The sequence below is a fragment of the Suncus etruscus genome, chromosome 18 (assembly GCF_024139225.1).
Source record: "Suncus etruscus isolate mSunEtr1 chromosome 18, mSunEtr1.pri.cur, whole genome shotgun sequence".
Lineage (NCBI taxonomy): Eukaryota > Metazoa > Chordata > Mammalia > Eulipotyphla > Soricidae > Suncus > Suncus etruscus.
The window spans coordinates 900,307-1,040,402 of NC_064865.1; the positions used below are offsets into that span (position 1 = coordinate 900,307).

Sequence of the window (140,096 nt, forward strand, 5' to 3'; positions counted from 1 at the left end):
GTAGTAAGGAGGCTGGAGGCATAGAACAATGGGCAGGTTTTTGCCTGAGCCCCTCCCTATCGCCTCTCCTCTCCTCTCTTCTCCCCTTTATTGTTTTTTTGGGACTACACCTGGCTGTCTAAGGACTTATTCTTGCCTCTGTACTTGGGGATCACTCCTGGCAATGCTTGGGTGACCACTGTGTGGGATGCCAGATATCGATGTCATATTATGTCAGCCACATGCAAGGCCTTACTTGCTGTCCGAGCTCTCCAACCCTCTTCCTCTTTTCTCTTCTTTGATTTTAGAGCCACACTCAAAGGTGCTCAAGAGCTGCTTGAGCTCATTGCTTGGAGTCACTATGGCAGTGCTCAGGAGTCTATATAGTGCCAGGAACATAGCCAGCATTTTTGTGTGCTAAGCATTCACTCCAGGTTTTCAGCTATCTTGTGATCATTCTTATTTAAGTCACATTAAATGGGCTTCCTATGATGTGTGGCTAAAAGTATAGAAAACGATCTGCTTTCCCTTTCTGGACATTCATTGCTGTAAGAGAAAAATGCAGAGGTTTCTCTCACGTCTCCCTTTCCTGGAGCAGAACCCAGAGTCTCTATCTACATCCTAGCAACAGAAGCCCTGTGCATAACAACCCAAGCAAGAAAGGGAGCTTGCTTGGCTCTCTCAACTGGAAGGAATAGACGGGACACTTGTAAAATGAGAGAAAGATCCTTAGGACTCCATAGATAGTATGATGTGTAAAGCTCTTCCTTGCACATGGAAGGACCATCCATCCTGGCTGGATCACCTGTGTGCAAGGCAAACATCCTACCTCTGTGCTATCTCTTCAGCCCTTGTTTTCTTTCTTTAAAAAATGATTAAGGAGGTCAGAAAAATAACATGGAGATAGGGTGTTTGCTTTGCATGCAGAAGGACAGTGGTTCGAATCCCGGCATCCCATATGGTCCCCTGAGCCTGCCAGGAGCGATTTCTAAGGAGTAACCCCTGCCAGGAGTAACCCCTGAGTGCTGCCGAGTGTGACCCAAAAGCCAAAAACAATTTTTTTTATTATAGGAGCCAAAGCGATGATGCTGCGGTAAGGCATTTGCACGCGTCTGACCCAGGATGGACTGAGGTTTGATCCCCCGGCGTCCCATATGGTCCCCCAAGCCAGGAGTGATTTCTAAGTGCATAGCCAGGAGTAACCCTGAGTGTCACCAGGTGTGACCCCCCCCCAAAAAAAAAACAAAAAAAATTATTATACTCGAATCCAGGGGTCTTCAAACTACGGCCCGCAGGCCACATATTGTATTTGTTCCCGTTTTGTTTCTTCACTTCAAAATAAGATATATGCAGTGTGCATAGGAATTTGTTCATAGTTTTTATTTTCACTATAGTCCGGTCCTTCAACAGTTTGAGGGACAGTGAACTGGCCCCCTGTTTAAAAAGTTTGAGTGCAAATTAACAGAAGAATATATACAATAGCATTGAGAACTGAGGCTCAGGGGAATATACTGGGGTTATGGCACTTGTCTTACATGTGACTAATTCACAACTTCAATTACTAACATCACATCTGGTTCTCCAGCACCCCATGAATAATTCCTGAATGCAGAACCAGGAGTAAATCCTGAGCACTAACAGGTATGACCAAAACTAATCAAACAAATAAAATCCATAAAATACTGAGTGGGAATTCTGACAACAGAGGAATCAGACAAGGACACTAAAAAATTAAAATACCATGCTGAGAGAAATAGAAAAAACGGAAAGATAAACATGCTCAAGAACCAGGAACATCAATATTGTTAAAACATCAAAAAATAAATAAAATAAAATAATGAGTCCAGAGAGGTGGCCCTAGAAGTAAAGTGTCTGCCTTGCAAGCGCTAGCCAAGGAAGGACCGAAGTTCGATCCCCCGAAGTCCCATATAATCCCCCCAAGCCAGGGGCAATTTCTTTTTTTTTTTTTTTTTTTTTTTTTTGGTTTTTGGGCCACACTCAGTGATGCTCAGGGGTTACTCCTGGCTGTCTGCTCAGAAATAGCTCCTGGCAGGCATGGGGGACCATATGGGACACCGGGATTCGAACCAACCACCTTTGGTCCTGGATCGGCTGCTTGCAAGGCAAATGCCGCTGTGCTATCTCTCCGGGCCCAACCAGGGGCAATTTCTGAGCGCTTAGCCAGAAGTAACCCCTGAGCATCAAACGGGTGTGACCAAAACAATAAATAAAATAAATAAAACAACATCAATTTTGGGGGGCCGAAGAGATAGTACAGTGGTAGGGCGTATCCCGGTATCCCATATGGTCCCCCATGCCTGCCAGAATTGATTTCTGAGCACAGAGCCAGGAGTAACCCCTGAGAGCCACCAGGTGTGGCCCCAAAACAAACAAAAAAAATCGATTTTGGGGGCCGAAGAGAAAGTACAATAATAAGACATTTGCCTTGCACTAGCCAACCCGAGATGGCCATCACCCTACATAGGTCCCAAATGCAGAGTCAAGAACAATTAAGCATTGCTAGATGTGGCCCCAAACTAAACCACCACCCCCCAAAAAAAAACACCAATTCTTTCCAAAACCCAATTAACAGATTCAATGTAATCCCAGTCTTTTAGTAAGATTTTGTGTGGAAATTGACAAACTGACTCTAATATTCCTATATAGGGGGCCAGAGAGAGCGCAGCAGTAGGGCGTTTACCTTGCATGTGGCTGACCCAGGAGGGACCTGGTTCGATTCTTGGCATCCCATATGGTCTCCCAGCCTGACAGGGGAGATTTTTTGTTTTGTTTTGTTTTTGTTTTTGTTTTTGGGCCACACCCGGTGGTGCTCAGGAGTTACTCCTAGCTGTCTGCTCAGAAATAGCTCCTGGCAGGCACGGGAGCTCCTTGCAAGGCAAACACCGCTGTGCTATCTCTCCGGGCCCGACAGGGGAGATTTTTGAGTGCAGAACCAGGAGCACAGTCACCCTTGACCACCGCTGGATATAACCCAAAAACCAATCAATCAATAAATAAATAAATAAATAAAGTTTAAAAAATTTACAAAAAAAAAATAAAATTCCTATAGAGCAGTGGTCCTCAAACTATGGCCCACGGGCCACATATTGTATTTGTATCTGTTTTGTTTCTTCATTGCAAAATAAGATATATGCAGTGTGCATAAGAATTCATTGATAAGTTTTGTTTTCACTATAGTCAGACCCTCCAATAGTCTGAGGGACAGTGAACTGGCCCCCTGTTTAAAAAGTTTGACCTAGGGGCCCGGAGAGATAGCACAGCAGTGTTTGCCTTGCAAGCAGCCAATCCAGGACCAAAGGTGGTGGGTTCAAACCCCGGTGTCCCATATGGTCCCCCGTGCGTGCCTGCCAGGAGCTATTTCTGAGCAGACAGCCAGGAGTAACCCCTGAGCAATGCCGGGTGTGGTCCAAACACCAAAAAAAAAAAAAAAAAAGTTTGACCTAAAATAGCCTTTTTTTTTTTTTTAAGATTTGTGCTGGACATGAAACTCAGGTCAGCTGCATGCAAAGCAGGAATTCTACCAGTTGTAACTATCTCTCTGGCTAGGATAGCTAATTTTGGGACACAAAAAATTTGGAGAGGGGCCGGAGAGATAGTATGGAGGTAAGGCATTTGCCTTGCCTGCAGAAGGTTGGTGGTTCGAATCCCGACACCCCACATGGTCCCCCGAGCCTGCCAGGAACAATTTCTGAGCATAGAGCCAGGAGTAAACCCTGAGCGCTGCCGGGTACCCCCCCCCCAAAAAAGAAATTTGGAGAATTTGGGACCGGAGAGATAGCGTGGAGGTAGGGCATTTGCCTTGCATGCAGAAGGGTGATGGTTCTAATCCCTGCATCCCATATGGTCCCCCCAGCCTGCCAGGAGTGATTTCTGAGCGTAGAGACAGGAGAAACCCCTGAGTGCAGCTGGGTGTGACCCAAAAACCACACACACACAAAAAAAATTTGGAGAATTTACACCACCTCATTTATAAATAAATATAGTTATCAAGATAAAAAATGGATGGAAAAAAAAAGTTGAAAAAACAGGTATGTGTTTAGATGTGTACTGTATCCAAGCAATTTTTAGCTCTCATAATTTAGAGAAAAATGATAATTCTATTGATATGGTAAATGTTAATACAATATTGATGTATAAAGTTGCCCCATCACCAAAGTGTCCATGACTCCCCTCTTCTAGTTATTATTTTCTCCACCTCAGCCCTCTTGCCACTGTTTAGTAATATGAGTTTTGAAATCCAAGGTCAAGAGTTTATGTGCAACAAAGCTGCAAGGAAATCCAAAGGAACAAGGTTCATTTTGACAACAAACTGCTGCAACAACTGGAGTTTTCATCCTGCGCAAAAGTGAACTTTGGACCAACCTTTGAACAGACTTTCATTCTAGGAGCCCCCAGGGATGGCAATAGCTTAGTGGTAAAGCATCTGCCTTATAAGCAGAAGGCCATGAGTTCAATCCTCAACCCCACCCTGCATACCTACCATGAACCTTGAGGCAACACAATCCTTGGGATTCTGGCTCCACAACCAGCGTTTCACCCTTTTCATCGTGACTACAATAACAAGGAAAGGGAATTGGGGCGAGGGGGATAGAAATGAAAATTAAAGTGAAAACAGTCAATGCCATTGGGCATGAGGGAAATTAAAATTAAAGCCACAGGGGCCAGAGAGATAGCGTGGAGGTAAGGCGTTTGCCTTGCATGCAGGAAGATGATGGTTTGAATCCCATATGGTCCTCTGAGCCTGCCAGGAGCAATTTCTGAGCACAGAGCCCAGAGTGACCCCTAAGTGCTGCCGGGTGTGACCCAAAACAAACAAAAAATTAAAGCCACAATGAGATATCTATCTCACATGCCTAAATAAGCTTACTGTATATTCATACTTATTGATTGCACTGTGCTTTTAATTTATATTGGCTTGTTTTGTTTTGTTTTGTTTTTGGACCACACCCAGTGGTACTCAAGGGTTACTCCTGATCTGCACTCAGGAATTACTACACTTGGGAGACTATGAGATGCCAGGGATCGAATCTGGGTCAGCCATAAACAAGGCAAGTGTCCTACCAGCTATAACATCTCTCCAGCCTCATTGGCTTCATTTTTTTTTAAAGCTTCACATATTGCCTACACCTCACATTTTTGAAAAAAAGATTTTTTTGTTGGCATATGATCTGTGACAAGGCAAGAAAGATAGCCCAGGAGATAGCACACTTACGTTCCATGGGGATGTGTTGGTCATGACCCTGGTCCAAATCCCTGGCACAACATATGGTCCCCCGAGCACTGCCAAAGGTTACTCAAAAGCCCAGAAGAGCACACTATGGAGTGTGGCCCCAACTCAAAAACCAAATACAAAGAGCTGATGGTTATGCAGTGATTTTCAGCACCTAGAAGTGGAGTTGGGTGGGCCATAGCAAGGAGGTGATGCCATGGGCTCCAGATAACTGTGCAGTGTTTGACTATGGTCGCTGGGTTGCTAGTACTGCAGAGTTCAGAAGAGAGAGCAGAAACAATCTATCAAACACTTTAAAATCAGAGGCAGCAGGGCCCAGCGCAATCGTGCAGGGGATAGAAAATATTTGCTTTGCACACAGCCAACCAATGGAACCAAGGTTCAGTCCTTGCCAGCATTTCATATGGTCTGCGAGCCCACCAGGAGTGAGTCCTGAGCACTGAAGATATAGCTAAAAATTAATTAATTAATTAATTAGAATCAGAGCCACAACAATGACTCAAAACTGATGCGAGCAGGTTTTGCATGTAGGCCTAGATAGGCTTCATCTCTGGCATCATATTGGGTACCTGAGCAACAACTAGGAGGAGCCCCTGAACATCGCTGAATATGCAGCAAAACTGTGCCATAAATGTCATAATACCTCCACATAGCCATTTTAAAGACTGAAGAAAGCATGATCTCACAGAAGAGAAACAGGCCAAATAACTCGTTGAGGGCCTTATGGCATGCAAGCAGAGGGGCAAGAATCTCTGGCTTCCTATCCTGTCTGCCCCACCCAGTAGGAGTTGGACCATATTAAGGCACCCTGGAAAGGACATCCTTGACCAAAGAGTTCTCAGGCACATCCTGGGTAATTTCTTCCTTATCTGAGGCTGGGAGCAAACCCAAGATCTCTCGTAGGCAAAGCAAGTCCTGCACCACCCAGTCACATTCTAGGCCTTGGGCCATTTCTTTATGATAAATTTATGGTATATTCCGGTAACTCTAACTCAACATTTCCATTTTCTCATTTGCGTTAACAGTGTTAGCCATATTATTGAGCTGGGAAGAGAGAGAAAGAGGCAGAGAGTTAGCCATCACATAGTACTATGTCACCAAAGTCAAATGGGTCCCGAAGGCAAAATTCCACCCAGATGGTTTCCTGTATCCCTGACTGGCCAGTGGTTTCCCAGCCGATGCAGCGTCAGTTCCTGGAGCACAGAGGTCTTCCAGGAAGGGTGTCACTGAGAGAAAAGTTAGCCTAGGTGACCTCCAGAAGGGGTGTCTGTGAGAGCTGAAAGAGCCTCTGCTTGTTTTCTTGGCAAAGCCCTCCGGTTCAGAAAAATCCTGAAACCCCAAATGTTTGTGATCCTGCCTTTCTTCCCCCAAAATTTCATCCTGGTAGAATTACTAGCCAGTAATTATCTAGTAAATTAGAGAATCTACCAGGACCCCAATGTGGTACCCGAGGACATAATTGGTCCCCAATTAAAAGAGGAATTGCCAAACGAGAACAATTATTCTCTCCATTTCATTTCCTTTCCTCCTCAAGCCAGCCAGTGCAGCTTCTCCTCCGCCCCCACTCCCCTTTCTGTCCTCGCTGCAGGTTTTATGGCTCCTGATCTGCACCAGGGCAAGTACTGTCATCCTAGCACTGAGTGAGCCACCCTGATCCTGGGTTCCAGGAGCCCCAAGTCACCACCCCACCTCATTTCCCAAAGTGAGTTTATTTGTGGAATCTCTGCAATAAACTGTGTTTTGAGGGCAGAGGGCTGAAAGGGAAGTTCGTTCCCCAGTGTTTTCAGGACTGAGCCCTGGGCCGAGCAGGCAGGAAATGCTCAGCAGTGATTGTGCAAATGCGGTCCTGAGTGAACACAGAACAGTGTTCCCCCAGCCTCCCCCGTCTGCCCATATCCACTAGAGGGTGCCTCGGTCCAAGTCACGGCGTGGGGTTCCTGGGCCAAGGAGAACTTCCTGTGGGAAACCAGGGTACCAAGAGGGAAAAACCTAAAGGGGCCACTGCAATGGGTAATTAGGGGTAGTGAGCAAGAGGGTAGAGCAGAGAATTGCTTAGATTGAACGACTGGGGTCAGAGCAGGAAAGCAATGATGAGGTGCTATGAACCTGGAGAGGATCCTCACTTACACACACCCGCCAAGGGGTGGTGGGTTTTCTTTCTAAGCTTTGGGGAAGTATCCAGCAAAACGGTTCTCCAGGCAGAATGTTGGAGTCTGTACTCTGACAGAATTAGGAGAGGGGGCCAGAGTGATAACTCAGTGTAGTGCATTTGCCTTGCATGCTGCAGACCTGGGAAAAACCCAGGGTTCATTCCTGGCATCCCATATGGTCACCTGAGCCTATCAGGACGAAGTTCTGAGTACAGAGCCAGGAGTAACCCTAAGCACCGCCAGGTGTGGACACAAAACAACAACAACAAAACAAAAAATAAACAAATGAATTAACAGCATCTTAGGCCTTTGCACCCCCGGACTGGATTCATTCATTCATTCAATACCGTATAGCCCACCACAACCACCAGAGTGCTCCTGAGCACAGAGCCAGGAATACTGTTTCTGACACAGAGGGGATGTTCCCACACCTGAAAAAAATCCACCCAAAAAAATTCAAAAGGAAAGAGATGGGGTATAGAGAAGAGGAGCTATCAGATAGTGGAGGATGTGGGGAGGGTCTCAGGACTCTAGCTTGACAATTAGCAGAGAAGTGTTTGTTATGAAACATTTATGGGATTATTATGTTACTGACCCTACCCTGATCGATGATTGTGCCCTACCCTAGGTGTGGCCTGGCATTCTGCTCCACCCTAGGGTGGTACCTGATTCTGCTTCCACCATTGGGTGTTATCTGATCCCACCATTGGGGTGGTACCTGATTCTGGGGGATAAAAACAGGGGTCTGTGGAAGGCGAGGGCTTTTGGCTGGAACTGAGGCTGAGGCTTTGGACTTCAGTCTTGTCCACCCGAATAAAGGCTAATATTTCCACAAGCCTGACTGTCCTGCAGCTGTTTACCCGCCGCTTCACCTCAGAACCGCCGGCTGAACAGGGTGGCAGACCCGTTGCTCCCACTTGAGGGAAAAGACCTCATCCTCCATCCCTCCATCAGTCAATCTTTTCAGGGGCTGACTTGCAACAGAGAAGCAAGGAAGAGCCGTGGGCTGGAGTGGCATAGTACAGCAGTATGACATTTGCTTTGCACACAGTCAACCTGGGGTTTCATTCTCTAGCACCAATATATGATCCCTTTGAACCCTCCAGGAGTGACTCCTGAATACAAAGCCGAGAGTACCCCTAAGCACCGTTAGGTGTGTGTGTGGGAAGCCAGTGAGGGAGTAGATCACATCGAATGCCTCCTCATCTTTAGGCTCAGAAATTTTGCTTCTAGGACTCATCCCACAGAAATGATGTGGTTAGAATCAGGAAAAGACCTGGAATAATCATAGAACACTGAACAGTTTGGTGTGTGCTCTTGCTTTCTTTTTTTTTTTTGGTTTTTGGGCCACACCCGGCGGTGCTCAGGGGTTACTCCCTGTCTATCTGCTCAGAAATAGCTTCCTGGGCAGGCACGGGGGGACCATATGGGACATCTAGGATTTGAACCAACCAGTCTTAGGTCCTGATCGGCTGCTTGCAAGTGCAAACATCGCTGTGCTATCTCTCCGGGCCCTGCTCTTGCTTTCATACCAGAGACCCAGATTCTTCACTGGGCACCAAGTGGGTTTTTACTGTTATCACTACAAGGACTGAGCACTGAGTCAGGAGTAAACCAAGGTTCTAAGATGTCAGATGTGGCATTTGCCTTCACATGGTGAGCCAGGGTTTGATCCCCGGCATTTCATGTGGTCTCTTAAGCGTCAGGACCAGAATGAGTCTTGAGAGCAGAGCCAGGAATAACCTCTGAGAACTGTGTAGTGGTGGGCCTGAAAACAAAAAAAAAAACCATATTTGGAGATGTGGCTCAGCATAAAGGTCCAGGGTCTTGCACATATGAGAACAGCAGTTCCTCCAGAGACTTCCAAGCATACACAAGGATAATTGTGGGTCCCAGGGGATAGTTCAAAGGTTGGAACTCAGCTTCCATACTGGAGGCCTGGTATCCATCCCTGACACTGCATGGCCCGAAGCATCAAAACTGGAGTCATCTCCGAGCTTTGAGCTCTTAGCCAGGAGTTTGGTTTAACAACCACCATCCCCCCAAGAATGATCAGATAGAGCAGATGATGCTAAGGGTAGAGAAGCCAATTACAAAACACTGGGCATGTTCCCATTTCATTGGTGTAGAAGAATGTCATAAAAGGACATTACAGGACAGCAAGATGATTATTAGGTGTCCAGGGGTAAGCGTGAGATAGGATTCAACTGCTAGTGAGTGCAGGGATCTATTTCAGGGCGATTGACTCTAGACTTCGATTAGGGGGTCAGTCACATGACTAGCAATAGAACTTAAAGGAAGAACTGCAAGCCAGTCACCAGGCCTGCGAGATGACTCCGAAAATACCGTGCTTAGCTTGCTCGAACCACAACCAAAGCACATAGTGCTGAGCCACATATGGCCCCCTGGGACCACCACAGCACTACTATTGATCCCTTCAGAGACCCCCTGGGTGACGCCTCCAGTGCCCCCTAGTGCCCTAATAGTGCTCCCTAATGACCCCAGAGTGTCCCCTGGTAGCCACCACAATGTCCCCTGGTAACCCCACAGTACTCTCCTGTGACCACCAAGTACTGTTCTGTTGACTGCCAGAGCACCCCTGGTGACCCCTATTGACCCCTGGGTGACTCCCACAGAGTCCTCTGTGATAACAAAATGTCTCACTGGTGACCCCATAGCACTCCCTGATGACCCCCATAGTATCTTCTGGTGACTCCATAGCACCCCCTGGTGACCCCACAGTGCCCTATAAGTGACACCACAGTACCCACAGTGACCGTCTCCTGGTGACCCCACCAGTGTTCCAGCTGAGCTGCAGCACTCCTCCTGGTCTCCGAAGCACCCACTGGTGAGCCCCCCCCCTCCCCCCCCCCCCGCACAATTGGGATGAGCATGAACCACACAACCCAGTGGCCGCAACCCAGGCAGGGCGGAGAGCACCAGCATCAAGCGAAGTTATACTCCCCAGCCAGAGTGTGGCAGTGAGAGAAGCACCCGGGCACTAATCGAAACCCACTGTACTGCACCTTCTATTGCGGAGCTGTTAGGGGGAGGTGGGATCACGCCCAGCAGTGCTTCCTTGGGAGGAGACGAATCCTGGCTTGAGGCTTGTGGGGTGTTCCAGGGTGATGCTCAGGGAACCAGGCGGTCCTGGGGTTTAAACAAGCACCTCCTGCCTGCTTACTCTTTGGATATTCTCTATGACTGCTACATACAAACCAGAAGTGATCAGGGGCTCAAAGCAGGGGGAGTCTGTGCACTGTGCGGAATGTGGCTTTTGACATCCCCCCAAAAAACACGTTACAGTTAAACAGCCCTTAACCTCACAGGGAAGACCCCTGAAATAGAAAGGGACCCCTCCAAAAGGCGGTGAGACAAGTGCACCCAAGATGGCTGGAGGCAAGGAGGACCCCTGAGTGTCACTCCAGAGATTACTGTTTCCCCCCACACTTGCTATGGACAACTATGGTGATGTCCATGTGGCTGTCCAACATGGCCGTGGCGTTCTGGCAGCCTCCTGTTTGCAGAGTATAGCCAGCACTACTATGCCACAGTATGGCGGAGTCTCAGAAAGGGGTACCATGCTAGGTGGGAAGAGAAGTGAGAAGCAAGTTGATAGAAAACTGAAAATCACTGGGACCAAGAGGTAGGAGATCCCTCCCCAGCTCCCTCGAGCCTTGAGCCCTTCTAACTTCAGCACTGGGAGCTGGGAGTTCAGGAGTGCCTGGCTTCATAGCAGCAGTGGGAGAGGGGAGCAGCAGGAAAGAAACATCTCCCCAAATGGCTGGAGAGATCCCAAAGGCTGAGCCTAGACTCCGTATACAGAATGCCCAGGTTCAGTGCCCAGTACCATGTGGTCACCTCAGTACTGCCAGGAGGAATTCACAAAGTGAAAAGTAGCCCCAGAATATTGTGCAGTGTGACCCTAAAACAGACCCAAACCACAAATGCCTCCCCATCATTCTTTTTTTTTTTTTTTTTGGTTTTTGGTTTTTGGTTTTTGGGCCACACCCGGTGATGCTCAGGAGTTACTCCTGGCTGTCTGCTCAGAAATAGCTCCTGGCAGGCACGGGGGACCATGTGGGACACCGGGATTTGAACCAACCACCTTTGGTCCTGGATCGGCTGCTTGAAGGCAAACACTGCTGTGCTATCTCTCCGGGCCCTCTCCCCATCATTCTTATGCCCTGCACACGGCATCTCACCTTGTCTGAGCATCCTTACAGGCAAGACACAGCATTTGTGTATGCCCTGAGTGCTCCCTGGGTGCCAGGCTCAGGAGAGTGGTTGAGTCCCCGTCCCTGGGGGGCTTTTGTCCTAGAGGAGCACCAGCGCCTGTGCAGAGAAGCGAAAGGGTGGTCTTCAGATTACTATTAAGTACTTACTTTTACTTCTGATGGTAATAGTCAGATTAGAAACAAGCAGAATGTGTGTGATGCTAGCTCTTCGTTTTTTTGAAGAAGGGAGTTGGAAGGTTCGGACCACACTGGTAGTGCCCAGAGGCTCCCCGATCTGATGTTTGCAGAACCTCCCTGCCTCCTTGTGCTCCAGCCCACTGAGCCTTCTTTTTGGCCCCATTTATTCAATAAAGTTTTGTTGAACTTTTCCTCTCTCCCTTTTTTCCTTTGTGGTTGTTGTAGTTGTTGCTTTCACACTTGGCTGGGGTTCAGAATCACATCATTCGCTGTGCTTGCATACAGCTGGCCTTGCGCCTGAGATGGTGCATACTGTGTGGCATCAGGGAACCGAGAGCGTGAAGGTGCATGCAAGCTTGCTTAGCACATGCAAGGGGTGTGACTTCATATCTACTAGGTGGGTGGTTTTAGCTGCAGAGCCATTGCTGCCCCCAAGAGGTGCTGTTTATATAAGGTGATCACAGAAGACTGTTCTGGGGTGAGGGTCACTGAGCAGAGACCAGAGCCCCAGGAAAGAGGAGCATCAGCAAGAGGCCAAAGCCCAGGGTCCATGTTTGGTTGCTGTGCTCTGGGTTGCCCCTCAGACAGGTGATAGCACTCTTCAGAGCAGGTCTAGAATCTGACCTCCTGCGGGTCCCTCCTGGATCCTCTGCTGTGCGACCTTGAGCAAGTTACTGAGCCTCTGTGGGTCTTCCTTGAGGGGGGAAAAAATAGCTAAAATTGCCTAAGCAGGTGTACCCTATAGCGCTGCAGTGCCTTCGGGGCCACCTTCTTGGGGTCCCCCCAAATTCTCCATGATCAGAGCCCATGGTGGTGGGGCCCAGTCACTGATCCCAGAACTGGGGGTTCAAGAGGAAGTGAAGTCTCCCGCATACCCGCACGGCTCCTTCCTGCCTCCAGCCTCTGCTCCCTCCATCCCTGTAGCTTCTAGCATGAGGGTCTCTCCAAAGAGGGACTAATTAAGCCTTAATTGACACGGCACTAATTAGCTTCTTAATTACATGGAACCACATGATTAGCCACGCAGCAGACACTAATTGTTCATTAGAAAGCAGCCTCCCCTCTCCCTCCCCTTTTGTAGGACATACTGGCTAAGGCAGCTGAGGGGCCCTTGGGAGGTGCAGAGCTGGGCCCGGCCCAGCCCAGCTCAGGGTCCAGCTTGCTCCCCTGAGTGTCTCACTTGGGTGGTACTCACTGTGCTGGCTGAAGGCAGCATCTGTAGAAGGGGAAATACTGCACAACCCCTGAATTCGCTCGGGGAGTGGACCACCCAGGGATGGGCAGGAAGGAGGTGAGGGAACCCGTTCTGGGAAATGCCACTTCGTCCTCTTCAACTTAGAATCAAAACTGGGCCGGAGAGATGGAGCTGGGGCAGGCAGCTGACCGGGTTCAATCTTCGGCACCCCGTGTAGTCCCCAGACCACTGACAAGAGTTACCTCTGAGCACAGAGCACTGAGTACTATTGGCTGTGGCTCCAAAACAAAAGAACATTAATTCCTAGCTCCCAACAGCACAGGTGGTTTTTGGAAGAGAGAAGGGACTCAATGAGGGGAAAAGTGGGACTGGGGGCTCTGCCCGTACCCACTGGGCTCATTTCTTCCTGAGGCAGGTCCTGCTGAGCACCCACACACCCCCATGTTCACCCCAAGAGCTGAGTCTCACTTCTCTGTTGGGCTTGGTCCAGGTCCTGGGGCGGCTTGGGTTTGGACCGCAGCTCTGTTCGTTTCAACCTGGGCCCACGGCTTCTCTATAGCTGGGCTCTGTTTTCTCCTCTCAGATAGGGATGATAGCACCTCCTCAGACAGGTTGGGCACTTGCCTTGTGCATGGCTGACCCAGGTTCAATCCTCAGCTTCCCAGATGATCCCCCAACCACCAACAAAGAAATTCCTGAGTACAGAGCTAAGAGTGACCCCTGGGTACTGCTAGGTATGACCCCCACAAAAATAATTCTGAAATGCTGACCACATCAGCCCCACTCCGGGGCTCTGAGGGTCAGACCAGTTCGACCGAGACTGAGGGCGTGGTAGAGTCAGAACATGGTGAGGTTGGCTGCCGATGTGGGCTCCACAGGAGAACATCATGGCATCTGGGTCTCCTTCCAGTCTCCAGTCCCTGCTAGCATTGCTGCTCCCAACAGCCCCCACCCGTGACTCAAGCGGTCACCTCCTCCTCCTCACTCAGGATCCTGGGCCTCTCTCTACCGGTCATTGGGGCTCCCCTCAGTGGTGGGCCACTTCGGTCAGTGGGGGTGCAGATCATCCAGCTCCCACTCCTGGAGCCAAGGAATGGGCAGGCAAGGGCCTGGCACTGGAAGGAGACCTAGGTTAGGCACCTCGCTTATGCCTGGAGCTCCCAGTTCCCTCTTGTCATCCCTTGGTGGGGTGGTCCCAGCGCCCTTGGCCATGCTCCTGCCTAATCTGAGCACAAATGGTCTCTCTCCCTACCTGCGAGGACCGTCATAACAGCCAGCTGGGAGTCTTCCCTTAGGGGTGCAGAGGGGTTTGCTCCACACCAAAGAAGAAAGGCAAAGGAAGGGAGAGAGGGTGCTGGGGACATCAGGTCCCCATGCTGGAGAGGGGAGCAGTGGGGTGCCAAGCAGCTGGCAGCAGCCACCAAGAGGCTCATCTCACCACCCAGGCCTATGTTGACAAGCCCCCTGCATGTGGGGATGGGTACAGCCAGGGCACAGGTGGGTTCAGCAGGAGCAAAGGCCGGGCTGAGGGAGAGGCTGGCGCAAGAGTCCAAAGAGTGAATGAGTGGCTGCAGAACATCTGTGACTCTGAAGAGCACAGGGCCTGCTCTATAGGCTTTGAAGCACCCAGCAGGGGGGTGCCAGTGCCCTGTCCACACTCAGAACCCAGAGACTAGACTTGCATTCAGGCTGGGCGGGCAGGCAACCATCCTTGGCGACTGGACTCCTGTGGAATCACCCGATGACAGGCAGAATTAGAGTCAGCGTCGGGCCCAGTCCTGCCTGGCAATGGCTTTACTAGACTTAAGTCCAAAGTGGGGGAGCACCTGGGGTACCAGAAGGGGCCCAACAACAGACTAGGGGTGCAAGAATGCTGGCTCAGGGCCCCGGAGCGATGGCACAGGCGCTAGGGCATTTGTCTTGCATGCGCTAACCTAGGACCAACCGTAGGTTCCATCCGCGGTGTCCCCATATGGTCCTCCAAGTCAGGAGTGATTTTGAGTGCATTGCTAGGGAGTAACCCTAAGTGTCATTCGGGTGTGACCCCTCCCAAAAAAAACAACGCTAGGCTCCAAGGCAGGCTGGGCAGATACCTAGCCTCTTCACCCAGGGATTCCAGCCTTCCCAAGCCCGTTCTGGTCCTGCTCCAGGGAGCCACACCTGAACTCAAGGGACTTAGTCTCGCCGGTCAGACCAGGCAGGGCTGGGAGGCAGAGACCCCAGTGCTGTCATGGCAGTGCAGCAGCCCCCACCATCACACACAGGACCCCTGAGCGGCTGCGGGAGACACAGCAACTAGGTCAGACACCCCAGCAGATGCTCAATCCCGCTCATGAACTGGAAACTGTTCTGGTGCGTCAGGGGAGGCCCCGGGTGGGGTGCGAAGGAGACATCTGTCTGCTGCTGCATTCCCGCCACATGCTGCCTCCCACCTGCCCGCTCCTCTGGGTTCCTCCCTTCGCACTGGCTGGCCTGTTGGGCATCTCTGTGCCTCTTAATCCCCTTCCACACTGTGGACATGAAGCATCCCGTGTCTTGGGGTCATGGAGGCCTCGCAGTGGCATTAATTCACACAAAGCACCACTCGCAAGGTTTATTCATACCCAGCCCAGAGCTCGGTCAACAGCAGGAACTATTTTTTCTCTTTTTCTGCGAGGAGCACACCTGGGCAGTGCTCAGTGCTTCCTCCTGACTCCGTCCTCAGGGGTCACTGTTGGCAGTGCTGGTGGGGGACAATATGGGGGATACAGGGATCAAAGCCAGGGCAGCCACATTGCAAGCCAAGTGCTCTGCTTGCTGTACTATTGCTCTGGGCCCCGTTAGGGACTGGTTTTTAAGGCCCAGTCCAAATCTCTCTGCCTCTAGGATGCCCTCCTAGACCACGTCCACCTTAAGTGATTGCTCCTACATTTGCCCTCAGAGCTTGTGTCCTCACACTTGCTTTTCCTTGCCAGGCACAAAAGATTTACATTTGTTCTCTCAATCACCCTCCCAATAAATACTCCTTGAAGCAGATAAGCCTTTCCAGTTTACAAGACTCAGCCAGAGGAATAGTCACAGGTGGGTAAGGGTGCTTGCTATAGCACAGGGGATAAGGTGCTTGCTTTGACCCTGGGTTCAATCCCTGGCACCACATAGTCATCCCTTATATTTGCTCAGGAGTGATCCTTGAGCACAGAGCCCTGGACACTGCCTAGTATGGAACAATAAATAAATAATTTTACCTGATGGTCAGATCTGCCCACATCGGGAGGGGTCTAGGGAAGGTAACAAATGGGTTGCCTCGGGGGTCATCAAGAGGAAGCAAGAAGCGGCTGGAGGGCTGTCAGCATGGAGATATATCAGGGACAGGTTTAAGTGCATGGCCTGTTTAAAAAGCCTGCTTAAAAGGTTTAAGCTTAGAAAGCCACTCTTGATGGCCAGGGCCTTGAATAAAGCTAATGTCTCCTGAAACTTCATGACTGCTGTGGATCATTTCCTCGCATCTACCCCTGAACCCTGAGACCAGCCGTCAGAAGGGGTTGCAGGCGCGTAGACCTGGGACTGGGCAGAGAAAGGCCTCACCATCCATCCCATCCACCATCCACAACCATCCAGGTACTCTATAATTAATATGTAATTCTACATAAATAAATAACTAAATAAATAAATTAAATAGGCTAAGTGACTTGCACAAGGTCACACAGCATATACAAGAGACTCAGGTCCAGGAAACTTTGGGTGAAGCCCATGCTCTTATATCTCTGTAAGGGCAGGTTGATGGATTGTCCGGTGGGGGCAGTATATGTGTATGACAAGTGCCCTCTTGCTTTGGGAATTTCCGTTTTCATGGGTTCAGACTCGTGAGACTCTCCCTATGCAGTGTGTGTTGCGTATGGTGGTGAGTCCAGGCATGATCTTAGCTGCATATGGCATGTGGGGTCCACGCACCATGTGTGAGTAACATTGTGTGAGCACCGCGTTTGAGTACAACGTGTGAGCATCTTGTGTGAGCACACATGGTCACATTGCCCTGAGAGCCGGCACTGGCATGTCAGCAGGCCTTGGCCAATCTACCCAGGGCAGAGTCTATTATTGGGGTGCATAGACGGTGGGGCCTGGGTGTGCCAGCTCTGGGCGCAAGTGCAAGTACACAAGGTGTCCTGAGGGCAGAGGGGATGCAGTGCGGAGAATGTCACAGGAGCCCAGACCTGCTGACCCCCTCTCCCTCTCCCTTTTAGGGTGATCCTGGTTGAGCAGCTTGGTGCCCCAGCAGGCTCAGTCTCTGCACTAGCAAAGAAGTAAAAGAGCCAGCCCCAGAGGGAGGCGAGAAGACGGCAGGCAGGAAGCGGAGAGCTGCCACCTGACACTGCCCTGTGTGTGTGCAAATTTTGTGAATGCGCATGGATATGTATACACGCATGCACACAGATGTCTATTTTCTTGTATGTTGTGTGTATGTGCGTGAATATTTGAGCACGCACGTCTCATGTGTATTTGAAAGCATATTATGCGCCTCTGTGTGAGTTTTTGTGTGTGGATATGTTTGCAGGTATAATGTGAGCAAAAGTGCATGTATTTATTTGTGTGTGCATGCGTGAGTGTGTGTACCCGAGGAGGTACATAAGTGGGGGGCGAGTGAACCGGGGTGCACTGGGGGGAGGGTGCCTGGGAGCCTGCCAGGACCTCATCCCGAGTTGTCTGTGCCCGTCGCTGGCATGTGCACCGCCCCTGTTCTGGGGGACCTGGGAGACCAGAGTGGCTCGGCCAGGGGGTCTCTCTGGCTGTCAGAGTCTCAGTGGGTGGGGGCACCCCCCTTGGCGGTGAGTGAGCCCCGGCTCTCCCACCAGGCCTGCCAAAATACATGGAGACAGGGTGTAATTACCGGCACTAACCGTGGCCATTACCCCCTTGCAAGGCACATGACACACGACCCGTCAGCCCAGCTTTCGCACCATTAAGGGGCCTCATTAGCATCCCGGCTCAGAAGCAAAATTACCCTCGCTGCTCGCTACTCGTCTCAAGATGTCATCAATTTTAATTTAGGGCCCAAAGATAGCACAATGGCCAGGCCCTCCCGGCCCAGCGCCCTGGAAGGGAGGTGGGGATCAAGGGGCCTCGAGGGGGGAGCTCTTCTCCTGCCTCCAGCAGGGCCACTGCTAGCACCCCCTCAAGAGGGAAAGGATTGAAGGCCAGGCACCCCAGGGCCAGGGCTTGGGGCCTCCACCCCGCAGTCATCTGGAGCCATAGTTGAGAGGCGACACCCAACACTGCTTTTGTCACTCTAGAGGGGAAACTGAGTCACAGGGAAGCTGCACCCCCACAACAGAGCACAGCCCCCACTTAGGCCAGGCTGTCTGCTGTGACTGCTGAGATGAGGGTGAGGAGGACAGAGGGGGCTGCACCTCTCTCTCTCTCTCTCTCTGAACCCCTGGTCATTATCGCTGGCTGCTCAAGCTGACTCCCCACCCCTTCTACCCTGTGGACCGTCTCCCATGAGCAGGAACCACCCTGATGTCCCAAGGATGTCCTGTGTGGGCCCGGCTCCATGTGGCTTTGCTGAGGGGCAAATGTCCTACTCAGGATCTGAAGATCGCCAGGCCTGTCCCCTGATGGGGTCCCTGAAGGCTTTCAGTCAGGACTCGGGCACCACATTTGCTGGGTCAGCAGTGAACATCTGAATGAATGGAGTGTCCAAGTACCCCAGAAATATACCACCAGGGTATACCACCAGAGAGCACAGCAGTAGGGCATTTGCCTTGCATGCAGCTGAGTGGGACAGGCCCAGGTTCGATTCCCAGCATCCCCAGAGCCTGTCAGGAGCAATTTCTGAGCAGCACAGAGCCAGAAGTAACCCCTGAGCACCACCAGGTGTGGCCCCAAAACAACAACAATAACAAAAAGAAATATACCACCCATCACCTCAGCAGCAGGGCCCTCCCTACCCGTCTTCAAAAGGTGCAGCCAGTCCCCTGGACCATGTCAAAGGCCTGATTTGGGGCTTTGAGAGAAACTCTATTTCCAGCCACCCAATTCATCTTTTGTGTGTGTGTGTGTGTGTGTGTGTGTGTGTGTGTGTGTGTGTGTGTGTGTGTGGTTTTTGGGTCACACCGACAGTGCTCAGGGGTTACTCCTGGCTCCATGCTCAGAAATTGCTCCTGGCAGGCACGGGGGACTATATGGGACGCCGGGATTTGAACCGATGACCTCCTGCATGAAAGGCAAACATGCTATCTCTCTGGCCCCCCAATTCATCTTTTTTTTTTTTTGGTTTTTGGGTCTCACCCGGCAGTTGCTCAGGGGTTACTCCTGGCTCCATGCTCAGAAGTTGCTCCTAGCAAGCACGGGGGACCCTATGGGATGCCGGGATTCGAACCGATGACCTTCTGCATGAGAGGCAAACGCCTTACCTCCATGCTATCTCTCCGGCCCCTCCCAATTCATCTTAACGCCTCACCAGGTGCAGGTCTCTGAGTCTGTGAGCCTCAGTTTCTCCACGGCGGAGGTGGAGACCCTAATCAGGCCATGGTGTGAGACCCCATGACAAGGCATCAGGGGAGCAGGGAGGGGTCTAGGGCACAGCTGAAGATAAGGGCACTGCCAATCACAGCGCCCGCTGCCCACCTGCTGCCCCCACAGTTGCTCCTGCAGCTGCAGGCTAGGCTAAAGGGAAGCCCCCCCACCCTGAACCCTGAGACTGGTCTGTGCTGGCGGCGGCCGCTGCTCCCAGCCTCACAGAAGACGGATCACTCTCTTAATCACTCTGGAAAAGAACCCCAAGCCGATATAATATTATAATTAATTAATTCACTAAAAAGGTATTAAATTTCTCTCCCCCTGTGGATATTATCGGAATTCATTGACCTTTAGAAAAATCACCCTCTAATTGTAACCAGGTCCAAAAGCATTTGCAGCCAGTCCCTTCTACATTAATAATATCTTCCCCAGGCTCGGCTCTGGCTGCTTAAATATTGTATAAATTCCACTGCCCCCTCAGAAGAGAGAGCACGAAGAGAAAAGAGGAGGCTGAGAAGGCGAAGGGGGCTAGGGGGCAGACCCCACCAGAGAAGTTGAAGTAAGAGGAGGTGAGACACAGGTATTTCCAGGAGTCACGGGCCAACAGAGTGGGGCTGGGGAGGGGGGCAGGAATGGGCAGTGAAACTGTTAAACCTGGGGTCCTTGACTTGGGCAGTCCGCCCTTTAAAAATGTGCCAGCAAGAGGCTGGAGCGATTGTACAGTTATGGCGCTTGCCTTGCACATAGCCAACCAGGATTCAATCAGCAATATCCCATTCGGTCCCCCAAGCATCTCCAGGAGTAACTCCTGAGCTCAGAGCCACGAGTTAAGACCTGAGCATTGTAGGCTGTGGCCCCGAAACAAAAACAAACCAATAAATGAAATAGGTGAGCAAAGCCAGAGTGATAGCACAGTGGGTAAGGTCGGGCACTTGCTTTGCATGTGGCCAACTCAGGTTCAATCCCCGGCATTCCATATGGTCCCCTGAGTACCACCAAGAAGTAACAAAGCTGTCCAGGGCCAGCTGTGGAGCCCCCAAACGTACCATGACAACTGTATGTGCGATCTCCCAGTGATGGCAACAACAAAGGGGAAATGAAAGCCCTTGAGTTTAGTTTTTCAGTTCTTTGGGGGAGAGGAGGGACACACACACACACACACACACACACACACACACACACACACACACACACACACACACACACACACTGGTGCTCAGAGCTTATTCCCACTTCTTTGGGATCACTCCTGGTCATTTAGGAGATCCTATGGGGAGAGCCACAGAGGTAGGAATAGAGCTGAACATGTGTGTCCCCTGCATCCTAATCCTGCTTTGGGGCTCCAAGGAGCTGCACCCTCTCCCATCCTGCTCACAAGTCTCACCCATTGCATGTTTGTGTTTTTCCTTGAGTTCTGGGTTGGGAGCAGCTTCCCCAGACATGACACCCCATGTCCCCACTAGCCCATGAATTCACCTGTCTTTCTGCAAAGGACCTGCTTCACACAAACCAGGCCTGGGGTCATATTCTGGCACCACACGGCCTCCCAGAGGGGAAACTGGTGGCTGCATGCCCCCACCACAGCACTGACATAACTAGTAAAAGAAAATAAAAATTCAAAAACTGGGGAGCTGGAGAGATGGCACAGTGATAGAGCATTTGCCTTGCATGTGGCTGACCCGGGACAGAACCAGGTTCTATTCCCAACATTCCATATGGTCCCACAAGCCTGCCAGGAACAATTTCTGAGTGCAAAGGAAGGAGTAACCCCTCCACACTGCTGAATGTGGCTCCAAAATTAAAAAACCCTCCTGGACCTAATGTCCAAAAAGGTGCTGTCTGCCAAATGAAGGTCCCCCAAACATATACCCTCCTGCTTTGACTGAAATGTCTACACCAGCTTCTCATTCCAGAGCTAAAGGCCCTGGCAGCCGCTCTCAAACAAATGAAAATTATTTTCTATTTTCGTTTGCTTATTTGGGGTGGGGGGCACACTGGTGGTGCTCAAGGGTGACTCCTGACTCTGTGCTCAGGAATCATACCTGGCAAGTTTAGGGGACTATATGGGGATATGGGGGGGTTGAAAGCCCTGGTCAGCCGTGTAAATGCAAACACCCTACCAGTTGAATGGCCTCAAGAACATTTTCTAGTTGTTGCCAGAGGCTGGTGGCACCTCCGGCTGCCTTACCCACAGCAGGAGGATGCGTCGGCAGCCCACCGCTGGGCGGACCCCATTCTTTGACGCTTAACCTAGCACCCTTAGTTCTGCACAGCTAAGTTCTGGCCCTGCAGCACCCTCTGCTGGGCAAATGCCACTCTCACCCTCAGTCCAGCCCTGGCTATGCCGAGCCACCTCTGTATCTTAAGTCCTACCAGCCCAGGAGGCAGGGGGTGCTCCCTGGGTGAAAGGAACAAAAGGAGAGATTTGGGTGCCGGAGAGATAGCATGGAGGTAGGACAGTGGTTTGAACCCCGGCTTCCCATATGATCTCCTGAGCCTGTCAGGAGCAATCCCTGAGCGCTGCCGGGTGTGACTCAAAAGAAAGAAGAAAAAAAAAAAAAAGAGATTTGACTATGGCATGAAGGATGGGCCCCGGGGAGCCCCTAACCCACACACACACACCTCCAACCTCACCTACTGCCAACACAGCCCCAGGAGACCCATTTCGGGCCGCAGGGTGGGTCTGGAATGAAGAGGTGGCTGCATGCCACCACGGAGACTCAAGGTCATCCTCGACTCCATCTGACCTTGAGATGAGCCTGCAGCCTCCACGCCCTACCCACCCCCTTTACTGCTCTCCCTTCACTCTGTAATTGCTGCAGCTTGATCTGATCTTGAGTTCTGTGTGGAAGAAATTGCCCTCCTCGCCATTTTCATCCAGGAATTTTTTTTCTTTAATTAGGCCCTTTGGGGCTGGAGTGATAGCACAGCAGGTAGGGCGCTTGGCTTGCACACAAGCCAACTCCGGTTCAATTCCCCAGCATCCCAGGTGGTCCTGGGCTCACCAGGATTCCTGAGGGCAGAGCCAGGAGTAATCTCTGAGCACCGCTAGGTGTGGCCCCCCCAAAAATGATAAAATAAATAAATTAGACCTTTTGGGCCTCTTAGAGGCTCCTTGAGGGAGACGCCCCGTGGATCTTCAGCTGGAAAGTCTATGGATGTGGAAGGACTGAATTGAAGCCTCTCTCCTACCTCCCCCTCGGGTACCAGAGACACAGGCCACTGCCTCCCCATCCTTCCTTCCTCTAAGTCTAAGCCCTTAATGGCCCTTGGATGTGGGAGTAGAGGCCCTCTAGACTCGTGCAGAAGGGAAACTATAAAAACAGGATGAGGCTTTCCAGGGAGGTCCTGGCCTCTATTGTGCGGACACCAGGGGACCACAGACAGCAGGTCTGCCAGGAACTTGCTTGTGTATGTGGGACACTGGGGATTTGAACTTTTTCTTTTCGGGGGCCACACCGGGTGACGCTCAGGGGTTACTCCTGACTATACGCTCAGAAATCACTCCTGGCTTGGGGGACCATATGGGATGCCAGGGGATCGAACCATGGTCCATCCTAGGTTAGCGTGTGCAAGGCAGACACTCTACAGCTTGCGCCACTACTCCAGCCCCGGGTTTGAACTCTTGACCTTTTGCTTGCAAGGTCACAAACTAGAGCTCTAAGCCACTATGCCTCCAGGATCCTATGTGTCTGCCTACTCCCCGACTGGTCGACACAGTCCCTCTTACCTCAAATCCAGAGAAGGCCCCAGCGCTGCAGTTTCTCTCTGAGACACAGGTCACGGAGCACAGGAGCCAACCTGGCCTATGCTGAGCTCATGGCCAGACTTTCAGAGCCAGGTCAGCTCAGAGACAGCCAGGCTAAGGGTGCTCAAAAGTAGTGGGGCCGGGGAGATAGTACAGGGCAAGTAGGTGCATGCTTGTGTATGCCTGATCCCGGCGTGATCCCTGGCACCACATGCTCCCCTTACCCCTGCAAATATCACCGGTTGTTGCCCTAGAGGTCCCCATTTGACCTCAGAGGCCTGTGAACACCACAAGGCTGGATTCGGGCACCGCAGGCCCGAGCAGCTCTGCATTCTCATCCTTGCAGTGAAGCACTGGCCTGGCAGGCTGAAAATCAGGGGAGTTGGTCCACAGGCACCCCTAGTCACTTAACACCTTTTCAAAAACAAAAGGCGGTCCATGAGCATCCGGATCCCCCCCCCCCCCCCCCCAAATACAAAATCCAGCCCAGCTACTGGGCCAACAGCAGGAGGTGACTCTGGTGTGGCTGCAGCGCCATCTTGTGTTAGAGGAAGGACAACGCCCCATCTGGACACAGCCCCCTGCTAAGCAGGTTCTGGGGTTCCCAGCAGGATCTTGGAGAAAACCTAGTGACCGGCTTGTTCCCCCTCTCAGCCAGCTCTCGCCATTCTGGCTTCCATTGGAAGGAATTAAGCTCAGGGTTCAGGACAGGGCCCACTGAGCTGAACCCCCGACACCTGTCCCGCCAGCCCCAGCCCCACACCAAGAAGACAGACAAGTGAGTACAAAGCACAGTGTTTACTAAAGGCACATATGGGGAGCCTGGCGGGGAGCTGCACTTCCAGGAAGGGTCCCACACGCTAACCTGAACCCACACCCCCTCTTCTGGCCACCCCTGCACTCACACCACCGGTGGAGAGCTGCTAGCACCAAAGGGGGTGGGGGGCCCGACCTTTTGAGTGCGTGTGTGGGGGTCAGGCTGTCTGGAGGATGGATGGGCTCTGGCTCTGAGTACCAGGAAGACAGGCCTGGACACACCTGGAACCAGCGTCTGCCCAGGGGAAGTTGCCCAACGTGCTCATTGGTGGGACTCACCCTTCAGACCACTCACACCAGCCCCAGCCCCCCACTTCCACTCATGGCTTTGGCCTAGCCCTGTGAAAGGGCAGCCCCCCAAATGCTGAGCTGGGTCAGGGGCTCACCCCACAGGCTGCCAAGCGGCTCTAAGTCCAAACAGAGGCCAGCAGACAGGCACAAGGTGGGGCAGGCGGCTACTTCACACGCAAATGTGGCCTGCAGGGAAGGAGGGGGGTGCCCCTGCCCCTGTCCCCCACGGCCCTGGGCCTGCCCCTGTTCCCTGGGCGTGGAGGTGGCTGGGGTCACAGCATGTCCCCCTCCTCCATGCTGAAGCTGCTCCGGCGGCTACTGGCCTTGGAGGCCTCGGGGGACATGGTGGAGAAGAGAGGGTCGGAGGTGAGCGGGAGCAGAGAGTCGTCCAGGAGCATGAGGTCCAGATCCTTCTTGGACAAGGTGGGGAACAGGGAGCCATGCTCAGGCCCCAGAGGCTCCGGGTAGCTGGAGGGCCCTTCGTCGCCCCCGCCCCCGAAACTCAGGCTCTGGCTGAAGTCCAGGTGGTGGAACGGGGATGGCGGCTGGGCGGGCTGGGCGGGCTGGACTGGTGGAGGCACTGGGACCTGGGGGGGCAGAGCCGGCAGGGGCTCGGAGTCGGGCACCTCAGCCCCCAGCAGCAGGGCTTCCGTTGGGTCTTCCTCGCTGGGCAGCTCCTGCTTCACCACCTGCTGGGCCAGCTCCGCCATATTCATGCCTGACGGGGAGGTGGTGGGGAGGCCATGGACACGCGCCTGCACCTCCAGCTCCTGAGGGAAGGGGCAAGACACAACGCTGGGCACACACCGGCCATTGCGGTCCCACCTCTCCCTCCCTCTCTCCCTGGAGCACAGAGGGTCGGCCAGAGAAAGTATATAGACAGTTCCCTAGGGCTGGAGGGAAAGCAGAGCAGGTTGGGTGCCTGCCCAGGGTTCAATCTCAGCATCCCATTGGCCCCTGAGCACGGGCAGGAGTGATCCCTGAGTGCAGAGTCAGGAGTGAGCTCTGAGCATCGCCAGGTGTGGCACAAAAATAAAAACAAACAAAAGAGCAATTCCACACAGTGGGCAATACCACCCTGGGGTGGAGAAGGTTGAAACAATAGGCGGCGACAGCCCGTGGTGCTACGGGCCACCCACTGTTCTCTGGATGTGTTGATTCCCGCATGTGCCATTGGTGGCTCACCCCTGAATGTGGTTCAATTCACATTGTGCCATCAGTGCATGAAAGGCGGACATTTCCAGGGCAAGCAGGGCGATGTCTATTCTGAAAGGGGGGGTGGTGGCCCAGATACGGTTGGGAACCTCAGCTGTGGAGTCTAGACCACTGTTGTTCTTTTACTAGAGCTGTATGTTTCGACTTATGTGTGGGTTGTGAAACGTGGCGGTGAGTTTTGGCCAGCCTGGGCTCCCTGTTTTTGTTGAGAGAACAGACGTGCCTAGGCTAAACCACTATCACCAGCCCTGCATCTCTGAGGATGAGGGTTCCTTCAGGAAGCTTTGACTTTTCCCTTTGACGTTGGCTAAGGGTGCCAGTGGCGATCTAAATGATACCATCTATTGCACGGAAAAGTTTGAAAACTCCAAGCGAGGCACTCTTTGTACAGATGACTAGCGAGGTCACAGGCCCAGAGAGAACAAAGTGGCCATCAGCACAGAGTCACAACTAGGACCTGGAGCTCCCTACAGAGTGGGCCCTCCCAACCCCCAGTTCTCGTACCAGCCCCGTGGAGCTCTTTGGTACTACCAACACCAAGCACTGTCATTGTCCCTGAATGGCATTTTGGTCAGCAGAAACCACAAAAAATGACCATGGTGACAACGGGCCATATCAGAGCTCAGGTGTGTCATGGGCTCTGCCGTCTAGGTCTGTGCCTTCACACACATTTGACATGAAAAAGAAATTCCCAGTGGGCCAGTTCCCAGTGTTTTGCCATCAAGACTAGAAGCTGGAGTGGCAGACTAAGACCTCATGGGATCAGATAGTAACAGCGGGTTGGGTGCTTGCCTGGCATACAGTCAACCCGGGCTCAACCCCCAGCATCCCATATGGTTCCCAAGACTGCTAGGAGTGATCTCTGAGCACTGCCGGGTATGGCCCCAAAACAAACAAACAAAAAAGAGTGATGACTCACTCTAAAAGTCAGCTGTCTACGTATGCCTACCTAGGAGCCTGGCTCCCAGAATAAAAACTTCGTCAACTTGCAACTTATAAGAGATGGGCTTGAGGGCCTTGAGAGATAGCACAGTAGTAGGGCATTTGCCTTGCACACAGCCGACCCAGGAGGGACCCGCTTTGATTCCCAGCATCCCATTTGGTCCCCCCAGCTTGCCAGGGGCGATATCTGAGTGTAGAGCCAGGAGTAACCCCTGTGCACCATGGGTTGTGGCTCAAAGACCAATCAATCAATCAAGTAAAAAAAAAAAAAAAAAAAAAAAAAAAGGAGATGGGCTTGAGGAGTAATCCCTATGCATGCCAACTTAAAAAGCCTATTTGCTGCTCAGCTATCACATCCTGATGACTACAGCTTCTCCCTTCCTGGGCATCGTTCTGGCTCCAGAAAAGGAAGCACTGCCTCCGAGGTCAGGAACCTACGTCAGACCAGGGGTCAATGATCAGACCTGGATGCGCAGCCAAAGCTGCTTGTTGGTCATCTCCAAGCGCCGGGAGTGATTCTCTAGCTCCCGGGACTTCTGCAGGTCCTTCTGCATCCTTCGGATGTAGTCAACGGACGCTTTGAGGATGGTGCCCTTGTTCCAGCGCATGTCTCTGCAGAGTCAGAAGGCCATGCTCAGAGAGAGCCAACTACTTGCACCCGGGCAAGCTCAGCAGGTGGCCTTGAAGTCCGAATTCGGTTATACCACCAGAGGACCAGTCCCAGCCTAGCCCACAAAGCCCAGACACAGTGTCTATGGTCAAGGAACTGATGGCCTGGGATGAGACTCCGCATAGGCAGGACTAACTACGCCCACCTCCCTGGGAACAACCAGTGGGAGCCTCCCCTTCTCCAGCCACCCAAACCCGCTTGACCAGGATGTTCTGGCTGTCCCTGCAAAGCATCCACCTCTGTCCCAGTCCATCAACTCCACCAAACTGTCCCAGCCTGACTCCTCCCCATGGAAGCCCCCACCGACCCCAGACTCACTCCTGGAAGCCTTGAGCTTCCCGGACGTGAAGCTCCTTTTTCAGGCCAACGGCCTGGAATTCTCGGCCCAATCCCTGCCCCGCAGCAGCACCTGGGCCCAGCCCAACCCTCCCAGCCCCAGACCGGGAGGCTCACAGGTCATTGGCCTTGGGGATCAGCATTCCCAGCTCCTTGATGCGGTCGTTGATGTTGAACCTCCTCCTCCTTTCGACTAAAGGTAACACATTTAGGGGGACCGTGAGGGCCTGGGAGAGGTGCCCGACCCAAGATCTTCCAAACGCCATGGCCAACCCATGGACTGAGATTCCCACAGCAGGACAGGGCTTTGAGGCAGAATTCCCCCTCCCCATCTGCACTGGACCCTGAGGGGCCCACCTCTAAAGACAAAGATCTAAACAGTCTAATAAAACCCCTTCCCTTGAAAAGCAGGGTTCCAGAATGCCTTTTCCTGGAGACCTTCTCTAAAATTAAGACCGTGGGCGACCCCCACCTAGCCCCAGAGAGATTCAAAGCCCTTTTTTTGGGGGGGGCAGGGCTGTCACTCACTCAGATTGTGGTTGTCTTTCTTCTGCCTTTCCTTGGCCAGTGCCCGGCTCTCTGCATCTGGGGGCGCAGGGAGAGAGAGGAGTTGGGGACCCAGGAGGAGAGAGGAGGTGGGGGGAGGAGGTGGGAACTGGGTCCCCAGGGCGAGAGAGGCAGGGGCAGGGGAGGTGGTACCTGAGAGCTCTCGTTTCTGAGTCAGATCTGCTGGGCAGGAGCTGCTGGTGACGCCCACAAGGGAGGCCGTGACTTGAGGGTCACTGCTATACACGTTCAGGTGACTGCTGGACAGGGGCAGCTGTGGGGTGACGGGGGCAGGCAGATACAGTGAGCAGCCTCGGCCCCACGGGGGAGACTCCCCAGAAACAGCCATGTGCAGGGCCACTGGAGGGGAGGAACACTAAGGAAGGCAGGATCCAGCCTGAATCTCTTGGGGGGGGGGGGGGGAGTCAACACAGCCTGCAGCAGGCCTGGCGCCAACTCCTGCCCTCCAGGCGGGACCACCCTAGGGTGATGCCCCGGGCGAAGTGATCCGATTGCTTTGCAGGCATGAGGAAGCCAGGGATATGAAGGAAGGTGCTCAGGCTAGGGTGCTGGGTGGGGAAGGGGTGCTGGGCAGGGTGTCACTCAGAGTACAGCTTTCTAGAGGGGTTGAGTCCCCTGGGGAAGAACCAGGGTCCTGCAATGGGCAGCCCTAGAAACACGGTGAACTTGCAGGAGCTTTGTGGAGAGGGGGCAGCCACAATCCCACCTGCCTGCTGCACATTCCTGAGGAACACAACAGTCTTTCTTATCTAATCTTCACACAAAAAGCCAGGACAGCCTTCAAGGGAGGGACACAGGCCTGGGCTTCATTCAGAGAGGAGGGGAACCCACCCCCCAGGAGCGACCGGCCTCACCGATGCACACACACCCAGCATCAGCACTCCCTCCTCCAGCCCACCCCCAGCCACCTTGCCACTCACACCCTTCCTGCGTGTCTCCCCCATGTCACTGGGTCTGGCCTGGACCTCCCCACGCCCCAATATTTGGTTCTCCTCTCTACAGTGTGAGCCCAGGCTGGGTCCCAGCTCAGAGCTCTCCCCTCCCAGAGAAGTACCTACCGTGTTGGGCATCTGCGCTTCCGGATTGATGAAGCCCAAGACGTTGTCCAGACACATCATGTTGTCGAACTGAAACACAAAAGTACCTGTGGGAAGGCTGAGGGAGCAGAGAATTCCCTTACCCTATTGGGCAGGAGGGTCCCAAAGATCCAACTCTGTGGGGCTCTGCTGGGGCTGAAACGGGGCCTGTTTCTGCCCAGCCATTTTAACAAACTAGGGTAACATTCTGAGAAACTGGGGTTCTCTGAAAACATGGTTGTGTCTCCTCACACAGGGGCTTCCTGAGGATAGGGCTATGCCCGATCCCCAGGCTGGCAGGGACTTTCATTTTATCCATCACATAGGCACAAATTCCCCCCAGCCGTGCTGGTGGACCCTCCGAGCGTCTTACCTCCCTCTCAGGGTTGGAGCCAATGTGCAGCATGGCCATGGGGCTGTTGGGAGCGCTGTTGCCGGCAGAGGAAGACAACACATGTCCGGCCCGCACCCCGGGGGAAGCGGCTGGCAGGGGTTTGGGGGAGCCCTGGGCAGGGCTGATGTGGGCAGCGAACTTGTTCCCGTAGGTCTCAGACAGGTACTCCCGCACCTTCTGGTCCCGGGACTGCTGCAGGTGGTAGGAGGTGGGGTTCTCCAGGTAGGACTGAACCTGTGAGTGGGGAGTGGGAGAAGATGTGGGCTTTGGAAGGCCTGGACCGGGGATGAGTGGGGAGGGCAGGGGCCAGCGGGCCGTTACCTTCAGCACCTCCCCGGGCACAGGTGGAGGCGACTGGAAGTGGACGGGCGTGTTGATGGCCGGGGTGGGTGGCAGCTGTGGCGGCTGCGGCATGTAGTGCATGGCCGCCTGCTGCTGCTGCATGCGCTCCCGTCGCTCCTCCTGCTGCGCCTGCTCTCGCATCAGCTGCATGCGCAGCCCAATGCGCGACGCCATGGTGGCCGCCGGTGCTGGCTCCCTGTGGACAGAGGCAGTGGGTCAGGCCCAGATCTTGCCCAGACCCTGGGTCTTGGGGATGGAGCCAGGATGGCCGAGAGGGCACTGGGTGATGCCAGCTGTCCAGGAGCAGCCACAAAGCCCAGCGATGCGAAGAGACAGACGGAGGCACCCCGAGCCTCGCAGCCAACTTTCCCAGCTGCTGGGCCAGAGACAAGGACACCCTCTCCATTCCCAGAAGTCGGCCAGGCACCTTCCACCCCGAAGCCGGGGGTCGGCCTATGGGGGTCAGCCTAGAAGCCTCTTCCCCACCCTATGGTGATCCAGACCTCAGACACACCCTCCAGCCACCACCTCTCATGGCCCCCAGCCTGATCTCAGACACACCCACCGGCCCCCAGCCTTACCAGGCCATAGCCGGCTTCCAGAAGAACATTCCTGAATGTTCAGGTGCCTCTGGTCTTGCCCCAAAACAGTCCACTCCCAACTCAGAAATTAAAGAGCTCCTGTTAGAACCTAAGGCAGAGCTGGGGAGACGGCCCAAGAGGCAGAGTGCAGGCCCTGCCTTGTGTGTGCGTGCATGTGTCTGTCTGTGCTCTCAGCATGCATGACCAAACTTCAATTCAAGGCACCTCGGGCTCCACCATCCTGGCCCGCCCAGCACCAACAGGTGTGGCCCCTCCACTCAGAACAAACACAACCTCCAGTCAGATCCGCCCTCTCTGCCCCTCAGCCCCCACTCTTTCCGAGAGCCCAGATCCTTACCAGGCAGTACCCTCTGGGCCCTCCCAGCGTCATGGTTCCTCTGCCTGCCTCTTCCCGCTCCCTCGGACACAGCAGCCAGCAGCTCTTCCCCACTGGCCCACTGCACCTGCTGCTCTCAATGCCTGGCCGGGGCACCCCTAGACACCACCCGATCCCCTCCTTCCTTCCTCCAAGTCCCAGGTGTTCTTCTTCAAGAAGGATCTTATCCAGGAGGACCAGGCTGCAGGAGATTGTGAAACCCCGACACTCCCCCTTCACGCCCCCCCCTCGCCTCCTTCTCTTCCCTTCCCCCACTCCAGGGCTCTTCCCCTGGTGGTGCTCTTCAGAGTCTATCTTGAATCTGCATTTTTGCTTAGTACTTTCATTCATTCTCATTAGGAATGCAAACTCCCTGAGGGCAGGGCTTTGGTCAGCCTCTAGCGCAGGGCCTGGGACCTGGTCCCTGCATGCATGGTGTCAGGAAGCCATGGCTCCTTGTGTTTTCATGTTTTGCTTTCGGTGTGCTTAGGAATCAAACCCAGGGCGTAGTACGTGAGAGGCTCCAGCAGAGCTGTAGGCCCCCAAGAAAGAGCCCGGATGGGGCCGGAGAGATAGCATGGAGGTAAGGCGTTTTTGCCTTTCATGCAGAAGGATGGTGGTTCAAATCCCGGCATCCCATATGGTCCCCTGTGCCTGCCAGGGGCGATTTCTGAGCATAGAGCCAGGAGTAACCCCTGAGTGCTGCCAGGTGTGACCCAAAAAAACAAAAAAAGTAAAGAAAAGAAAGAGCCAGGAAGTGGCTTCCCTTAGGGAAGGTTTCCGCTGGTGCACAAGAGATAGAATAGTAGGGAGGGCTCTTGCCTTGCACATAGCTGACTTGGCTTCAATCCCCAGCACCCTATATGATTCCCTGATCCCACCAGGATAGATCCCTGAGTGCAGAGCCAGGAGTTAGGCCTTGAACACCACGGGTTGACCCAAAAACAAAAAAGGGATTTCCTACTACCAGCATATCAGTTCCGATCTAGTGAGGAAGGGACAGGGGACCCAGGGTCTACTCCTGGAGTCTTGGCCAATAAAGCAAAGTAGTGCCACGATCAGGACCAAAAGAGCTGGGGGCCATCTGAGTTACTCCAATATGCCAGGGATTGAGCTGAAGATCTTGTATGAAATGCCTGCCCCTAATTCGAGGTCCAGTCCTGACCTTTATTTTTTATTCTTGTCTTTGTGTTTTGGGGGCACACCCAGCGGCGCTCAGGGGTTACTCCTGGCTCTGCACTCAGAAATCACTCCTGGCAGGGCCGATGAGATGGTGCTAGAGGTAAGGTGTCTGCCTTGCCAGTGCTAGCCAAGGAAGGACTGCGGTTCAATCCCCCGGCGTCCCATATGGTCCCCCCAAGCCAGGGGCAATTTCTGAGCGCTTAGCCAGGAGTAACCCCTGAGCATCAAACGGGTGTGGCCCCCCCCCAAAAAAAAAACAAACAAAAAAAAAAAACAGAAATCACTCCTGGCAAGCTCAAAGGACCATCTGGAATGCCGAGGATGGAACCCGGGTCCATCCTGGGTTGGCTGTGTGCAAGGCAAACTCCCTACCACTATGCTATTGCTCCTGCCCCCCCTCAGCCTTGACCTTCAGTAAGTGTCAGTGGCACAAGGGACCAAGGGACCCAGGTCTAGTTTGGAAGGTGACTACTCTGGGCCTCCCTATCCTTTACTTACTAAGCAACCCTCGGCCCATGTCTCCCCGTCTGGAAGCCACAGTTGTATACCCCATCCCATACATATACCCTAAGGCAGTGCTTCTCAATTATTTTCTGTCATGCCCCCTAGGAAGAAGAAAACATTTTTTGCACCCCCCTGTGTGACTATAAGTAGTGTCTTTATTAAAAAAAAAAACTTTAACCTGCAAAACAAAAATATATAAAATAATTTGAGCTGATTTTTTTAATCAGAGGTGATGTCTGGATGAATGGCTGCAATGAGCACGTTTTGCAATGCATAGCTTTTCGAAGCGGGGTCTGAAGCAGGACACAGCAACTCTCAGCTCCAGAGACACACAGAGACATAAACACGGGGCTTAGCTTGTTAGGACAGTGTTTGCCGAGGTCAAACGCGCCCCCCCTTTACAGAGCCTCGCCCCACTATTTGAGAAGCACAGCTTTAAGGGATGTACCCGCTGGTTGCTAGTGTTCCCCTGAAACAGACAGACCTCCTGGGGCTCCAGCTTCACAGAGCCCTTGGCAGGGCCCGGAGGGTCCCATGTCAGAGCTATGCTAGCAGCTAAGGGGCTGAGCCAGCTCGTGAAGCAGGCATGGGCAGACAGAGTTTTGAATCCAGCCCTGCCGCTTCTTTCTGTGTGATTTTGGGCAAGTCCCTTAACTTTTCTAGGCCTCCTTCCCTTCCATGCCCAGAAAGAGTTCCTGTTTCTGAAGGCTGGTGAAGGCATCAAAGGAAAATAATGTGCTTGGCAGAGTGCGTTCCTGGTGGCTGAGTGGGTGGGTGAGAAAGAGTCTGAGACTGGTGGGGTGAGCTGCCCAGTCAGAGCTAAGAATGGACGTGGCCAAGGAAAGCCACAGAGGCTGACAGGGCATGTCTAGTGCCCGGGATCAGAGCAAGTCAGCACTAGCAGGGCTGGGGATGAAGCTCAGGGGCTAGAGTGCAGGCCTAGCATGTGGGAGGTTATAAGCTCCAGCCCTGGCACCACAGGCCCCCACTGGGTGTGGCGCGTGGCTCCCAGAAGGGGGTGGCGCTGGGGCAGGCTAGTCGGCAGCCCTGCTGGGAGCAACTCACAGGAAATAAACAGGGAGAGAAGGTTCAAAGGGCTGTGGTGCCCATTGTGCTTGTGGAGCCCCAGCTCTGTCCCTGGCACCACCAAATTAAATGAAATAAAGGATCGAAGGTGCCTAGTAGATTCTTGGATCACAGAAAGTGGTAGCTGAGTTCGTATGCATGGTTCTGTACAGGGCCTGCTCCAGCACACATATGACCCTACACACATGGTTCAGCATACAGGTGTTCTTGTACATGCAACCCAGCACATGTGTGCTCCAAAATATACATGCCTAGCACATGACCCTACACATTCGACTTGGCAAACACGGCCCAGCACCCATGACCCTGCACATATGGCCCAGCACTCATCTCTGCTGTGATTCTCCTACAAGGGAGGAGGGCCAGCTGGGGGTGGGTGTTTGTGTTTAGAATCTTGGGGGGTGCAGATAGGGCAGAGCCCAGGCAGTGGGCAAAGGAGCAGGAGGCATGGATACCCAGGAAGTCATGGCCCAGCTTAACTCAGGGCTCCCCCACAAAGCGCCAAGCTCCATCTCCCCTTCCCTGCTTGCCCACACCCCAGGTCCAGAGCGACTGAAGGGATTGATTCAGTCACTGAGGCCTTTGCCCAGCTCTCAACAGGACAGTCCCTCCTCCCGTCTCTGCTGCTGGAGGGATAGCGCAGATTCGTCCATGTCACACACTCCCATCTAGCCCCCAACAGACTGACCCACTCACCACCACACAGCTGTACCCCTGCACACACCCGCAAGACACACACGCCTCGGGAACAATCTCACTTCAGTTGGCCTGTGGGGGTGGGGAAGATGTGGGTGCGGGGCCTGGCAGTGCCAGCCGGTACAGAGAGCCTGTGGAGAAGGGGCCCCTTGTTTCTCTGATAGGAGCTGAACCCCCTCCTGGGTGGGGCCAGAGCTGGCTTTGCTCCAGCCATCTGGGTCCTGCCTGCCTCTCTCTGTCACGCCTCTGCCGGGCAGCAGCCTGCAGGACACTGAGGTCTCCCAGTGCCCGTCCAGCACTGCACTCCCAGCTCTGGGCTGCTCTGAGCTGGCCTGGAGGAGTTGAGCGGATGAGCATGGGGCTAAGGAGGGACTGAGGTTGGGTGGCCCCGCAGAGGCACTGGCATGCCTATCCCTCACAAGCCCCCATCTCCCAAAACTCTAGAACAGGACTCAGTCCCAGAGGGACAAGGGACAACCCCAAAGCTCCTCTAGCCCCCAGGCCCCGGAGGATATTTTCCTGAAGGACAAATAGAAAACACAGCAGAGGCTGAAATCCCAGTCCAAGAACATGAGGTCAGCCTGGGAACATACCCTTGGCCCCTCCACAGCTCACCCGGAATTTCACCCACGTCGTGCGCTCTGGCTTCCTTGTGATGGGCCAGAACTTCTGAAGCACAGACCTGCTCCTCAGGAGAGCCACACAACTCTGCCTCAACTCATGCAGGGACATGGAGCCCAGAGAGAGACTGTCACTCCCTCCCAGCTGCTAGTGAAAGTTTGGAGCACCGAGTGAACAGGGACCACACTCCGCAGGCCCAAGCATTTTGTGGCCCACGGACACTGAGCTCCCCTCCACCCACACCCCAACCTCTGAGGTGCCTCTAGTGTGGGGCTCACCCCAGCTCCACATCATCACTACATCTGGCCCAGACAGGTCAGGATGTCTGTGCGGGCCAGAGGGGAGAAACCAACTCAGAAGAGGAAAGTAGATCCCACAGAGCGGCTGGCAAGGCCTGCAGCAAGGCAAGAAGGGGAGAGTGGAAGCCCTGGAAGCAGGAAATGGGCGGCCCTGAGCAGAAACCTCTCAGTGCTGGTGGGAAAAAGCTTCCTGAATGCTTGCTTGCCCAGGGGGCAGGGCAGGCCTCCGTTCTCTTCAAAAACACCCACTTGCCTTTGTTGTTTGGGGTTGTTTTTTGTTGGTTTGTTTACAGGGTGGAACAGAGCCTTGGGGAGGTGGGGCCTGCTCTCTCCTGAGCCACACCCCACCTTCCATGCAGCAGCCTTGCCAGACTGCCCCCAGTTTTCCAGGAGGAAACGGATATATAAGGTTGATGAGAAAAAACAAGAGAAGGGTTCTAGGCGGCCTGGCCCACCATTCTCCACTCACGACTGGGGCGCCCCCTTTACCCCTAAACTGCTTAGAGAGGTCACTTGCAGGGAAGGAAGGGGCAGAGGGGGAAATCAGTCACTAGCATGTCTGTATTAATTTCACTTCATCCTTCACATGTCCGAGATTGGGGTCCCCCCGTGCCACCCCATGTCCGGCTCAGGTTCCTCCCTGCTCAGTGCGGACAGCTGAACCAGCAAAGCAACTTGGGTCCACTGGAGTTGGGGGCCCAGCTAAGGTTGAACCTAAGTCTTGGGAGAGTCATGGGCTTCACCGAGCCCCCTGATACTTGCAAGTGCTTATTAACAAGCCTAGGGGACCTGGGCTCCATCCCTCACAACCCCCCAAAACTAGCACAGAAGCCCCAAATGCATCAGACCCCAGGAACTGCACCCCTAATTCATTCCTGTCTTCCCAGCACAGGGTTTTGAGAGCTCACAAGGACACACAGTCAGATATCCCCCCAGCATTCGGCACAGCTCACACCTGTCAGCAGGGCACCTGCCTTCACTGTGGCACAGTGAATGACCGTCATCACACACAAGAACACACTGTGAAGCAGCTGGATCCAGATGCCAAAGACACAGGAGGCACAAGCTGTGTCTGCTGAGTGGAGAGCCAGGCAAGAGGGAAGGTCTGGGGCAGAAATCGGGGGACTGGAGAGGTAGTACAGCGGGTAGGGAGGGCACTTGCCTTGCAGTTAGGCATATGGCGGCCCCAAGTTCACACACACACCACCCATCCCATATAGTCCCCCGAGCCGCACCTACGGGGAACCCTGAGCACTACCAGGTATGGATCCAAAAGAAACAAAAGACCATTCAAAGAGTGTAGCGAAAAATTTAAGAAGGAAATAAAATATTGCCAACTTCTTTGGGAGATGCAATCTCAGTGATATTTCCTTTTCTACATGTGTTTTATTTTTGTTGGTGGTTCTGTTTTGTTTTTCATCAGGGTCTGTTCAAGGCTTTGTGCTCAGAAGTGACCCCTGGTGGTGCCCAGGCGACTAAATGCAGTGCTAGGGACTGAACTACATTTGGTCAGTTGCCTCAGCCCCTATATTAAATTTTCTGGCCTCTGGTGTATTCTTTTGTTGTTGTTGTTGTTGCTGCTGCTGCTGTTTTGGCCAAACCTTCAGTGACGCTCAGAGGTTATTCCTGGCTATGTGCTCAGAAATCATTCCTGGCTTGGGGGACCATATGGGACACTGGGGATCGAACCAAGATCAGCCACGTGCAATGCAAATGCCCTACTGCTGCGCTATCACTCTGTCCCGTCTGGTGTATTCTTTTCACATAACATTCTGATTCCATACTGATGTATTGGGAAAAAATTGGGAAAATATTGGGAAAAAATATATATATATATTTTGGTTTTGGGGCCACATCCGGTGACGCTCAGGGGTTACTCCTGGCTATGCGCTCAGAAGTCGCTCCTGGCTTGGGGGACCATATGGGACACTGGGGGATCGAACCACGGTCCATCCAAGGCTAGCGCAGGCAAGGCAGGCACCTTACCTCTAGCGCCACTGCCCGACCCCTTATTGGAAAAAAGAAATTTTTTTCGGTGAATGCTAATGCTTATGGAAAAGTCACTCTGTGCCGGTACGTTTTGGCCCCAAGAATTTCCACAATGTCTTTCTTTTTTCTGTTTGTTTGTTTGTTTTGTTTTTGGGTCATACCCAGCAGTGCTCAGGGGTTATTTTTGGCTCTATGCTCAGAAATCACTCCTGGCGGGCTCTGGGGACCATATGCCGGGATTCAAACCGCCATCCTTCTGCATGAAAGGCAAATGCCCAACCTCTATGCCATCTCTCTGGCCCCCCACAATGTCTTTCTTAAATGTGATTCTGGCATGGAATTCAGAGATGAGTAAGCAGGCATGGAGCTGTCCCTCATCAAAGGTCCCAGAACACAGCTGTCACCCACATGGTGGTACCTGGGATAATAGAGTTTGGCCCCAGTCTTGTGCTTGAGACGAGATCGTCACATTTCATTTTAGGAATCTCCATGGAAGATGCCCCTCAGATTAGAGCGTGTCCACAGTCTACCTCTCCTCCAGACCAGGGACAGCAGCCTTAGTATGGTGGAAACCCCAAACACAGGCAGGAAAAATCCTGGTTTCATGCCTTCCCAGAGAAATGCATGTACGGAGGCTGGAGGAACAAAGCGCTCCTGTTTGCTGTGGACTTTGTTCTCCTCTGGCCTAGTCTGTCACCAGTTCCCGGCTGGCGACGCAGGCCACCCAGCAGTGGTGGAGGGGAAACAGCGTGCCCACAGACAAAAAAAGACAAACAGGTGCCAAGGCCCCAGAGGCAGGGAGAAGAGCCCAGCCCTGGGAAAAAGAAGAGGAGGGAGAGGCTAATGTAGGTTTGGGGTTGGCTAAACCAGGCCAGATGATATGGAAAACAGCTCACCCAATCCCTGAGTCCTGGACAAGCCCGTCTAGCCCCCACACCAGCCATGAGTCTTACAGGACTGGAAGTAAGGGTACCGGGGTTGGGAGGGACTGGACCCAAACAACTGGGGCAAGGACAGAGTCCTGAGATTCCCAGCAGCTAAGATACCAGACACTGAAGACTTGGGTGTGAAGGCCAGCCCAGGCCCAGCCTCAGACTCAGTCAGGGGGTCATCAGCTGCTGGGCTGATGCTGGGGTGCTGGGTGTCAGCCAGGGTGCAGGGGAGAGCACACACTCCAGAGGTATGCCTCATATCCCCACGCAGCCCTGCCTGAGTCCCTGTCTCCTGTTTCTTTTCACTCAGAGTCTCTCTCAGCCTACTGGTTCTGCCTCTCTCCCTCTTTTTCTTTCTTTTTCTTACACATACCCTCAAACACATGTATGTACATACACACATGATATCGGTCACATGTTCTTGCAATAACATACACACCCTGTCACATCTAGGGCTGAGCATCCCTTTGGTAACCCCCAGTCATACCGGCAGCACTCAGGAGTTACTCCTGGCTCTGTGATCAGAAATCACTCATGGGCCCGGAGAGATAGCACAGCGGCGTTTGCCTTGCAAGCAGCCAATCCAGGACCAAAGGTGGTTGGTTCAAATCCCGGTGTCCCATATGGTCCCCCGTGCCTGCCAGGAGCTATTTCTGAGCAGACAGCCAGGAGTAACCCCTGAGCACCGCTGGGTGTGGCCCAAAAAAAAAAAAAAAAAAAAAAAAAAAAAAAGAAATCACTCATGGCAGGGGCCAGAGGGATAGCATGGAGGTAGGGCATTTGCCTTGCATGCCGAAGGTCGGTGGTTTGAATCCCGGCATCCCATAGGGTCCCCCAAGCCTGCTAGGAGCGATTTCTGAGCGTAGAGCCAGGAGTAACCCCTGAGCAGTGCCGGGTGTGACCCAAAAGCTGGAAGACAAAAAAAAAAAAAAAAAAAAAAAAAAAGAGGGGCCAGAGAGGTGGCGCTAGAGGTAAGGTGTCTGCTTTGCAAGTGCTAGCCAAGGAAGGACCGCGGTTCGATCCCCCGGCGTCCCATATGGTCCCCCCAAGCCAGGGGCAATTTCTGAGTGCTTAGCCAGGCATAAACCCTGAGCATCCAACGGGTGTGGCCCAAAAAAAAAAAAAAGGCAGGCTCAGGGACCATATGGAATGTCAGAGATTGAACCCAGTTAGGCCATGTGTAAGGCAAACACCCTACCTGCAGTGCTATCCTCCGGCCCCTCAATCTCTGCACCCTTCTCCCCCACCTCATAGTTTCTTCTCCAAAAACCTCAGATTTTCAACAGTTCCTTGCTCCAAGAAAGGTTGCATGATTTGCAGCAGCATTAAGGGACAGGCATAGGGGTAAGGACTCAGACACTCACACTCAAATATGCACGCAAGCGCACGCGCGCACACACACACACAGCCCACTCCAAAAACAGGAGAAGGCAGGACAGGACAGTCAGCTAACCTGTGAGGGACTGGGACTTCGGGGACTATGTTGTATCTAACCTGGAGGCACGGGTGCATTATCACAGCCTTTCTGTGAGGCCAGCTCAGACGCCTCTGGCCCTCACCTGCTGCGTGGTTCTGGCTTTCATGGAGCCAGATGGAGGAAGCCGCAAGGTCTGTCTTAGGTGCTCAGCAAAAGCGTCTGGGAACTCTGGAGGGCCCAGAGGTACGGAGGCCTCTCTAGGACCCTCTGGAGTATCTCTAGGGCCGCACAGAACAGGGCTGGCACCAACCCTGCAGCACTCTCAGGGCAATGGGCCCCACCGCTTGTGGAAGAGCAGCGTGTGGTTCTGGGAGCAGAGAGGGGCCTGGTGCATGCTCTCAGCCTTTCAGGCACAGGCTTTTTCCCTTTGCCCTGTGGTCGCATTTACGCCAGCCATGTGAACAGGTTTGCGCACAGTGGATGCATGTTTGCGGATGTGGGCCCCTGTGCGCACTCCACCTAGATCCAGATGGAGAATGTTTCCATCACCCAGAATGTTCCCTTCATCACCATCCCAGGGGACCCTGCAGCCGGACCTCCACGCCCAGGGCTGAGCGTGGCAGGCTGGCCTCCGGATATGGCTGTCCGTATCTTTCCTGCAGCCTATGCCCGGAGCCAAGAGGGCACGTGCTGGGCGCCGCTGCTCCAGCCCTGTGTGTGATGAATAAAGGCGGGGAAACCAACAGTGACTTACAGAGGAAACCCGGCCTTCAAAGGGCAGCAGCACAATGCATGCTCGGCGGCCACGCGGCCTCCTGGGCCCTCAGCAGGACATGTGGACAGAGGCAGGAGGAACACTGGCTTTTCAACCTCGGAGCACAGGGGAAAAGGGGCAGGAAGGGCAGGAGAGGAGCGGGGCACCAGCCTCCCCCAGTAGGCCCAGAGGAAGGGAGGGAGCAGGCGCCTCCTGGCTGTCCAGCCTGTCGGCCCCGGGTAAGGCCAAGGCAACTGTACAACAAGGGAACAACTTCAAAGGCCATGCCAGACCCCAGCAATGCCCGCCCATCCCCTGGGGACAGACTGGGCCCTGGCAGGAGGCCTGTCCCAGGGCACTGCTATGGGGCACTGAAGGACAAGGAACAGAGGGCCGAAGACTGACATATGCATGGAAGTAGAAATAGAAATAGAAATAGAAAAAGAAATAGAAAGGGGCTGGGAGATGGTCTAAAGGACTGGCACGCACAGGCTTTGCAGGCGGGAGCCCAGGTTTGAGCCCTAGAGCCACAATGTCCCCAGCAAAGCCAGAGACAAGAAGGGAGCTGGGCATGACACCCTGAGCAACAGGAGGCGTGGCTGCAAAGCTAACATCAAACCAGAAAAGGCGAGGAGAGTTTCTGGGGAGGGGCAGCCATCTTGTCCCTCTGGCCACCGCACAGTCCCGGTTCATCGCCCAGTCTCCCTGCCCTCCTTGTCTGGTTTGGAGCTGGGCCAGGGACTCAGTCCCCTTTCTCTCTTGCTCCCACTTTCCTTGGATGTGTCAATTCTCCGTGGGTGCCTGTTCGCTCCCCTGCCACATGTCTCCCCAGCTACAAGAAAGAGCTGGAGAAAGCACAGACATGCTCAGATCAATCTGGCCGTCCACGGACCCCACACACCCTCAGCACTCTCACTGTTCTGCATCTGCCTCCTACCCCCACCCCTCACCTCCCTGTGGCTGGGAAGATACTTATGTGAGTGAGAGAGACAGGCAGACAGACAGGGAGATGCAAGGAAAGAACTCCGCCTCTGAGCCCTCTACATCTACCTCTGAGCACTTTGCAGCCATCTCTCTCTGTCACTCAAACCAGAAGGCTTTGCCCCATTGGGGCCGGCGAGGTGGCGCTGGAGGTAAGGTGTCTGTCTGCCTTGCAAGCGCTAGCCAAGGAAGGACCGCGCTTCGATCCCCCGGCGTCCCATAGGGTCCCCCCAAGTCAGGGGCGATTTCTGAGCGCTTAGCCAGGAGTAACCCCTGAGCATCAAACGGGTGTGGCCCCAAAAAAAACAAAACAAAACAAAACAAAAAAAGGAATCAGAAAAAAAAAAACAACAACTTAAAAACCAGAAGGCTTTGCCCCATTGGGGCCGGCGAGGTGGCGCCGGAGGTAAGGTGTCTGCCTTGCAAGCGCTAGCCAAGGAAGGACCGCGCTTCGATCCCCCGGCGTCCCATAGGGTCCCCCCAAGTCAGGGGCGATTTCTGAGCGCTTAGCCAGGAGTAACCCCTGAGCGTCAAACGGGTGTGGCCCCAAAAAAAACAAAACAAAACAAAAAAAGGAATCAGAAAAAAAAAAACAACAACTTAAAAACCATAAGGCTTTGCTCCATTGGGGCCGGCGAGGTGGCGCTAGAGGTAAGGTGTCTGCCTTGCTAGCGCTAGCCAAGGAAGGACCGCGGTTCGATCCCCCGGCGTCCCATAGGGTCCCCCCAAGTCAGGGGCGATTTCTGAGCGCTTAGCCAGGAGTAACCCCTGAGCGTCAAACGGGTGTGGCCCAAAAAAACAAAACAAAACAAAACAAAAGAATCAGAAAAAAAACCCAACTTAAAAACCATAAGGCTTTGCTCCATAAAGGACACAGTGGAGGAAGGGAGGGTTGAGGGTAGGAGAACATCACAGAGGGGCAGTGAGAAAGGCAGTCAATGTACCCTAGTGGCTCCTGTCTCTGGGGACAAACCAACAGTCACCATTGTGGCCTCATGTCCAGCAGGAGATTCGGGCTTCTGGGGGAGAGACACTGTTTACATTTATTTTCACCTTGTTTTGTTCTGAGGCCTCACCTGAGTGTGCATTCAGGGATCACTCCCCCTTATTTTTTTTTTTTTTGTTTTTGGTTTTTTTGGGTCACACCCGGCAGTGCTCAGGGGTTACTCCTGGCTGTCTGCTCAGAAATAGCTCCTGGCAGGCACGGAGGACCAGATGGGACACCGGGATTCCAACCAACCACCTTAGATCCTGGATCGGCTGTTTGCAGGCAAACGCCGCTGTGCTATCTCTCCGGGCCCTCCCCCTTATTTTTTAATTTTTGGGCTACACCTACCGCTTGCGCCACTGCTCTGTCCCCTCAGGCATCACTCTTAGTGGGATTCAGGGGACTGAGGATGGAACCTAGGTTAACAGTGTGCAAGGCAAGTGCCCTACCTGCTGTACTATCTCTCCAGTCCTTATTTGTCATTGTTTTGGCTTGGTTTGTTTTCATGGGGCCACAACCAGTGGTGCTCAGGGATTACTCCTGGCTCTATGCTCAGTACTTCTGGTGGAGTTCGGGAGACTATACGGGATATAGGGAATCAAACCCGGGTTGGCAAATGCCCTACCTGCTGTACTATCATTCCATCTCCCTTATTATTTTTTGGGTGGGTCATACCCAGCAGTGCCAGGCCACTCCTGTTGGCTTGTTGCTGGGGAGTGGAGAGGAGGGGGGTGTCACTCTGGATGGTGCTCTTGTAGTGCAGGGACTAAACCCAGATGCTTTGAGGCATCTCCCTGGTCCTGGAGAGAGACTTTTTAAGGGACAGGCAGGGCCGCTCCACTCACCCCTCACCCATCACCCCACACTCCCTGGGTGAGCCCAACACTCAGCACTTACTCAGCCCAGGTCGTCAATGGTACCACCATCACTGCCAGTGAGAAGCAACCGAGACAGTCCATGTAGACACACACCCACCTGGCTCAGGGCCTGACAAGGAACAGTTCCCCCCGCAGAGAGGAAGCCAGTGGGGCTCCCCAAGAAGTGTGAGGGTACACAAAAGGTCATCTTGTGACAGGCCCAGACCACTCCTTCCACCAAACTGCTGTCCACAACCCATCTGAGCAACGAGCAGCCCGAATCTAGTCTGGTTCTCTTGTAGAAGACAAAGGCCCACATTATATAGTGAGGAGGACGTGTTTGGCCACGGCCTACTATATGCGCAGAGGCGCATATACTATATGCTACTATATGCTCAGGGATTCGAATCAGGGTGCAAAACAAGCATCTACTATTGCTCCGACCCCAAGACCTACATTTTCACCGGCTCTGACCTCAGGATCCCCCATGATCTGCTCACTTCACACACTGACACATACCTGGAGTAAAGCGCACAGCCCTACCTTGGGCCTCAGGAAGGCAGCTCTCACCTCTGCTCCCCCTTCTTCCGTTCAGAACACCCCCACCCCACCCCACCTCACACTGGATTGTTGTTGGGCCTCTCTCTAAGGCAGGCTGCAGAGAAACACTGAAAGCGGGTGGGAAGTGCAGGCGATGAGGGGGTTGGAAGGGTAAGAAAGAACCAGGGTCCCTAGGGGCAGGCGGGGCTGCTGTCTGGCTGTGACCTCCTGGCTCTGGAAGGGTGTGTGTCCCAGCCCTTGGTCCCAAATGCTCACCCCTCCGGGCCCAGAAAACCCTCCCAAGGCTCCTGAGCCCCTACGGGAATGCGTCCCACCTGTGGGCCCTTCTCAGCTCACACCTACCAGGAAGGCACTAGGAAAGTCGCATTAGCTGAGCCTGGACTGGCCACGTACCTGCAAGCTCCCACCAGAAGGCGGCACTCTTCTCTCCCACCACCGAAAAGCCGATGGCCAGACCTCTGGGCCAGGAGGGGGTCTGGGGTGGGTGGTGTCCCCCACTAGCACACAAGCTCCTAGCCTCCACCTCCGGATCAGGGAAATCAAGTTCCGTCCCAGAAAGGTCATGGTGCTGGCCATGGGGAGGGGATGGAGCCCTGAGAAAAGGGGGGTGGGGGGAGAAATCAAGCAGGGTCCAAAATAGCCCAGTTGGTTCTGCCTCGCTTCACCCTGCGCAATATCTGGCAGCTTCTGCTTTCGGTCTGACTCACGCCCAGTGGGGGCAGGACAGGACGACCACAGGCCGTGGGGCCCACGGGTGGGAGGCAGAGGGCCATGTTCCTCACATTTGCTCGATCCCCGCTAAGCTTGTGGGGAGATGCGGGGATTCTTCATGTCCCACCCTCGCCCACCCTAGAGCTTCCCTGGCCCCAAAACATCCTGCCTGCTCTTCCTGGGGACACTGCCTGCCGCTCCCAGATGAACCTAAAAGCCCCCTCCCACTGCAGAAAAGTGACCTTGGGAGGCAGATAATGACCATAGGAGGGATGGGCTGGTCCCACTCCCCTGAGGCAAAGCCTGTTCCCACCTGCTCCCCACCCCACCGCCACACAGGAAAGAGAGGAACAACGTAGTCTCACTCTTAGAACTCGCCATTCATGCCTGCTACACACAGACACATATCACAGGCACACATGACAACATGCATGTGCACACACAATAATAAACATGCTTCCAACCCTCATAATACACATTTATAACACACACATTCACACAACGCATGCACATACCTTGTTTCTGTCCTTCAGTACAGCACTTGGCTCTGGGACCCTGGGGGTCCTCTGTGACTCCTCCATATGACCTCCCAGCCCTGCACCTCAGCTCCTAGATCTGCTCTTTCTTCAGCCTTCCCAGTACTCCCTGCAGGGAAGGGCTCGGGGAGCTCTCTAAGGCCTCCTCAGTGGCCGAAGTAGCTTCAGCACCATCCTGAACCTCTGGGGCCAACCTCCAGGTCTCAGGCCCTGTGCCATCAGGACTCACCCACACGCCAGCCTGGCTGAGCACTGCACCTCTGCCCAGGGACCCCAAATGGGTTCCCCTCCACTGTATAGGCCCTAGCCCTCCCCAGAGGCAGCTAGGAGAAACCCTGAGTTGGAGAATGTCAAAGGTGAAGCTGCCGACCCCAGCCACAACCCCACCAGCCTGCCTGCCACACACACTCTGGCCATACCTGGTCTGGAAGTGAAAATCACCCAAAGCAAGGCTGTGGCTGGAGAGATGGGTCAAAGAGATGATGGTGGGGCTGAGATAAGCCTGTTCGGGTGATGGCACTCGCCCGCTGCCCATCTGCCTGGCCCAGCACCTGCCCCGTGCCTTCCTGCACCTCACTTCCCTCTCTGGTCCCTTGGCCCATCAGGCCTGAGATCAAGATGTGAGGCTGCAGTGGGCCCAGGACTCGGGGATGGAAGCTCAGGGAAAGGGAGGAAGCAGGCTGCATAGGGGCAAAGAAGGGGCCATGGAGAAACTCTGTCTTGCACCCGAGGATTATACTCTGCTCCCTTCTGAGGGGAAGGCACAGGAAAGCTCCAGACCCATTTACTCAAAGGCAGTCATAGAGCAGGGGCCCCAGGAGGGGAGGCCACCAAGGCTGCTAGTGAAAGGGAAGGAAGGAAAGTCAGCAGTGAGAGGGAAGGAAGAAAGGAAGGAAAGGGCTGCTAGTGAGAGGGAAGGAAGGTCACACAGTGAGGCTCGGCAGATGCCAGAGTCCACAGCTGGCTGCACGCTGCCCAGCAGGACCACCCTCCCCAGGAGGGGCTGCCCAGACCCTTGCCCCAGAGGGCCTGGTGGGGCTGCCAGCATAATGGCTCCTGGCAGAGCCTTGGTTGGCACTGGGCCCTTCTCTCTGCTCTGATCGCTGAGATTCTGACAGCTTTCTCTCTCTTTCTCTCTCTCTCTCTCTCTCTCTCTCTCTCTCTCTCTCTCTCTATCTCTCTCTCTCTCTCATTCTATTTTTCTTCTGTCACTCACTTTCTTTTGGGGAATTGTTGGGCCACACCTGATAGTGCTCAGAAATTAATCCTGGCTCTGCTCTCAGGAGTCAGTCCTAAGACATGGGATGCTGAATATTGAATCCAGATCTGCCACCTGCAAGGCCCTGACTCTTCTCTTGTTTCTCTCTGCCTTTGTCTATCTGTCCGTCTCTCTCATCTCTCTCTGTCTCCCTCTCTCTGTCCATGGTGACAGGCACAGAGTAGGAACCCCTTAAGTTCCTACTGAAGACGAAGGAGAAGAAGGCTCAGGGACTAGGGTCCCAAGTTTGATCCCGGGTACCACATGCCACCCCAGCATTCAGTCCTGGAGTGCCCCCTCATGCCCATCATCACAAGTGTAACCTTGGTGGCCCCCACATGGCTGGGCCCAGCATCACCGGCCCTAAGATAGAACCATCTGGCCAAATGTCACTGAAAGGGCTGAGGAGATGGCTCAATTGGCTGAAATGGCATGCTCTGAATATGGGGGTTCGGCACCCCGAGCACTGCCACAGCCAACTCCAGAGCACAGAACTAGTGTGGCCCTCAACACAAACAACAAAGATTGTCCCTCCAGGAAGGCTTCCCACCAGCCCCTAGACTTGAGAGCCCCCTGTACATATCCCTCATCCAAAAGTATTTGTTGGGGCCAGAGCAATAGCACAGAGGATAAGGCACTTGCCTTGCACACCGCCCACCCGGGTTCCATCCTGAGTTTGCCCAGTGTCCCAGATGGTCCCCGAGCCTTCAGAAATAATTTCTCAGCATAGTAATCCTTGAATGATTCCTGGGCATCGCTAGGTATAGCCCCAAACAAAAACAAACAAACAAAAAAGTTTCTATTGAACAGCATGATTGTGACCACAGGATTGGCCCGTGTAGGAAGGTTCTGTGGTGCTGCTCAGGGTGGCAGCCTTGTGGGCAGGGAGCAGCTGTGGGAGGCGGCATGACAAGAGGCATCACCTGCAGGCCCCACTGTAGTGAGGGCGCTAGCCACATCCACAGGACATGCACCTGCACACCCTCCCAGCTCCCAGCACCAGCCATGCTGGAGGCACTGCCGACCTGGCCCCAGCAGGCACGCAGCAGTGAGTGAAAAATTTACCCAGAACAGGGCTCCCCCTGCCCTACTCAGGCCTGTTCCTCCAATGACTGATTATGATTGATTGATTGTAGTCAGAGCCCAAATGTTTGCAGTGCTCATATGCTCCTGCAAACACGGGCTCTGGGCTCCTGCCTTGCTCACTTAGCCATTTCCAGGGAGTTCCCAGAAAGCTGCTCACACACAAAGCCTCTTCTCCATCACTGGGGCCTCAGGCGTAGTTAAGCTCAAACTGACAAAGGTCAAACCAAAAGCCAGTGAGCTGAGCGCTGGCCTTCCCATGCAAAGCTGAGGCAGGCATTGATGGGCCCGGCTGCAGGGGAGGCAGGCTGGGCTGGCACAGTGGACTGAGCTACGGGGAGGAGGGAGCTAGGCAACACAGGGAGAAGAAATAAGGTCCTGAGGGCGCTTGCCTTGTACGCAGTTGCCCCAGGTTCAATCCCTAGCATCCTAGATGGTCCTCTGAACACCACCAGGAGTAAGAAACCTCTGAGCATTGCTAATGCGGCCCCAAAACAAAACAAAGCAAAACGAAAAGGAAATGTGCTCAGGTTGCAAGGTAAGTGCCGATTCCACCTCCGTTCTGGAGATGGTGACAACCTCAACAACATATACCAGTGCAAGTACAATAAATAAGTCCAGAAGCCTGGGTGGCCTCCAACCCCAGGTGGCAGCGAGGACAGAGCTAGAGCACTGCAGTGCCCAGAGCCTTCCAGCTCGAGCATTCACAGTTCTGCAGTTATGAGCCTAGAGTATGAAAGGAAGCAGGCGGAACTGAACTGAGTCCCAGAAACGTCACTTCCTGTTAGCTTGGCCCTCAGCAACTCACTGAGCTTCAGGGTGTCTCAATAAGCCCCTGTGTTTGGTCAGGATCCTAGCCATCGTGGAGAATTTCTGTGAGGATGAGCTATACAGTATCTACTTGAGTGTTCAGTGACTATTTAATGGGTGCCTAGATATAATGTATAGAGATAAGAATGTAATACACGGGCCTGAAGCGATAGCACAGTGACAGGGCATTTGCCTTGCATGCGGCTGACCTGTTACAGATCTGAGTTTGATCGCCAGCATCCCAGAGGGTCCCCCCCCCCCCAGTCTGCTAGGAGCAATTTCTGAGTGCAGAGCCAGAGTAACCCCTGAGTGCCACTGGGTATGACACCAAAACAAAACAAAACAAAACAAAACAACAAAAATGTAATACATGGGCTGGAGTAATACATAGCACAGTGAGTAGGGCATTTGCCTGGCACGCAGCTAACTAGATTCAATCCCTGGCATCCCACATAACCAGTCCCCTGAGCCTGAAGGAGTGATTCCTGAGTGCAACCCCAGGAATAACCCCTAAGCACCACTGGGTGTGCCCCCCCCCCAAAAAAAGATTATAATACATGGGTGTATGGAGGAATGGATCGAAAGATGAACACATGGCTATAGGGAATAAATACTTAATGTAATGTATGATGGGTACATGGATGGCACTGGAAAGGAATATAAAGATGTTCCCTAGGATAGAGGGTAAACATATAGATTGTATATTTATATATAAACTTTTGTTTGGAGGTAGTATTCGGGACTTAATCCTGGATCTGTCTCAGGGATTATTCCTGGAAGAGCTCAGGGAGCACCTTGTTGTGTTCTCTAAGATAAAATCCTTGTCAGCTACATGGCTACATGCAAAGCACGCAAGGCAAGCACCTTACAGCTGTACTATCTCTCCAGTCCTGAGGGGAGTAAACTTTGTTTTTTTTTGGTTTTTGGGCACACCCAGCAGTGCTCAAGGGTTACTCAGGGGTCACTCAGTGCTCAGAAATTACCCCTAGTATGAGGCAGGAGTTTACCCCTAGTATGAGGCACAGTGGTAGGGCTGTGGTAGTGGCTGACCCAGGACGTACGCAGGTCCAATCCCCGGCATCCCATATGGTCCCCTGAGCCAGAAGTAACCCCTGAGTGCTGTCGGGTATGGCCCCCAAAAAAACCAAAAACAAACAAACAAGCAAAAAAGAAATTACCCCTAGTAGAATTGGGGGAACATATGGGATGTTGAGGATCAAATGCCCTGCCCATCAAGTGGGTAAACTTTTGGGTTTTGTTTCATTTTTTAATATCTTTATTTTATTTTATTTTTTTGATTTTTGGGTCACACCCAGCAGCACTCAAGGGTTACTCCTGGCTCTACACTCAGAAATCGCCCCTGGCAGGCACAGGGAACCATATGGGATGCCGGGATTCGAACCACCATCCTTCTGCATGAAAGGCAAATGCCTTACCTCCATGCTATCTCTCCAGCCCCTTAATATCTTTATTTAAGCACTACAGCTACAAACATGTTTGTAGTTGGGTTTCAGTCAAGGTGGGTGAACTTTTGAAAGAAACAGAAGAGATGGGCCAGTTATCCACAGCCTGGCTCAAATCTGATTCAATATCCCTTGCTGCTAAATCTGATAACAAGAAAACAAAACAAAACAAAAAAAGAAAAGAAAAGAAAAGAAAAGAAAGGCCCATCTTGCTCCCTACTTTAGGCTGGATTAAGCTGTATCTCCATTTATCAGGTCTACAAAGACAAAGTAAGATCACCTTACAGGGAAGTCAGGCCTTCTAGGGAGAGACCATTGCTGGCTTCCCATCAAATAGTCCCAAATTCAGCTCTACCCCGCCTACCCTCAAGGGGAAGGTGTCAGGGGCCACAGAAGGAAGGGAAGTCAAACAAAAAGCAGGGCAGGACATTGGAACAGAATGTGGACATTTGGGACAGAGGAGAGGAGGGAATAGATTGAGCAGGAAGATAGCTCAAGGGACTGGATGGGGCACATGCTTTGCATGCATTCATCTTTCTATCCACTCCTCCATGCCTCCGTGTACTGTGTTTCTCATCCCTGGCAAGGCATGGTCACCAAACCACCAGGCTGAGAATGCCCTCAGAGCACCGTCGTGGATGGTCCAAATCTCTCTCTCTTTCACACACACACACACACACACACACACACACACACACACACACACACACACACACACACATATACACTCTACAAAAGGGTTGAAAAACAGAGCAAAGGGTTCATTGCTTTTGGAGAAATAAAGACCTAGAAACCATCCCTGAGAGAAAGCTCAAACCAACCAAGGAAAAACCAAGACCATGACCTACTCCTATAGGCACCTCCTGAGCCTATAGGGCTCCGTGTCTCCAATCTCACCCCCATCTGCTCCCATTCATATATTGTCCAGTCCCTACTCCACTCCAGCCAAGAGTGGCTGCCACCTCTGTCAGGCGGCCACCCCACTACCCATCATTCTCCTTGCAGCTTAATGTGCTGCAGGCACTTTGGCCTACCCAAAATTCTGAGAGGTTCAGGATTGCCCAGGCCCTCATGGAAATCGGTCTAGTGTGGGGTATCCTATACCTGATGGCTGAGGCTCTTCGCTCCTGCTTCTCACAGGGTGTGCCTGGGGCAGGCGCCATTTCATGTGCCTTTCCCAACTGTGCAGGGATTAAGGCAGACTTATGCCCCCTGCTTTGCTCTTCAAAGACCCAGCAAAGTGACCCTGGCTGAGAGTTCCCCAAGTGCCCCCCCACCCCCTTGTCCTGGCTTCTCCTCCAGCCACAAGACACTCAGACAAGAGCTGGAGGCTTGGAATAGCCTTGGCAGAGCCCTGCCTGGCCCAGGCAGGTGTTGGGAATGGTGTGAACAGGAGAAGGGGGCGCCTAGTGAGGCAGGAGGTGGAGGTCCAAGAATAGGGGTCTCGAAGTCCTGCAGTTGACAATCTTGAGCTCCTGGACTGTCCCTACCCTCCTTCCCACTTTTGCTTCCTTCCTTCCTTTCTTTTTCTTTCTTCTTTCCCTCCCTCCCTCATTCCCTTCCATATCCTTCCTTTCCATATCCTTCCCTCCCTTCTTTCCTTCCTTCCTCCCTTCTTTCCTTCCTTCCTTCCATCCTTCCTTCCTTATCATTTCGCGGTGTCAGAAATCAAACCCTGGACTTTCCATTTACAAGGGCTCTGCCACTGAGCTCTACCCCCTGGCTACCTTTTCCATTTGCAAAGAGGGCTGAGATGGCACTGAAGGGTAGCCAGAACTCAAGCTCAAAGGAACTGTCCTCCAAACCTCAAGGAAAAGAGTAGGAAGGGTAGGCCCTGGAGAGACGGGCTAACAGAGTGAATCCACTGAATTTTGAGAGTGAGGAATGGAGCATTAACAAATGAATCTGAAGGGCCCGGAGAGATAGCACAACGGCGTTTGCCTTGCACGACCAAAGGTGGTTGGTTCGAATCCCGGTGTCCCATAGGGTCCCCCGTGCCTGCCAGGAGCTATTTCTGAGCAGACAGCCAGGAGTAACCCCTGAGCACCGCTGGGTGTGCCCCCCCCCCAAAAAAAAAAGAATCTGAAGGGAGAAAGTACGGGAATTAAGGCACTTGCCCTACACATAGTCATCCCCAAGACCAGCTTGATTCCCTGCCATCATTCAAATCCCCCAGGCACTATCTCTGCACCCGGGCATGAATGATCCCCTGCAGCCTGGAAGTGGCTTGTTCCCCCACCCCCAGCACCACAGACTTCCCAGTTCCCCATGCAGCAGCTTCACTGGCCTCAGAGGCTCCTTGGGCTGAGAAACCTGAGGAGCTGGGCGGCTCAGGACAGGCTCTCAGAATAGAAGCAACAGGTCGCTTGCCCACCCGGCATCCCCACCTGGTGATGGGGACTTCCCCGCTAGCCCGCAGGGCCCAGGAAGGGTGAGAGTCCCGGCTCAGGTGTGGCACACTTCCAGCGTCCTCCCAAGAAGCACAGAAGACAACGTGCAAGACGAGTGGGGAAACTGAGGCTACCCTCCCGCGCTTCTTAGTACCGTGTCTGAAAACTCACCCCCAGGGTCTCACCAGTCCATGGGAAAGCCAGACCCTGCTCTCCCAGCCAGCCAGGGCGGACCCTGGGAGTGGGGTGTGGGAAGGGACTCGGATCTGGAGTTGGGGTGAAAGGTGGATCCCTAACACACACACACACACACACACACACACACACACAGACACAGACACACACACACACACACACACACACACACACTCACACACATTCTGGCCCCAGGCAGCCTGGCTTACAGTCCAGCTCTGCAGCTTCCAGTGGTGTAACCCTGGGTGAGTAAGTGTGCCCAGCTTCAGTGAGGGCGGGTGGGGGCCAGGGACCCTGCCCTGGCACCACAGAGTCAATGAGAAGGACACAGACTGGCTGGGCCTCGGCACAGGGCCCCATGCTGCTACCGGGGTTCCCTCTCCCTCCGACCCGGGGCCTGGAGCTGCAGGAGGAGCACTGCTGTTGGTAGAGCCGGTGCCAGGCCCACGACGGGCTGGGGGGCCAGCAACACAATGGGGCTGTGTGTGAGCCCAGCCCAGCGTTCCCCTGGGGCAGAGCTGGACAAGCTGGCAGCTGGGGGCAGGCCAGAAATTCATCTCCCAGGAGAGGGCCTCCCTGCCCCCTCCCAGGACGCACAGTCGGGGGGGGGGGGGCAGGCGCCACCCTCACCAAGCCTGCAGAGTAGAATGGGGGCCACTCAGGGGGACAGAGACCCAGGAAGGCAGCCGCCAAGCAAGCTGGGCAGTTCAATGGAGCGGCCTGTGGCGCCCATTACATAATCCGGGGCTGCGGGAAGGTGAAGTTTCGGGGACCAGCTGGGCTGGGAGAGGCAGGCTCTGACCCCTCTCTGCAGCTCGCCTGCCTTCGGGGCCTTGGGCTCAGCACCAGGAGCCTGGGGCGCCAGGACAGGAGTCTGCTCTCCCCAGGGGAATGAGTCACCAGCCAGGCTGACGCAGGGGGGTGCAGGTGGGGCTCCCTCCTAGCCCTGGCAGGCCTGCTCGAGCTGGAACCACTTGGCTGGTATCAGGTGCTGACCGCAGCGTGGCCAGCCTAGGCCTCCGCAGCCCGGGGCCCTGGAAGTTCCATAGCTTCCAGGCTGCCTCTCAGAGCTGCAGACCAGACCGACCCCCCAGCCAGGGGCCAAGGGAGGGTGTCTCACTGCATTTCAGGCAGCCACTTACCCTCCTATGAGAAGGGTGAGAAACAGGGTCTGAGGCAGGGAGGGGAGGGAGGGCCCCTGCCCTGCGGGAATCACTTTCCCTTCTCAGGAAGCAGGAAAGAGAGGCCCTGCTCTCTGAGAGAGAGAGACAGACAGACAGACAGACAGAAGCTTCACCATGCCTCAGACCTCGCTGTACCAACAGGGCCCCACTGACTGCCACCCACACTCCCCTCAGGTCTCAGCTGACATCCCGGTGGGGGCCCAGGCCAGTGGACACAGCTGGGTGCCCCCATTCCTCTCCCACACCCGGCCCACCCGAGCTACACACACACCTGGGCCCGTTGGAGAACTGCTGCACTGCACCCAAAACTTCCCCTTAGGAGAAGCAAGAGGAGGAAGGCCTTTCCCTGTCAGCCTGTGTGGAGAGTGTGTGGTGTGAGGTCTGGTGGGTCTCTGGGGTGGGTGTGTCTATGTAGAGTGAACAGTGTTGGGGTTGGGTTTGCTGTGTGTCTATGCATGGTGGATATGAAGTCTGGGTACATGTCTATTGTGGTGTGTGTGTAGTGTTGGTGTGGAATATGTGTTTTATGTCTGATGTGGGTATGTGTCTGGTGTGGGGGGTGTGTGTGTGTGTGTGTGTGTGTGTGTGTGTGTGTGTGTGTGTGTGTGTGTGTTGTAAGCAGAGGCGAGGACAAGCAAAGGGCCTTCTGAACCTTCGTAAGCTTCTACCACCTTTCCTTTTCTGATGGACAAACAGGTTCAGGGGAGGATCGTGTCTTTGTTTATGTTTATGAACCGGCTGAGCCTGACCCAGGGCCGGATTGGGGGATGCAAGGCCAGTCAGGTAGGAAGCAGGACAGTGTTTGTGTGGATCCCACCTGGATGTGAAGCGAGTTTGTTGAGCTGTGTTCCACCCAGGAAGCTCCCTCTATTCAACCAGTTCCTGAGTTTCACAGACTCGAGGCCCTGGGTTGAATCCTGGCACCAGTTTAGTCTTTCTGGAGAACTCACTGAGCGCCGGCAGGCAGCCTTTCTGCACAGGCCCGGCTCTCGCGTCTGTGTGGTTTGCTCCTGGCACTGAGAATCCACTGGATTATGCCTGTCAGGCCAGCCAGGAACAGGCTGTTGGGATGCTGGGGTACCCATCCTCTTCACAGGCACACACCCTGTCCTGCTTCCTACTTGACTGGCCTTACACCCCTCAATCCGGCCCTGGGTCAGGCTCAGCCGGTTCATAAACATAAACAAAGACACTATCCTCACCTGAACCTGTTTGTCCATCAGAAAAAGAAAGGTGGTGAAGCTTACGAAGGTTCAGAAGGCCCTTCGCTTGTCCCTGCCTCTGCTCACAACCCACCGCAGCACCCAGGCTAAGTCGAGGCACCCAGATGTCAAAAGAAAGACCTGAGGCTTTGGCTGGAGATCCCCATCTGATTTTAGCAGCTGCACCCATTTTCAGAAAAGATTTATCTGGAACCTTGATATGTAAAGCGTGAGAACAAGTAGCTCTGTGGGAGTGCATGGGCCAGCACCTGACCTCCCGTGGGGGCCGTCCCCAAACTCCCACAGTCCCCTCCATGCCCCTGGTAGTTCTGAGGAAGGGTCAGAAAGTCACAGCCTTCTCTGGTCTCTAGGGATTACAGAGTCTAGTGTGACCAAGCACCGCTGCAAACCACGTCAGCCCACGGCCACCCAAACTCTGGGCCACTTCTTCTCCGTGACTCTCTCACCGGAGAGAGAACCTCCACCTCAGGCACCCAGAAAAACCTCCTAGAGTGAGCACCTCACTTGTGCCCAGTTCAAGGCCTGATGCTCCCTACACATGGGCATGGAAGCTTCCTTCACTTCACTACCCACAATTCTCACCAATCCATGATCACCTCCTGTAGGGAAATGGGGGTTCAGGAAAGTATTTCACCCACACTGTGGAGACTGGTCCCACAAACTCTGCCTCACACTCTAGATCCCCGCTGCAGACATGCAAACACCTTCCCTCCAGCTCTTCGAAGCCAAGATGCCTGGCAGAGGGCATCCCAGGAGAATGTCTCCTCCATAGCCCACTAACACGCAATGCCACAACCCTGTTACAAAGGACTTGCAACTGAGGCACCTCATTAACAATTATTTTACTTAATCTTCACACTTGATACCCCTAGTGCCCCTATCACATCTCTCACAGAAGAAACTGAGGCACAGAGACTGACCAATTGTCCAGGCTAACACAGGAAATAGCAGGGAGATGGTCCAGAGCCTGTACACATGCCTAGAAGCCCAAATTCCCCTACAGGTCTGAGAGCTCCCCCTTTGAGAGTGTAATCAGGTACCCAAAATTGGAGTCTCTTCTCTCCTTGGATTTTTTTGTTTTTTTGTTTGGTATTTGGGTCACACCCAGCAGCGCTCAGGGGTTACTCCTTGCTCTATGCTCAGAAATTGCTCCTGGCAGGCTCGGGAGACCATATGGGATTCAAACCACCGAATGTCCTGGGTGGTTGCTTGCAAGGCAAAGGCCCTACCACTGTGCTATCTCTCTGGCCCCTTTCCTTGAATATTTTTGTTTTATTTTATTTTGCTTTGTTTTGGGGTTACATTTGGTGGTGTTCAAAGGTTACTCCTGGCTATTATAAAAATCACTCATGAAGGGCTCAGGATGAAATGCCTGGGATCGAACCCTGGTTGGCTGTGTGCCTCTCTTCCCTCCTTAGAAGCCCTGGGCATGCTAAGCACCTTCCACTCTGCAGTCAGGCCTGACCCACACACAGGGGAGTTAGCAATGGAAGGAGACCTGGAGGACCAGTCCTCATATAGATATGCAGAGGCCACCTGTTATGTGCCTGGCTGCAAGTCATGGGTGCTGCAGGAAGAAGGGGCGCCTGGTCCTCACTCTCCTTCCAGGACCCCTTCTCTAGTCCCCAGCAAGGCCTGAAGGAGTCGCCCTGCTGCCCCCACCCCCTCAAGGCCTGGCTGTCCCAGATGTTGGCAGTCCCCAGAAAGAAGCTAAAAATAGCCTCTCCAGTGAGTCAGGGCTAAGATTAACCCGGGCACACAGCCCTGGAGATGGGGTTCTGCCAGGAGGCTGCCCTCTCCCCTCTGCCCAATGCAGCCAGGCCCACCCCTGGCCTTCACTTGAGCCCCAAGTATGGATCCCCCAGCTGCCAGTGAATGGGGCCCCCTCATATCACATGTCGCTCTCCTTGGAGGTGGGAGCACCCGAGGAATATGAGAAGGGGCTGGGAAGACCATCCTTCACAAGACAGAGATGGAATGAGGGTCCCCTTCTCCAATGCCAGGGCACCCGTGCCATGCCCCCACCCCTCTGTTGCACCTGAGTACTGGTTCCCCCAGTCCACTGCCTGGCTCACTTCATAGGGGAGCAGGGACAGAGTCCAAGGCACATAGCTGTAACTTTTGGTTTTTGGGCCACACCCGGCGGTGCTCAGGGGTTACTCCTGGCTGTCTGCTCAGAAATAGCTCCTGGCAGGCACGGGGGACCATATGGGACACCGGGATTCGAACCAACCACCTTAGGTCCTGGATCGGCTGTTTGCAAGGCAAACACCGCTGTGCTATCTCTCTGGGCCCACACAGCTGTACCTTGACAGAGCCCTCCAATACTGGGGGATGATGTTAGAGGGGAACTAAGTGCTCCCCTTTATCTCTCTCTCTCTCTTGATTTTTGTTTTTTGGGCCACACCCAATAGCGATCAGGAATTACTCCTGGCTCTGTGCTCAGAAATCATTCCTGGCAGGCTCGAGGAATCATATGAGATGCCAGGGATCAAACTCGGATCAAATTTGGCCGCATGCAAGGCAAATGCCCTTCCCATTGTGCTATCACTCCGACGGTCACTGCCAGACTGCTAAGAAGCCATAGCCTGATGCACAGACAGCACAGTGGACATGACCAGTGCGTTGCGTAGAACCCCCCTTGACTGTGCCCAGTCATGGTGGAGCGAGGAGTCTCACTAGGCAGTCAAGGAGACTGAAGCTCATGGAGGTAAATGGAGCTGCCCAGGACCCAACAGGTGAGTCAAAGGCCCCTGACATCATTAGGCCCAGGATGCCCCAATCAGGGCACAGACCCCTCTGTATAACAGGACTGCTGGGAACCTGAGGGGCAAACCCAGAAAGAGGAAAGTGGCATGGCTTCAGGAAAAAAAAAAGGTGCCCAGTGCCCAGCAGACTCAGGGTCTGTTAGCAGAGAGAGACTCAGGATCTGGAGAGACCATTCCCAGACCTTCCCTCCCTCCAGGCTTCAGTTTTTCCACCTGGAAGATGAGGTTTTGCTCTTCTATGGCCTGGACATAGGCTTGGCATCAGGATTTAAGGTTCAGGTTCAATCCCCAGAACTGCGGGGAGTAGCCTGGCACATTAAGCCTGGAGAAAACATCGGTGTAGATTAACAGCAAAAAAAATTTTTTTTGGTATTTGGGCCACACCTGGTAATGCTCAGGGGTTACTTCTGGCCATGCGGTCAGAAATTGCTCCTGGTGGGCCGGAGAGATAGCATGGAGGCTAAGGCACTTGCCTTTCACGCAGAAGGTCATTGGTTTGAATCCTGGCACCCCATATGGTCCCTGTGCCTGCCAGAGGCGATTTCTGAGCGTAGAGCCAGGAGTAACCCCTGAGCGCGGCCGGGTGTGACCCAAAAACCAAAATAAATAAATAAATAAATAAATAAATAAATAAATAAATAAATAAATAAATAAATAAATGGGAAAAAAAGAAATTGCTCCTGGCTTGGGGGACAGACCATATGGGACGCCGGGGATCAAACCATGGTCCATCTCCTAGTTTAGCAAGTGCAAGGCAAACACTCTATCACTTACGCCACCTCTCTGGCCCCAGCAAAATTAATTCTGTTTGTTTGTTTTTTGGGGCCACACCTGGCCATGCTTAGGGGTTACTCCTGGCTCTGCACTCAGAAATAATTCCTGGCAGTCTTTGGGACCATATGGGATCTCGGGAATCAAACCCAGGTCCATCCCAGGTTGGCCACATGCAAGGCAAATGCCCTACTGCTGTGCTATAACTGCCCCCCAAAAAAGATTTCTTATTAAAAAAATAAACAATAGGGCCCAGAGAGATAGCACAGCGGCGTTTGCCTTGCAAGCAGCCAATCCAGGACCTAAGGTAGTTGGTTCGAATCCCGGTGTCCCATATGGTCCCCCGTGCCTGCCAGGAGCTGTTTCTGAGCTGACAGCCAGGAGTCACCCCTGAGCACCGCCGGGTGTGGCCCAAAAAACAAAACAAAAAACAACAACAACAAAAAAAAAAACAATAGGCCCTGCTTATTTATATTATATTATGTTATATTATATCATATATCATATCATATCGTATCATATCATTAGACATTGTTGGATAAGTCAACTCTACTCGGAGGAACAGTGAGAGCATCAAAGGCACCAACAGCAAAAACTCCTTGTGCTTCTCTTTTTCAACAGGGGCCACTCCTGGCAGAGCCCAGAGGTGCTTGGGCAAGTGGTGCTCAGGGACTACCAGAGCCATAATAGTCATCCTATCCAGTGGGCTCTGTGCAGTGGTCAGGGGCTATGGGCTTTTAGGATCAAACCCAGGGCCTTACTCATGCTAACCCTGGCCCTAGCACTTGAATTAGGTGTCCAACCCTGCTGTGATTTCAGTTTTTGAGTTTATTATTTTGTTTTCTGACCACAGCCTACAGTGCTCAGGGCTTACTCCTGCTCTGTGCTTAGGGATCACTGATGGTGATGTTCAGGGGACCCTATGTGGTACCCATGATCTAACCTGGGTCAGCTGTGTGTAAAGCAAGTGTCTACCCTCATACTCTCTCTCCATCCCAAGCTTCCCTCTGTCCCTCCCACCCCCCACATCTGCTTGAAGCCAATCCTTTACATGAGGTCCCTAATTCAAATACTTGCAGGGGTCCCAGAAAACAAGAAAGATCACAGCTGGTGCCAACACAGCAAAGCAATACCCTGCACCCAACCAGCTCACAATGAGCTACCAAGCTCAAATATTCCCAGTCACATCTGTCCCCACCCTGGGATTCAAGGCAACTAGCATTGTGTTCCAATGGCCCAAAGGAACAAACAGCCCAGAGATTTTTATTTGTTTGTTTTTATTTTCAGGTTATACCCAGCAGTGGTCGGGGCTCCGTGATCAGAGATCACTCCTAGTGGGGCTTCAGGATCAGATGGAGTGTGGAGAAATGAACCCAGTCAGCCATGTGCAAGGGAAGCACCCTACCCACGATACTATTGCTTTGACTCCCACAGCCCAGATGTTCAGAGCTCATCTGGTGCACAACAATCTGCGACAGGCCCTCAGGGACACATTTGAAGGGGGAGTGGCCTGGTGAGTCCCACAGTAGGTAGCTATGGATGGAGGTAAGGGGGGAGTATATTTCCTGGGCGCTGATCATGTAGCAGACCCTAGCAGACCATCCATTATTATTTCCTGCAAAGCGGCCTGGGAAAGCATTCTGATCGCCCGCCCCTACTTCACAGGACAGGAAACTCAAGGGCTAAGAGATCCACTCCCCGGGCAAATGCTAGACTAGAAAGCCCCAAGTCTCAGCCGAGGTCACAAATAGCCTGACGCTGTATTCTGCAAGCACAGAGGAGTCCGTACAGGCCCCTCAGCCCACACCATACCTCCCATGGGGGGCACTCACCCGAACTTCCCGAAGGCTGGACTCTACCTCAGTCCTCAGCAGCACTGACCTCCTGGATGGGCTCCAGTGAAGCTCCCAGCAAGCAGGGTCTCTGGAGGCTGGGTTCCCACACCCAGGCCCCACCAGGCTTCTGAGACCCCTAGCAAGGCTGCCTTTCCCCACAGTTCCCCAGACTCAAAGGCTTCTCCCTTCCACCTTCCTGTGGCCCTAGGTCATGGGTTTGGGGAGGCAGATGGGCTCATGACCTTGCCCCACTTTTGAGACAGTCACACACCCCCAACCACACCCGGCCCATGCCCTCCACTTCCCACATTCAGTCACAAGACAGACGGTGCTCCCCAGGAGACAGGCTGCCCCCGCAGTAGCAGGCCCACTGCACAGATGAAGCGACTGAAGGCCTGACTGCCTGACACCAGCAGAGACCTGAGCTATGTATGGGCTGGTGGATCAGGGATTGGGGCTGAGCCAGTGTCAGAGCTAATGTGGTGGGCAGGGGAGAACTTGCAGGAGATTTCAAGACCCAAGAGGAAGGGAGGGAAAGCTGAACCCTGAGCCCCACCCACACCCCAGTCACTACAGAGCCTGCAAGTGTGTGTGTGGGGGGGGGGTGTGGAGACATCACTAATCCCCAGTTCTCCCCTCTTCCCTTGTCTTCACACAACGGACACATACACAGTCCTGGCCCAGGCCCTGAGAGCACCCCACTGGGCATCTGGCCCCGCTATCCTAAATGGACAAGGATTCCACCACAGCCTCCAGTGGGCTTCCTGTTTCAGTCCCATTTCTGAACCATTTCCCCAGGTCTTGTCTCCTCTCATTGTTCCCACACACCGCCATAAACATGTCAGCACATGGAGAACTCTCCCTGACCTCCTCCCACCTTCCCTGCTGGCCCCCACTGGGCCCACCCCACACACATACACACATACACACACACACACACACACATATACAAACTCACCAGCCATCCCTGAGACCTGACACACACACCCTATTGGTGTCTGAGTCCACACAGGAAGGAAAGCATCTCTAAGGAAGGCCACAAAATATGTGGCCAAGGGCTGGAGAGATAGCACAGCGGTAGGGCGTTTGCCTTGCACGTGGCTGGTTCGATTCCCGGTGTTCCATATGGTCCCCCCAGACTGCCAGGATTGATTTCTGAGTGCTGAGCCAGGAGTAACCTCTCTGCACTGCCGGGTGTGACCCAAAAACAAAAAAATCAAAACAAATAAACAAAAACCCTACAAATATGTTGCCATGACTCCCAGAAAAACAGGCTAACATTTCAAATTTTTGATCTTCTGAGCACCATCAAGTCCCAAAATGTACACAATTGAACAATTGAGCATGGCACATATACTTCAATAAAAAATAGTTGTACCGGGGCCAGAGCGATGGCGCAAGCAGTAGGTCATTGGTCTTGCATGCACTGACCTAGGACGGACTGAGGTTCGCTCCCCCGGTGTTCCATATGGTCCCCCAAGCCAGGAGCAATCTCTGAGTGCATAGCCAGGAGTAACCCCTGAGCATCACCGGGGGTGGCCCAAAAACCAAAAAAAAAAAAAAAGAAAGAAAGAAAAAAGTTGTACCAAGAATACCTGATCATACCAGACATTACTATAGATGTTTTCTAGTCTATTATCGTTTAAAAAATGTTGGTGGATGGGTGCACAGTGATAGTACTGCTGGCAGACACTTTCCTCGCACACAGTCGACCTGGGTTCGAGCTCCAGTAGTTGGAGCTCCTTAGCCTCATAGGAGTGATCCCTGAGCATGGTTAAGTGTGACACAAAAACAAAATAGGGGGGCCGGGCGGTGGCGCTGGAGGTAAGGTGCCTGCCTTGCCTGCGCTAGCCTAGGATGGACCGCGGTTCGATCCCCCGGCACCCCATATGGTCCCCCAAGAAGCCAGGAGCAACTTCTGAGCGCATAGCCAGGAGTAACTCCTGAGCGTCACAGGGTGTGGCCCAAAAACAAAAAAAAAAAAAAAAATAGAACAAAAGATTGGAGGAAGGGGTTGCTCTAGAGAAGTCCCTGTTTCCCCTTGGACATGTCTCTGTCTGTCTGTCTCCTCATACTTCATTAAGTAAATTTCTTTCAATCAAACTAGTTTGCCTCACTAAAAAAAAAAAATGTATAGGAGTTAAGGCACTTACTTTGCATGCGGCCAATCTAGATTTGATCCCTAGCAGTACATACAGTCCCCTGAGCACCGTCAGGAATAAATCTTAAACACCACCGGATGCGGCCCCAAAACAAAAAGTTCAGGGACAGGAGAGCAAGTGCAGAGGTCAAGGGGCTACTTAGCATCCTGCAACCTCAGTCCAACTCTCTAGCACCACTCACGGTCCCTCAAGCACCTTCAGGGGCTCCCTGAGCACAGAGCCAGAAACAATCCTTGAGCACTGCCTGGTGAGGCTCACCTTCCCCCTGAAACGTTTGCAGGCCACGGAGATAGCCCAACAGATAGTGTATCTGCCATCACAAGGACCCGAATCCAATGCTAGGTGCCGCATGGCCCCTATCCCTGCAGCATCTCTCGGGTGCCCTCGCAGTCCCCAAGCACTGAGCCATCTTGTCTGCTTGGCTAACTATTCCCAGGACTGACTCTCAGGCCCTGTCAGCACCACCTGGGAGGCATCCCCCACAAACGGCTCATAAGCTAGGCCCAATAATCAATGCAACCAATATCCAATGCACTAGGGTCCAAACGTTGCCCCCAAGGGTCCCCTCCCTCCCTTTCAGCTCAGCCTGCCTAGGAGCAGCCACCTGGCACCAGGGCTGTGCTCAGCATCTCCACTGTGGGTACCTGGTTTTGCCACGCCCCAGGGAGGCAGCACTGTCACTCCCCCATTCCTAGCCGGAAAGAGGGCCAAGGTAACCAGGCCTAGCAAGCTACTCAGGCGGAACTCACAGGCAGGTCTGTCTGTGTAGCCCAGGTGTCACGGCTGTGCCCTGGGCCAGCGGCCACAGCCCCCATCCCCCTCCACCAAGGAAGTCTGCTCCAGTCCCAGCTCCTCAAAAGCCTTCCCCCCACAGGCCCTCTCGAATCCCAGCATTCCATTTCACTGCTTTCATTTAACCTTGAGGAGGAAAGCTAAGGAACAGGGTTGTCTTTCTACACTTCTTCCATTAAGGCCAGGCTTCCAAGAACCTCTCCAGGACATAGAGACTAACTACTTTAAATCTGCTGATGTTGATTAGAAATGGGCACAAGGCCAGAACCATAGTACAGCAGGTAGGGTATTTGCCTTGCATGTGGTCCCGGAGAGTGCAGGAGTGATTCCTGAGTACAGAGTGAGGAGTAAGCCCTGGCACCCAGGGTGTGGGCCAAAAGACAAACAAACTAATAGAAGTGGAGCACAAAGATGGGCCTACCTAGCTACCACCCCCACAAACACCTCCGAGGGCATGTAGAGGGGACTGGGTTTGGGGGGCACTGGTGTACCATCCTGTGGTCATGGCTCTGAGGCCATAAAATAACTTGAGCTGGGGCCGGGTAGGTGGCGCTGGAGGTAAGGTGTCTGCCTTGCAAGCGCTAGCCAAGGAAGGACCGCGGTTCGATCCCCCGGCGTCCCATATGGTCCCCCCAAGCCAGGGGCGATTTCTGAGCACATAGCCAGGATTAACCCTTGAGCGTCAAACGGGTGTGGCCCAAAAACAAAACAAAAAAAAAAATAACTTGAGCTGATTTTTTAATCAGAGGTGATGTCTGGATGAATGGCTACAATGAGCACATTTTGCAATGCATAGCTTTTCAAAGCAGGGTTTGAAGCAGGACACAGCAACTCTCAGCTCCAGAGACATACAGAGACATAAACATTGGGCTTAGCTTGTTAGGACAGTGTTTGCCAAGGTCAAACGCACCCCCCTTTACAGAGGGGGGGGGCACATGCCCCACTATTTGAGAACCACTTTCCTAGGGTGACCAGATACCTTTTTATTTTTATTGTTTTTTGGGGGGACCATTCCTGGCAATCCTCAGGGCTTACTCCTGGCTCTGCATTCAGGAATTACACCGGGCAGTGTTCAGATGACCATCTGGATGCCAGACCATCTTGGCCATGTGCAAATGCCCTATCTGCTATGCTACTACTCTGGCCCATGACTAGACATCTTCTGGGAGCAACAGGATTCTCCAGCATGGCCATATACCTGACGTGGCAAAGGCCTGGGAAACGTGCACCAAGGCAGCTCTAGATCCAAGCCCACCCGCAATGCCTACCTTCAAATACAGGAATCTCAAGGTTTTCCTTCTGGAAGAGCACAGAGATCAACTGCCATTCAGGGCAGAGCATTCTCTGAACGAATGCCCATGACACCATGGAAGTCAGTTAAAGTCAGGATGGGGTCTGGAGAGCTATACAGTGAGGAGGTGCATTGTTCATGGCCAAGCCTGGTTCCATCCTCAACCATGCATATGGCTCCACCGTTAGGTATGAGCCACCAGGTCTGATGGCTGACCGAAACTAGGTAGAACCCCTGAGCACAAAGACAGGAGTAAACCCCAGGCACTGCTGGGTGTGGCCCCCAAACCAAAAAGCCTCAGATGACCCCAGGTCACTGAAGTGTCATCCTCACATCCTAGAGAGGGAAACAGGTTCCAAGAGCCTAAGCAACTTCCCAGAACTGGAAAGCTAGCAGGCCAGAGGCAGCATGGAGTCCCAGTGGAGTACTGCTGGAGGCTCTGTCCTGGGAAATGGCACATGACAAAGAGCCCCCAATCTTCCTCTTCAGAGAGGCGGGAAACAGGGTGCTCTCAGAAGCCACTAACCTGTCCGCCGCAGTACATATCCTCAGTGGTGGAGCTGGGGCCAGCTTCCCAGGAGCCGGACTTTACAGGCAGCTTCCCTGCCACACTTCGGGGCCCCTCAGGACTCCCCTCCCTTTGCCCACTGCTGGGACACCACACACCCCACACATGCATGTATACACACGGGCCAATGCCTTCCTACCTGGGAGTGGGCACAGCCCTGGGAGTCGGTCCCGAAGAAGGCTGGGAACCTCACAGGCCAGGGGCCCAGGGCCCTGCCTCTGGCCCTGCACTGCCGTTTCCTCATTTCCCCCAGTGCTGCCTTTCACCCAGACCCTGCACCTCAGCCTCAGAGGAAGTTGCACAACCCCCGGGGAGCCTTGAGTAGAGCTGAGGATTAGTCACCCAGCACAGAGAACTGAACCTCGCAAATGACCACCTGCTGGAAAGATGTCCCCCAATGGGGTGCTTCCTAGTTCCCATCTTTTTTGTTTGTTTGTTTTTTGGGTCACACCCAGCAGAGCTCAGGGGTTACTCATGGCTCTGTACTCAGAAATCACCCCCGGCAGGCTTGGGGGACTATATGGGATGCCGGGAATTGAACTACCATCCGTCCTGGGTCAGTCGTGTGCAAGGCAAACACCCTAACGTTGTGCTATCGCTCAGTGTTCCCATCTTACCAGTGCCCCAGCCTCACAATAGGCTCCAGGCTTCACAGTGCCCAGTGAAGCCTCTGTTGGACCCCATCCCCAGGACAGCCTGCCAATCTCAGACCCCACCCTCAGGCTGGCTCGCCGTCTCAGCCTCCATCTCAGTACAACCCCATCTTGGACCCCATCCCCGGGATGGGAGCAGAGGAATAGGTCTTGCAGCCTCCAGAGGATCTTCCTCACACACAGCTAGGCAAACCCTGACAAGCACCCCACCTCAAAATTGTGCTTCTGAGAAAACACCTCACATAACAGCCTTCCCAACTGCACACACCTGCTACTGGACCTGGGGCCTGCCCAGGCTCTCCTGGCAGAATTCAGATTGTCCTGCAGTTCCAACCCGACATACGGACTCCAATCGGACTCCCACTGATTAGGTGTTTCTGGAAGATTTGGGGGTGGGGACACAGGAAAGGCAGCTCTGTGAGGCCAGCGAACCCCAAACAGAAGGTCAGAGGGGCCCAGTGAATCCTGACCTGAACTTTGGCCCCACCATAGATCCTCCCTGGGCCAGCAGACTCAGACTCTGGAAGGACACAGCGGCATAAACGGAGCTGAACTGCGTGAGCAGTGCGTGCCCCCCCCCATGGGGACCTCTAACTCCCTCCCCTCAGCACCCCATGGCACTGGGGCCTCAGATAAGGATGAGGATAAGCTCTGTTTTATCTCATACAACCTTGCACACCCACCTACCAGGACAAAGTCAGGCTGACTGGGGCCCCAGACTCCTCCGGAGGATCCCATATTTCTGCAGCCCTCATCAAAAGGCTATTGTCCCCATAGACTCACTTATACACACACACACACACACACACACACACACACACACACACACACACACCTTAAAAAGTGCCTGCGCGGGGGGGGGGGGGTGGGGGGGGGAGCCTTCTTCTTGCCACTGTCCACAGCCCCACCCAAAGGGGAAGGGCAGCAAACCCACCAGCCTAGCTCTCAATGAAAAAAAACAGAATCAGGGCTCAAGGTATAATTGGCCAGGAGGATAGTACAGCAGAATGGGGTGCCTGCCTTGCACTGGCCAATGAGTGTTCAATCCCCAGCGTCTCCTATGGTCCCCCAACCCATCCAGGGGTGATCCTTGAGTGCAGAGCCAAAAGGAACCCCTGAGCACAGCCAGAGGTGACCCAAAAACAATTGAAAAATAACCATGCTGGGGCAGGAGAGATAGCATGGAGGAAAGGCATTTGCCTTGCATGCAGAAGGTTGGTGGTTCAAATCCCGGCATCCCATATGGTCCCCTGAGCCTGCCAGGAGCAATTTCTGAGCGCAGAGCCAGAAGTTAACCCCTGAGTGATGCTGGGTGTGACCCAAAAACCAAAAAAGAAAAAGGAAAAGAAAAAGAAAAAGAACCATGCTCACTAATGCAGTTATTATGTCTGCATTCAACCAGCTCCATAAACTCACTCTCGTCTTGAAAGAGAGGTAAATCAAGCCATAAAAAATCATGGGTGCACCAACCACACAGCTGAAAGCTGGCAATCTCGAGAGGTGAGGACAGCCCATCCTGCCCAAGCTATACCTACTGTATCCATCACCCTTAACTGCTACTTTGCCAGTGGCCCTTCTTGTTTTGTTTTTGTTTTTTTTTTTGTTTTTGGGTCACACCCAGCGGTGCTCAGGGGATACTCCTGGCTGTCTGCCCAGAAATAGCTCCTGGCAGGCACGGGGGACCCTATGGGACACCGGGATTCGAACCAACCACCTTAGATCATGGATCGGCTGCTTGCAAGGCAAATGCCGCTGTGCTATCTCTCCGGGCCCTTTTTTTGTTTTGTTTTGTTTTGTTTTTGTTTTTTTTGTTTTTGGGTCACACCCGGCGGTGCTCAGGGGATACTCCTAGCTGTCTGCCCAGAAATAGCACCTGGCAGGCAGCCAGTGGCCCTTCTTCATCATTCATCTGTGGCTCTCTGTAAAGACACCTATCACTAGGACTTTTTTTTTCTTTTTGGGTCACACCTGACATTGTTCAGGGGTTACTCCTGGCTCTACGCTTAGAAATCACTCCTGGCAGGCACTGGGGACCATATGGGATGCTGGGATTCAAACTACCGTTCATTCTGTATTGGCTGCATGCAAGGCAAATGCCTTACCGCTGTGCTATGTATCCAGCCCCTCACTAGGACATTTTGTTGTTGTTGTTGTTTGGGTTTTAGGCCACACCTAGTGGCACTCAGAGGTTACTCCTGGGTCTGTGCTCAGAAATCACTCCTAGCAGGCTTGGGGGACCTTGTGATACTAGGACATTTTTTGAGTGAGTGTGGCCACCCTCTCCCTTACCCCCACTTTCTTGCACTTCCAGAAGCCCAGCAGTTGAAAATAAGCTTCACAAAAACTGCAGCATCGAAATAGTGCTTAGGATTTGGGACCCACTCAGCTGCATTTGTGGCTGTGCGACAACTCATTTTTATTTTATTACTGTCATCCCCACAGGAACACACCAATTTGGATGCCAGTGTGTTTCTGAAGCCACCTAATGTGCAGAAACAAAAGAAGTAGCAGACAATCAACTAGCAACAAGAGCTTACTGAACCTTCTGACAATGACTTAACTTCATTGTGAGGTACAATGATTTTCACACATTTTCTTCCTTCCTTTCTTCTTTTTTCAGTAATTTCATTCCCACTTACCTGAAAATGTATATTGTGATCAACGGTGTCAACTCTAATCCATGGTCTTTAAATAAGTTCTATTTAAAAAAGCAACTCAAGGTATCTTTATGTTGAAATCACAGTAAATTGGTTGTTCCAGCTCAACGCAATTGATACAAGACCTGAGAGCAGCTTCCTCCAGTATTAGGTGTCTGTCATCATGTCCCCTTTCCCCCAGACAACCGAACTGATCATCTGACATGGACACCCAGGTCCACGAGAGGCAAAAATCTCCCTTGAAGGAAAAGAGTTCTAGGAGCTCCTGATCTGCGGCACTTAGCTGCCCATCAGAAATAGAAGGTGTGGGTCAGAGCGATAGCATGGAGGTAGGGCATTCGCCTTGCATGAAGAAGGACAGTGGTTCAAATCCCAGCATCCCATATGGTCCCCCAAGCCTGCCAGGTGAGATTTCTGAGCCTAGAGCTAGGAGGAACTGAGCACTGCTTGGTGTGATCCAAAAAACAGAAAAAGAAAAAGAAGGTGGGGCCGGAGAGATAGCATGGAGGTAAGGCGTTTGCCTTTCATGCAGGAGGTCATCGGTTCGAATCCCGGCGCCCCATATGGTCCCCTGTGCCTGCCAGGAGCAATTTCTGAGCCTGGAGCCAGGAATAACCCCTGAGCACTGCCAGGTGTGACCCAAAAACCAAAAAAAAAAAAAAAAAAAAAATGAAAAAGAAGGTGTGTACTTGGGCTGCCAACTGCCCCATCCCTTTGAATGTGCAGAGCAGGAGAGCTCTGGGCTCCAGACCCTCTGGACACAGAAGACTACACTGCAAGCACTGCTGTGAGGTGGGGGTGGGGCATCTCTGCCCAAGACCTTCCACCCAACTTCAAACCAGCCGCTTACTGGCATTCAACCTTTACATCACCTACCCCTGGGCAGTAACACTGTTGGACCCCCGTGCGGATTCTTTCCTGTGAGCCACTTAAAATACTGGCATGCAGCTCTGTCAGCAAACAGACCTAAGACAGATACAGAGAGACAAGAAAGGGGTCAGAGAGTTGGGGAGAAAAGGGAAGGGAGGGAGAGGAGAGAAGGGAGTGGAGGAAAAGGATAGAGCTCCAGTGATTCCCCTCCGGGCTGCAGATCCTTGGGGGAAATGTATGGACCAGTGAATGCACTAGGCAGCTGGCACAGGCTGCTCTTTCCTTCAGGTAACAGCTGAAAGGTAAAGGCAGTCCAGATGTCCAGGAGCAGCAGGATGGAGAGGATCTCCAGTGGCGAGTTAGGGAAGATCCCAGCACCATTTCAGTTGGGCTTGTGTTCAGTTCAGCATTGGACCATGAAAATTCACTGCCCCAGGAATGTGGTGTCCTAAAGCAAAGCTAGGCACCGGTTGTCAGAAAGAAGAGAAGGAAGACAGTTCCACCATGGGGGAGCAGGGACACGGCTGAGGGGGCACAAACCCCATCTTCATAGCTTCCTTGGGGAAGCTCATATCTGGACATTCTCTTTCATGGCCACTTATCATAAATTTGGCCCTTTTCTTTTTTCTTTTTTTTTTTTATTTTGGTTTTTGGGTCAGCGCTCAGGGGTTACTCCAGGCTCTGTGCTCAGAAATCACTCCAGGTAGGCTTGGGGGACCATATGGGATGCCAGGATTCGAACCATGGTCTTCTGCGTGCAAGGCAAATGCCCTACTTCCATGCTATCTCTCCAGCCCCCTGTGCCCTTTTCAAATGATGCTGGGTGGCAGAACAAAAAGGGGGAGGGATGGATGAGCTATAAATAATGGAGAAAGAGGAGCTCTCATATTTTCTTTGCACCTGGCTTAGAAAAACCGCTCTAATTAGGTCAAACTGGACACAAACCTATACTTTGTCACTGGTCTAGACATCCAGTGATGCCAGGGCTGTCTGTGGACGAATGGGCACTCCCAGGTCTTCATCCCACAGGAGCCCCTTTAATCCCCTGCCTGGCCAAGAACAGAGAAAGGCTCCCTCGGCTGGGCATGTCCACACTACCTTGCTCTGGCCAGGGGTCATTTGTCTGGGCCCACATGGGCAAGTTTCTGGAGGAACCTCGGACTTCAGAAGGAGGGAGGCAGTGGAGGGAAGCAGAAAGGTAGCAGGGAGAAGGGTTCCATGGACAGCACTTGCCCTGCAAGCAAGAAGCAAAGAGTTCATCCCCTGGGCCCTGCATGCACTGAGCACAGTTCTGGCAACTCTGCTTTCTCCCAGCCTGGCGCCACCTACAGTTGCTGGCCCCACCACCATGGATGTAGGCACCACCAACCGAAAGGCATGACAAGCACACACAAGCTCACATGAATGCATGCATACACACACACACACACACACACACAGTCCTACAGGTGCTCCCCCTGCCAGCATTGCAACTGGTGAGCAGACCCAGGCCACCTCCATCACTGCAGCCCCAATGGAAACAAATGGGAAGACAACAAATAGGGACAAAATAAAACAGGAAGTGGCCAGAGAGATAGCACGGCGGTAGGGCAGGGCGTTTGCCTTGCACACAGTCGATCCAGGATGGATGGTGGCTTGAATCCCAGCATCCTATGTGGTCCCCCATGCCTGCCAGGAGTGATTTCTGAGTATAGACCCAGGAGTAACCCCTGAGCACTGACGGTGTGACCCAAAATACAAACAAACAAACAATAAAACAGGAAAACTAAGTGAAGGGGACAGGGAGACAGAGGCAGGAGGTGAGGTCTTATATGTGGCCAATCATGGTTCTATCTCCAGTACCCCCATAGGGTACTGCCCTTGAGCAACCACCAGGAGTAATTCCTGAGCACAGAGACAGAAATAAGGCCTGAGCACCACTAGGTGTGGCTCCCGAAAAGTAAATTATAAGAAGGAGCCAGGAAGATTATGCAAAGGGTTGAAGCACATGCTTGGCATGGGAGGCACCAGGTTACATCCCCGGCACTACACTGCCTGGAGTAGCCCCTAAGAACCCCTGGGTGTGGCCCCAAAGCCAAATAAATTTAACGGAATAAAGAAGACACAGAGAGAGAGAGAGAGAGAGAGAGAGAGAGAGAGAGAGAGAGAGAGAGAGAGAGAGAGAGAGAGTAAAGAGGATAGATACCTGGAGGTGACTCTTTCGGTGCCCTGCAGCATAGAAAAGAAGGGCAGGAGACATGGCTCACCGCCCTGACCCAGGCCCAAGTCTGGGCTTCGAAAAGGGGCAGGTCCACAAAACCTGAGCTGCTGGGCCAAGTCAGCACCGAATCGCCTGTGGAGGAGGAAAGGGGGCTGGGGGTGTCCCCTGCATTCAGCAGCCTCTGGTCATCCTGCAGGGAAGGACTGAGGCATGAAGGCAGCTCCCGGGATGGCTGCAATGAACCTGGGACAGAGGCCAGAGGTGGTGGAACTGCCCTGCTGGGGCCCAGAGATGGGAAGAGAAACCAAGGTCTGCCGGCCAGCAGACCTTCCTGCTCAGTTGGTTCAACCTGGGACAAAGGGCCGCTGCCTGCACTGAGAAGTGACATTCTCTTCTTTTTTTTTTTTTTTTTTTTTTTTTTTTTAGTTTTTGGGTCACACCCGGCAGTGCTCAGGGGTTCCTCCTGGCTCAATGCTCAGAAATAGCCCCTGGCAGGCACGGGGGACCATATGGGACACCGGGATTCGAACCAACCACCTTTGGTCCTGGACTGGCTGCTTGCAAGCAAACGCCGCTGCGCTATCTCTCCGGGCCCGACATTCTCTTCTTTTTCTGTCCTCTGAGAAGCCGGGGACAGGTCCACGGGGGGTGCACAGACCAAGTCTGTTCCCGAAATGTGCACAAGACTGACCAGTGCTCCCTGGACCCCCCCAGTTCTCTCTCTGCCCTGGCCCTCAGTCGCAAACAAGGGGCAACAGCAGCTGAGCACACACCTGGAGCGTCCGCCCCCACCCCCCCCAGGGGACGCTGGGCCAAGGGGGAAAGGGGGGTGGCTGGGATAGGATGTCACCTCCTGGCAACTCAGCAGTGCTTGGGCCTGCAGGGGGCTGGGGCAGGTGCTGTCCCCACACCAATTATAAACAAGGCAGAGGACAGGCTGTGACTTCCCTTGGCAAACAGAAGAAAACAAACCCTGGCCGCACTGGCAAACCCACTAGAGCAAGGTGGGGGGGGGGGTGCTGGCACTCTGGCAGTGAGGGGGCAACTGGAGAGTCCCAGGCAGGAGTAGCTGCTAGGTGCCAGGGGCGGGGAGCTCCCCCAAGAGAACCTCCTCCAAGGGTACTGGTGCATCCTCATTTCTGGCACAAGCCGGGGGCTCCCACCACTCAGATTCACCCCAGACAGACAGATGCCAGGATCCCCGAGAGTCTGGGATACAACATGATCCAGACAGACCAGCCCACTTGCCCCGCTCCAGCGGGAGCCCCAGTGGTTCCTTGGCGAATCATCTGGCAGGGGCTGGAGGTAGAAGGGCCCGCCCCTCGCAGAGCTGAGGACCCCCCCCCACCAAGCTTCACCCCAGCTCCCCTATCCCAGAGGATGGCCCCACGCCCTGCTGCCCTCAAGACCCAGGACCTCCTCGAAAACTGTGGCGACACCCCGGCCTCCAGGAGCGCCTCTGCTCTCCCAGCACCAGGTCTGAGGGGGAGGCAGGACAGATCCTGTCATGTCTCAGGGTTATAGTTTTCTTTTTTAAAGTTTAACACTTTAATCCATCTGCCAACAAGACCCCCCAGCCTGGCAAGCCAGGGGCCATCCCCAAAGGAGATGAGCAGGGTTACAGTTTTCTCACTGGAGATTTCCTGGCTCTGCTGGGGGTGGCCCGGCGGGGGCGGGGGGGGGGGGGGGCGTGGCTGGGCGACTGTTTAGTGCTTGGACCAGTAAAGGGCTGGGCAGGGCCCCACTGGTTCTCAGGGACCATGTGAGCCATGCTGGGTAGTTCTGGTGGGAGCTATGTTATGAGGGATCAAACTCGAATCTCATGTACACTAGAGTTGTTCCACCCCTTTGAGCCATCTCTCTGGCTCACTTTCATTTTATTGTTTTTGGTTTTGGCTTTTGGGCCACACCCGGTGACGCTCAGGGGTTACTCCTGGTTATGCGCTCAGAAATCGCTCCGGGCTTGGGGGACCATATGGGATGCCAGGGGATCCAACCGAGGTCCGTCCTAGGTTAGCGCTCGCAAGGCAGACGCCTTACGGCCTGTGCCAACCGCTCCAGTCCCACATTTTATTGTTTTTGGTTGGGGTCCACACCCAGTAGTGCCAGGGGATTAACTGTGGTTCTGTGGTCAGGGATCACTCTTGGTGACACTTGGGGCACTATATGTGGTGCTGGGAACTGAATCTGGGACATTAGCACCGAAAACAAGCACCTTATTCGCTGCACAGTCAGGCCCCTTCTCATTTTAATTTTTTTTTTTTTGGGGGGGGGGGGAATACCCAGAAATACTCAGGGGTTACTCCTGGTGATGGAGTGACTGAGATGAAATCTGGGTTGGCCACATGCAAGTACATTACCCACTGTACTGCCACTCTGGCCCCCTCTCCTTTATTCTTCTTTTCTTGTTTGGGTTTGAGGTCATTCCCGGTGGTGTTAGGAATTACTTATGACTGTACTCAGGAATTACTCCTTACAGTGCTTGGGGGACCCTATGGGGTGTCAGGGATTGAACCTGGTTCAGCCAAGTGCAAGGCAAGTACCCTACCGACTAAACTATTATTGTTCCAGACTTCTCCTTCACTCCATTTTTACTCTCACAAAGAACCAGCAGCTAGGCCGAGGAGAAGTAACCCATACCCTTCAACAACTTTACCTCCCCAGCACAGGACCACTTGAATATCAACCCTTCTTCAGAGAGGCTGTTTGGGCCCTTGACAGGTGCCTCAGACCCAAGTCCTGAGCCTCTTGGGGTAGCAGCTATTCTGTGTGATCCCCATCATCTCATCTCACTTAACTAAGGACCCAATGATACTTAAGTCTGTGTCCCAGAGAACCAGATTCAGGCTGGCAGCGGTCAGTGTGAATGGAAGATGGATACAGAATATACTGGGGCGGGTGTGGGGGGCACTAAATGGAGTCAGCAGACCCCAGACTCAGAAGGCATGCGCCTCAGGAGCTGCAAAGCAAGAGGTTGGCAAAGTGGGCTGAGTGCTTGCCAAGTGGGCAGTGCTGAGGGCTGGTCAGAAAATCAAAACATGCAGCCTTGGAGTCGGCCCACCTCTAACAGACCCCCCAATTCCAGGCCCAGGCCCAGGCCTTCCACAACCCTGGGTGCAGGGTCCAGCAAGTGGGTTTGGACAATTTCTTTGGGGAGTGCAAGAGTCCCCCATGGGGGGGGGACACCCACTGTACTAGAGAACAGGCAGCAGCATTATTTGGGGGATTTCTAAGATAGCACAGTGCCCTTGTTGGTTTACAACTTACTACTTGATTCCACCCAAAACAAAGATCATCCTTGGATTCTTTGTACCTGGTTATTAATAACTTGGTTTTACCCAAAACAGATTTTCCTACTTAGCATATTTCACATGTCTCAAGAAACCTGGGTGGGTCTCTCTCTCCCCTTCTCTCTGGTCTCTGTCTCTCTCAGTCTCTCTCTCTCACGCTCTCTCCCCTCCCAGATTGCTACTTAGCCACGTGTTTTTCTCTCTCAACTTTGTTTAGATTATTTCCTGCAGCAACCCTCACCCCAGACCTGCTTTTCACGATGGAAATACGGTGTTGGGGGCCATTACAGCCCTGGTGGAGACCCCAGACCTCAGCACAGCAGCAGACATTAACGCTGAGGCTTTCTGCGCATTGAATCACCTTCAGGGACCTTTGTTGCTGTGGTTCCCCACCAGATGGCAGGTGCCCAGATTTGAACTCATGTGCTAGCCAACATTCCTGAGCCATCTCCCAGGCTCTTAGAGGGTCAGATCAAGGAGCCAAAGTGATAGTACAGTAAGGCGCTTTCTTTGCATGTGGCTGATCTGGATTGCATCCCTGACACCACATATGGTCCCCCAAAGCCTGCCAGGAGTAATTCCTGAGTACAAAGCCAGAAGTAAATCCTGAGCATTAAGGGGTATGGGCCAGATTCCCTCCCCCAAAGGAGCCCTGACATTACACAGGACAGTCCTGGTTCCCAAGATGCCTAACTTGGAGGGGACATAGAATGTGATGCCAGGAGGGTGTGGAGGAGTTCTAGCAGAGACAGGGACAGGAAACCAGGGCTGGGAGGAAGATACACAGAAACTCCAGGGTTTCTGGAGTCCACAGGAGTCCCAGTGTGAGTCCTTGTGGTCCCCCAGGCCCCCATCTTACTCTAGGACTTCCACTGAAGGACTGCGGGTCTGCAAGTTCGTAGGGCATGATGGCCAGTCCTCATGTCCCTTCCTCTGCTCCAGTTAAGAGCAAATAAAGAAAACTGACCTTTCTTTGGGGCCAGAGAGAGACAGTATAGCAGGTAAGGCGCTTGCCTGCATGCAGTTGACCCCAGTTTCATTCCCTGCACTGCATATGGTCCCCAGAGCACTGTCAGGAGTGACTCCTGAGAAGAGCCAGGAGTAAGCCCTGAGCATGTCCGTGTGGCCTGAAAAAGAAACATAAAAAACCTGCCATGACACTGGCTGCCACCCCCCCCACCCCCAGCTCTTTGCTCTCCCCCTCCCCCTCCCAAGCACTTCCTGTGGGCAGATAAGTCCCAGAGGCTGGCTGCCCTATCGCTGGTGGTATCTCCACCTCCAGTGACTCCAGCCAAATCTGGAGCAGCCTGGAGGAGGGGGCGCAGCAGGGGAGCAGGGAGAGCCACAGGTCCGGGTGAGTACATGGGGGCAGGGTAGACTTCTCCCAGGAGGGGCCAGGGCTATAGCACAGTGGGTATGGCCTTTGCCTCGCAAGGGGTTGATTGGATTCCATCCCTACATCCCTTATGGTCCCCGAAGCACTCCAGAAGTAGAGTGATCCCCGAGCACAGAGCCAGGAGTGACCTCCGAGCCATGCCAGGTGTGGCCCATAAACCGAACAAACACAGAATCAGGCTCCCCCAGGAATCCCCAGGACTAGGCTCGGGCAAGAATGGCAGACTTGCTGGAAGTGAGGTCCACCTCCCCCCACACACTGCCTGATGAAATGAGACGGCCAGGCCTAAGTGGTGGACAGGGGCCTGGGAAGTCACTTCCCAGAGGTCGTGTAGGCCTGACTGCAACTCAACTCCTTATTTCTTCCCTTGAGCTCTTCTCTCCCTCCCTCCCTCCCGTTTTTAGACAGTGCATGATGATGCTCAGGGGGTTGCTCTGAGCTCTGTTCTCGGGAATTATTCCTGGCAGGTTCGGGGGACCGTATGGGATACTGGGTATTGTATCTGGGTTGGCCACATATAAGGCAAGTATCCTACCCTCTGTGCTATCACTCCAGCCCTCTGAGCTCTTTATGCCTCTTTCCCTAACTAAAAATGAGAAACAAAGACATAAGCGGGTGGGGCCGGAGTGGTGGCGCAAGCGGTAAGATGTCTGCCTTGCCCACGCTAGCCTAGGACAAACCGAGGTTTGATTCCCCAGCGTCCCATGTGGTCCTCCAAGCCAGAAGCAATTTCTGAGCACATAGCCAGAAACTCCTGAGCATCACCGAGTGTGGCCAAAAGGAAGGAAGGAAGGGAGGGAGGGAGGGAGGGAGGGAGGGAGGGAGGGAGGGAGGGAGGGAAGGAGGGAGGGAGGGAGGGAGGAAAGAAGGGAGGAAAGAAGGAAGGAAGGAAGGAAGGAAGGAAGGAAGGAAGGAAGGAAGGAAGGAAGGAAGGAAGGAAGGAAGGAAGGAAGGAAGGAAGGAAGGAAGGAAGGAAGGAAGGAAGGAAGGAAGGAAGGAAGGAAGGAAGGGAGGGAGGAAGGAAGGCTCAATGGACTGGAACCTAGATTAGGAACAGGCCCGACTGAGGCAGAAAGGGACACAGCCATACACCTCCTCTACCTTTTCAGAGATACCAATTAGATTTGGGAATCAAACTCCCAACCCCATCCTGTGCAGTGTGACTTCAGGGAAATGGCCTAACCTCTCAGAATCAGTGTTATGAAAAGAATTCCAACCTCATTCTAAAGCATTGGTGATGACAGTCATAACCACGCTTCATTCTAGACTGGTTCCACTCCAGCCAAGAGAATAGTCTTCTCTAGCACCATTGTGGGGCATGGTCACAGTTGCATCTCAGAGAAACAAATACACAAGTCCTTCTACCCCCACCCCAAAACCTCCAGCAATTCCCCACGTCCCACCCAGCTACACAGAGGCCCAGAGCTACACTTACCAGGCAGCATGTAGGGCTCACTCAGCCTGGCATCCTCACAGCTGGGTCCTCAAGGGGAGAAACACCTCGGAGGACCATACCTCGGCTACATCCAGAGGGGTGGACACACCCCGTATCAAAAGGAGCCCACCCACTTTCCACATTCATCTCCAGGGGGGCTCCAGCCCGGCCCTAGTGCTGACAGAGCCCAATGGGGGACTGGCAGGGGTGCGGAGCTCTGCGCCTGCCAGGCAGGGGAAACCCCCAGCAGCTTACAGAGCTGAGCAGGCTTCCAAGAGGAGGAGCAGAAGGAAAGGGGGGTGTGACCCTCCACTCCCTAGGGGCAAGTGCTAAGTAACTATAAACTGCAGCTAATGAGGCCATTACAGCCAGAACCGGAGTCCCAGGAGGGTGGGCAGAAGTTGCCCCCCTCCTGCAGGCCAGTGGGACCCAGAAAGCCAGAATATCCAGGGTTACCTACACCGAGTCTGGGGGATTCCCTGAATCAGAGGGAGGCACTGGGGCACCCCCACCCACCCACCCCAGGAGCCGGCATGCCCTGCCCACCTATGAGTCACTGGGTCCTCAGTCCACCAGCCAACACACCCTGGATTCGGGGCTCACCTGAGAAAGTGTCCCTGTCTACATTGGCACGAACCCCTCTGTGGCAGCCAGACCCAGCACACCTGGGGTTCCCGTCTGATCCACCTCACGGGAACCGGCTCTTAGAAACTCTAACACTGGCTCCCCTCCAAAGAGACACCAGAACCGCCCCAAACAGCTTTGGTTTACATTGGGCTCCCAGCTCTTCTGCGGGGCGGGCGACCAGCATGCTGGCACAGCTCTGTGCCTGGGGAAACTGAGGCAGGGCAAGCTTTTTTTGACAGATGATTTGGCAGCAGGCTCAGTACAGCCTCTCCCTTTGCACTTTGCAATCTCTGCTCTGGTCCTGAGGGGAGTCCCCGCACACAGGAGGTCCCAGAGCAAACAGGTCCAGGAACCAAGAAGTACCTTAGGTCAGAGTGTACACACAGCTAGTGCACGCATGTGCACACGCGTGACTCCAGTGGGCCACCCAGCCCCTTTCGGTACACATCTGCACGGAGGAGGCCAGGGAGGAGGCAGGAAGGGGCCTGAGCCCACCCACACCAGGGACATGTCACTTGGGGTGGGGTGGGGGCCGGGGTCTGGCATGCGGTGCAAGTTCAAGGTCAGGGATCAGGGGCCTGGGGATCAAGCGGGAGGGCGTTTGCCTGGCACGCAGCTTACCCAGAACGGTCCTGGGTTCCATTCCCAGTGTCCCATATGGTCCCCCTAGCCAAGAGTGATTTCTGAGCGCAGAACCAAGAGTAAATCCTGAGCATCACAGGGTGTGGGCCCCCCAAAAAAATATCAAGAAAAGAAATTAAGAAAGGGGGCCTGGAGAGATAGTACAGTGATAAGGCGTTTGCCTTGCCCACAGCTGACCCAGGATGGTCCTGGGTTCGATCCCTGATGTCCCATATGGTCCCCCAAGTCAGGAGTGATTTCTGAGCGCAGAACCAAGAGTAAATCCTGAGCATCACCGGGTATGGTACCCCCCCAAAAATAAATCAAGAAAAAAAATAAGCAAGATCAGGGCCTGAAGAGATAGCGGGAAGGCGTTTTCCTTGCAAGCAGCAGCCGATCCAGGCCTGGTTCGAATCCCGGCCTCCCATATGGAAAGTTCCCCCCCAGTGCCTGCCAGAAGCGATTTCTGAGCGCAGAACCGGGAGGAACCCCTGAGCGCTGCCGCCGGGTGTGACCCCAAAACCAAAAACCAAAACAAAATAAAATAAATCAAGATCAAGATTAGAACCCGGGGCGCTCTAGGCGGCTGCGGTAGGAACCTGCTCAGGGCAGCCAGCAGGAGCCTGGAGAAGCCGACTGGAGGGACCCCTGGGCCGGCAGGGACCTGTTGCGAGGTGGGGTCCGGCCGGCAGCAGCTCCGGGCAGTGTCGGGGCAGAGGGGTTGGGGAGAGGCGCCCGAGAACGGGGTGTGGGCCAGGCTGGGCAGGAGCGGGCTGGGGACTCCGGGAAAGAAGGGGGACAGGGGGGCCGGAGAGACAGCATGCAGAAGGACGGGGGTTCGAATCCCAGGTGGCCTCCCATAGGGTCCCCCCTTGAGCCTGCCAGGAGCGATTTCTGAGAGTAGAGCCGGGAGGAGCCCCTGAACACCGCCGGGTGGGACCCCAAAAGAACCAAAATAAAAATAAAGACTCCCAATTGGCAGGGCTTTTGCCTTGCACCTGCAGACCGGTATGGACCTAGGTTTGATCCCCGACATCCCCTAGGGTCCCCCTTGAGCCTGCCTGCCAGGAGCGATTTCTGAGAGTAGAGCCGGGAAGAGCTCCTGAGCACCGCCGGGTGGGACCTCCCCACCCCCAAAAACAAACAAATAAAAATAAAAATAAAGACTATGAATTGCTTTTGCCTTGCACCCTGCCGGCCGGGATAGACCTTGGTTTGATCCCCGACATCCCATAGGGTCCCCCTTGAGCCTGCCTGCCAGGAGCGATTTCTGAGTGCAGAGCCAAGAGGAACCCCTGAGCACCGCCGGGAGTGACCCCCCCCCAAATAAAAACGGACTCTGAATTGGCAGGGCTTTTGCCGACATCCCCGAGGGTCCGTCCCCCTTGAACCTGCCAGGAGCGATTTCTGAGTGCAGTCAGGAGGAAGCCCTGAACACAGCCGAGCGGGACCCCAAACACCAAACCCCGAAAAGATAAAGAAGAAGAGGGGCTCGAGGCGTGTCTGCCCGAACTTGGAGGAGGAGGACGAGCAAGGTGCGGGGGGCCGGGGGTCCCCCAGAAGGTGCGGAATCCCTGCCGGGGGTGGGGGCAGAAGGAGCGACGACGGAGGCGAAGATGGGGCGCGGGGAAGGAAGGCAGGCAGGCAGGCAGGCGCCTTCCCCGCCACCTCCACTTCCACCCACCGAGGCGGGGCAGCGGGCCGGCCCTCCCGCCCTCCCTCCCTCCCGAGCCGGGGCCGTCCGGGCCGGGCCCGGGAAGCCTTCGCCCGGCTCGGGGCCCCTGCGGGAGCCGCCGCCGCGGGCGCGATCGGGCGGGGCGGGCCCCCGACTTTGCCAACTTCACTCCGGCTCCCCGGCCGGCTCCCCTCGAGCCCCGCGCCCGGCCGCCGGCTCCTCCCGCCGGTTACATAAGCGCGGAGCCGCCGCCCCCGGACCCCAGCGGCCCGCACCCGCCCGCGGCGCCCCGCGAGCCGGCCGGCCGAGGCTGCCGGACCCCCTGCGGGGCGCCCCCCGGCCCCCGCGCGCCCCGATCGCCCCCCGATCGCCCCCGGGCCCCGCTCACCTCTGAAGGTCAGGCCGGCGCCGATCGCGCCCCGCGACGCTGCCCGGCTGGAGCGGACTTTCGGGGTGCCGGCGCCCCGGCCCGGCCGGGCTGCTCGGGCGCCGCCCCGGGCCCGGACGCCCTTCCCGCGCGGCCCCCGGCGCTGTCGCCTCCGCCCGCCGCCCGCCGCCGCTGTCACCGAACCCCGGGGCGCTCGCTCGGGTCGGGGCTCCCGAGCTGTCACTCACGCCCGCCCGCCGCGCCCGCACTTGCCGCCCGCGCCCGGCAGGGGGCAGCGCCGAGCGCCCGCCCCGCCCCGGAGGGCGGAGGGCGACCGCGAGGCATCCTGGGAGATGTAGTCTTTCTGGCCTTCTTGCCCCCGGCGCTCCGCGGGGCACGCCGGGAGTTGTAGTTCCGCTCTGCAGGCGCAGGTCTATGCTAGCTAGCCAGCTAAGGGATTTGGTGGTGGTGGGTCTTCTTGGGGGGGGGGGGTTCGGGGTTTGGTTTTTGGGTCCCACCCCAGCGGCGTTTCACGGGTTACTTCTAGCTCTGTGCTCAGAAATTGCTCCTGGCAGGCACAAAAGGGGACCCTATGGGAGGCCCTATCTTCTGCATCATGCGAGGCAAACGCCCTGCCTCCATGCTATCTCTCCGGCCCCTGTATTTACTATTTTTAACTTACAACAATATATTTGAAATAATATATCTTGGGGCCGGGCGGTGGCGCTAAAGGTAAGGTGCCTGCCTTGCCTGCGCTAGCCTTGGACGGACCGCAGTTAGATCCCCCGGTGTCCCATATGGTCCCCCAAGCCAGGAGCGACTTCTGAGCACATAGCCAAGAGTAACCCCTGAGCGTTACCGGGTGTGGCCCAAAAACCAAAAAAAAAAAAAAAAAAAAGAAATAATATATCTTAGAAATGTTGGGATTATGTATTAATCTATCTTTCCCACTCTCCTCACATTTCAGGTTATTCTTTAAATATCCAAGAACTAAGCCCATATATGTTTATATATTTACATAAATATGTATATGTATACATATATACATATATATATATTTGGTTTTTGGTCCCACCTGGCAGCGCTCAGGGGTTCCTCCTGGCTCTACGCTCAGAAATCACTCCTGGTAGGCACAAGGGGGGACCCTATGGGATGCCATATGGGATTCGAACCACCTGTCCATCCTGGATAGGCTGCATGCTAGGCAAACACTCTACCTCTGTGCTATTTCTCCCCCATTTCACTTTTTTGGGGGGGTTGGGTTTGGTGTTTGGGGCCACACCTGTTGGCGCTTAAGAGTTACTCCTGGCTCTCTGCTCAGAAATCACTCCTGGCAAGCACAGTGGGAACCATATGTGGGATGCCGGGATTCGGACCACGTTTGGTTCTGGGTCTGCTGTTTGCAAGACAAATGTCCTACTGCTGTGCTCTCTTACTGGTCCCTGTTTCTAGATTCTGGCTATTGTTTTGTTTTGTTTTGGGGCCACACCCAGAGATGCTCAGGGGTTACTCCTGGCTATCTGCTCAGAAATCAGTCCTGGCAGGTACAGTGGAAACCATATGGGATGCTGGGGTTCGAACCACCTGTCTATCCTGGATCGGCTGCTCGCAAGGCAAACGCCTTACTTACCGCTTGTGCTATCTCTTTGGCCCCATGGGATTTATTTGGTCTTTCCCTTGTCACCTTCATTCCACTTTGTTTCTGCCTCCTTTGTTTTCTTTCTCTTCTCAGGTTGAGAGGTCTCTAAGGCAGAGCTCACTGCACTATTTTTTGTGTATCCTGCCTAATACCAAGGGTCGGCCTCAGTGTGGCTGACGGTGTTGTCCAGAGTTCAGGAAAGATGCAGGATCACAGATGGTATGTGATGGTCAGATAAACTACTCTGGATCAAATGTCTGCATCTTTCCTGGTTTGAAGAAGGGGACCAGGCCTGAATCTTGGGCTTTCACACCTGCCCCCGGAGCCTAAGGAAAGAGGTTATAGTTCTCATATTTATTTTCTCTCTGTTCCCCTTAAAGTTCACAGATCCCGAAAGTTCTTAGGTGTAGGTGAGTTCTAGGTGGGATCTTGTCGTGTGAATCAGGTGACCTTTGAAGAAGTACCTGAGAAGGGAGCTGGTTGCTAGTTGGAGAGTTGGGACTTCCAGTCCCCACCCCTCTGACCTCCAGGAAGAGATAAAAAATTTGAGGCTAAATTCCAGCCAATGGCCAGTAGGATAAAAAATCAGACTGCGATGACAAAGCCTCCATAAAATTCCAAAAGGAGGGACTTAGTGAACTTTATGGAGCTTTAGGGAGAAAGGCATTCCCACTGAGAGAGGTCTTATGAGCTCCTGAGCTTCCTTCTTTTCCTCACCCCTTTCCTTTTCCAATCAATTTTCCTTACTCATGATAGCCTTTAATACATTGTCAATCTGCTAAGTATTCATTTCATCCAGTTTCCTTAACTTTGTCAACAACTCCAGAAAATCAAGTGAAGGGGAAGAAGTCCTGGAATCTTTATTTGTAGCCAGAAGTCCAGGGAACAGTCTGAGCTTACAGTGGCAACTGAGTGGAGGGTGAGCTTGGTGTGAGCCTTTGTAAAAGGCTTCTTTTATTTGTTTGTTTTTGTTTTGGGGTCATATATGGCGGCACTCAGGAGTTACTCCTGGCTCTGATCTCAGAAACCGCTCCTGGCAAGCACAGGGGACCATATGAGATGCTGGGGTCGAACTGCCATCTGTCCTGGTTCGGCTGCAGGCAAGGCAAACACACTACTGCTGTGCTCTCTCTGGCCCCTGCAAAAGGCTTCTAATGCTCTCTGGAGACTAGGCTGGAGATATAGCACAGCAGATGCTATCCTGCTTATCATGCATAATCCACCCAGGTTCAATTTCCAGCACCATATGGTCAACCTAGCACCACCAGGAGGAATACCTGAGCACAGAGCCAGGAGTAAGTTCTGAGCATAACTGCTGTGGCTCCAAAAAAATGAAATAATTAAACCAAAATCAAACAACTGAATTGAGGGGCCAGAGAGATAGCACAGCATGTGGGGTGTTTGCCTTGCATGAGGCAAACCAGGGTACCACCTCTGGCATCCCATATGGTCCCTTGACCCTGCCAGTAGTAACTTATTTTTTGAGGGGGTTCACACCCAGCAGCGCTCAGGGGTTACTCCTGGCTCTGCACTCAGAAATCACCCCTGGCATGCTTGAAGGACCATATGGGATGCTGGGAATCGAACCACCGTCTCCTGGGTTGGCTGTATGCAAGGCAAATGCCCTACCACTGTGCTATCTTTCTGGCCCCAGTAGTAATTTCTGAGTGCAGAGCCAGGAGTAACTCCTGAACACCACTGGGTATGGCTCAAGAAAATCAAAATAGAATAAACAACTGAATTAATTTCTCATACCCCAACTGCTGGTGTCCAAAATTGCTTATTGAACCCTCTCCCTTCATACTGATTCCAAGAACCCTGCCTAAGCAGCTGGTCTGCACAAATGGGCTTTGTTTCCATGGGATTCAAGGAACCAGACCTCTTATCCACAGCTTAAAGCCAGCCGGTTCTTCAAATACAAGCCCTGAGATATGGAGATCTGGGTGAAACTCGGTCCAAAGCTTCTGAAACCCTCCCGGAAATAAAGGTGGCATTCATCCCATTGGTGCATGCAACTTCTGTAGACCGCAACCTCTGCACCCAAAGTGGGTCTAGATTTGGGGACACCGCACCCCCATACATGGCACCCCTCATCACACCATAAACCTATAGTGGCTGGTGATAAGTGGAGTGTACCAAGTAATGACTGGAGAGCCTCAGACCCATCACAAAAGAATATACCACCCCCATCTCCCCAACCCCAAGCTCCCCTTCTCCAGGAGTAAGCTGTGCAGAGATTCCAAGCTCTGAGAGGCACAGAATCCATTCCCAAACCCCACTTAAATTGTTTGCCTTTTGAGCCACATTTGTCTGTGCTCGGGATTACTCCTGATGGTTAAGGAGTCAAACTAGAAATGACGAGTGCAACCCCTGTACTATTTCGCAAGTCTGTCCAGACCTTATCCAAATCGCCATTCCTTTTAGTCTCAAAGACCCTAGGCTGGACCGCTAGCACAGTGGTAGGGCGTTTGCCTTGCACTCGACCAACCCTGGACGGATTCAGTTCAATTCCCAGCAACCCATATGGTCCCCTGAGCCTGCCAGGGACGATTTCTGAGCACAGAGCCAGGAATAACCTCTGAGCTCCTGAGCTCTGCCGGTTTGTGACCCAAAAACAGAGCAAACAAACAATAAAAAAAAAAAAAAAAGACAACCCCAAACTCTCACACCGGGGGAGTGGTCAGCGAACCTTAGACCAATTGCAGCCTTCTGGGCCACGATATTCCCACCCTAAAAACCACAACCTCATTAACGTGGAGAACTATTTATTAATAGAGAAAGCTGAGAATCTAGAGAAAAGTTGACCACAGAGAAGCAGAACAGAGAGAGCCCAGGAGATCGGGGCCGGGGGTGGGTGGTGCAGGAGGAAGGAAAGGGCCCAGGCATCTGGGCACCAGCTCTAGGCGGCAGTGGCAAAGCCCACCCTGTTGTTCCCCATGTCGTAGACGGAGTAGTAGGACCTGAGGAAGACGTCCCCGAGGATCCACAGGGGTTGGCCGTTCTGGGAGGGCAGGTAGGTGGGCTCCACACCCAAGTAGCAGTAGCCATTGGTCTGCAAGACAGAAGGCAGGTTGGGTTATTCATTCATTCATTCATTCATTCTCTCACTCGATCGGGGCACCCTGGAGCCCCCAGAGTCAGGGCAGGATAGGGCAGGAGAGAGGGAAGAAGGTCTGGATAAGTGAGTGTGGCCCAGGCAACGTTTGTTCTCCCCGTCCACCAGCTCCCTTCAGGGGAGCAGAGAGGCACCACTACTTGGCTGCCAACCTTCCTTTCACCTGCACTGGCTATGGGTCCGTTCCTTCACTTCTCTGAATCTCTACCTTTTCATGTGTGAGGCAGAAGCGAATGCCCCCTCTCCCAATGTGAGTGTGGTGACAGGCAGGTGTGTAGTGTGGGCAGAGTGTGCAGGCCCGGGGTTGTCCCCAGCAAGCATCTCTCCCTGCCTCTTTGGGGGGTTGGGGTTTTTTTGTTTTGTTTTGTTTTGTTTTTCAGCCACATCAGGTGACGCTCAGGGGTTACTCCTGACTATGCACTCAGAAATCGCTCCTGGCTTGGGGACCATATGGGACGCAGGGGTATAGAACCATAGTCCATTCTAGGCTAACACCGGCAAGGCTGACTGCTCCACGCCACCGCTCCAGCCCATCTCCCTGACTCTTTATAATCATCATAAAGGGGCCGGAGAGAGCTCAGAAGGGCGAAGCCCAGGCAGGGGACGCTCTCAAACTCCACAACCCAAAATGAATTGTCACGCATTAGGGATTTCTGACTGGTTCCAAAGCAGGGACTTCAAATCAGCAAGTGGGAGAAACAACCATGGCTGCAGGGAGCTAGAAGTTGGCCCTCTCCCCAGCCTGCCTTGACTGAGCCGCTTGGTGTGGCCCCAGGACTCACATTGAGGACGTAGGCAGAGGGCAGCAGGGGGAACTGCACCCCGTTGATGACGAAGGTGAGAGTGGGCAGGCTCTGGATGCTGTTACAGTTCACCGCCAGCTGCAGGAAGAGTCATGCACTCAGATCTCCCACCCCAGAGGGCCCCCAACTTTGGCCTCAGGTTCCCAAGCCTGGCCAGTGTGGGGCTGGAGGAAATTCCACCAAGTGGAGACCTCGCCACGTTCCTTTGGCCTCTGCACCCTCCGCACCCCCTCTCAGCCTTCAGACCCCCAGCACCCCCAGCTCTAGCACCTGGAGGCACCTCACACACGAAGCCCCAGAATCATTTTTCCTCAGCTCCCAGCTGGGGGCTTCTGTCAGGGATGAGCCCACACACCTGTCCGTACTGGTCCTGCTGGGCCCCCGTAGCCTGCTGCAGGGCGCTCATGTACTGCTGGGGCACGGTGAGTAGGGAGGTGCCCGTGTCCACGATGGCCTGGCAGCCCTGTGAGCACCAGCCGGTAGCCTGACCGCCAATAAGGAACCTGGACGGGGAGGAGGTGAGTGGCCGTAGCACCCCCAGCTCAGGATAGTAAAGGGACTACAGTCACAGAATCAAGAATCCAGGAAGGGGCCCGGAGAGATAGCATAGCGGCGTTTGCCTTGCAAGCAGTTGATACAGGACCAAAGGTGCTTGGTTCGAATCCCCGTGTCCCATAGGGTCCCCCGTGCCTGCCAGGAGCTATTTCTGAGCAGACAGCCAGGAGTAGCCCCTGAGCACCGCCGGGTGTGGCCCAAAAACCAAAAAAAGAAAAAAAAAAAAAATCCAGAAAGAACATAAGCACCACCAAGGGCAATTCAGTCTTCCTCTTTCATGCCATACTAGAAACCTAAACCTTGGAATCCCTATAATAAAATTCTGGGGAAAGTTCTAGAAGCCCTAAAAGACAAAGCTTGTGATTTAAGAACTTTGAATAAATGATTTCCCCTTCCCTCTCACACACCCCAGTTTCTTTTTTTTTTTTTTTTGTGGTTTTTGGGTCACACCCGGCAGTGCTCAGAGGTTATTCCTGGCTCCAGGCTCAGAAATTGCTCCTGGCAGGCACGGGGGACCATATGGGGCGCCGGGATTCAAACCGATGACCTCCTGCATGAAAGGCAAATGCCGTACCTCCATGCTATCTCTCCGGCCCCTCACACCCCAGTTTCTAATATGTTAGCCCATCTATGGAGCTGGACTGGGACACTTGTAATGTTTGGGGTCCCAGTGTCCCCACCTGAGTCCTTCAGATGAACAGGGCCTCAAGTGAAAGCAGCAAGGATGTAGAGACAGATCTAGGGGGAGATCTCTCTGTTCCCACCCCCAGCACTACCTAACCCTAATCCTAACCCTAAGGTCTTCTAACCTCAAGGTTCTCCAAGCAGCACCAGAACTCCCACTCCCCCCAGACTTACTCCTCAATGCCGATCTGCCAGTAGAGCTCCTGGGTGACGGGAGCCCAGAAGATCTGCCCCGTGTACAGGCTGTTGTCCACACCCCCGAAGACGACTGCACCTCCATTCTGGCTGCCCTGCTGACTGTGAGAGGCAAAGGAAGGGACTGAGTCAGGGAGGGGCTGAGAAGACACTTCCAGTGGAGCAGCAACCATCAGAAGGAGAAGTGGTAACCCTAACCCCACGCTGGGGCTCCCTGAGGACAGGGCTGTGTCCCCTCAGATGGGGCCCCTTGAAAACAGGGCTGGGTGCCTCCTACTGAGAGACTGATTCTCTCCCAAAACCCAGTGCCTCATCAAGTCATGTCTGTGGTGAAGTCGGGGTGTCTAATCCCACGCCTGTCCCACACTCCATTCTCATGGAACATACCACGAGGAGCCTCCCCTGGTTCAGCTTGTTTTTTGTTTTTTTTTTCTGCTGTGATGGGAAGGAGGGACTGAGGACTTCCCTGTTGATTTTGGGGAGTCCCCTGGTTTCCTGATATGAATGTGGAGCTGGGATAAGCTACATTTAGAATGAGTATTGTCTGGGTGGAGAGCATTGGTGACAAGGTGCTGGGGCTACAGGGGTGATGCCGACTCCCCCTAGAAGCTCTTTGTCTGCTGCAGGAGCAGAAAGAATGGTCCATCTCAGGCCACTCAGCCCTTTCACTTTTTTGCCAACATATAGCAGTTCATGGTGGCCCCAGATTAGAAGAGTCCAGAATTTGACTAGAACAGATCAAAAGAACTTGAGCAATGGGGGCCTGGAGAGATGGCATGGAGGTGGGGCATTTGTCTTGCACGCACAAGGACAGGTTCAAATCCTGGCATCCCATATTGTCCCCTGAGCCAGCCTGGAGAGATTTCTGAGTGTAGAGCCAGAAGTAACCCCCGAGTGCTGCCAGGTGTGAGCCAAAAACAAAACAAAACAAACAAAAAAAAGAACTTGGGCCCAGAGAGATAGCACAGCGGCGTTTGCCTTGCAAGCAGCCGATCCTGGACCAAAGGTGGTTGGTTCGAATCCCGGTGTTCCATATGGTCCCCGGTGCCTGCCAGGAGCTATTTCTGAGCAGACAGCCAGGAGTAACCCCTGAGCACCACCGGGTGTGATCCAAAAAACAAAACAAAACAAAACAAAACAAAAGAACTTGAGCAATAAATGAGTCTAGGAAAGTTAATGGGCAAGATTTGAGAGGAAGGAGCCCTGATGGCTGAGGCTCTCGGAGAGGGTCGACTGAGTTGCCACACTCAAAGTATCCTCTGGGCAGAAGAGAGAGTGAGTCTGTCCTAGCCAAGAAAAGTTGGGGGATTCCGGGAGACCAAGGGTAGCAGAGAGGATTCAGAGGCCTGGCCATGAGCATCCCCATGGGAACCCCGAAGTTCCAGGGACGTGGGAGAGGGTGGACGGAGCCCCCAGGGGGGTCCTCACTTGCTGAGGTAGAAGCTGAAGACGGGGCTGGTGAGGGCGCCCTCCTGCAGCATGCCCTGCAGGGCTGTGGTGGCTCCACCCATGGCCAGCGAGGGGTAGGCCATGCCCATGATGCCGTCAAACTGAGCGTAGATGAAGTTGCTCCCGGGCTCGTTCTGACTCAGGCCAAACTCCTGGTGGGGCACCTGTATGTTCTGAACCTGCAGGACAGGGAGAATGCGAGGCGATTTGGAAACTAGATGCATCATTGGATCACTCCAGTGACTCCCCTATGATAGAACCGGGATCCCTTCATCTGGGATCATCATCCCTGAAAATAGGAATGTGTCCCCTCAGACTGTGAGGACAGGACTGTGTCCCCTCAGATGAAGTTCCCTAAAGACAGACTATGTCCCCTCAGACTGGGGCTCCCTGCGGACAGGGCTGGGCACCTCTTTACTGAGAGACTGAACACTTCCCAAAGCCCCACTGAGTTGTGTCTGTGCTAAATTTGGGAGTGTCTAACCCCAGTCCTGTTCCACACTCCATTCTCAGAGCACATCACTGGACAAGTCTTACTAGAGTTGCTTTCTCTTGGGAGGGGCCTGGCTGCTGCCACCTCAATGCTGCCTTCCCACCCCCACTACTTTTCTCCGAATAAACCCACTGAAACTCCTCAAGGAAAAGGACCAGGCCTGTGTAGACAAGATGGTTCTCAGGGTCCTAGAAGGGATTAATTTCCCAGCCTGTGGAGCCATGGCTTCAACTTCCTCAAGTGGGGATGGCTTGAAGCACGCTGCTCTAGAGTGCTAGGTGATTTTCTGGGTTCTCCATCTAAGGCCCCTCTATCAGACTTGGCTCCCTTGGGCCCCACGCACAGTCATGGTGTCATAGCCGAAGAAGCCAGTGAGGCTGCCGCTGCCGTACTGCAGGGAGAAGGTCTGCCCGTTGGTGGAGTAGGTAGAGGACTTGTTGGGGTTGAAGCGGGCGTGGCCGGCTGTGGGGGAAATGGGTTTTCAGAAGTCAGATTGACTAGTCAGGAGCTACCCCTGTCTCCCAGGCTATGCCCTCACATTTGGGGTCTCAGAGCCACCAGGTCAGTTGAAGTGACAATGGATGGTCCCAAAGCCTCCTCAGACTTTACAGGACCTTGGAGTGTCTTAGAGCTGTGCCTTCCATATGGCCATGTTTTAAACTGGCCCCCAGACAGCGCTGAAATGACTGATTAGATGAAAGAGTGAATAGACACCCCAGCATTTCTTCTGGCTTGGGCATGCCGTGGATATCTCCCTGATCCACTTAGGACTTAAAAGCTGTACCCCATATTCTGGACTTCCCTGACCCCCCCCCCCACTTACTGCAAGCCTGGCTCTGGCAGTAGACAGATGGTACCCACAGGTTGGAGGAGCCAGTATCAAACAGGACCAGAAAGTTCTGGGGAGGGGTCCCAATGCTGATCTCCCCGAAGTAGGAGGCCTGCAAAGAGAGGGAATGAGGAGGAGGTCAACAGCTCTGGGGGGCCCCGTGTGGGAGGAGTGTGGGAACAGGCCCCTCAGGTCAGGTTTGAGAGGAGGGGGCCCCAAGGGTCGCTGCTCACATCCATGTAGGCCATGGGCTCATAGGCCACGCTGAAGTCGCCGAAATTGTACTTCTGGGCAGGGTCGTAGTGGTTGGTCTTCAGGAAGTCCTCCAGCAAGCCCTGCTCCCTCAGGTTCTCCCTGATGGACTTGAATTTCTTCAGGGTCACCCTAGGGAAGGGCAGGGGTCAGGGCAGGGACCCACTCTTTCCTCTCAGAGCATTAGTCTCACTCGCTGGCCCCCAACTCTCCCGCACTTTGTCTCTTGCCATCTCAGTCTCCCTATCATTCTTTCCCCTAATCTGTGTCTCTGATGTGTCTCCTTCCTCTGTTTCTGCTTCTCTGTTTCTCTACCTCTCTGCATCTCTCTGTCTCTCTCTCATTGATGTTTTGTTTGTTTGTTTTGGGTTTTGGGCCACACCCAGCAGCACTCAGGGGTTACTCCTGGCTCTGTGCTCCGAAGTCACTACCTAGAATTCACCCTCAGAGCCTCAGCATTGCTACATCTGGGCACCCCCAGGTGCAGTCTCCACAACAATGAAAAGTCAGAGGACCAGACAGATGTTTTGTTTTGTTTTGTTTTTTCTTTTCTTTTTTTTTTTTTGGTTTTTGGGTCACCCCCGGCAGTGCTCAGGGGTTATTCCTGGCTCCAGGCTCAGAAATTGCTCCTAGGGCCGGGCGGTGGCGCTAAAGGTAAGGTGCCTGCCTTGCCTGCGCTAGCCTTGGACGGACCGTGGTTCGATCCCCCGGTGTCCCATATGGTCCCCCAAGCCAGGAGCAACTTCTGAGCACATAGCCAGGAGTAACCCCTGAGCGTTACCGGGTGTGGCCCAAAAACCAAAAAAAAAAAAAAAAAAGAAAAAGAAATTGCTCCTGGCAGGCACGGGGGACCATATGGGATGCCGGGATTCGAACCGATGACCTCCTGAATGAAAGGCAAACGCCTTACCTCCTTACCTCCATGCTATCTCTCCGGCCCCCAGACAGATGTTTTAATGGGTGAGTGAATATTTGTGCAGGAGGTCCAGGTTCAGTCCCTGATACGGCATGCTCCCCTGAGCATCAAGACAGGAGTTGCCCCTGAACACCATCAGATGTGGGTCAAAAACCAAAATAGGAGGCCGGAGTGATGGCGCTAGAGGTAAGGCATCTACCTTGCAAGCACTAGCCTAGGACAGACCACAGTTCGATCCTCGGCTTCCATATGGTCCCCCAAGCCAGGAGCGATTTCTGAGTGCATAGCCAGGAGTAACCCCTGAGCGTCACCAGGTGTGGCCCCCCCAAACAAAACAAAACAACAACAAACAAACAGAAACAAAATAGATTCTGAGCAAAGAGTACAGGTTTTGTCACTTGCGTTGCATGCACCTCACCCGGGTTTGATCCCTGGCACCCACCCGTATGGTCCCTTAGCTCCTCTAGGATGAGGTGACACGCCTCCAGAGATTTTTCAGAGGTTATCCCTCGCTCTACATTCAGGAATTACTCCTGGCAGTGCACAGAGGATTATATGGGATGCCTGGGAATCAAACTCTAGTTGGTTGCATGCAAGACAAGTGCCTTATCCTCTGTACTATCTTGCCATGCATTTTCCTTTTTGTTCTTGTTTTCTTTGTTTTCGGGCCACACCTTCCAGGACTTAGGGATTAGTCCTGACTCAGTGCTCTGAAGTTACTCCTGGCTCCATGCTCAAACTTTGTATTCAGCAATATTTGGGGAGCCATGCAGTGCTAGGGATCAAATCTGGTGGGAGGAGCTAGAATGATAGTAGTGTGGTCAGGCACTTGCTTTGCAAGCTAAGATTCAGGGTTGGTGTCCGGCATCCTACATGGTCCCAAGCACCACCAGGAGTAATTCCTGAGTGCAGAGTCAGGAGTAGCCCCTGAGCATTGCTAGGTGTTTCCTCCAAAGGAATAAAAAAAAATTATTCCTTTGAGGGGGAAAAACCATCTTTGCCCCAGAGTCTGCTTGGACAGTGTCACCCCTACAGTCTGTCTCTAGTGGAGGAAAGGAAGCTACCTACATCGTCTCTCTTCCCCTCCAGTGACTCAGAAAATCTTCCAACTCCCTGCAGAAATTCTAGAACATTGATAGACAGCAGTGCACCCTTACCAGGCCTCTTCTCCCGCCAGATGCCAGGCCCAGACTTACTTGGTCACCTTTGCCTCCAGGAGCTGAAGGCACACCAGGGCCACCACCATCCATTTCATGATGCCAAGTCCCATCTTGCCACAGAGGAAAAGCTACTCCAAGTGGTGCAGCCGTAGTGGAGTGAAAGTCTGTGTGCACCATCTTCCTTTATACCCCAGAGCCTTGGCACAAGCCCTGCCCCAGTGCCCTGTACAAATATGACCTTTCTGAAGGAACCCTGGGTTCCATGAGGATCCTTTGTTTCTGTGTGTTTTCCCTCTTGAGGGGGCCCCTCAAAAAGATTTTTCAATTATTGACTTTTTAATACAAGCAGTGGAGGTCAGGCGGGCAGGAGATAGGAAAGAACAAAGTGCCGTTGGGTGCAGCTTGTCCAGGAACCGGGGCCCGCTATAGGATGTGGGGTGAGGGCCAGAGGTCCATAGGCAGGTGTCTCAACCTTGGTTTGCCATTATTCTTGGGGTGGTGCTGTCCTGTGCAGGGGTGAATGTTAAGCAACTGTCATGGCCTCTATACTTGACACCAGCAGAGTTATGCACTCCACTGGTGACAACCGAGAAGTCCCTTTTGGAAGCCAAACTAGAAGAAGGGATCACTAGAGGCCCTCTGAAGGTAAAATAAGGTTTGATGTAGTAGCAAAGATGGTGGTGGTTCAATGACCACTGAAGTTGCTTTAGCTCTCTTGCAGGAGGTAACACCATGGTCTGGCATCAGAGGTATGGGGAAGCTTTGGAAGCTTTTACCTTCAAAGAGGGTCTTTGCTAATTTTGTTTTGCTTTTGTACCACACCCAGTTGTGCTCAGGGGTTACTCCTGGCTCTGCGTAGAGAAATTACTCCTGGGCAGGAGACCACATGGGATGCTGGGGATTGAGCCCAGGTAGGCTGTGTGCAAGGCAAATGCCCTACCCACTGTGCTATCGCCCCCGTCCCTCAAATAGGGTCTTTGGAAAACCTTTGGTGAGTAGTGGGTGTGCTCAGTGTAAGCCACATCCATTTCTTTTTTTGGTGTTTTTTTTTTTTGTTTTTTTTTTTTGGTTTTTGGGCCACACCCAGCGATGCTCAGGGGTTACTCCTGGCTGTCTGCTCAGAAAGAGCTCCTGGCAGGCACGGGGGACCATATGGGACACCGGGATTTGAACCAACCACCTTTGGTCCTGGATCGGCTGCTTGCAAGGCAAACGCCACTGTGCTATCTCTCCGGGCCCGGCCACATCTATTTCTGATGCTCCTCTAATTGGTCTGATTTTGTCTTGTGTCCACATCCCGGCATGTTCAGGATTTATTCTCGGCTTTGTGCTTAGGGATCAATCCTACTGGTGCTTGGGAACTATATATGGTGCCACAAATTTGAGCCAGGGTCAGTTTCATGCAAGACAAGTGCTTCCCCACTGTATTTTCTTTTCTTTCTTTTTTTTGGGGGGGATATTTTGGGGGGTCACACCCAGCAGCACTCAGGGGTTACTCCTGACTCTACACTCAGAAATCGCTCCTGGCAGACTCAGGGGACTATATGGGATGCCGGGATTCAAACCCCATCTTTCTGCATGCAAGGCAAACGCCCTTCTTTCATGTTATCTCTCCGGCCCCCACATTGTACTTTTTCTTCAGCCCTCTCACAAGTCTGGAAAGGCAGGAGGCGAAGGGCAGGCCTGGCTGTCACTTCCGTTCATCACTGTATCTGCATCCTGTTTGGATGCTATCTGCCTTTCATTATCCTAGAAGTGGGTCCCACATCTCCCCATTATCATTCTCTGATTTCTCTGCACCTCTATCCCCCACCTCCAGATCTTCCCTGCTGCTCAGCTGTATGTGTCTCATTGCCTAATGTGTCCTACAGCTGGCCTGGCACAGGAAAAGTCTCCATTTAGGGGTGAATGGAAAAAGCTGCTGTGTCAATATTCTCGCTGCCCCCTTGCACCCTGCATTCAGGGATCTGGACACATTTGTTAGATCCAAGCACTCCAGGTGGAAGGCTAGGCCCAGGCCTGCCAGACCCTGATAGGCCACAGCCAGTGGGGGAATTTTCCACTTGGCCACTCCACCCCTCTCCCTCTGCCAGAACCCTTGGGGCCTCCCCCTCCCTGCCATGATGGAGAGGAGGGAGGGCATCAAAGGTTTGCTCAGGTCTGCCTCCCAGGGAGGCACCTGCCAGGTGGCATCTTCTTTTTTTGTTTTGTTTTGTTTTTGTTTTTGTTTTTGTTTTTGTTTTTCGGCCACACCTGCTGACACTCAGGGGTTACGTTACCCCTAGCTATGTGCTCAGAAATAGCTCCTGGCTTGGGGGCCCATATTGGAGGCCAGGGGATCGAACCGAGGTCTGTCCTAACTAGCACGTGCAAGGCAGATGCTTTATGGCCTGTGCCACTGCTCTGGCCCCCAGGTTACATCTTTTTTTTTTTTTTTTTTTGGTTTTTGGTTTTTGGGTCACACCCGGAGGTGCTCAGGGGTTACTCCTCCTGGCTGTCTGCTCAGAAATAGCTCCTGGCAGGCACGGGGGACCATATAGGACACCGGGATTCGAACCAACCACCTTTGGTCCTGGATCGACTGCTTGCAAGGCAAACACCTCTGTGCTATCTCTCCGGGCCCCTTTTTTCTTTTTTTTTTTTTCCTTTCAGTTTTTGGTTTTGGGATCACACCCGGCAGTGCTCAGGGGTTACTCCTGGCTCTATGCTCAGAAATCACTCCTGGCAGGCTCAGGTGACCATATGGGACGCTGGGATTCGAACCAATGGCCTTCTGCATGCACGAAAGGCAAACGCTTTACCTCCATGCTATCTTTCCGGCCCTGCATTCTTTTTTGTTTTGTTTTGTTTGTTTTTGGGTCACACCTAGCAGTGCTCAGGGGTTCCTCCTGGCTCTATGCTCAGAAATCGCCCCCAGCAGGTCCGGGGAAATTATATGGGATGCCAAGATTCGAACCGCCATCCTTCTGCATGCATGGCAAATGCCCTACCACTAAGCTATCTTTCCGGCCCCCCAGGTTGCTGTCTCCTGTCCCTGCTGTCTCCAAGGACACACTGTATCCTGGATTGGGACCCACATATTTGGAACAGCAGGTGAAAAAAATCATGAGATCTTGGGCTGGAGTAGGGTGTTTGCCTTGTCCACAGACAACCCGAGACAGATCTGGCTTCGATCCCCAGCATCTCATATGGTCCTCTGAGCCAACCAGGAATGATTTCTGAGCACCCAAAAACCAAAACACAACAAAGTTATGTGTGTGTGTATATATATATATGTATATGTATATATGTATACATATATGTATATATATTATGGTAATTCAATAAATTGGGGGGAAATTCTATAATTTGGGGGAAGGGCCACACCTAGTGATGTTCAGGTGTTACTTCTGGCAATGCTCGGGAGGCCCATTTGAATTCTAGATTACTGGATCCAGGTGGCTATGTTCAAAGCAAGCACCCTACTATATCTCTGGCCCCATGGGGAGAAGATTCTTTGGAAAGATATTTAATTTGTTCTTCCTATAAAACATGAAATAATGATCACCTAAGTAAGATTTTCGGTCCTAAGGGATCACTCCTGAGAGGACTCAAGGTACCATATTAGATATATGTATTGAACTTGGATCAGCCTGTGCAAGGCAAGCTCCCTACCTGCTGTCTTATCTCTCCAGCCTAGATACCACATTTTTTTTTTTTTTGGTTTTTGGGTCACACCCAGCAGTGCTCAGGGGTTACTCCTGGCTTCATGCTCAGATATTGCTCCTGACAGGCACGGAGGACCATATGGGACACCGGGATTCGAACCAATGACCTTCTGCATGAAAGGCAAACGCCTTACCTCCATGCTATCTCTCCGGCCCGATACCACGTTTTTTTTTTAATTTAGCTAGCCATATAATTCCCTGAGCCTTCCAGGAACAATTTCTGAGTGTAGAGCCAAGAGTAACTAACCCCTGAGCGCTTCCAGATATGACCCAATAGCAACAACAACAAAAAAATACATGGAGCTTGGGGCCAGAGTGGTGGCACAAGCAGTGGGACATTTGCCTTACACATGCTAACCTAGAAGGACTGTTGTTCAATCCCCCAGCATCCCATATGGTCCTCCAAGCCAGGAGCAATTTCTGAGTGGAGAGCCAGGAGTAACCCCTGAGTGTCACCAGGTGTGGCCCAAAAAGCAAAAGCAAAAAAACAAACAAACAAACAAACAAACCATGGAGTGGGGCCAGAGAGATAGCATAGTACTAGGGTGCTGCATCCCACAGGTCCCCTAAGCCCATCAGGAGTGATTCAGGACATGATGAGGTCCTTTGCATATTTTCCATTTTCCTCCTATTCCTGATCTACGCAGGTGCCCTATTCTCTAGTCTTGTGATCTTCCTGCTTTCTCCCAAGAAAGCCTGTTCTTTTCCAGCCCCTGTGCTTTTATTCAAGAACCCATATGAGGGGCCAGAGAGATAGCATGGAGGTAAGGCGTTTGCCTTTTATGCAGGAGGTCATCAGTTCGAATCCCGGCATCCCATATGGTCCGCTGTGCCTGCCAGGAGCAATTTCTGAGCCTGGAGCCAGGAATAAATAACCCCTGAGCACTGCCGGGTGTGACCCAAAAACCAAAAAAAAAAAAAAAAAAAAAAAAAAAAAAAAGAACCCATATGAATTCCCATCCCAAGAATCTACTGCAAAATCTTGTCATTCAAGAGAACAATGCGACAAAGTCTTCCTTCCTGGGCCCACTACTCTCCAGCTACCTCTTGTGGAGAACTTTGTTTTTCCTTCACTCACAGTATTTACTTATTTATTTTGCTTTTAGAATTACACCTGGTAGTGTTCAGGGGCTCTGAACTCAGGAATTACCCTGACTGTACATGGGGTCCATATAAGATGCTGGGGATAGAACCCAGGTTGGCCTGTGCAAGGCAAGTGCCATATCACTGTACTACCACTTTAGCCCCACAGTATTTATTTTATATCATATTTTTTATTTGTTTGTTTTTGGGTCATACCTGGAAATGCTATGGGCTTACTCCTGGTTCCATGTTTAAGGATCACTCTTAGGGACTCAGGGATTCTGCAAGGCAAGATCCAAGCCTCTCTCCATTCATCTTGAAAGGACAATTCTCACATCTTTTCAAGAAGAATTATTGACTTATCGTTGGTTGGTAATATTATAGAATTTACCTACATAGCTCAACACCTCTATATATGTATAAGTGCATGGTATTCACCAATTTCTTCTTCTTTTTTTATTTTATTTATGTATTTATTTATGCTTTTTTTCCTTTTTTTGGTTTTAGGGTCACACCTGGCAGTACCCAGGGGTTACTCTGGCTCTATGCTTAGAAATCGGTCCTGGCAGGCTTGGGGGACCATATGGGATGCTGGGGTTCAAACCATCATCCTTCTGCATGCAAGGTAAACGCCTTATCTCCATGCTATCTCTCTGACCCCATATTTATTTATTTATTTATTTATTTATTTATTTATTTTTGAGTAAAAACAGGCTTTATTGGAAGAGGTACTAAGAAAGAGGAAGGAGGGCCCAGAGAGATAGCACAGAGGCGTTTGCCTTGCAAGCAGCAGATCCAGCCAACCAAAGGTGGTTGGTTCGAATCCCGGTGTCCCATATGGTCCCCCGTGCCTGCCAGGAGCTATTTCTGAGCAGACAGCCAGGAGTAACCCCTGAGCACTGCCGGGTGTGGCCCCAAAAAAACAAAAAAAAAAAAAGAAAGAGGAAGGAGAGGATAAGAAAAGGAGAGAAGGGCCAAAGAGATAGCACAGCGGTAGGCGTTTGCCTTGCAGGCAGCTGATCCAGGATGAACAGTGCTATCGCTCCGGCCCCTGTATATTATTTCTGAATTTCATTTAGAATACTATACATATGCTTATTTTTAAAATCATGGCATGGGCCAGAGAGGTAGTACAGAGATTAAGGCATTTGCATTATTCTTGACCAAGCCTAGTTTAATCCCAGCACCATGTATTATCCCCTGGCACTGCCAAGAGTGCTCCCTGAATACAGAATAGGGACTAGTCCACTAGAGTACTGCTGGTTGTACCCCCTGCCCTACAAATCTTGGGCTCTTGAAGTTATACCCGTTTGTACCATTCTAGGTTATCTTCTAGCTCTTAATGTACCCAAGTAGATGTTAACAGAGCTGTAATCAGTGTGTAAATGCAACTTTTGTCATTTAGGTACATACATTTGCAGGCATTGAGATTAAACACATTCTTATCACCCAGTGGCTATACAGTGTTCTTTCACTAAGGTAGTGAGGATTTCTTAGTACTGTTCATTTAGGTTAAGTGTAATTTCTCGTTCCAATCGATAAGATTCAGACTCAAAGTGAAAACTCTGCCAAGGAGGGGAGTAGTGGCTCCTCGTGATCAGTATTGCAAGCAGAGGCTAAAGGAGACCTTTTGAGGACTCTGAGAAGAAGGGGATGTGGCTGAGATTGCTGCACCTTCTAACCCTGAAAGGAAGCTCAAAGGGGCCTGGGAGACAGTGAAAGGAATAATGCATATGTTTGCATGCAGGAGGTTCCAGGCTTTGCCCCGTAGCACTGCATAGTCTCCTAAGCACAACAACCTCAAGCCATACTTGGTGTCAGCTCCTGATAAACATTGGCTGGTTCAAAATGAAACAAAAAAACAAAAAGTTCACAGAACAGGACAACCTTGTCTTGGCTCTTGAGGACAAGTATTCCATAAACCTTAAATCTTAGGCAGCTTCTATTTGAATTTTAGTTACCTCTTCTGCTGTAATCCTGATTTTACAGTTATTCTCTTAAGTTTTGCCTGTAGGGTTTGTACTTACATACACACAGACATTTATATTGGGAACATATTGAACCTATATTTTTAGGGTGGTGTTTAGGGCTTAGTAGCTCTGGCCCTGCACTCAGGAACTCTTGAGGGTTCAGGGGATTATATGGAATGCCGGTGATCGAACCCAGGTGGGTCACATACAAGGCAAGTGCCCCACCCACAGTGCTATCTCTCTAGCCCCTAATTTTATTTAAGTTTAAGGAATTTAAACTTTTTAATCCTTTTGATATCATTTTCAACTTAAAGAGAAGTTGTGGGGCTGGTGAGGTGGCGCTAGAGGTGTCTGCCTTGCAAGCGCTAGCCAAGGAAGGACCGCGGTTTGATCCCCCTGTGTCTCATATGGTCCCCCCAAGCCAGGGGCAATTTCTGAGCGCTTAGCCAGGAGTAACTACTGAGATCAAACGAGTGTGGCCCCAAAAAACCAAAAAAAAAAAAAAGGAGAGAAGTTGTAAGTATAGTATAGTGCAGACATTTTCAACTACCGCTTTGCAGACCAGTGTTGGTCTGCAGGAGTAAAAATATTAAAACTGTGCACTGGAGAGATAATTTATCAGGTAGGTACAATCTCTAGCATCCCATGTGGTCCTCTAAGGGCCACTAGGAGTGACTCCTGAATACAGAGCCAGGAGAAAGCCCTGAGCACTTCGGTGTGTCCTTCGTCAAAAAAGTTAAAACTACTGGTATGGGGGAAGTCTGAAGTGATAGCACAGTGAGTAGGGCATTTGCCTTGCATGCAGTCGATCTGGGTTCGATCCCTGGTATCCCATGTGGGTCCCCAAGCCTGCCAGGAGTGATTTCTGAGCGCAAGGCCAGGAGTAATTCCTGTGCATTGCTGGGTGTGGCCCCCCAAAAAAACAAACAAAAATTACTGGCATAAATTGTTCCCATAAAACATATACTGTATTTGCCGGGGTATAAGACGACCCTTCAACCCATGAAAAACTTCCTAAAAGTCTTAAAAGTAAGTTACTTCTTAAAAGTAAGAGGGGTGCGGATCACTCGTCCCTGAAGCTGGAACAAGTTTCAGCATGCCATATACTAGCATATAATATGACTCCCGACTTTTAGGAAGTTTTTCATGGGTTGAAGGGTCGTCTTATACGCCGGCAAATATGGTACTTCATGATGTCAGGATTCGAACCTCAACTGGCCATGTGCAAGGCAAGATCCTTTATTTATTCTTGTGCTACCTCTCCCACCCATGCCATATACCTTTTATTCAGAGCCTGTTATTGTAACCTTTTCTGTTGGATTACAACTTGTTTTATCCAAAACAACTTCCCTGGCTTCTTGCCCCTCCCTTATTTACCCCCTTTTTACATGTAAAAGGCATACCTAGAGGGAAATAGCTCAAGGTAAGTCTTTGATCTGCACTCTTTACTCAGCCCGCCCAGTTATACTTAATAAAGGTCATTGGCGGGCAGATCAACCACAGGTTGAAAGCTCCCAGACCCCTTGCTTTTCTCCTGAAACTTTGACCTGGTTTATTTCCCTGTTCCAGACCCATTTTCCTGGGGTTAAATTACAGAGTGTAGAACATTACACTTTTTCATCAGAGCCATCATACAATGAATGATGATCAGATTCAGGAAATCATTCTCAAACAGCCTAAAACAATGTTTAATTTATTTTATTTTATTTTTATTTATTTTTTTGGTTTTTGGGCCACACCCGGCAGTGCTCAGGGGTTACTCCTGGCTGTCTGCTCAGAAATAGCTCCTGGCAGGCACGGGGGACCCTATGGGACACCGGGATTCGAACCAACCACCTTTGGTCCTGGATCGGCTGCTTGCAAGGCAAACGCCGCTGTGCTATCTCTCCGGGCCCAATTTTTTTTTTTAATAAAATCTTTCATTGAAAGATTTCATGAGATAGTTACAAACCTGTTCATGATTAGGTTTTAGTCATACAATATCCAACTCTGTCCCTTTACCAGTCCACATTTCCTGCCACCAATGTCCCCAGTTTCCTGCCTTCCCCATTGCCTGCATTTATGGCAGACATTTCCTCTCACCCCTCCCCACCCCCCCCACCCCCTTTTCCTTTTAAAATGTTGTGCCTAAACCAATTTATAAACTATTTAAATATCACTCCTTTTTCCACCAATGTTCTTCTTTTTTTCCAATTTAAAATCTGCCTAGTTTCCTTCCTCATTCTCTATTTTTGTTTTTGGGTCACACCTGGCGGTGCGCAGGGTTTACTCCCAACTCTGCACTCAGAAATCACTCCTGGCAGGCTCGGCAACCATATGGGATGCCGGGTCCCATGTCAGCAGTGGGCAAGGCAAACGCCCTACCCGCTGTGCAATGAGGCTCTGCCTTTCATTTTTATGTCTCCTTTTATCTGTGACAGTCGTTCAGCTTTTGTCTTTTTTATGATCTTGCTATCGCTAATGTTAGTTTGTAGAGTGACTCTCAGTTTAGGTTATTCTGATGTTTTCTCTGGATGAGGTTGTGTGTGTGCATTGGGTAGCAAAAACCACTGAGAAAATAAACCCATTTCCACGCATGGAATTACCAGGAATCACTCCTTCCGGAGCTCGAACCATCCAGTGTAGCTCCGATAATCAAACCTGGATAGGCCATGAACAAGGCAAGTGCCTAAATGCCTGTACACTCTCCAGCCCCTGTGATTTTATTTTAGGAAGAAGGTTGTCAACAGCCCTAGAATTGCAGGACTAAAAGGAGAGGCCAGAGAGCAACCAAAGATGAAAGGGCAGCAGTCCCTGATCAGATGCTCGTATCACACTGTTGGAGACAAGTGTGAGAAGAGCAAGGTCACCTTCAGGTCTACTAAGGATAATTGGACTGAGTTAGCAACAGGCTGCAGTGCAGGCCGGAGGCCCACGTCTGATCCCTGGCAGCACTTGTTCCCCCTAGCCAGCACTGCCAGGAGCAACACCCAACCACAAGGCCAGGAATAACCCCTGAGCACTAATGGGTGTGTTTCTCATTCCCCCCCCCCCCAAAAAAAAAAGGGTGAGCCAGTTCTCTTAAAGAGCTGTAGATATGGAGGCTGGAGAGAAAGCACAATGGGTAAGGCAAGTCTTACACACAGCAGACCTAAATTTAATCCTTGGCACATGTATGATCTCCCAAGTTTACCAGGAGTGATCCCTGAGTACAGAGCCAGGAGTAACTCCTGAACCCCACCAAATGTAGCACAAGAAAACAAAAAACAAAATCGAAAAGAATTGTAGATTTATTGTAACATGTTTCTGCATATGTGTAACTGTCTCATGCCTGACTTCACGTTTCTGAAAGAACACGTCGCCTGTAAGGCAGAGAAGGCAGCGAGGCTACAGCTTGAACACCTTGGGTCCTGTGGGCAGAATCTGCAGCTCTTCCAGGAGCAAGACGCCCCAGCCAGAGGCTCTCGGTGTTAGATTTCTCCACTGTGCCCTGATGTGAAGCTTTTAGAGCCTGTCCCCACACTGAGCTCAGCGTGACCCCTCTGATGAGGAAAAACAACTGCACACTCCGTTGTCAGGCCATCTGGGGGCCCCTGTCCGCACCTCAGTCCACACTACCAGCTCAGTTTCCTGCCAAGTGGACTGTCCCAGAAATGGGAACTGCACGAACTGCACGAAGAGTGTGGGAGAAAGAGGAAAAGAGGTGCAGACCTATAGCACAAGCTTCCCCCACAAGGCACTGGCCACTGGGGGCCACAGTACAGGGCCTGCAAGGGTCAGGAGGGTGGTATTTGAGTGATTTAAATGCAACACCTAGAAAAGAGTTTGACTGCTTAAAGCTCTTGTTGGCATGCATGAGGGCAGGAGTTCTGGTGCCAGGGTGTAGGCTCCAAGGGCACATGCTTTGCACATGGGAGATTCTGCTCCAACACCCCACACTGCAGGGGCCCTAGAGCACCATTGGGAGCAATTTGCTGGGATTGGCCCTGAGACCATGGTTGTGCTCCTCAAAGCAAATTCTGAAATACAAATACTCCCTTGTTTGTAATGCTCCCTTCAGCATTCCTGCCAGCAATGTTGTTGGGATGGCCCAGTGAGGAAAATTAAGAAGGGGCCCCAGGCCTGAGAGAGCTGAAAAGGCTAAAATGCAAGTCTTGGGTTGTTTGAATCTGGGGTTATACCCAGCAGTACTCAGGGCTTGCTTCTGCTAAGCACTTAGAGATCACTCCTGGCAGGACTTGGGGGTCCATATGAGTTAGCAAGGATAAAACGAAGGTCATCTTCCTGCTGTCAGATGATGTCTCCCCTCCTTTCTCTCTGCCAACCTCAGTGAAGTGCACAGACAGGACTTACAGTCTATTTGTTAGGAACAGTGTACAGGTTGGGAGAACTGGAGGGTCCAGCCTCCACTTTTGAAGCTTGAATATCCTAAAGAGAATTCAGAGGGGTCACCAAATAAATTCTGAGCCTTAGAGTTAAGAAGGGGCTGTGGAGGGGCCAGAGCAATAGCATGGCAGTAAGGTATTTATTTGCCTTGCATGTGGTTGACCCAGGACAATCTGACCTGGATTTGATCTCTGGCATCCCAGGAGAGCCAGCAGCGATTTCTGAAGAAGAAAGAAGAAGAAAAAAAAGAAGAAGGAAGAAAAAGGAAGAAGAAGAAGAAGAAGAAGAAGAAGAAGAAGAAGAAGAAGAAGAAGAAGAAGAAGAAGAAGAAGAAGAAGAAGAAAGAAGAAAGAAGGAAGAAGAAGGAAGAAGGAAGAAGAAGGAGGAAGAAGGAGGAGAAAGAAGAAGGAGAAGAAGAAGGAAGAAGAAGAAGAAGAAGAAGAAGAAGAAGAAAGAAGAGGAGGAGGAAGGAGGAGGAAGAAGAAGGAGGAAGAAGAAGAAGAAGAAAGAAGAAGGAGGAGGAGGAAGAAAAGAAGGAAGAAGAAGAAGAAGGCGGAGGAGGAAGAAGGAGGAGGAGGAGGAAGAAGAAGAAGAAGAAGAAGAAGAAGAAAAGAAGAAGAAGAAGAAGAAGAAAGAAGGAAGAAGAAGGAAGAAGGAAGAAGAAGGAGGAAGAAGGAGGAGAAAGAAGAAGGAGAAGAAGGAAGAAGAAAGAAGAGGAGGAGGAAGAAGGAGGAGGAAGAAGAAGGAGGAAGAAGAAGAAGAAGAAGAAAAGAAGGAGGAGGAGGAAGAAAGAGAAGAAGGAAGAAGAAGGAGAAGAAGAAGGCGGAGGAGGAAGAAGGAGGAGGAGGAGGAGGAAGAAGAAGAAGAAGAAGAAGAAGAAGAAGAAGAAGAAAAGAAGAAGAAGAAGAAGAAGAAGAAGAGAAGAAGAAGAAGAAGAAGAAGAAGAAGAAGAAGAAGAAGAAGAAGAAGAAGAAGAAGAAGAAGAAGAAGAAGAAGAAGAAGAAGAAGAAGAAGAAGAAGAAGAAGAAGCTGTGGAGCTGGAGAAAGACAGCAGGTAGGGTGGTGCTGGCCTTATTATGGCATACCTAATTTGGTCCCTGAGCACCCTAAGCACTGACAAGAGTAACCCCTGAACATTGCCAAGGGTGGTCCCAAAAAACAAACAAACCAAAATATGAAAAACAAAAGAGAGAGAAGGCTGAGGCACTGGAGAGGCCCTGAGTTCCACTCTAGTACATCATGACCTCACCTGCACAGTCAACTGGGACCCCAAAGGACCCCAACACTGCATCTGGGGGCCTGAGCACTGAACTGTCAGGCCTGTACCACCAGGTCAATCAACAGGAGTTGAACTCCACTAGGAGTAGTCCTAATTAGAAATAAGAAAGTGCGGGCTGGAGAGATAGCATAGAGGTAGGGCGTTTGCCTTGCATGTAGAGGATGGTGGTTCTAATCCCAGCATCCCATATGGTCCCCTGAGCCTGCCAGGAGCGATTTCTGAGCGTAGAGCCAGGAGTAACCCCTGAGCGCTGCTGGGTGTGGCCCCCAAAAAACAAAAAGCAAAAACAACAAAGTGGGCAGGAGGATAGTACATCAGGTAGGACGCTTGCCTTGTATATGGCTGATCTGATCTGGGTTCAATCCCCAGCATCCCATAGGGTTCCATGAGCCTGTCAGGAACTACAGCCCCAGAAAAACAAGTAAGTAGTCACATGCAAAAAAGAGGCCCCAGAGAGATAGTACCAGAGTTAAGGCACTTAATTTAAACATAGTTGACGCTAGCTGATGCTCTCGCACTACCTGAGCATCACCGGAGTGATCTCTGAGCAGTCAGGAGTAGGCCCTGAGCACCCTGGGTGTGGCGAAACAAAACAAAACAAAAAGCAAACAAGAACAGAGGGAGCAAGTGCGGGGTGACGTGGCATGCACCCAGGGCTGTGGTGGAGAAGAGAGCAAATGACTCAGCTGGCCTGGTGCCCACCACCGGGAATAGAAGCAGCACTCAGGGAGCACTCAGCACCCGTGTGCTGGGGCCAACCAACCTCTCCACGTTCATGTCCTGTTCATCTCCTTGCTGCTTCCCAGGCAGACACGGCCTCCCCCTCTCAAACCAGGCAGGACCAGGCCTGAAGCCGAGTGACTGGGCCAAGGTCACCGAGCTGGGAAGGAAGTGGCAGGTCCCACCCTTTCAGCCCACCTGCTGCTGGAGAAAGTGCTGGAGAAAGGTAGTTCCTGGTCTTTTTAGCAGGGGAGCAATAGGTTTGGCTCTCCTCTGGGGCTTTAGCAAATCAGACAACCTGAGATTGGAGGCTTCTAAGTGGTTCCTTGTCCATCCAGCCTCTCCATTTCCCCCACACCTATCTGAAGGAGGAGGAGTGAGGAAGGTGAGGTTCTGAGGGCTTCGCAGGGCAAGTGGATGCTACTGAGGGAGGAATGGCGGGGGTGGGCAGATACAAGACCTGCGGAATCATACTGCTCCTGAGAAAGGTGATTAGAATCGACCCCTGCCAGGGCTCCTAAGATAAAGGCAGCCAGTCCACCCTGGGGTACGTGAGAGCTAGAATGGCAGGTAGAATGTTTGCCTTGCATACAGTCGACCTCAATATTGAGGTAGGCGTTTGCTTTGCATGCACCTTACCCTGGTTCAATCTCTGGCATGCCATATGGTTCCTGAGCCCTGCTAGGACTGATCCTTGAGCACAGAGCTAGGAGTAAGCCTCAAGCACTGCTGGGTGTGAGAAAGAGGGAGGGAGAGAGGAAGGGAGGAAGGGAGGGAGGGAGGAAGGAAGGAAGGAAGGAAGGAAGGAGGAAGGAAGGAAGGAAGGAAGGAAGGAAGGAAGGAAGGAAGGAAGGAAGGAAGGAAGGAAGGAAGGAAGGAAGGAAGGAAGGAAGGAAGGGAGGGGGGAGGAGGGAGGGAAGGAGGGAGGGAGGGGGGGGGAGGGAGGGAGGGAGGGAGGGAGGGAGGGGAGGGAGGGAGGGAGGGAGGGAGGGATGAAGAAGGAAGGGACGGAGATTCAAAGTGAAAAAAAAATAAAGAAGGTTCAAAGTGAGCACTTTTGAAGGTGGTGTTACTCAGGACAAGGTCTGGACAGACACTATAAAACTCTGACCCAGGAGGCCGGAGAAGTGGCACAGAGATCTGTCTGCCTTGCAGGCGCTAGCATAGGACAGACCACTCGCTGTTTGATACCTGATGTCCCATATGGTTCCCCAAGCCAGGAGCAATTTCTGAGCTCATAGCCAGGAGTAATTCCTGAGTGTAACCAGGTGTGGCCAAAAACAAAAAACAACAACAACAACAACAAAAAAAAACCCTCTGACTCAGGGGCCAGAGAGATAGCATGGAGGTAGGCTGTTTGTCTTACATGCAGAAGGACAGTGGTTCAAATCCCAGCATCCCATATGGTCCCCCTAGCCTGCCAGGAGTGGTTTCTGAGTGTAGAGCCAGGAGTAATCCCTGAGTGCTGCTGGGTGTGACCCAAACTCCCCCACCCAAAAAAAAATACAACAAACCCAAAACCTCTGACCCAATTCTAAAGTAGACAATGGCCCCCGGGGTGGTCCAGCAGTCAGCAGGTAGGGAGCCAGGTCCATCTTCCCTCTGGCCAGCTACCCTGCCTGAGGCCATCTGCAGGACTTGGGTGTCCCATCAGAATGGGGCTCCCCAAAGACAGGGCTGTGTCCCTCAGACTGGGACTTGTTGGAGGCAGGACAGTACCTGTGACCTAGCGCAGAAGAGGGGGCAGTCAGACACTTAGCCTAAGGGAGTGGGGTGGGACACACATAGTGTGTAAGCTCATTAATACAAGGTGTTCTAGTGTGGGACACTGGGGGTGCGACAGGCTTCGAGGAGATGAGAGCACGTTACGACCCCCTCCCTAATTCAACTCATTCCCCTCAGGCTGTAGTAGGAGCCCAAAGCCCAGGTGCCCTTTGCTCTTGGGACCCTTTGGGTCCTGGGGGGAAGGCCTGGAACAACCCCAGGGCAAAGGAGGAAGTGCGCATGTGGCTCCACCAATCTGTGGGGGGTGGAAGCCTCACAGGAGAAACATGGTGGGGGCCATCATGTATGTGTGCTGGATACACACACACACACACACACACACACACAAGCATATACTATGTACATGTGCACATTCTCAGGCCCATCCCCGGCCCCCATGCCTGTGTGGCTCCCCTCCCAGGAGCAGGGTGAGTTCTCTCCTCTTCCTGTCCCTTTCCCCTCAGCACCATGGCTGCCCCTCAGACAGGAAAGGCTGAGGTCCTGCCTCTGTGTGACTGTGACGAGTGCCCGGATGCAAGCAAGGTTGGGTTGTGACTCCAGCACACATCTCGGACACAACCACCTGTGATCACCCCTGAGAGACTTGATTGACTTGGCGGGGGTGGGGGGTGGGGGAGGGCTGGATCCCTCCCGCACCCCCTCCCTGTCTAGGCCTGATTCTTCCTGGAGCCCTATTGCTGGCCTCTCTCAGATGCAGCTGAAATGTACTACTGGGCTGGCACAAGAGAGCATGGGGGGGGGGCGGGAGCAGGGGCAGACAGGCTTCAAGGAGGGCCGGTTCCTACTGAGGCTGGACTCACCTTAAGGGGGGAGTGGGAAGTGCTGGGGTTTGGGGACTGGAAGGTGGGGCAGGGGGTGGGGTGGGGGTGTTATCAAAGGCCAGAGAGTGTATAATCTGGGAAGGGGAGCCCCGATAAGGAGTGAGTACCTCACCTGTTCCCAAAGGTCCAAACAAACACCGATAAGGAGAGTTCGAGGCTACAAGTGTCACAGGTGCAGGCCACAGCCCTGCTCCCCCTGGAAAGTGTTCAAGGATCCCATTGGCCAGGGGTGTGGGTTTAGCCCAGGGCAGGGGGCACCCAGGACAGGAGCAGACAGAGGGGTCTGGGCAAGTGGCCTGTCTAGGACTGCAGAATCCTCAGCTTCTCTCTAGCAATGCAGTAGGGTCCCAAGAGTGTAGACAGTTCCTTAAAATATTCCCTTTTTGGGGCCGGGTGGTGGCGCTAAAGGTAAGGTGCCTGCCTTGCCTGCGCTAGCCTTGGACGGACTGCGGTTCGATCCCCCGGTGTCCCATATGGTCCCCCAAGCCAGGAGCAACTTCTGAGCGCATAGCCAGGAGTAACACCTGAGCGTTACCGGGTGTGGCCCAAAAAAAATAACAAAAAAAAAAAATATTCCCTTTTTGGGGCCAGAGAGATAGCATGAAGGTGAGGTGTTTGCCTTGCATGTAGAAGGACGGTGGTTTGAATTCATCCCAGCATCCCATAGGGTCCCCTGAGCCTACCAGGAGCGAAGAGTAACCCCTGAGCGTTGCTGGGTATGACACAAAAACGAAAAAAAAAAATTTTTTTTTCCCTTTTTGGAACAGAGAGATAGCATGAAATAGGGAGTTTACTTTGCACAGAGCTTACCTGGGTTAGCTCCCGGGCATTCCGTAGAATCCCCCTGGGCCCACCAGAAGTGATTGATTCCTGAGCTCAGAGCCAGGAGGAACCCCTTAGTATAGCTGGATGTGGCCCTGAAACAAACAGCAAAAGAAACCACCACCATATCTTCCCCCTATTGCTTTCCTGGTTGAACACGCCTTTCGAGATTCTGGGGGTCAAGGAGGGGACTGTTGACCTTGGGCTTCCTGCTAAATCCACAGGCCACCCCTGGATCTATTCTTCGAGGCTGAGACTCAAGGATGACAGGGTTGGGGACTCCCCTGTATTTCTCCACAGGAAAAGGGGTCCCTGTTGCTTGTGCTGGGGCTCCTGAATTGGTCCCCAAGACATGGGGAATCAGTCCCTAGCATCTCTAGGCTGAGCCCTCAAACCGCTGTTCTGGACACCAGCACTCTCACACCAGCACCTCACCTTCCAAAGAGGGGAAAGGAGGGTTAAGGGGCGCTATTTCTAGCCCCCACCAGTCCCAAAGCCCACTGTGAAGCCTCATAGGTCCAGCTAAGAGCAGAACCTAACCGCAGGTACAGGAATTACGAGGTGGGATTTCACATTGGCACTCCCAGAGCAGGGGTGGCAAACAAATTCGACACAAAGAGCCAAATTTTTTTTTAATTTTTTAATTTTTTGGGTCACACCCGGCGGTGCTCAGGGGTTACTCCTGGCTGTCTGCTCAGAAATAGCTCCTGGCAGGCACGGGGGACCATATGGGACACCGGGATTCGAACCAACCACCTTTGGTCCTGGATCGGCTGCTTGCGAGGCAAACGCCGCTGTGCTATCTCTCCAGGCCCGCAAAGAGCCAGATTTTTAAACTGTGAGAGTCAGAGAGCCACACCTGCCAAAACAGACAAACACTCACACAAAAGCATCTAATTTTAACAATAATATATTCAACACATATTGCATTTTGCCATTTGAGTGAGGGTCAAAATCCTGCAGTGATGGTGAGGGCTGCATCCTCCACACTCAGAACTCACGGCCAGATGTGACCCAATGTGTGACACACGGGTCCCCCCACTCGCTGGCCCATGCAGTTGTTTCCGAGGGATGGGAGACGGGACTACACGCTTGACGATCTCTCCTCAGAGGTCCCTCCTCAGAAGCAGCAGAACAAAATCCAAACTTGGCAAAGAGCCACAGTACACCAAAATATGAGAAGAGGCAAAGAGCCGCATTCATTTTGGCCGGGAGCCACATGTGGCTCGAGAGCCATGTTTGCCACCCCTGCCCCAGAGCATGAGGGGGCTCCCCTAGGAACCTCACATTGTAGCTTCTGGTTCTGCAGCCTCCAGCTCAGATCTGTCCCCACCACACACCCCTTCCTCTTCCTCAGGGCCTGGTGAAGGGAGGTCCCAAGCCTCAGCTCCTCCCCTTTTGATCCCTCTTCCCCCCAGCTCTTCATTTTCTCTATCCCTGTGCTGATGTATGCACCCCACACAAACCCCTCAGTCTGTCTACTCCTCCACATTTCCATGGCATTCATGGACTCCAAGTCACCATCTTCCTCCAGATTACCCAGAAGTCTCCAAACAGAGCTCCCCACCTCCACAAAATTCCCTGCCCCCTTTCTTACTCGGCCCCCAGAACTATCCTATCAAGTCAGACCTTTAGAGGCCTTCATCTCCCAAGAGGCCCAGCATCTGTTTCCCAATCCCAGGTCCCCAGAGTGGAGCTCTGCAAACCTCAGACTCCTGTCCCCTCCCTCAGCCGCTCATTCAGTCTTCTTCGCCCCTCAAACTAAGATCACTGCCACCTCCTCCGCTAGGTCCTCCCTCACATACCCCATGCCTCCCCCTCCTGCATTTCCTTATCTCTTCCCTGAACTGGTCTCTCCTTGCTTGAGTCAATCCACTGAAGTTCCCGCAGTGGCCTGCTCTGCCCTGCCCTGCTTGCTGCTGTGTCCATAATCTCAGCTCAGAGGCAGCTCAAGGCAAGCCCTCAGTGGCAAAGATTTGCCAGTGAGGGTGAGGGACTGTCCCCAACCTCTTGCACAGACACACAGCACCCCCTCCTACGACACACAGTGCTCCTAGGTCACTCCTGGCAGGCCTTGGGGATCATATGAGGTGCCAGAGATTGCACCTAAATCAGCCTTAAACCCTATACTGTCTCCCCGGCCCACCACACCCCGTTCTTTCCCCGGTTCCCCACACCCTCCTGACTCTCCTCCTTCACCAAGCTGTCCCCAGTTTCTGGGCTGTTGCTGTGACAATGGCAACAGAGCTGGATTCGGTTCTGGGCCCAGCACCCACTCACTCACCGAGCACTGAAGGCTCATCTCTACTTCACACTGGCAACACTCAGGAAAGAAATTCCCTTCAAAGAGGTGACAAGGTAGGAGTTACCTTAGAGGGTGGGAGCTCATACTTTTTTTTTTTTTTTGGTTTTTCGGGCCACACTCGTTGATGCTCAGGGGATACTCCTAGCTAAGCACTCAGAAATCACCCCTGGCTTGGGGGGACCATATGGGACACCAGGGGATCAAACCTCGGTCCTTCCTTGGCTAGCGCTTGCAAGGCAGGCACCTTACCTCTAGCGCCACCTCACCGGCCCCGGGAGCTCATACTTATATAGGGGAGACCCAGGTTCGAGTCTCAACACTCCTAGAGCCAGGTTCAGCGAGGTCATAAATCTACCAGAGGGCCTCAGTGACCAAGCCCCTGTTCCCTAATTCTGTCTAGTGCAACTGGGGGTCAGGGTTGTGTCGGTGGGACTGTCGCCACATAGCCCAGGCCTGGACTCCTGGCTCTGCTGTGTGGGTGTTCCTAAAGATGAGGAGCAGCTACACCCACAGGGTCCTCAGATCCCCAATCCAGAGGAAAGAGGCTAATGCCACTCATTGGACCACCGAGGACAGGGCATCAGGAGCATCCAGAGACTCTTCCACCAGCCTCAAGGCCCAGGCCTGATGCCCGTTTATTAATGCATTTTTGTTTGTTTGTTTTTACCCATATCTGGCAGGCTCAGGAGTTACTCCTGACAGGAGTCAGTACTTGGTGCTTGGGTTGCCTTGCAGTACCCTCTGGACCCCACCCTGACCTGACCTGGCTCTCCCAGTGTAGTTTACATTGTTTATCTGTGCTCAGGGGTCATTCCTGGTAGAGCTGAGGGACCATATATGGGATGTCGGAGATCAAACCCAGGTGAGCTACCTGCAAAGCAAATGCCCTCCCTGCTGTGTTATTGCTTCATCCCTTCACCCTTCTTTTGATTTTTGGATCACACCTGGCAGCGCTCAGGAGTTACTCCTGGCTCTCTGCTCAGAAATCACTCCTGGCAGGCTCGGGGGTCCATATGGGATGCTGAGGTTCAAACCAATGACCTTCTGCATGCAAGGCAAACACCCTACCTCCATGTTATTTCTCCTGTCCCAACCCCTTTTTTGTTTTTCAAAAAAGATATTTTAGGGACCAGAGTGATATCACAGCAGTAGGGCATTTGCCTTGTACTCAGTCTACCTGGGACAGACCCAGGTTCAATTCCGGACATCCATATGGTCCCCCAAGCCTGCCAGGGGCGATTTCTAAGTTCAGAGCCAGGAGTAACCTCTGTGCATTGCTAGGTATGGCCCCCAAAAATCCAAAAAAAGACATTTTACTGATTGGGGTATGAGGGGTTAGCAGGGAAGGCACTTGTCCTGCACGTGATAGACCTAGGTTTCATCCTCAGCACCACCAAGAATGAACCCTGGGCTAGAGAAATAGCATGGAGGTCAGGCATTTGCCTCACATGCAGAAGGACGGTGGTTAAAATCCTGGCATCCCATAGGGTCCCCCAAGCCGGCCAGGAGTGATGTCTGAGCATAGAGCAAGGAGGAATTCCTGAGCACAGCCGAGTGTGACCCAAAAACATAAACAAAAACAAACAAACAAAAAACGAACAACAACAACAACAACAAAAGAGTGAACTCTGAGTTCAGAGTCAGAATAGTCCTTGAGCACCACCAGGTATGGTGACCCTGCAAAACAAAACTAGACAAAGAAGATATTTTTGAGGCTCTGGAATGAAAACTCAGCAGATAAGGCTCTTACCTTACATTCAAGTTACCCCAGTTTGATCCTAGCACCACATATGGTCCCTGAGCACCATGAGGTACTCCTCCCCTTCCAAAACCGGAAAAAAAAAAAAAGGGGGACTGGGTGAGAGATCATTGTCTTTATTTGTCTTGCCTTGCATGTGGCTGTGACGGCCTGCAATCCTGGTTGGATCCCTGACACCACATATAGTCTCTTGAGCATGGCCAAAGTTCGTTCCTGAGCTCAGAACCAAGAAGAGCCTCTGAGCACCACTGAGTTGAAGAGAAAGAAAGATGGGGCTGGAGAGATAGCACAGTGGTAGGGTTTTTGCCTTGCACACGGACCCAGGACGGCCCTGGGTTCGATCCCTGACATCCCATGTGGCCTCCCAAGCGAGGAGCAATTTCTGAGCACAAAGCCAGGAATAACCCCTGAGATTCGCCTTTGTGACACCCCAAAATAAAGAAAAAGGAAGGAAGGAAGGAAGGAAGGAAGGAAGGAAGGAAGGAAGGAAGGAAGGAAGGAAGGAAGGAAGGAAGGAAGGAAGGAAGGAAGGAAGGAAGGAAGGAAAGAGGAAGGAAGAAATGATGAGGGTATTTTATTAATTTATTTTTGGATTTGGAGACCAAATCTGGCAATGTTCAGAGATTACCCAGCTCTGAGCTCAGAGGTCGTTTCCAGGAGTGCCCAGGAGACCTTGTGGTGCTGGGGGTCACTGGATTTCCAGTATGCAAAGACTGTGCCCACTCTATCTCCCTCCAACTCCTCCCAATCTCTTGGGAAGCCCAATCTCCCAAGTTCTTAGCACTATAGTGAGACCCAATTATTTTTCTTTGTGGGGGGAACATTCGGATGTTCTTAGCTCTTACACTTGCTTCTGTGCTCAAGAATCACTCCTGGTGCTTGGGGGGACCATATGACACCCTGGATCGGCCGCATGTGAAATAAGCCACCTGTTTGTCCTAAGCTCTCTACAGTTCCCATTTTTTGTGGGGAGCATACCTGACGGCGCTCAGGGATAACTCCTGGCTCTGTGCTCAGAAATCGCTCCTGGCAGGCTTGGGGGGCCATATGAGCTGTTGGGAATTGAACCGGGTCTGTCCCATGTTGGTTGCATGCAAGGCAAAAGCCCTAGTGCTGTGCTATCACTTCGGCTCCCAAACACAATTTTTTTTTTTTTTTGTGGCTTTTTGGGTCACACCCGGCAGTGCTCAGGGGTTACTCCTGGCTCCATGCTCAGAAATTGCTCCTGGCAGGCACGGGGGACCATATGGGACGCCGGGATTCGAACCGATGACCTTCTGCATGAAAGGCAAACGCCTTACCTCCATGCTATCTCTCCGGCCCTCCATCCTTCTCTCTCTGTTGTCTTTGTTACAGTGCCCAGGGATGGCACACGCCTGGCTGTGTTCTCCAGCTTACAGCCATTACAGTTGCTGCTAGGGAAGTCGTGTTGCTTACACACACGTAAAAAGCGCCTGTGCCACTAGAGTCACAGTGCCAGGACTGCACTCAGGGCAGCGGCAACACCAGGGATTTGAACTTGGGACCAAATGCAAGAAAAATGCTCTAAAGCACAAGGTCATTCCTCCAGGCCCCTAGTCCTATCCAGTTTGTGACACCCTCCAGCCTTGAGAGAATTTGAGCTTCATATGGGTTGCTAGAGATGGAACCCGGGTTGGCTGCATACAAAGCAAGCACTCTACCAACTCTACTTCAGCCCCAAATGAATGAATAGATTCTGACCCACTCTGCCCTGGGCAGTTTCCCCCAGCTCTGAGCACCCTGAAATGAATGCTAACTTGGGCTGCACCCGCAGAATGGATGTATCCAGTCCCTGGGGGCCACTGTGGGAGGACAGTGGGATCGGTGGAGTATAGCTCTCCCTGAGCACAGGCCACTCCTCACCACTTTCTTTTTTGGGTTTTGGGTCACACCCAGAGCGGCGCTCAGGGGTTACTCCTGGATCTGCACTCAAAGTCACTCCTGGCAGGCTAGAGGGATCATACAATGCCGAGGATCGAACCCAGGTACTTCTCGGGTAGACGGCATGCAAGGCTCTACCCACTGTGCTATTGCTGTGTCCCCCACAACCACTTTCTTTTATGTTTTTTTGTTTTTGGGGTCACACCCGTTAGCTCTCAGGGGTTACTCCTGGCTCTACACTTGGAAATCACTCCTGGGGGACTTGGGGGACCCTATGGGATGCCGGGATTCAAATCACCGACCTCCTGCATGCAAGGCAAAACCCTACCCTTAGACTATCTCTCCGGCCCCCCGAAACCACTTTCTGAGCACTTCCAAGGGCATGGCATTGAAGGTAATCTAAGATGGCAGTGGGAGAGTGCCCCTTCCGGGAAGAATCTTGTGGAGGGGACCCTCTGGGTGGACCTCAGCACAGCTGACCCATGAGATCCTCCCTACGCCTTATGAGTTTCACTCAGAGCCTCTGCACCCTCTCTGTGTTTTTAGTGCCCAGGCAGCCTTCTCTATAAACCTTCCAGCCCTCTTAGTATGGCTCTGCTGGTGTCTTTGGTCAGAGTGCCCCAGAGATGAGGAAGAGCCTGAGATGTCCTCTATCCATTGTCTGTCTAAACATTTGTCTATCAGGAGTGGACACCAGGGCTGTGGGGACAGCAGGCTTAGAGAGGAGGGTCAGGCTTTTGAGTGCACCCTATTAAAAGGGGTGGTCTTGGGAAAGGCTGGAGCAGTGAGAAGGCATCGGTGATCCTTCAGGGACCGAGCTCACCCTGGAGTAGTCTGTGACTGAGCCAGCACACTAATGCAGCAGGTAGGGTATTTGCCTCGCATGCAGCTGACCCGCGTTCAATTTCCGGGCATCCGATATGGTCCCCAAACACTGCCAGGAGTGATTCCTTAGTGCAGAGCCAGGAGTAATCCCAAGAGCATCCTCAGATGTAGCCCAAAACAAGATAAACTAAAGTGTTGTCTGCCTGAGGAGGTCCTGGCCAGGATGTCAGGGCTGTAAAGGATGTGCTGGCATGTGCCCCTCCCACTGATGGGGTGCCTTTCCGGAGCTTGAACCTCCCACTACCTCCTACATCTGAGAGAACTAAGCTCCTTGGGCTTCTCAGGAGGGCACAAGGCTGGCAGCTCCAGAGGCGGCCTCTCTTTAATCCCCAGCTGATGCGACCCGCTACTCCCTCTGCATCCTCCCTGCTAGCACCCTGCATCCTGCATCCTGCCCAGGAAGGGGAACCCCGAGATAAAACAGAGGTGTGTGCATGGCCCTGGGCATACACCATGGCTCTGGTGTTTATCCCCCTGTCAAGTGCTGTCATTAGCCGGGGTGGGCTTGGCCAGGGCCCCTCCTGGTCTGACCTGAAATGTCACTCTAGGACAGGATGCTGGCTCCAGTCCCTTCCTGACAGCAGCCCGGGGCCAGGGCGGGCGGTTCGTGAGTGAAAACTGAGCATTCAGCAAAGCGCTGACTCCACTCGATCTCTGCCTGATGAAAGCCCCGCCAGGGACGGCAGCCGCTCGCCCAGCTCTGATGTCCCGGTGTCAGGGGCCCTGCTCACTCACACACAGGGCAGAGTGGCATCCTCCCCTTCCTGCCAGGAAAGAGGGTGACACCCACCTCCCCGGCTGTGCCAGAGGAAAAGTACTGCAGCAGAGCTCAGGGGGCCCCAGCAGTAAAGCGGGGCAGGGACGAGAAGGTTGGTGGCCTGGGGGAGAGCCAAGTCCTGGGATTGTCTCTGGACTCTCTCCCCACCCTCACCGGGCACTGAGACAATAACATCTGCCTTGTTCTGAGGGGAGCTTGGGGTCTGACCAGGTACTGGCCACCCTAAGGCCGGTTAATGGAGGCCTCTGTTTGGGAAGGAGCAGTTGTAAGTCTGAAGTCTTGGGCACAGCCGGGTTGTTAGCAGCCCCCGCCTGGGTCTGCCTGTTTGCCAAAGAGGCAACATGTATTCCCTCACATGTGTCACATGTGCAAATATCCAGGCCCAGGGGTAGGGGAGGAGCCAAAAGCTCAGAGAGCCATGACAGAGGACAGGAGTTAAGGCACTTTCTTTGCACACAGCCCACCTGAGTTCAGTTCCCAGAACTGCATCTGGCTCCCCAGCACCTTAAAACAGTCAGGTGTAAGAACGTGTCCTGTTTGTTGGGTGCCAGGGATTGAACCCAGGGCCTTATGCCTACAGCCAGGTGCTCTACCACCCTTCCACGTCTCCGGTTCCAGAACATTCAACTCAGACCAGGAATCCTGTGCCAGGCCCAGTCCTGGCATGATGGCACTTGCACCCTCCCAGCCCGCTTGGCTCTCCTGCTTGTAGAAGCCACTACTCCTGACTATGAAGGCCAAGAGGAGGGGTAGGGGTAATGTGGACTGACATGGAGAAGCAGAATAGAAGTGCAGAGAGATGACTGTCTTCCCACCTGCTGCGTTGGGGAAAGTGCAGGGACTCCAGCCCACTGTGAGGCACCACGGTCTCGAGAGCAGAAGGGTGGGAAAGGGAGAAGGGCTTGGTGCTGGCCACAGCTGTGCCCTGGGAGACTGTTGGGCCAGAGGAGGTCCTCTGACATCCCGTCGGGGCCAGTGCTTTAACTTACTGCACTGATGGGCAAGAGCCAGACAGAGCGTGGACATGGGTCAGTTCCAGCTCCACCAGGAGAGGGCGCTCCTGGGAGTGCAGCCGGGCCAGGGCAGTGGCATCTGGGCTGCCAGGAGCGGAAAGACAGGGCAGGGCAGGGCCTGCTACCTTTGCCTCCTGGGTGAGGGCTGGCTTCCTTCCTACTCTGCATCAGGGATCTGGGCAACCCTAGACAGAGACGTTCTGGAGCTCTTGGAAATCCCATCCACACACTTCTGGTCAGTCTTTGTTTTGTTGTTGCTTTTGATGTTTGGGTCACACCCGGTGGTGCTCAGAAGTTACTCCTGGCTCTGGGCTCAGAAGTTGCTCATGGCAGGCTCTGGGGACCATATGGGATGCCGGGATTCGGACCAGGGTTCATCCTGTGATGGGTTTACCAATGTGCTATCACTTTCGCCCCTTCTGGTCAGTCTTTTGGATTTCCTTTAGAACACAACACAGTAGGTAAGGAGCTTGCCTGGCACATGTCCAACCCAGGTTCAATCCCTGGCATCCTGAGCACAGTGCCAAGAATAAGTCCTAGCACGGCCGGGTGTGGCCCAAAAAACAAAACTAACCAAACAAAAATAGAGCAGATTCCTGAAGAGGGTGAGACTGCCTGGGGTGTGGAGTGAAGTTAAATGGTAGGATGGACAATAGCAATCTTCATTACAATGGGGCACTTTCTGCTTGTACTCCACCCCCCTTTATACCCTGCAGCGCTCAGGGATTACTCCAGTCTCTGCAGGCATGGGGAACCATATGGGATGCTGGGATTTGAACCACCATTGGTCCTAGATCAGCTCCGTGCAAATGCCCTACCGCTGTGTTATCTCTCCGGCTCTTTGCTTGTACTCTTTAGCCGGGCGGTGGCGCTAAAGGTAAGGTGCCTGCCTTGCCTGCGCTAGCCTTGGACGGACCGCAGTTCTATCCCCCGGCATCCCATATGGTCCCCCAAGCCAGGAGTAACCCCTGAGCATTACCGGGTGTGGCCCAAAAACCAAAAAAAAAAAAAAAAAAAAAAGAGATTCCCAGGGGTCGCTGAGGGATTTTTCTTTTTTTTTTTTTTTGTGGTTTTTGGGTCACACCTGGCAGTGCTCAGAGATTATTCCTGGCTCCAGGCTCAGAAATTGTTCCTGGCAGGCACGGGGACCATATGGGACGCCGGGATTCGAACCGATGACCTCCTGCATGAAAGGCAAACGCCTTACCTCCATGCTATCTCTCCGCCCCGGGATTTTTCTTCTAAAAGGGGGTAGTAGGCCATAAGTTTGTGGGTATCTGTTCCAGATGTTCCAAACTCAGCCTGGGGGACTGAATTTTCTGTAGTTATGGACAGTGCTTGGGAGCAGGACAAGAACTCTCAGATGCAAGGCAAAGGTCTAGTGTGGAGCCTAATGGGGAGGAAGGGAGGTGTAGGGAGGAGGAAGAGGGAGAGGTTCATGAGGAGGAAGAGTAAGAGTAAGAAAGAAAGGCGCAGGGGGAGGAAGAGGAAGGACAGGGAGGAAAGGTGAAGGAATAGAGGAGGAAAAGGAGGGAGGAGAGGTCCCGGGGAGGAGGAAACACTGGGAGGAGGGAGGAGGAAGATGAAGATAGGAAGGAGGGAAGTAGGGGAGGAGAGAGGAAGAAAAAGAGACTAGTAGCCACAGAGGCAGACAGCACAGCACTGGGTGTCCAGCAATCTGTTCAGATGGGAGCTGGTATGTTCGGATCCTGCAGCCCCTGAAGGCTTCCAGAAGAGCCTATTCCTAGGGAAAGCTGCACAGCTCAAGCTGAGTGTTCCTTCATGGATTCCAGAGCTTTTTCGAAGGGCCCAGCTGGGGCTGGGGAGAGAATATAAAGAATTGTGTGCAGTCTTGCTTGTTTGGGGAGCCCCAGATTTCACCCTCACTCCCTTGAGTGCCACCAGGAGTGACCTCTGAACATGGGGCTAGAGTAGCCCTTTTACTTTTGGTTTTGGGCCACACCCGGTGGCTCTCAGGGGTTACTCCTGGCTCTGCGCTCAGAAATCACTCCTTGAAGGCTCAAGGGAGCATATGGGAAACTGGGGATCGAATCGGGTCCATCCTGGGTTGGCTGCGTGCATGGCAAACTCCCTACCGCTGTGCTATCTCTCCGGCCCCTTGAGTAGTCCTTTACACTGCTGATTTCCCTAGGAGGATCCAGGATCTGAAGGAGATTGGGGTGTACTGGGACCCCGTGGAGGCAGGAGAGGATCGGGAGATGCCAGTTCCCAACACTACCCTGAGTCAGGGTGTTGGCCCCAGAGGTCTGGCTTTCTGACGCCTGCTGTCGGCCCATTTCCTGGGACTGAGCATCAGCCCTATTATGGGCCGGACCTTGGGAGGAGAAAAAGGGCAGTGCGGATGAGTATCGAGTTGAGGGTTCACAACCTTCATTGCGCTAACCAAATGCCAAGCCTCTGCGAGGTTCCTCGCCCCAAAGCGAAGCAGCTCAAGAATCTCACACTCGGGGCCGGCGAGGTGGCGCTAGAGGTAAGGTGTCTGCCTTGCAAGCGCTAGCTAGCGTAGGATGGACCGAGGTTCCATCCCCCTGCGTCCCATATGGTCCCCCCAAGCCAGGGGCAATTTCTGAGCGCTTAGCCAGGAGTAGCCCCTAAGCATCAAACAGGTGTGGCCCAAAAAAAAAAACAAAAAAAAAACAAACAAACAAACAAAAAGAATCTCACTCTGCGGCCGAGCCAGAATTTAAAAATAATTATATTAATAATAAATATGTTAAGTTACATTTAAAACAATAAATAGAAAAATAAACTGATAAATAAAATCAACAGGTACAAAATGTCTCCAAATTCAACCAAAACAAACACACAGACGACGGAGCTGGCCGATGGATTGGAGGGCCGAGGGTGCTCGAGGCGCGCACGGGGACCCCCTCACAGTTTGGCCTCTCCGGTTTGGCCGCCCGCTTCCCCCCAACCCCTAGCTTGGAGACCAGGAGACACAGTGGTGGTGACTTGGGGGGTGGGGGGAATGGAACTCCGGCCAGCCAGCGCAGGGGAGCCTCGCGGCCCCCTCCATGCCCTTCAGCGAAGCAGCCCTGAGCCCCGGGTGGGTGGTGGTGGGATGGGGAAGGCAGGGAGTCGGAGTCGGGGCGCAGGGCTCGCTCGGGGCGCCCTACACAGGCAGGTCGGTGCTGTTGTGCCGGGTTTTGCGGGCGGTGCCGTCGTCTCGGGGCAGGGCTCTCTGCAAGTTGGACATGGCCACGGTCTTTTTGAGGTCGATCACGGCGTACGAGTCTGAGCTGCGAGTGGGCTGGGCGGTGGGCATGGGGCCCTGGGGTGCGGTGGGGTCCGGGGCCCCCTTGGGGCGGTCTGGGCCCCAGCCCTTCAGCTCCACCTGGATGTAGTTGAGCTGCCTGGGGGGCTCGGGTCCAGGTGGCCGTCGGAAGTCGAAGTGGAAGAGGCGTGGGGAGCCCCGGCGGCGGCTCAGGGGCACGGGGAAGCCGGCGTGGGTGCGAGGTGCAGCCCGGGTGCCCGTGGGCTTCTGCAGGGGCGTCTCGTCCTCATCACCTTCGGGGAAGCCGTTGGAGGAGGGCGTGAGGCCGTCCCGCGTGTCGCCGTCCTCCATGGCCACGTCCTGGCCTTCCCACACGGGGGGCAGCGAGGGCAGGTTCTCGTAGTGTAGCAGCGCAGCCCGGCGCTGGGCCAGGCTGCCCCAGGTCGGCTCGCTCCCGGCCGGGCTCAGTCTCCAGCCGGCGCCCTGCCGCAGCCCGCTGCCCACGTTCTCGTAGGTGCACTTGGGCTGGGCCGGGCACTCGGACGCGCCCTCGTTGTTGTTGTGGTGGTGGTGGGGGTCCTGCGGGCTGGGGCACAGGCCCTGGCACTTTACCATGTGGCGTCGTGCAGGGGTCGGGCCCAGCACGAATTTCACCTGGCCCGGCTGCAGGAAGACCTGCGGGTCGTGGACGAGGCCCTCGGGCAGGGGCTGCAGGCTCCGGCGGGGGTCGTCCTCGCTGGCAGGTGTGTTGACGTAGGTGTGGGACTGGGGGAGAGGGGGAGTGGCAGGTGGGCATGAATCCGGCATGAAGGGGAGGAAGCATTCTAGGGGAGCCCCCTGAAATAAACGTCTTCGTCCCCTCCCTGATCCCTGCCTGCTGGGAGGGGGGAGGCAGCCCTCTGCTCCCCTTCCCGGACCCACCCAAGAACTCACCTGCTCCTCTGGGGCGATGAGGGCGTGTGCGGGCTCTTCACCCAGGGAGGGGTGCCAGAGGCTGCTGCTGGTGGAGGGGCGACGGGGGGCTGAGAAGCGGGGACCCTCTCCGGGGCAACCATTGGAGAAGCTAGCGATGGTGTAGCCCAGAGCTGGTACAGGGGAGAACAGCCGAGGTGAGGGGCTAGGCACCAGGGATCCCCCACACTGAAGGGGCAATCTCAGAGAAACCCGGGCAGTTAGGCCCCCCTTCTGCTCCTCTCTGTTCTTCCAGCCCTGCCCTTTCCCTCCAGAGCTTCAAGGCCCACCATCACCTGTCACCAGCCCCTCCCCTTTGCCTCACTGCAGCTGGGCCCTGAGCCCGTTTGAAACGAGGTTCCATTCCCACGCACCCTGGACCCCCCCAAACTGTGAAAACCACGTTAGAATCCGGTCTGGCTCCTGAGCCCAGGCCAGAGGCAACAGGAGCGGTGCAGGGGTGTGACCTGCAGAGAGGGACGCAAAACAGCACCAGACTGCGGTTGCCGTGGAAACGCCATGTCTCCCCGGCTGCTCCCGCCCATCCATTGCCATGGAGGCCCAGGCGGGAATGCCCAGCCCGGCCTGAGTGGCCTGATCTGCAGAGGCCAGAGCTGATCCAGTCCACCCAGGGTTCAGGCCCTAGACCAGGCCCCGGACGGCTGCTCACAGTGACTACCCCAAGTACCCACTTCATCTGGTGCCCTGGGGTGGCTGCCTGGGGGGTTGGCTGGCATCTCCTTACCACTGGAAGGCGGGGGGCCCCTGGCCAGCTCCAGCTCAGCGGGGTGGCTGCTGCGAGTGACGATGACCGGCTCCTCCGTGACGTTGATGCTGTTGCATTGCATCAGGTCCTGCAGGAGGTTGAAGATCTCCTCGGCCCGAGAGCACTTGAAGGCGAATATTCCTGGGGCAAGAAGGAAGGTGAAAGGGGTGAGGTGGCGAGTCACAGAGGCCAGGTAATAGCCCTGGAGGAATAGGGCCCCCTGCAAGTGCGCCCCCGTATGCTCCCAATACCTTCCATGTTGGCTGCCCTGTGCTGTGGGATGTGAAATGGAGAAGCACGTGTGTGCACAGGGCTGAGGGAAGAGAAGTAAAACTCAATGAAAAAGTATGATGTTGAGGGACTGGAGCAACAGTGCCACAAGGAAAGTCCTTGCCTTGCATGTGTTCAACATGGGTTTGATCCTTGGCATCCAATATGACCACCAGGGGTGATTCCTGAGTGCAGGGTAATTCTTAGAATTCCTAGATGTGACCCAAAACCAAAAAAAAAAATGGAAAAAAAAGTGGAGAGATATGATGGCAAGTAGAGAGTTGATCTCAGCACCCCATACGGTCCTAGCACGCAACCCAAATTCTCATCTTTTTTATTTTTGGTTTTGGTTTTGGGTCACATCCGGCAGCTCAGGGGCTTCTCCTGGCTCTATGCTCAGAAATCGCTCCTGGCAGGCTCAGGGGATCCTATGGGATGCTGGGATTTGAACCAACATCCTTTTGCACGAGAGGCAAACACCTTACCTCCAGGCTATCTCTCTGGCCCCAACTCCCATCTTCTTAAAAAGAAAAAGAAAATATAAAGGCAGGAACTTTATCTATAGTTGGGTGGGTGGTTGCCTTTCACATGCCAACCCAGGTGCATTCCCCGGCATTCTATGTGGTACCTCCAAGCCCATTTGGTGTAATTCCTGAGTGCAGAGCTAGGAGTAAGCCCTGAATACTGCTGGGTATGCCCTCCTTCCCCTGAAATAAAGGCTCTGCCCAACCTTTTGTTCCCTAGAAAATATAGCTCAGGCTAGAGTAATAGCACAGCTGGCAGGGCATTTGGTTTGCACACAGCCAACCCAGGTTCAATCCCCAGTATCCCACATGGTTCCCCGAGCCTGGCAGGGGTAATTTCTGAACAGAGTCATGTGTCCCCCACCACCATAATAAACATGAGCTCTGGTCAAAGCATCTCCCTCAGTTCTGTGCCTCTGTGTCTCTAAGTTCTTTGTGGGCAAAAGGTTTATCCCTGCAGCCCTAGCCCAGGTCTTGCCTCCCCCCGCCTGGGGCTGCAGTGTAGGGCCCTAACAGTCCTAGGACAGTGCTGAGAGCAGGACCGGACCGAGGACCATGGCTCAGGCGACCTAAGATATCCGTAGGGCACTGGGTTCACCTGGGACTTTGGGTCCCCCCACTGCCCCCCCCCCCACATAACTCCAAGAACAGCAAGTCAAAACTGGGAGAAAGGACCCTTTGTAGGAACTCTGTTTTTTTTGTTTTGTTTTGTTTTTGTTTATTGGGGGCCACACCCGTTTGCTGCTCAGGGGTCACTCCTGGCGAAACGCTCAGAACTCGCCCCTGGCTTGGGGGAACCATATGAGGTCCTTCCTTGGCTAGCGCTTGCAAGGCAGACACCTTACCTCTAGCGCCACCTCATCGGCCCCTGTAGGAACTCTGAATGGCCCCTCTGAGGTATCAAGTGTGGAGGGGCCAGAGCAGTGGTGCAAGCAGTAGGGTGTTCGCCTTGCACACGCTGACCTAGGATGGACCAAGGTTCGATCTCCCAGCGTCCCATGTGGTCTTCCAAGCCAGGAGGGATTTCTGAGCGCATAGCCAAGAGTAACCCCTGAGGGTCAACGGGTGTAGCCCCCAAACAAAAAAAAAAAGTGAGCAATCATTGGGGTGGGGCAGCCAGAGAAGGACTCCCATCTCAGTTCATGTTACCCCCACTTAAAGAGGGCACGCACCAGACGTGGCTTTTTCCTTTCCTGGTGCAGTGCCTTCCTCCCAAAGAATTATTTGCCAAAAGGCCCACTCAGAAGTCAATCATTTGACCCTTTGCGTGGATTACTGGCGGTAATTCCAACATGGCTGTAACATTACATTTTCTCTTTATTTGGACACTACAGAAATCCAGCCTCAGCTTTCCTACAAAGAAATGTCAGTACCAAAAACCCCCCAAAAGTTCCCTGCTGGCTAGCTAGTATAACCTGGCGCCAGCAGCTTGTTTTTCTGAGTCTAGCTCTATGATGGTAAACAATTATTTCCGTCCCCCCTAAAATCTATTTTCCAGCGACCAAATAAACATCACAAATATTTTTCTCTCTCTCCTCCTGGTTTCTTGAAAAACCTGTTTTTCTCCTTACCCTAAAAACATTTTCTCTACTAACACCCAACAGGACTTTTCCTCACCTGAAGAACGGTCTTTTAATAGGTAGATTCTAGGCCTGTTTCCCCATTGTACTGCTCTCCTGCTCTTTGTTCTCCCTGAGAACACCTTGCATACCAGAGTTTGTGCTTATAAATGTCATCAGCTGAAAAGTAAATTTGTCTCTCGTCCCTTGGACGTGGGTCCCCATACAATGCATTTTGTGTGGTCTCATTTATTTCATTATTTCATATTTCATATTCGTCTGCTTTGTGTTTCCGCTTATTCCTAGTGAGAATTAACCCACTAAGGTTTTGCTTAGGGACGCTAACACGTCTGTAGCAAGTTCAACCAGCAGGAGAGAAAGGCCCAGGCTTGGACCCACCATGCATGTCTGCGACGTGCCATGTGCTTCCCAGGCAGAACCTTCCCCTTGTCACCCGCTGGTCACAACTTCCCTGGAGACGCTCAGTGCTGGGCTGCGAGGACTCACCCTGGCCCGTCTGGCAGCGGCGGCCGCTCTCAAAGGAGAAGAGGTTGGAGTCGTAGCCGTAGCGCCGCAGGCAGAGGTAGGGCCAGCGCACGGCCTCGCGCCGCTGTAGGCGCAGCACCAGCTCGCACTGCGTCAGCTCCATCACGCCCGAACCCAGCTCCACGCCCTCGTCGTCCACGTTGGTCACCTGGGGGGCAGGAGGGGCAGTGAGGGGAGCTGGCTAGTGTGCCGGGACCCAGGGTGAGGGCCCAAGGCCAGAGCAGGCTTTGGAGGAGAGGGATGTGGTGTCCTCCCCGGAGACTGCCCAAGGTAGTTCTTGGGCCTCACTTCCGTCATTTGGGCCAAGAGTGGGAGAAGAGGTCGGCGGCCCTGAGAGCTCAGAGGGTTGAAGGCTGAAAGTCAGATGAGCTTCAACTAAACTCTCAAGGAAAGGGAGAGGGTTCCAGTTCAGCCCAAATTCAGAGATCCTGGGAGGGGCTGGCCCAAGACCGATCAAGTTCACCCCCTTGACTTCCTCCCACACCATTAGCCCTGGCCTCGGGCTGATGGAGCTGCCCCTACAGTGGCTACATGGGTCACAGGACTGGTCTGGGCTTCCCAAGCCATCACGAAGAATATGCTGTGCCTCCCACAAGCAGAACTGAGCTCCGCTGCCAGCTCACAAGCACACAGATGCAAGCAAAATCGCAAAGAGCAAGGCTGCTGACTACTGGAAAAGCATGACAGTGCTGCCATGGGGGGCTCCTCTCATCCTGGCTGGCATACACCTGGCAGAGGCCTGGGTCTAAGCTCAGGGCGTTGGGGAGAAACAGTCCTCATCCTGCCCACCATACCACCCCCACAGCCTAGAGGCCATGCAGGGGGCTGAGGGGTGGGGTGCAGGAGGTACCTTGAACTTGGTGGGGTGGTTGTCAGGGACGCTGTCTCTGTTCAGGCAGCTGCAGCAGCTCCCCATGGTGTCAGAGCAGCCGGCCCACCCTAGGCAGAAATGGGAGGAGCGGGCTGGAGAGACAGTGCAGCAGTTGTAGGGCGCTTGCCTTGCACGCAGCTGACTGGAGTTCAATCTCTGCCACTACTATCGTTCCCCGAGCTTCCTTTTCTCTCCTTTCACTCCCCGGTCCCCTTCCCTATTCCATGGTCCCAGCTCTCATTTACACGCACCAGTTCCCCACCCCTACCTCAGAGCGATCTTTAGATGTTCTCTTCAAATAAGGAGTGGCTGGGGCAGGAGTGATAGAACAGCGGTAGGGCATCTGCCTTGCATGCAGCTGACCCAGGACAGACCTGTGTTCCAATTCCAGACATCCCATATGGTCTCCCAGGCTGCCAGGGGCAATTTCTGAGTGCAGAACCAGGAGCAACCTCTAAGCACTGCTGAGTATGGCCCAAAAACCAACCACCCCACCAAACAAATCCAAATGAGGAATAGCAGAAACATTCACAGCTGAAAGTAGCATAATGACCACTTGCTTTGCATGTAGCTGACCTGAGCTCAGTCCCCAGCACCCCGGGTCTCCCAGGCAACACCAGGAGTGACCCCTGAGAAGAGAGACAGGAGTAATCCCTGAGCTCTACCAAGTATTCCCCTCTCCCAGCAGTGCTCAGGGGAAACTCCTGGCTCCATGCTCAGAAATCGCTCCTGGCAGGCACGGGGGACCATATGGGAAGCCGGATTCGATCTCGGGCCCCAAGGTACTTTTTTTTTTTTTTTTTGGTTTTTGGGCCACACCCGTTTGACGCTCAGGGGTTACTCCTGGCTATGTGCTCAGAAATCGCCCCTGGCTTGGGTGGACCATATGGGACGCCGGGGGATCGAACCGAGGTCCTTCCTTGGCTAGCGCTTGCAAGGCAGACACCTTACCTCCAGCGCCACCTACCCGGCCCCGGTACTTTTTTTTTTAAATAAATTTTCTTGTTTTTGTTTTTTGGCCACCTCTGGTTACTCTTGTCTCTGTGCTTAGGAATTACTCCTGGCAAGCTCAGAGGACCAAATGGATGCCGGGGCTTGAACCCAGGTCGGAAAAATGCAAGGCAAATGCCCTACTTAGTGTACTATTGCTCGGGCCCCCTTAAATAAACTTAATTGAATTTTGTTTTGTTTTGTTTTGTTGTTTTTGGGCCACACTTGGTGGTACACAGGGGTTATTCCTGGCTCTGTGCTCAGGAATTGCTCCTGGCAGGCTCGGGGGACTATATGGAATGCCAAGAACCGTCCTGGGGTCAGCCATGTGCAAAGCAAAAGTCCTACCGCTGTGCTATCACTCCAGACCCACTGTGTCTTGCATGCACTTGACACTGATTTTGTTCCTGATACCACACATAGTCCTAAGTACTGCTTAAAGTGACCACCATGCAGAACTGGGAGCACCCCCTGATGTGCCATTTGTGCCCAAGCATGCCCCCTCAAAAGCAAAAAAGATATATTCATAAGAATAAACTCTTCGGGGCCCGGACAGATAGCATAGCGGCGTTTGCTTTGCAAGCAGCCGATCCAGGACCAAAGGTGGTTGGTTCGAATCCCGGTGTCCCATAGGGTCCCCCGTGCCTGCCAGGAGCTATTTCTGAGCAGACAGCCAGGAGTCACCCCTGAGCAACGCCGGGTGTGGCCCCAAAACCAAAAAAAAAAAAAAAAAAAAAAAAAACTCTTCGGGGCTGGAGAGATAGCATAGAGGTAAGGTGTTTGCCTTGCATGCTCAAATAGCGGCATCCCATATGGTCCCCCGAGCCTGCCAGGAGAGATTTCTGAGCATAGAGCCAGAAGTAACCCGAGCATTTCCAGGTGTGACCCCAAAACAAAACAAAACAAATAAAGAATAAATTCTTCAGGGCCAGAGTGATAGCATAGTGGGTAGGGCACTTGCCTTGCACATGGTCGACCCAGGTTCAATGCCTGGCATCTCATACCAGGAGTGATTCCTGAATGCCGAGCCAACAGTAACCCCTGAGCGCAGCTGGGTATACCTCCCCCAAAACAAAACAAAACTGAAAAAAATTCAAAACCAAACAATAAAGAAGAATAAACTCTTCAGAGAAGATTTTTTTGTTTGGCGGAGGATGACTTCGGGGCAACACTGTGGTATCAGTAGCTACTTCTGGCTCTGGGCTTGAGGGTTGCTTAATAGAAGTGCTGGGGTGTCGGAGACTACGTGGCATTGAGGAACTGACCTGGACATCTCTACGTAAAGCATGTATTCTGTGTTTTGAGCTATGGTCCTCTCTACCTGTAGAGTGCAATTTTTATAACCTCGAGTAGGTACAATCACACTAAAAATACAAAGACCAAGGGCTGGAGAGATATACAGAGGGTAAGGCACATCCTCACATGTAGCCTGCTCGGTCCCTGGCTTCGCACAGTATCCCTAGACCCCACTGGGATGGCCCAGGTAATCCCCAACAGTGCAGGCCCGAGGAGCACTGCATCCTCTGCCCTTGCATTATACTACTAGTCAACTTTGCCAAGAGTCAGTGAGACGATCCCTTGGCCTTCTCAAGCACCCCTTGAGAGCTGATCCCCACTTCTCCTGCCCATCCCCCAAATAAAAATACTCAGGCCAATGACACGGCTCAGTAGTAAGGTGCATGCCTCAGAGGCAGGACAGCCTGGCCCTAGGCTCGAGATGCTTCACAGGGATGTGCCCACAAGGTTTTGCACTCTGGCACTTCCTGGCAATCCGAGAGTCAGGCCTGTGTCTAGGACAGGCAGGTATTGGGATTGCACCCAGATGGAGCTGAGAGGTTACTATTATGGTGAAAAGTGAGTTGCAATGTGAGTTCTGCATGCAGGACTCCTTCTGTAGGGTAGGCAGGAGAGATAACAGTGAGTAAGGCAGGCCCAGCAGGAGAAATCCCTGAGCAGAGAGAGCAGAGCCAGCAGTGAGCCATGGGCACCACTGAGCATGGCGCCTAAGCCCCAAACAATCAAATTCCTCTTGGTTTCATGAGGCCTCGAACCACCCAGAGTCTGGGCTGGGGAACAGTATGGAGAACGGGTCACACAGTGCTCACCTCACCCAGGCCATCGGGGAGCTGACCAGGGGAGGGGCATGGGGAAAGACCCCACTTTATTCTCCCCGTTCTTGGTGCCACATCATGGCCAGCTGGCTGCAGAGAAGTCAGCGAGATCTCTCTGGGGTACGCCTGGGGTTCACCTAGTGCAGGAGACAGAGACCACAGGTCAGTGGGCAGTTTCCACTGGTAGGTAACCCTTTCACTCACGAAGTCCACCTGCCGTCCGGCCCCCCACCGGAACGTCTGGCCCAGATCCACATGCATAAACCACCAGACCCTAAGGAGGAGAGTGATGAGGCGCAAGGGTTCGGCTGATCCCAAGCCTTCGGGATTCAACAGGGGTCATCCCCTCGCACCAGCGATTTTTAAGTTGGCAGCTTACAAACTCGTTACCTCCATCTTCCATCTGAATCCTGTCTCAACCTCACCTTGGCATAGGACCTGGAATAAGCGTTCTCAAAGAGACACGATAAAAAAGACCAGGGCTTTAGAGTCAGGAACCAACAACGTTCTCATTCGTTTGGTTACTGCTAAGTATTGGGTGAGTACCAACTCCAAAATCCACACTAACGTTTTGGTTTCTAAGGGTAACATCTATAAACCAGGAAGCCTTCACCCTGGAGTCAAGTTGTTAAGAAAAACATCACGAAAGGAAAACGACCTTTTCTTCTTCTCCGAGGCATGCTCCTTTAATCTCACATTTGGAAGCCCGACGAGAGGTCTGTTCGCCAACTTGGAGAGGCCTCTCCATACAGTTGGAACTCAGTGCTACAGATTAGCCGAGAAATCTCAGGGATTCCGAGTCCCAGACTGACCAGACTGGCAAGTCATCTCCTGTGCTAGAATAGCATCTCGCTTGAGTGCCAGAGGGATGCTGGGCAGCGTGGACCCCTTTGCCTTCTAGATCTACTTATTCTCTGTAAGGAAGATGACCCGTGGCTGAGCTGGGAAAAGAAGGGGCGTGAGCTCTGGGGGGCTTGAATCTAGGGGTACAACCTGGGGGGAAGGGGCAACACCTTTTCCAGTCACTGCTAACAGGACACAGATCCTTCCAGCGTGTGTGTGTGTGTGTGTGTGTGTGTGTGTGTGTGTGTGTACGTGGGGGGTGTCCCCAGCGTGTGTGTGTGTGTGTGTGTGTGTGTGTGTGTGTACGTGGGGGGTGTCCCCAGCCCAATGAGTGTGTGTGTGTGTGTGTGAAGGGGGTGTCCCAGTGGGCCAGATCAGAGGAAGGGAGGACTTTGGCCTGGACTCCGGATGGAGAAGGGACCCTGGGGACTCAAAAAAACGTGGACATACTTGGGGGGAACCAGGCGTGGGCAAGTCCTTGGATGGGAGCACTGCGCAGGGAGGAGGACGGGTGGGGAGGAGGGGGAGCAGAGCCATGTCAGGGGGGTGAGAGGTCGCAGAGGGAATGAGGGGGGATCTGAGGGGCCCAGGACGGACGTGCGAGGGGGTGGGTGTGCTGGGGTGGCTTGAGGGCCAGAGGCAGATTTGGGGGTGCACGACTGCCAGAGAGGGGCAGGGAGGGAACATCTGGGGAGCTGCAGAGGGAATGGGGGGACCTGAGGGGGTGGGTGGCCTGGGGGGGGACTGAATGGCAGATTCGGGGAGCAGGGTTGCCAGGGAGGGGCTGGGGGAGCCTCTGGGGGCCGCAGGAGGAATGAGGGGCCCAGGGGTGGGCGTCCTGGAAGTGGGGGGGAGGCAGATGTTGGGGTGCAGGACCGCCGAGGCGCGGCAGCGGAGGGCGCATCTGGGGGCTGCAGAGAGACGGGGGGGGGTCTGGGGAGCCCAGGACATGCGCGGGGGTGGGCTGCTGGAATCGGGCGCGGGGCTGCCCGGCTCCCCGTCCTCCCGGCCCCGGGGCGGCGCGAGGGCGGCCGAGACGGGCTGCGGCGCGGCGCGGTGCGGTGCGGCTCGGTGCGGCCTCGGCCTGGTCCCCGCCCCGCCGCACCCCGACTCACATGGCCCCGACTCGGGTCCCGCCGCCGCCGCCGCCTCCCCGCCCGGCCAGGCCAGGCCGGCCGCGAGGTCGGAGGTCGGAGGTCGGAGGTCACGGCCGCGCCGACCAACGAGGCCCGCCGGGCGTCGGGGCGACGGGCGGGCGCGCAGCCTAGAAGGTCCCTTTGGAGGACTCGCCGCTCGCTCGCTCGCTCGCTCGCTCGGCGGCCGGCGGCTCAGCGAGCATGCGCAGACGCCAGAGGGCGCTCCCGCTCCCCTCCCGGCCAGTCGCGGAGCGGCGGGGCGAGCCGCCGGGGGCGGGCCCGGCGCTGGTGGGCGTGGCTCACAGGAGGCGTGGCTTGCTGGAGGCCACACCCCGACTTTATAAAGCTCCGCGGGGGGGGGGGAGGCCGCGGGGAGGGAGGGAGGGAGGGAGGGAGGGAGGGGGAGAGGGAGGAGGGAGGAGGGAGGGAGAGAGAGAGAGAGAGAGAGAGAGAGAGAGAGAGAGAGAGAGAGAGAGAGAGAGAGAGAGAGAGAGAGAGAGAGAGAGAGAGAGAGAGAGAGAGAGAGAGAGAGAGAGAGAGAGAGAGAGAGAGAGAGAAAGACAGCATGCGGAAGGCCGGTGGTTCAGTCCCGGCTTCCCATAGGGTCCCCCCCTTGAGGCTGCCAGGAGCGATTTCTGAGCATAGGCCGGGAGGAACCCTTGAGCGTCACCGGGTGTGACCCCAAACCCAAAAATAATAAATAAAATAAAATAAAATGAAATAAAATAAAATGAAATAGAATAGAATAAAATAAAATAAAATAAAATAAAATAAAATGAAATAAAATAAAATAAAATGCAGGGGCCGGAGTGATGTCACAGTGGTAAGGGCCTGGAGCACCTGCTGGGGTGGGAGAGGGAGGGGTTTGCCCTGTCCCTAAACTGCGGGTTCTGGAAGGTACATAGGTGGACTTGAGTCGCAGCTGTGGAAGGGTCCGACTCATTCCCTGGGTGTTCTGCGTAGGATCAGTTCTCCTACACTGGAACTGACCTGCTGAGGACGCAATTCCTCTTTTTTTTTCTGGGGACCCCCCCCCACTTCCCTAGCACCTCTGGCAGGGGCAGCCAGCCCCTCTAACTCCTCCCCAGCTTTTCACAGGAAATTGGTCCTGGTGACAACAGAGGAAGGAAGGAGATGAGATGGGTGTGGAGCTGGGAACTGAGGGATGCTGAAGGGGCTCAGGGCCAGGAAGCAGAGTAGTTGTTACCCTCTTGTCCCCTGAGCCTAATCTTGGCCAGGAATTTGGTGATGTGCAAACACCTCATGCCCAGCAGCTGCTAAATCTCACCCAGATCCCTGAAAACTTTCTTTGGCCTTCTGAAGTGACACCAGGGGACTTAATTGCCTGTATTGTTTCAGCTGTGAAATGGGACAAATAAAATGATTTTGGAAGACTGTTCTGGGGATGGAGTCTATCATGAAAAATTTTAGCACTATCCCTGGCCCAGAATCAACAAAAAAGTTTGTTTTCGGGGTCGGAGTGGTGGCGCTAGAGGTAGTCTGCCTTGCAAGCAGCAGCCTAGGACGGACCGCAGTTAGATCCCCTGGAGTCCCATATGGTCCCCCAAGCCAGGAGCGATTTCTGAGCGCATAGCCACCGCGTGTGGCCCAAAAACAAAACAAAACTAAACAAAAAGTTTGTTCTCATTTCTTCTTTCTCAGCTCTATGTCTGCCGGCCCCAGATTTCTGTCTGGTGGACATCTGGCTCTGAACAACTGTGCACCTCTTCCAACTTCAGTACACAGAATACCCCTAAGTGGCCCACCCGGGGCTTGCACAGAGGAAGGCTGAAAAAGAGGGGCCGGAGAGATAGCACAGCAGCGTTTGCCTTGCAAGCAGCCAATCCAGGACCTAAGATGATTGGTTCGAATCTCGGAGTCCCATATGGTCCCCTGTGCCTGCCAGGAGCTATTTCTGAGCAGACAGCCAGGAGTAACCCCTGAACTCTGCCGGGTGTGGGCCAAAAACCAAAAAGAAAAAAAAAAAAAGAAAAAGAAAAAGAAAAAGGAAAGAAAAATGAAAAAGAGGGCTCGGAGAGAAAAAAAAATCCCAGCATCCCATATGGTCCCCCGAGCCTGCCAGGAGCGATTTCTGAGCATAGAGCCAGGAATAACCCCTGGGCGCTGCTGGGTGTGACACCCCCCCCCCAAAAAAAAAACAAAAAAAAAACACAAAAAAAGGAAAAGATAGGAGCTTTTCCCCATGTCCTCATGACATGGTTTTCCCCATGTCCTCCTGAGAGGCCCCGGGAGCAAAGAGAAAAAGCAGGTGGGAAATCTCAGGGTGTGGGACTGTATTCGCTCACAGAGCTGGGGAGAAGAGGCTTGTGGAAAAGGCAGTGGAAGCTGAGGAGAACTTCCCGGCGCTTGACCTTTCTTTCACTTGGGCTCCACCTGCAGAGAGGCTGGTGAACCGTGTGGGGAAGCCAGTTTCTCTGGGGTGCAGGATGCCCAGGGAAGGATAGAGGGAGATGTTGCAGCAGAGAGACAAAATCTCCTCTTCACCCTTAGGGGGCTTTTCTTTTCTTTACCCCAATCTTGGGACTCCCCAGAGTTTGGAGTTCTGGCTTCAGAACTGCTAGGTGTGATCCCTACGTCTGGTTAGTGGGAGGAGTGAATGAGAGAAGGCTGCAGAGCATTGAGCATGGGTGGCGGGGTTCCTCACTGTGCTCTGGGCAGCCTTTGCCACTGATATCAGTGCTGAACCTAAGCTGGCATCATGGAAGTGGCAGCCTTGCCCTGGGGGAGCCAGGTCCCTTAACTAACTCAGTGACCCAGGCCACCTGCCAGAGGAGGACTCTGAAAACACTTGTGCTGAGTGAGGTAGGAGGAGCCCAGCCCTTCTCACAGACCATCCACCCTCTGTGCTCTGTCCACTGATGGGGGCATTAGCCTTTGCACCCCACTTCCTGTGGCCCTTCTCATCTCTGTTGCTCTGGAAGGTCCTGAGGTTAACTTTAAGCTTATTCTTGTGGGCAGTGTTGCCAGAGCAGAACCCAAGGGTCAGACCTAATGAATGAAGATGGGTGATTGTAAGCATAATATGGAAAGTCAGGGGCCCGGAGCAATGGTATAGCAGGTAAGGCACTTGCCTAGCACATGGCAGACCCATGTTCAACTCCCGACATTCCATATGGTGCCCTGAGCTTGTCAGGATTAAATCCTGAATGCAAAGCCAGGAGTATTCTGTGAATACCACAAAGTGTGGCCAAACCCTTCCCCCAAAGAAGAGAAGCTCTTTGGAGGTGTGGGGATTTCCCAGTCTCCCTCAACCAACCAACAAATGTGGGTCAGAGAGACAGTACAGGGTTTAAGGCACTAGCTTTGCATCCTGCTGACCTAAATCCCAGATACCACATATGGTCCTTGAGGAACTGCCAGGAGTAACCGTGAGCCAAGAAAACCCGTGAGCACAATCAGGTGTCCCCCAAGTCCCTTTATCCCCTCCTTGAGCTCTTCTAGCTTCCTTGGGCCCAGAAGCAGAGTATTCTCTGTGTACCACTGTCATCCCAGGTAGTGCTCCCTGTCATAGCAAGGCCAGGCCTGGTTCTGTAGGAGCACTACTACCTAGCCCTCAAAATAAAACTAATAATAATAATAATAATAATAATAATAGGGTGCCTGAGAGAGAGCACAAGCCTTGCTTGCTGCTGATCCAGGATGGATGGTGGTTGAAATCCTGTCATCCCATATGGTCCCCTGTGCCTGCCAGGAGTGATTTCTGAGGACAGAGCCAGGAGTAACTCCTGAGCACCAGGTGTGACCCCAAAACAAACACAAACAAACAACAACAACCAAAAAAAAACCCTCAAAAATACCTACAAATTCAAGAGCAGATCAACTACCCTTTTTGGGGAGGCATTGGGGCACAGTACTGGGATCGATTCATGATTTAGAGCTTGTGCTTCACCCCAGAACCACCTTTCGGCATTCCCTGTCTTTACTCCAGAGGAACCCAATGGATGGGGTGTTTGGAAGCAGTTTCAGTGGTAGTAGAGGTGGCAGTAAGGGGGTAGGGAGGGCCAGGAGAAAGTTACTCTATAATCTGTCTTCTCAGGACACTGAAATGCTGAGTTTGGGGTTCCCCAGTATGCAGACTAACTGCGCCCTCAACTGGCCTGAACTCTAGAAACTCCTGCAGCAGCTCCCTCCACCCTGCACCCGTTCTCCTTTCTCCTGTCCTCTCCTCAGGCCACTTGCCCAAGGGAGAGAACTGCAAGGGAGGACCCACGCCTGGCCTGAGTGCCCCCTGCTACGCTGTGGCAACCACCACATGGCAGAAAAGCAGATGAGAGGATGGACATGAGCTAGTGTGGAACCCGGTCATGGAATGTACAAGTGCAGAGCGGAGGATTGTCATGTGTTTATTGAGGCCAGATGGGCACCAATTTAAAATGACTTACAATTTAGTTGGGGGGCTGGGGCCGGGCTCAGCTGGAGAGCAAATGCCAGCATGGCTGAGGCCCTGAGTTCCCCCAGTCCCTGACATCATCCTTCTACTCCCCTAGGTGGGCACACAGGAGCGTACGGGCTCAGCTGGAGAGCAAATGCCAGCATGGCTGAGGCCCTGAGTTCCCCCAGTCCCTGACATCATCCTTCTACTCCCCTAGGTGGGCACACAGGAGCGTACGGGGTCAGGGGGAGAGCCCTGGGGGAGCAGTAACGAGCTGTGGTGGCAGAGTTCAGTGCCGAGGGACCACGGGCTCTGGGCCATCAGTGCCCAAGAAGCGAGGCTGAGATGGCCAATTCGCAGCTTGTCCCTCAGGCCCCTTTTTATACCATCCCGCACTTGCATTCTTCCAGCTCCCTTGGGCCCAGCAGCAGAGCCTTCTCTGTGCACCCCCCACATCCCGGCCTGCAGGGGTGCGTGCTCCCGTCACGGCAAGGCCGGGCCTGGTTCTGCAGGAGCGCTACTGCCCGCTCTCCAGCTCTTCTGCTGTCTCCCATGGAGACAGGAGGCCCTGGGCCAGGGGTGGCCTGAGGAACACACTTGTGAGAAGGTATGGCTCCCCGAGTCCCTCTCCTTGAAGCTGCAGAAGAGCCTAGCTCTGGGCCTCTGCGGGTGGAGAGGGTTGGGGGGGGGGGGGCAAGTTTAACAGACTGGAGACAAGCGCATGAGTTTGGGACTTGTCAGCGGCTTGCCTGGGCCCGGAGGAACGATCAGGTCAGTGAGGGGGCAGCCAGGAGGAGGATGCCATCAGGAAGCCCAGCACGCCCGGCTTATGGCCCACACCCAGTGCAGGCACCGGCTGAGGCCCGGGGAGCGCGGAGAGCAGCGCTGCTGGCACCCGTCATGCTTTGCCTGGCCTGAACGGACATCCGTCTCGGATGGCCCGGTATGCCCCGAGTGTCCGTCACCCTGAGGGAGGACGCGGGACCGTCCGGGGAGTCCAGGGTGACTGCGGTGCCACTTGGGCCGCGCCACCGGCTAGCTGGGGGCGACCCTGGCTGGGTCGTCGGCGCGACGAGCTGCAGGCGTGCTTCCCGCGTGGCACGAAGTGGACGTCGGGCGTGGCCGCTGGATGGACGAAGGAACGAGCGGATGGGTGGGCCAGCCCTTGTTCCCTCCCTTCCTTCCTTCCTCCCTCCCTCCCTTCCTTCCTTCCTTCCTTCCTTCCTTCCTCCCTCCCTTCTTCCTTCCCCTCCTTCCTTCCTTCCTTCCTTCCTTCCTTCCTCTTCTTCCTTCCTTCCTTCCTCCTTCTTCCTTTCCTTCCTTCCTTCCTTCTCCTTCCTTTCTTCCTTCTTCCTTCTTCTTCTCCTTCTTCCTTCCTTCCTTCCTCCCTTCCTTCCTCCTTCCTTCCTTCCTTCCTTCCTTCCTTCCTTCCTTCCTTCCTTCCTTCCTCCTTCTTCCTTCCTTCCTTCCTTCCTCCTTCTTCCTTCCTTCCTTTATTCCTTTTCCTTCCTTCCTTCCTTCCTTCCTTCCTTCCTTCCTTCCTTCCTTCCTCCCTCCTTCTTCCTTCCTTCCTTCCTTCCTCCTTCTTCCTTCCTCCTTCCTTCCTTCCTTCCTAGAGAGCCACCCCTCCGTCCGGCTGCTGCCTGGGTGCGGGCGAGAGGAGGGAGGAGCGGCTCTCCCGGGCCGGGGGCCGCGGCTGTCGGGCGGGGCGGCCGCGAAGCCGCCGGAAGTGACGGGCCGCCGGAAGCCCCGCCCCCTCGCGCAGACGCGCCGGAAGTCCCGCCCCGCGGCCCGAGAGCGGCGCGGAGAGCGAGCGAGCGGCATGGCTGCGGGCGGCGCGGGCGCGATGGGCGGCGCGGCCGGCGAGGCGGCGGAGATGCCGGACAGCGTGTGCGACTGGCTGCGGGGCGTCTACCGCTTCGCCACCGACAGGAGCGACTTCCGCAGGTGGGCGCCGGGGGCGGCGGGCGCGGGGCTCGGGCACTGGGAGGCCTGGGGGCTCGGCCGAGCCCGGGGGCGCTCGGGGCTGGGCCTGGGCTGACCCTCCCCGTCCCTCCCCGACCCTTCGCCTCCCTCTCCCCGTCCCCGTCCCCCCGCCGCCGCCCCCGCCAGGAACCTGCTCGTCAACCTGGGGCTGTTCGCCGCGGGCGTCTGGCTGGCCCGGAACCTGAGCGACATCGACCTCATGGCGCCCCAGCCCGGCCTGTGACGGAGGTGAGCTAGCTGAGCGCGCGCCCGCCCGGGAGGCGAGGGGCCGGGGGCCGGCAGGGGCGCCCCGCTCGGCGGCGGTCCGTCCCCCCGTCCAGCCGAGCCGGCCCGTCGTCTCTCCGCAGGCTCTGCGACCCGAGGCGCCGCTCCCCGTCCCCTCCCCGTCCCCTCCGCCCCCAGAGGCCGCTCTCCTCGCGTCTCCTCGCTGCCCGCCGCCTTGGGCTTCTGACGGCGCCCCAGATGCTTTGATCCTCCCCCGAATCTCGTGGATGGTATTTAATGATGCTTCAAATAAACACCGCACACAGAGGCGGCCGTTTCTCTGTTTTCTCTTTTAATGAGAACAGCTTACAAAAACAAGGCGTCGAAAGTCGAGATTTACAAACATCACGAGAACGTGGCGTCTCACTCTCGAGAGAGACCACAACAAGCCCCGAAGGTGGACTGCGATAGAGACGGTTGGCTTCCCGCTAAAGAGAAGAACGATCGGCACAAACTGTAGCTTTGTACATGGATGCCGCTGACAGGGCGGACAAAGCTCTCTCTCCAAGAATTTCCGATTCTAAGCACTGCTGGGACGAGGCCATCTGCTGCTGCATAGTGTTTCCTTGTCCCCACGGGTGGGTCTTGCAGGCACCGTTGCTATCACTTCGGGATTTGTTAAGCGCTGATGGATGCCAAGGGGTCAGCAAGCCCGGACAGGGGGGCACCAAAGGGACGCTGAGGAAGCCGCTGCTTACGCAGGACGTACATGTTTTCTGACACTAAGATTCACTGCAAGTGCCGCTGGTCTAGGGGACAGGGTCAAGTGCTATGGGAAGGACTCGTGTAGGTTTAGAAACAGGTGGAGACGGAGACAAGTTCCCCTTGATCTTTTATGTTTTCTTGTTGATTGACTCTACCATGCATTTTTATAAAATGGCTTTTCCGTGGTGCCAAGTCACCTACAGAGGTTCAAGGACATGGACGGTAAAGGTAGAGGACGGTCAGTCAGTATACATGCATCACAGTGGCCTACCGATCACAGCTGACAGACAGGGTTTCAAGCAATCTCTCCACTAAAAGTAGACTGGACAAAATTGTCCTTTGTGAACCAGCCAGCAGACATCTAAACAACAGACCAGATTTTTTTTGTTAGTTTTGTTTTCTTTCAGGGCCATACCGGGTGACACTCCTGGGTTACTGCTGGCTATGCGCTCAGAAATGGCTCCTGGCTCGGGGGACCTTATGGGACGCCAGGGATCCAACCGAGGTCCATCCTGGGTTCAAGGCTGCGTTCAAGGCAAATGCCCTACTGCTGTGCTATCACTCCAGCCCAGACAAGATTTCTTACTATTTTTAAAAAGCACCATTCTCTTGTATTAAGTCCCTTCTCTTAGAAGGAGTTTAAGATTTTATGAATTCAGGCCAGTGGCTGGCTTAACATGAAAGACCCTGAAGTCTATTACTGGAATAAAACAAAAATAAATACCTCTGGACTATAAAAATCTTGTATAAAAGCATAGTGGGATTATAGGTATACAGGCTTCTATTTTTCTCAGTGTTAGCATGAGGAATGATTCCATACCTGCACCTCAGGTTTAGGGAGTCATCGCTTCCCAAATGGTGACCAGAAACCTCAGATCTTCATCTGACTACTACTACTAAAATGCCAGCAACTCATTCTTTTTTCTTTTCTTTTTTGGTTTTTGGGCCACACCTGGCGTTGCTCAGGGGTTCCTCCTGGCTGTCTGCTCAGAAATAGCTCCTGGCAGGCACGGGGGACCCTATGGGACACCGGGATTCGAACCAACCACCTTTGGTCCTGGATGGGCTGCTTGCAAGGCAAACGCCGCTGTGCTCTCTCTCCAGGCCCAGCAACTCATTCTTTAT

The 140,096-nt window shown here is 53.4% G+C and overlaps 4 protein-coding genes across 6 annotated transcripts; 1 reads left to right on the plus strand and 3 right to left on the minus strand.

Annotated features, from left to right (window-relative positions):
- Positions 1-24,355: 24,355 nt before the first annotated feature.
- Positions 24,356-77,310, minus strand: TFEB (transcription factor EB). 2 transcript variants are annotated; one of them, XM_049764919.1, is made up of 9 exons: positions 77,248-77,310; positions 29,862-30,078; positions 29,520-29,774; positions 29,129-29,197; positions 28,203-28,323; positions 28,032-28,088; positions 27,621-27,696; positions 26,962-27,109; positions 24,356-25,110 (listed from the first exon to the last, which is right to left on the minus strand). In XM_049764919.1, the coding sequence occupies exons 2-9, from the start codon at positions 30,054-30,056 to the stop codon at positions 24,613-24,615; spliced, it is 1,419 nt and encodes a 472-aa protein (XP_049620876.1). In that variant the 5' UTR covers positions 30,057-30,078; positions 77,248-77,310; the 3' UTR covers positions 24,356-24,612. The 2 variants fall into 2 exon arrangements, with proteins under 2 accessions (XP_049620876.1, XP_049620877.1); XM_049764920.1 differs by lacking the exon at positions 77,248-77,310 and adding an exon at positions 59,931-59,980.
- A 7,765-nt stretch (positions 77,311-85,075) lies between these two features.
- On the minus strand, positions 85,076-92,722 carry PGC (progastricsin). Its single transcript, XM_049764924.1, has 9 exons — positions 92,664-92,722; positions 90,533-90,683; positions 90,294-90,411; positions 89,814-89,932; positions 88,957-89,156; positions 87,508-87,630; positions 86,450-86,597; positions 86,074-86,172; positions 85,076-85,228 (listed from the first exon to the last, which is right to left on the minus strand). Exons 1-9 carry the CDS (start codon positions 92,720-92,722, stop codon positions 85,076-85,078), a joined length of 1,170 nt encoding a protein of 389 aa, XP_049620881.1.
- Positions 92,723-120,512: 27,790 nt separating this feature from the next.
- Positions 120,513-129,984, minus strand: FRS3 (fibroblast growth factor receptor substrate 3). Of its 2 annotated transcripts, XM_049764918.1 has the most exons (6): positions 129,639-129,719; positions 126,523-126,611; positions 125,634-125,820; positions 122,753-122,914; positions 121,990-122,141; positions 120,513-121,821 (listed from the first exon to the last, which is right to left on the minus strand). In XM_049764918.1, the coding sequence occupies exons 2-6, from the start codon at positions 126,586-126,588 to the stop codon at positions 120,955-120,957; spliced, it is 1,434 nt and encodes a 477-aa protein (XP_049620875.1). In that variant the 5' UTR covers positions 126,589-126,611; positions 129,639-129,719; the 3' UTR covers positions 120,513-120,954. The 2 variants fall into 2 exon arrangements, with proteins under 2 accessions (XP_049620875.1, XP_049620874.1); XM_049764917.1 differs by lacking the exon at positions 126,523-126,611 and having other exon boundaries at positions 120,513-121,731; positions 129,639-129,984.
- Positions 129,985-137,837: 7,853 nt separating this feature from the next.
- Positions 137,838-138,229, plus strand: TOMM6 (translocase of outer mitochondrial membrane 6). Its single transcript, XM_049764937.1, has 2 exons — positions 137,838-137,963; positions 138,129-138,229. The coding sequence occupies exons 1-2, from the start codon at positions 137,839-137,841 to the stop codon at positions 138,223-138,225; spliced, it is 222 nt and encodes a 73-aa protein (XP_049620894.1). The 5' UTR covers position 137,838; the 3' UTR covers positions 138,226-138,229.
- Positions 138,230-140,096: the final 1,867 nt, after the last annotated feature.

Coding starts and splice junctions, on each gene's coding strand:
- TOMM6 (XM_049764937.1), top strand. CDS start 137,839: ATGGCTGCGGGCGGCGCGGGCGCGATGGGCGGCGCGGCCGGCGAGGCG. Junction 137,964..138,128: donor GACAGGAGCGACTTCCGCAG/GTGGGCGCCGGG, acceptor CGCCCCCGCCAG/GAACCTGCTCGTCAACCTGG.
- PGC (XM_049764924.1), bottom strand. CDS start 92,722: ATGAAATGGATGGTGGTGGCCCTGGTGTGCCTTCAGCTCCTGGAGGCA. Junction 86,173..86,449: donor AGCAGGACCAGTACGGACAG/GTGTGTGGGCTC, acceptor CTCTTCCTGCAG/CTGGCGGTGAACTGTAACAG. Junction 85,229..86,073: donor CCTCTGCCTACGTCCTCAAT/GTGAGTCCTGGG, acceptor TCTGTCTTGCAG/ACCAATGGCTACTGCTACTT.
- FRS3 (XM_049764917.1), bottom strand. CDS start 129,905: ATGCATGTGGATCTGGGCCAGACGTTCCGGTGGGGGGCCGGACGGCAG. Junction 122,915..125,633: donor CCGCTGCCAGACGGGCCAGG/GTGAGTCCTCGC, acceptor TTCTTGCCCCAG/GAATATTCGCCTTCAAGTGC. Junction 121,732..121,989: donor TCATCGCCCCAGAGGAGCAG/GTGAGTTCTTGG, acceptor CACGACCCGCAG/GTCTTCCTGCAGCCGGGCCA.
- TFEB (XM_049764919.1), bottom strand. CDS start 30,056: ATGGCGTCGCGCATTGGGCTGCGCATGCAGCTGATGCGAGAGCAGGCG. Junction 29,775..29,861: donor TGCCCGGGGAGGTGCTGAAG/GTAACGGCCCGC, acceptor CCCCACTCACAG/GTTCAGTCCTACCTGGAGAA. Junction 27,697..28,031: donor GAAAGACAACCACAATCTGA/GTGAGTGACAGC, acceptor TGTTACCTTTAG/TCGAAAGGAGGAGGAGGTTC.